Here is a 144,179-nt window from a genome sequence, read left to right on the forward strand (position 1 = left end):
TTTTTAAGAGCCCTACAATGCTGAGAACTATATTCTGCATTCTTTATCTTCCTCTTTGCTCTATCAATTGTACTTGAGTTTGAACTGATTGTGTTCATGGATGGTCTATCTGATCCGTTTGGATAGCATGCAAAACAAAGCTCACTATACCTCGGTACACGTGATAATAAGAAAGCTAAACCAAACTAACTCAGCAGGTCAGGCAGCATCTCTGGAGGACATTGGTCCAGCATCCTTCAATCTGACGCAGGGACCCAACTTGAAACGTCACCTATCCTTCATCACCCGAGATGCTGCCTGACCCGCTGAGTTACTCCAGCGCTTTCTTTGGTATAAACCAGCATCTGCGGTTCTTTGTTTAAATGAACAATCTTGTTTAAATCAGTATGAGGTTCCACATTACCATAGAGTCCTTCAGCACAAACTAGGTCCTTCGGCCATCGTGCCAATGTTGACCCATCCATGCTAATCTCAGTTACCATCCCTTCAGTCATTAGCCTTTGATGCTTGGCCATTCAAGTGCTCATCCATTTACTGTGGCCTTTGTGGCTAAAGGGATCAGGGGGTATGGAGAGAAGGCAGGTACAGGATACTGAGTTGGATGATCAGCCATGATCATACTCCTGCACCTATTGTCTATGTTTCCTTGTTACTTCTTAAATGTTGTGAAGATATTTGCTTCCACCATTCCTAAAGGCACCGCGTTCCAGGTTCCAACCGCTCTCTGGGTGGTCTCGTGTGCGTGAGATTTAGAGAGGAACTATCTTCCTTCTCAGACGGGGTGAGCGAGGTTTAAAATGGAAATTAATTCAGCGGGTCAGGAGCACTGAAGAAGGGTCTCGACCCAACATGTCACACATTCCTTCTCTCTAGAGATGCTGCCAGCATTTTGTTACTCCAGCATTTTGTGTCTACCCCCTCTTAGACTGATGTTAATCAAAGAGAAGAGGGAAATGCCCTGGCATTCCACCAATATCTTATCTATGTCTCAAAAAAAAACTGTTGGAGGAGCAGGGTGGCACGGTGGTGCAGCGGTAGAGTCACTGCCTTGCAGGGACCCGGGTTCGATCCTGACTTCGGGTGCTGTCCGTACAGAGTTTTTTCATTCTCACTGTGACCTGCGTGGGTTTTCTCCGGGTGCTCCGGTTTCCTCCCACATTGCAAAGACGTGCAGGTTTGTAGATTAATGGGTTTGGTATCATCGTAAATTGTCACTAGTGTGTTATGGAAACATAGAAAATAGGTGCAGGAGTAGGCCATTTGGCCCTTCGAGCCTGCACCGCCATTCGATATGATCATGGCTGATCATCCAACTCAGTATCCCGTACCTGCCTTTTCTCCATACCCCCTGATCCCTTTAGTCACAAGGGATCCCATCTAACTCCCTCTTAAATATAGCCAATGAACTGGCCTCAACTACCTTCTGTGGCAGAGAATTCCACAGATTCACCACTCTCTGCGTGAAAAATGTTTTTCTCATCTCGGTCCTAAAAGATTTCCCCCTTATCCTTAAACTGTGACCCCTCGTTCTGGACTTCCCCAACATCGGGACCAATCTTCCTGTATCTAGCCTGTCCAACCCCTTAAGAACCTGTCCAACCCCTTAAGAATTTTGTAAGTTTCTATAAGATCCCCCCTCAATCTTCTAAATTCTAGCGAGTACAAGCCGAGTCTCTGCAGTCTTTCTTCATATGAAAGTCCTGACATCCCAGGAAGCAGTCTGATGAACCTTCTCTGTACTCCCTCTATGGCAAGAATGTCTTTCCTCAGATTAGGAGACCAAAACTGCACGCAATACTCCAGGTGTGGTCTCACCAAGACCCTGTACAACTGCAGTAGAACCTCCCTGCTCCTATACTCAAATCGTTGGTGTACGGGGACCGCTGGTCGACGCGGACTCGGTGGGCCAAATGGCCTGCTTCCACGCTGTATCTAAACTAAACTAAACTAAATCTAAAGTTGTTTCTTTGCAATATTGAGCAGGAAATTTAAATTTTAAAATACTTTTGAAAAATAGAATAATGACACTAAATGGAGGATGAAAATCACAATCTAATATGATGGTAACTTTTTAATCAGAAAGCCACCATCTACCTCTGTAGCTTCATGGTCAATGCGAGTTATTCCATCCAAATACTGAGGACATTCTTGGCCGTGACTATTTTGGCAGGCCTTGCAGTTTCAAAATAGGTTCTGTGATTATGCAGGAGGAAGTGGAAGTATTAAGGAAGTCACTATGAGAAATAGAAAAATATGGTAAATCTAAGACTGTTTACCGAAGCATTATATCATTGCCAGAAACACGACATGACTCAGGCGAGATAGCAGGTGGATTTAACAAGTACTCGACAATAGCACAAGTCCGACCACCCATCCCGCTGAGTTACTCCAGCATTTTGTGTCCGTCTTCGGTGTACACCAGCACCTGCAGTTCCTTCCTACAGATTTATCAGTCTGTGCTTGACGTGGGTTTGTGTAGTACCGATCAGTTACTGACTTTGTGTAGGACATCAGAACAAGAGGATTAAGGTGTCTGTGGACTGAGAGAAAGCCTGGTGCCTGTTTCTGCTTAAGAGTCAGAGCGCACTGTTTTGAATTAGCCACATTTGTTGACTCTCAGTTTAAAATGCAGATTCTTCAGGGAAGGGACTGCATTATTTTGCGTTAATATTTTGTTTGCATGCCAATGGTATTTCTGCTGTGCTCTACACTCTGAAAAGGTTCAGATGTGGTGGGAATGATAATCTGCCCGTGTTTCTATCAACACCACAGTTTTTGCCAGCTCACAATGGCAGTGGGCCATTAAAGTGCCCAATTTAGATCTGGAAAGAGTGCAGAGAAGCTTTACGAGAACGTTGCCAGGGGCGGCACGGTGGCAGACCGGTAGAGTCGCTGCCTCATAGCGTCAGAGACCCGGGTTAGACCCTGACCACGGGCGCTGCCTGTACGGAGTTTGCACGTTCTCCCTGGGACTGCGTGGGTTTTCTCTGGGCGCTCCGGTTTCCTCCCACACTCCAAAGGCATCCAGGTTAATTGGCTTCAGCCAAATTGTAAATTGTCCCTCATGTGTGTAGGGTAGGGTTAGTGTAACAGGGATCGCTGATTGGCATGGACTTATTATTTATATTTTTATTATATATATTTATATTTATATTTATTTTTGGTGTCTGTTTCCGCGCTGTGTCTCCAAACTAAACTAAACTAAACTAAACTATTAACTTGAGGGGCTGAGCTACTGGGAGGGGTTTGGATTTTTCCTTGTTTGTTCTCTTTGGCCTATCACCAGCTCCCCCCTCATCTTCTCTGCACCTCAACTCAATCCTGCCTTTATCTCACCAATCCAGCCCCCGCGCTGGAAGTTCCTTCATAGCCTTTCAACCTTTGTTTTTGTGTCATAGAGTCATAGAGTGATACATTGTGGAAACAGGCCCTTCGGCCCAACTTACCCACACTGGTCAACATGTCCCAGCTGCACTAGTCCCACCTGCCTGCGCTTGGTCCATATCCCTCCAAACCTGTCCCGTCCATGTATCTGTCTAACTGTTTCTTAAACGATGGGATAGTCCCAGCCTCAACTACCTCCTCTGGCAGCTTGTTCCATACACCCACCACCCTTTGTGTGAAAAGGTTACCCCTCGGATTCCAATTCACCTTGAACCTGTGTCCTCTGGTCGTCAATTCCTCTGCTCTGGGCAAGAGACTCTGTGAATCTACCCGATCTATTCCTCTGATGATTTTGTACACCCCTATAAGATCACCCCACATCCTCCTGCGCTTCATGGAATAGGGACCCAGCCTACTCAATCTCTCCCTGTAGCTCACACCCTCTAGTCCTGGCAACATCCTTGTAGATCTTATTTGAACCCTTTCAAGTTGACAATATCTTGCCTATAACATGGTGCCCAGAACTGAACACAATATTCTAAATGCAGTCTCACCAACGTCTTATACAACTGCAACATGACCTACCAACTTCTATACTCTATCCTCTGACTGATGAAGGCCAATGTGCCTAAAGCCTTTTTGCTCACCTTATGTACCTGCGACTCGACCTTTAAGGAACCATGCACCTGCACTCCTAGATCTTGAAACTTTCAACTTTAGAGGTACAGTGTAGAAAGATGCACTGCGGCCCACGGGGTCTCAGGCAGTAACACTACCACTGCACCACCGTGACGCCCTGATTGAAATATACAGCATGGAACCAGGGACTTTGGCCCAACTAAGGGGAATCAAAAACCAGAGGACATCAGTTTAAAGTGAATGGGGAAAGATTTACCATATAACCATATAACCATATAACAATTACAGCACGGAAACAGGCCATCTCGACCCTTCTAGTCCGTGCCGAACACGTATTCTCCCCTAGTCCCATATACCTGCGCTCAGACCATAACCCTCCATTCCTTTCCCGTCCATATAACTATCCAATTTATTTTTAAATGATAAAAATGAACCTGCCTCCACCACCTTCCCTGGAAGCTCATTCCACACAGCCACCACTCTCTGAGTAAAGAAGTTCCCCCTCATGTTACCCCTAAACTTCTGTCCCTTAATTCTCAAGTCATGTCCCCTTGTTTGAATCTTCCCTACTCTCAGTGGGAAAAGCTTATCCACGTCAAGTCTGTCTATCCCTCTCATCATTTTAAAGACCTCTATCAAGTCCCCCCTTAACCTTCTGCGCTCCAAAGAATAAAGCCCTAACTTGTTCAACCTTTCTCTGTAACCATTTGTTTCCATGCTGTATCTCTAAACTAAACTAAACGTTGAACTGAAACACATTGATAACTGCACGGTGGACAGCATCGGAAGTGTAGGCCGAAGGGCCTCTCTCTCTGTGTTGTGTGACCCTACGACTCTGCAGATGAAACCATTGAAAGAGTGCAGTAACAACTCATATTTAATAGGAACGTGAGGGGTAACTTCTTTACACAAAGGGTGGTGGGTGGATGGAACAAGCTGCCGGAGGAGGTAGCTGTGGCAGATCCTATCGCAACGTTAAGAAACATTTAGACAGGTACATGGATAGGAGGTTTGGAGGGATATGCACCAAATACAAGCAGGTGGGACTAGTGTAGATGGGCATGTTGGTCCAAAGGACCTGTTTCCATGCTGTGTGACGCCATGATGCCCATCCCATTTGCCATGTCCCAAAGACATTGGCATTTTTGAAGAAAGACGTGCGGGTTTGTAGGTTAATTGGCCCTCTGCAAATGGCCTCTAGTGTGTAGGGAGTGGATGAGAAAGTGGGATAATGTCGGACTAGTGTGAACGGGTTATCGCTGGTCGGCATGGATTTGTTTCCATGCTGTATCTCTAAACTAAACTAAACGTTGAACTGAAACACATTGATAACTGCACGGTGGACAGCATCGGAAGTGTGGGCCGAAGGGCCTCTCTCTCTGTGTGTTGTGTGACCCTACGACTCTGCAGATGAAACCATTGAAAGAGTGCAGTAACAACTCAGTTCGTATAAGTGGTTTGACTGCCAGTCCTTCATTTATGAATCCAGACATGGGGGGGGGGGGGGGGGGGGGGACTCATATTGGGGGGAATGACATTGGTTAGTAAAGAGGAAGTCACTATGGAAACAAAGCCACACATGTTTCCTCCATGAGTTTGACATTTAAATAAAAGTTCTATTTATGAATGCCTGAAATGAAAATAGTTCCGGAAGCTACTGTTTGTGATATTCTGCAGGTGTAAAAATGTGGACGAAAATCATACGTCAGTGATACTCTGACAATCTGGCATCGACAAGACTTTTGAACATAGATAGAATATAGACAATAGACAATAGGCGCAGGAGTAGGCCATCCGGCCCTTCGAGCCAGCACCGCCATTCAATGTGATCATGGCTGATCATCCCCAATCAGTACCCCGTTCCTGCCTTCACTCCATATCCCCTGACTCCGCTATCCCTCAGAGGTCTATCTAAAGCCCCTGTCCCACTTTCCCGAGTTACCCACGAATTCTCCTGAGTTTTCCCCTTGATTCAAACTCGGAGATGCCAGCCGTCGGTGCTCGGGGCTATTTTTTTAACTTGTGGACATTTTTCATCATGCTGAGAAAACGTCCCGACTTACCTGATGCCCTGAATACCTACGGCTGGCATAACGAGCTGCTACAAAATATCCACGGACTCCTCCGGACTTGCTACGGACTCGCTACGGACATTCTCCCAGTTTGAATCAAGGGGAAAACTCGGGAGAATTTGTGAGTAGCTCGGGAAAGTGGGACAGGGGCTTAACTCTCTCTTGAAAGCATCCAGAGAACCGGCCTCCACTGCCCTCTGAGGCAGAGAATTCCACACACACTCACAGCTCTCTGTGTGAAAAAGTGTTTCCTCATCTCTGTTCTAAATGGCTTGCCCCTTATTCTTAAACTACGGCCCCTGGTTCTGGACTCCCCCAACATCGAGAACATGTTTCCTGCCTCTAGCGTGCCCAAACCGCGTACTAGGCAGTGGATCTGGGGTGGCGGAGGAACTGAAGGAGATTCACATTAGGCAGGAATCTGCCTGTAGAACAGCACTGCACAGTAACTGGCTCTTTGGCCCATAATGTCCGTGCCAAACATGACACCTTTAAACTAATCTCCGCTGCCTGCACATTAACCACATCTAACCGTTGGCTACAAATCCATGCAACACTTTGGCGCTGTGGTAGAGTTGCTGTCTTACAGCGCCGAAGGCCCAGGTTCGATCCTGACTACGGGTGCTGCCTGTATGCAAATTGTATGTTCTCCCTGTGACCGTGTGGGTTTTCTCTTGACCGGGTTCCAACCGCATCTCAAAGACGTACAGGTTTGTAGGTTATTTGGCTTCTGTAAATGTTTAAGAAGGAACTGCAGATGCTGGAAAGGTGATGTGTCGGGTCATGTCCCTTCTTCAGACTTGGTCCTGAGTGGCGATTCCATCTTCCACTCACTGTATTGTAAATCACCCTGCCTTTACTGAGAAGTTGCTGTGGACACAAGGAACCACAGACACTGGTTTACCACAAAAGACACAAAGTGCTGGAGAAACTCAGCGGGTGCAGCAGCATCTATGGAGCGAAGGATATAGGTAACATTTCGGGCCGAACCCCAATAGAAATATGTCTGAAGAAAGGTTTCGGCCCGAAACGTTGCCTATTTCCTTCGCTCCATAAATGCTGCTGCACCCGCTGAGTTTCTCCAGCACTTTAGTCTACCTTAGCTTCTGCAAATTGTCCTTTGTTGTATAGGTTAGCACTAGTGCACAGGTCTATATCTCCAAACTAAGCTAAACTAAACTAAAGTATCTAAAATTCTCTTAAATGCCATTATTCTATCTGTCTCCATCACCATCCCCAGCAATTCATTCCAGGCACCCACCACTGTCTGTGTAAAAACACTTACCCCATGTATCTCCTATAATATTTGCCTCTCTCTCCTTAATGTTATGCCATAGAGTCACAGCCATAGAGTCATGAAGTGATACGGCATGGAAACAGGCCCTTCAGCCCAACTTGCCCACACCCGCCAACATGTCCCAGCTACACTTGTCCCACCTGACCGCGTTTGGCCCGCCAAACCTGTCCCAAGAACAGTTTACAATTTTACCGAAGCCAATTAACCTACAAACCTGTACGTACGTCTTTGTAGAGAAACCGGAGCACCCAGAGAAAACCCACGCAGGTCACGGGGAGAACGTACAAACTCCATACAGACAGCACCCGTAGTCAGGATAGATCCTGGGTCTCCAGCTATAGATGAGGCAGCAACTATACCGCCCGTCCCCCTATATCAAGCATCAAGACTCTATATCAAGCATTCCACACTGTTCCACAAAGACAGACGTTAACTATCTTTAACGCAATGTCCAGCAGAGAATCCCTGAGATGTTAATCTTCATACTAGACCCCTCAGTGTTCTTCAGTATTTCAGTATTCAGTATTTACTTCAATGTCATTTTAACTGAGTACTTACATACACAGATGAATCGAAAAAATAGTTTCTCAATCAGTTCCCGTCAGTGCAGTTAATAAAAACAGAATAAATACATATAGCTTAAAAATTAAAATTACCATATCTAAAATAGGCCTAAAACTTGAAATAAAAACAGACTTTCAGACCGAACGGTGGCTTTGCTTTGACAGGTGCCTAGCTGTCAAAGTATGGGCGAGGTTAGATGTGTTTGTGTATGATGTATGGGGAGGGGACACAGTCCGTTAACCAGTCTTATTGCCTGTGGGAAGAAGCTGTGTAGCAGAGAGGCGAGGTGGTGCTACTCATAGGAACCAAGAACATACAACTGGGGTAACACTCAGTGCTGGAGGGACTCTGTGGGTCAAGCAGTATCTGTGGAAGCAATGGACAGGTGGTGTGTACGGGTCATGTCCCTTCTTCAGACTTGGTCCTGAGTGGCGATTCCATCTTCCACTCACTGTATTGTAAATCACCCTGCCTTTACTGAGAAGTTGCTGTGGACACAAGGAACCACAGACACTGGTTTACCACAAAAGACACAAAGTGCTGGAGGAACTCAGCGGATCAGGCAGAACCTCTGGAAAACATGGATATGTTTCAGGTTGGGAATACTTCCGACTGTGTGGGTAGGCATATGTGGCACGGTGGCACAGCGGTGGATTTGCTGCCTCACAGCGCCAAGAGACCCGGGTGCTGTCTGTACGGAGTTTGCACGTTCTCCCCGTGACCCGCGAGGGTTTTCTTTGCGTGCTCCAGTTTCCCTCCCACACTCCACAGACGTACAGGTTTGTAGGTTAATTGGCTTCCTAATGTGTAGGATAGTGCTAGTGTACGGGATGATCGCAGGTCGGCGTGGACTCGGTGAGCTGAAGGGCCTACAGTAAAGTCTCGAGCCGAAACGTCACCTATCCATGTTCTCCAGCGATGCTGCATGACCCGCTGGGTTACTCCAGCACGTTACGTTCTCTGCAAGATTCAGGCATCGGCATTTCCTTGTGTCTCCATTAAATCGCTTCTCTCTGTACGGTGGCATGTTTTTAGTTCCCAGCAATTTATATACAAGTAAGCAGTTTAAGTCTTTGACAATATAATTGTCCTTCCTTGTCCAGATGCATTCTTGTATACGTGTGTATAATGGCATCTATTAGAAAATGAATGAGAAAATACAGGAAGACATTTGTATACAGGAAAGGTCTGGGAACTCTGGACTAAGCTAGTCATTTCCTCTCAACACATTTTTATTTATTAGAGTGTGGGCGGCTCAGTGGTACAGCTGGCAGGGACCCGGATTCGATCCTGACCTTGGCAGCTGTCAGCGTGGAGTTTGCACGTTATTCCTGAGACCACGTGGGTTTCCTCCGGGTGCTCCTGGTTTCCTCCCACATCCCAAAGACGTGCGGGCTTGTAGGTTAATTGACAATGAACTTGAAGCCAATGACTAGTTACATTTTTTCTTTGTTTTAAAAAAATCAAAATTAGACAATAGACAATAGGTGCAGGAGTAGGCCATTCGGCCCTTCGAGCCAGCACCGCCATTCAATTTGATCATGGCTGATCATCCACAATCAGTTCCTGCCTTCTCCCCATATCCCCTGACTCCGCTATCTTTAAGAGCCCTATCTAGCTCTCTCTTGAAAGTATCCAGAGAACCAGCCTCCACCGCCCTCTGATATATATATATGGTCTATGCCATATAGACACACTGAACTGCTCTGTATTTATGCTTACAATACTCTGTTGTGCTGCAGCAAGCAAGAATTTCATTGTCCTATATTGGACACATGACAATAAACTCTCTTGAACTCAATTAGTGTCCGTAAGTTGCCCCCTAGTGTGTAGGGAGTGGATGCGAAAGTAGAACTAGTGTAACGAGGGTAATCAATGGTCGGCATGGACCCAGTGGGCCGAAGGGCCTGTATCCATGTTGTTTCTTTCAATCATGTAAGATCACAGCTATGTAAGCAGTAATATTAGTTTAGTTTAGTTTATTGTCACGTGTACCAAGGTCCAGTGAAAAGCTTTTTGTTGCGTGCTATACAGTCAGTGGAAAGACTATATACATGATTACACTCAAGCCATCCACATTGTACAGGTATAGGGTAAAGGATATGATGTTTGGTGCAAGATAAAGCTCACTAAAGTCCAATTAAAGATAGTTGGAGGGTCTAACGTGATAATGGCCAGTTTGAATTAGAGATAGTAACTAACAGTTCAATTTAATTTAGCGATACAGTGCTGAAGCTGGCCCGTCACCCACCGAGTCCGCGCCCACCAGCGATCCCCGCACACTAACACTATCCTACACACACTAGGAACAATTTACAATTGTATTAAGCCAATGAACCTACAAAACCTGTTCGTCTTTGGAGTGTGGGAGGGAACCGGAGATAGAAACATAGAAATTAGGTGCAGGAGTAGGCCATTCGGCCCTTCGAGCCTGCACCGCCATTCAATAAGATCAAGGCTGATCATCCAACTCAGTATCCCGTACCTGCCTTCTCTCCATACCCTCTGATCCCTTTAGCCACAAGGGCCACATCTAACTCCCTCTTAAATATAGCCAATGAACTGGCCTCAACTACTCTCTGTGGCAGAGAGTTCCAGAGATTCACCACTCTCTGTGTGAAAAAAGCTTTTCTCATCTCGGTTTTAAAGGATTTCCCCCTTATCCTTAAGCTGTGACCCCTTGTCCTGGACTTCCCCAACATCGGGAACAATCCTCCTGCATCTAGCCCGTCCAACCCCTTAAGAATTTTGTAAGGTCCCGGAGAAATCCCACGCAGGTCACGGGGAGAACGTACAAACTCCATACAGACAGCAAACGTAGTCAGGATCGAACCCAGGTCTCCGGCGCTGTGAGGCAGCAACTCTACCGCTGTGCCTCCGTGCTGCCCCATGCTGTATAATAGATACACCATAGAATGTCCCAATTGGACCACGGTGGCCATTGTATCTCATGTGAGTTTCCCTTCAGCAGACCTTAGCTCACACTATCCTAGTCCTAGCTTTAAGTCCCTATTCAGTTCCCTTCATCTATTGTGTAGGAGGGAACTGCAGATGCTGGTTTTAACTGAAGATAGGCACAAAAAGCTGGAGTATCTCAGTGGGTCAGACAGCATCTCTGGAGAAAGGCTTGCTCCACCTAATCCTCTCTCTCAAAGATCCTCATCTCTCTGTGTGTAAATAACTCAGTAATATTTCACTAAACACTCGGCTTGTACTCGCTAGAATTTAGAAGATTGAGGGGGGATCTTATAGAAACTTCCAAAATTCTTAAGGGGTTGGACAGGCTAGATGCAGGAAGATTGTTCCCGATGTTGGGGAAGTCCAGAACAAGGGGATCACAGTTTAAGGATAAGTGGGAAGTCTTTTAGGACCGAGATGAGAAAAACATATTTCACACAGAGAGTGGTGAATCTGTGGAATTCTCTGCCACAGAAGGTAGTTGAGGCCAGTTCATTGGCTATATTTAAGAGGGAGTTAGATGTGGCCCTTGTGGCTAAAGGGATCAGGGGGTATGGAGAGAAGGCAGGTACAGGATACTGAGTTGGATGATCAGCCATGATCATATTGAATGGTGGTGCAGGCTCGAAGGGCCGAATGGCCTACTCCTGCACCTATTTTCTATGGTTCTATAATGAAGAAGTTGTTCTCAGATTCTCACATTTCACTTGGCTGGAATTCATCTCTGAAGCTGACCGGACCTAATAAGTCACCCCCGATAATCCATTCGTTCGAGATCAAGCCCACTGCAACGTAGGCACAAGTCAACTAAACTGTTAATGACTGAAAGCCAAGCCGGACTTTCTCCAATCTTTAACACAATCTTTCCTCTTGTGAAATAGCAAGTTAGATTTACCATTAGACTTCTAGTCACTTTGATTTATGTCTTCTTGCAGGAATTTTGAAAAAAGACGTTCTCTCGGTGAAGGTGAATAGGAAACGATTTAATAGGAATCTGAGGTAGACAAAAATGCTGGAGAAACTCAGCGGGTGAGGCAGCATCTATGGAGGGAAGGAATAGGTGACGTTTCGGGTCGAGACTCGGAAGGAAGTATCTATGGAGCGAAGGAATAGGTGACGTTTCGGGTAGAGACCCGAAAGGGTCTCGACCCGAAACGTCACCTATTCCTTCGCTCCATAGATGCTGCCTCACCCACTGAGTTTCTCCAGCATTTTTGTCTACCTACATATTTGTTTAGTTGCTTTGGGTGGCTTTGGGTATACTTTCTCTCCAGAGATGCTGCCTGACCTGCTGAATTACTTTAGCAACTAGTGTCTATCTTTGCGATTACAATTAGAGGGTCTTAGCTATACGGGGAGCTGGTCAAACTTTCTCTGGATCACCAGAGGTTGAGGGGAGACATCACAGAAGTATATAAAATGATGAGATAAGGTCGACAGTCAGAACCTTTTTCTGCAGGGTGGAAATGTCAAAGACTAGAGGGCATAGATTTAAGGTTTCTGCCCAAAGCTACTAATGCATACTCTGAGCAAAGCTAGGGTCTTGTCACTGCTTTTAACCCAGTACCTCATTTTGTTTCATGTCAAAATGACCCAAACATTCGAATTAGGGCAATAGTTTGAACATCAAAGATATAAGTACACTTTTGCATTGAATTGGTAACCTATTTACATTAAAGTCACCCAAAGCAACTAAACAAATATGTAGGTAGACAAAAATGCTGGAGAAACTCAGCGGGTGAGGCAGCATCTATGGAGCGAAGGAATAGGTGACGTTTCAGGGTCAAGACCCTTCTACTGTAGACAAAAATGTTGGAGAAACTCAGCGGGTGAGGCAGCATCTATGGAGCGAAAGAACCCCATAGATGCTGCCTCACCCGCTGAGTTTCTCCAGCATTTTTGTCTACCTTCCATTTTTCCAGCATCTGCAGTTCTTTCTTAAACATGGGGATCTGAGGGGTAACTTTTTCGCACAAAGTGTGGTGGGTGTATGGAACAAGCTGCCAGAGGAGGTAGTTGAGGCCGGGACTATCCCAACGTTTAAGAAACAATTAGACAGGTACATGGATAGGACAGGTTGGGAGGGATATGGACCAAATGCAGGCAGGTGGGACTCGTGTAGCTGGGACGTGTTGTCCGGTGTGGGCAAGTTGGGCCGAAGGGACTGTTTCCACACTGTATCACTCTATGACTCTTATGACTCGATAATGGATTAAATTATCCCTGTGCTGATCTAACTACCCGAAGTGTAAATCAGAATGATTTAAGGATCATTGTGTGCAGTTTTTGTCCCCTAATTTGAGGAAGGACATTCTTGCTATTGAGGGAGTGCAGCGTAGGTTTACAAGGTTAATTCCCGGGATGGCGGAACTGTCATATGCTGAGAGAATGAAGCAGCTGGGCTTGTACACTCTGGAGTTTAGAACGATGAGAGGTCATCTTATTGAAACATATAAGATTGATAAGGGTTTGGACACGCTGGAGGCAGGAAACATGTTGGGGGAGTTCAGGACCAGGGGCCACAGTTTAAGAATAAGGGGAAAGCCATTTAGAACGGAGACGAGGAAACACTTTTTCTCACAGAGTTGTGAGTGTGTGGAATTCTCTGCCTCAGAGGGCGGTGGAGGCAGGTTCTCTGGATGCTTTCAAGAGAGAGCTAGATAGGGCTCTTAAAGATAGTGGAGTCAGGGGATATGGGGAAAAGGCAGGAACGGGGCACTGATTGGGGATGATCAGCCATGATCACATTGAATGGCGGTGCTGGCTCGAAGGGCCGAATGGCCTACTCCTGCACCTATTGTCTATTGTCTAGTGTCTATGACTCCATGACTCTATTTGGTTGTTCAGTTGGTTCAGTTGCCTGATAACAGCTGGGAAGAAACTAAAGGAAGAATGGAATGAGCTGTCTGTATGGAGTTTGTACGTTCCCCCATGACCGCGTGGTTTCTCGGGTGCTCCGGTTTCCTCCCACACTCCAAAGACGTACACTGTCTTCGGTAAAAATGATAAATTGTCCCTAGTGTGTCGGATGGTGCTAGTGTACGGTGATGGCTGGTCGGTGCGGACTCGTTGGGCCAAAGGGCCTGTTTCCACGCTATATCTCCAAACTGAAATAAACAAAGTGCTGGAGTAACTCAACAGACCAGTCAGCATCTCTGGTGGACATGGCAAGATGACGTTTCAGGTTAGACTTTTCACCAGCCTTCAGACTTCTAGTCTACTCCGCCATTCAATCATGGCTAATCTATCTTTCCCTCTCAACCCCATTCATGGCCCCATAGCAGAAGCGTCCACGTCACGGGAGTGGAAACTGGAAGTATCCTGAGCTAATTCTGCTACCACCATCATCTATTGTAACAAGTGATGGTTCCCGCTGATTGTCGCCTGGAACTCGCGTCCTTTTCAGGACGGACGATGACAGCGATGTCAACGTTTGTAACAAGATGGACTCGAAAGAAGAAGAAGAACCCCATTCATCCTTCAGTTTCTTCCCAGCTGTTATCAGGCAACTGAACCATCCTACCACAACCAGAGAGCAGCGGTGAACTACTATCTACCTCACTGGTGACCCTCAGACCTCCTTTGATCAGACTTTACCGTGCACTAAACATTATCCCCTTATCATGTATCTGTACACTTTGGAATGCTAGACTGTAATCATGTCTTTCCGCTGACTGGTTAGCAGGCAACAAAAGCTTTTCACTGTACCTCGGTCTTTTGGGACCGAGATGAGAAAAACTTTTTTTCACAGAGTTCTCTGCCACAGAAGGTAGTTGAGGCCAGTTCATTGGCTATATTTAAGAGGGAGTTAAATGTGGCCCTTGTGGGTAAATAATAATAATAATGGATGGGATTTATATAGCGCCTTTCTAATACTCAAGGCGCTTTACATCGCATTATTCATTCACTCCTCAGTCACACTCGGTGGTGGTAAGCTACTTCTGTAGCCACAGCTGCCCTGGGGCAGACTGACGGAAGCGTGGCTGACAATCTGCGCCTACGGCCCCTCCGACCACCACCAATCACTCACACACATTCACACACATTCACACACAGGCAAAGGTGGGTGAAGTGTCTTGCCCAAGGACACAACGACAGTATGCACTCCAAGCGGGATTCGAACCGGCTACCTTCCGGTTGCCAGCCGAACACTTAGCCCATTGTGCCATCTGTCGTCCCAGATGGCTAAAGGGATCAGGGGGTATGGAGAGAAGGCAGGTACAGGATACTGAGTTGGATGATCAGCCATGATCATATTGAATGGCGGTGCAGGCTCAAAGGGCCGAATGGCCTACTCCTGCACCTATTTTCTATGTTTCTATGGTACACGTGACAAGCACTAAGCTGAACAATAAGCTAGCCAGAGAAGCTGCCAGTCCCGCTGAGATACTCCAGCACATTGTGTCTTTTTGCGTATTTGTCTTTGGTCATTATTGCTCGGGGTTAAGGTTGTCAGGCGTTGAGTGGGAAGAGACATGAGTGTCTAATACTGTAGCTATTTAGCACCAAAGGTGATCTAATGCCACGGTTAATTAGCACCAAAGATGATCTTCTCACCCATGCTACTAATATCCTGTCCAAGTAATCCTTATAGTTTCCTTTTAATGTACTGTTCATTTTTAAGTACTTTTTTTTCTGTAACCTGGTCCAATTCTGAGAATGGATTTTACAATGCTGTTGAATGATTGATGCTTCTCCCTCTCATCGGAAGCTCTCTGACCTCTTGAGTTCTGGTCCCCTGAACTGATGAATCATACAACACATCTTGCATCACCCTTGAGATGGCTAAACTCTGGCTAAATATTTACGCTTGCGGATGACCAAGGGTCTGTCGGCAGGTTAAAGCGGATCCAAAAGTCAAAAGAAGACATTTTGCACTCACACTGCCTTCCATTTCGTAATCTCAGTCTGAAGAAGGGTTTCGATTGAATGGCGGAGTAGACTCGATGGGCCGAATGGAATAATTCTGAGTGAATTCTGAAGAAGAATGGTCTCGACCCGAAACATCACCAATTCCTCCTCTCCAGAGATGCTGGCTGGCCCGCTGAGTTACTCTGGCATTTTGTGTCTATCTTCAATGTAAACCAGCATCTACAGTTCCTTCCTACTCATAATTTCGTCAACCATGTTCAGTTTTTCGAAGGCTTCGCCGACACAAAGATTGTTAACATGATGTGTAACTCAGAAAAAGCTCTTTCACTGAAGGAAGGTTGAATGCTACGTTCAAGTCAAGAGAGTTTATTGTCATGTGTCCCTGATAGGACAATGAAATTCTTGCTTTGCTTCAGCACACAGAACATAGTAGGCATTGACTACAAAACAGATCAGTGTGTCCATATACCATGATATAAATATATACACACATGAATAAATAAACTGATAAAGTGCAAATAACAGATAATGGGTTATTAATAATCAGAGTTTTGTCCGAGCCAGGTTTAATAGCCTGATGCTCTAGGAGTAGAATTAGGCTATTCGGTCTCTCAAGTCTACTCTGCCATTCAATCGTGGCTAATCTATCTTTCCCTCTCAAACCCATTCATCCTTCAGTTTCTTCCCAGCTGTTACCAGCCAACAGAACCATCCTACCACAACCAGGGAGCAGCGCTGAACTACTATCTACCTCATTGGTGACCCTTGGACTTCCTTTCATCGGACTTTACTGGCTTTACCTTGCACCAGACGTTATTCCTTTATCATGTATCTGTACACTGTGGACGGCTCGAGTGTAATCATGTATTGTCTTTCCGCTGACTGGTTAGCACGCAACAAAAGCTTTTCACTGTACCTCGGCACACATGACAAAGACTAAACTGAACAATAAACAAAACTGAACTGAACTCCGGCCTTCTCCCCATGACCCCTAACACCCCTACTAATTAAGAATCAAGTTTCCGTAAGCAATCAGCTCTGACTGCACCAGGGAAATAGAGTCATGGAGGCATGCAGCACGTAAACAGGCCCTTTCGCACAACTCTTTCAACTCTTCCACACTGGTAAAATGTAACAGATTGATTCTATGCAAGAGATTGATTCTATGCATGCAGAAAAGTTGAGTAAGAATCTGCAAACATTTTTGCGCTATTGTGTACCGTTTTGGCGTAGTTCCTTGATCTCACAGACAGACAGACAGACAAGACGAGACTTTTAATAGTATGCTGGACCAATTGCAGACCCGTTGGGTCTGCTCCCCCTACTCACCTATTCCTTACCCGTAGCCCCCACGAGAGGCTGAAATCTTCAGTGAAGCTGATCACTGCTAGCCGAGCCATCGTGACGTCATCAGTCGTTTTAAATTCAAAGTCTTTTGATTTTTTTAAACTTTAATCAGTAATAAGTCAAGAAATAAAGCATAAAATGTTAAGTGAAGATGTTTTCTGCCTAGAGGGGAAAAATGTGAATCAGAATAAGTTTTTAATATGGAGGATGGCGGGCGCCTGAATGCGCTACCATGGGTGGTGCTGGGGACAGACACAATAGTGGCTTTCAAGATGCTTTTAGACAGGTACATGGTTATTCAGTGAATGGAGGCATATGGATCACGTGTAGGCAGAAGAGATGAGTTTAAATTTGGCATCATGTTCAGCATGTGGGCTGAAGGGCCTTTTCCTGTTCTATTTTACTTTAGCTCAGTTTAGTGTGCGGAAACAGGCCCTTCGGCCCACCGAATCTGCTGCCGACCAGCGATCGCCACACACTAACACAACTAGGGACAATTCACATTTATACCAAGCCAATTCAGCTACATACCTGTACGTCTTTGGAGCATGGGAGGAAACTGGAGAAATCGGAGAAAACCCACGCAGTCCTAGCGGAGAATGTACAAACTCCGTACAGATAAGCACCCAGTCAGGATCGAACCTGGGTCTCGGGCGCTGTAAGGCTGTGGCTCTACCGCTACACCCCCTAATTGCTGCTCCTAATTGCTGCTTCTATGTTCTATGTTTAACACACAGAGTCATACAGCACGGAAACAGGCCCTCAGTTCAACTGAAGATAGACAGAATGCTGGAGTAACTCAGCGGGACAGACAGGCAGCATCTCTGGAGAGAAGGAATGGGTGACGTTTCGGGTTGAGACCCTCCTTCAGACTTTGGTTCAACTTGTCCGCGTCGACCAAGATGCCCCATCTAAGCTCGTCCCATTTGCCCAGGTTAGTTCCCAATATCCCACTAAACCTTTCCTATCCATGAACCTGACCAAGAGTCCTTTAAATGTTGTTATACCTCCTGTAGCTGCTCGTTCCACTCACTGTCTTGAAACATATAAGATTGTTAAGGGTTTGGACACGCTGGAGGCAGGAAACATGTTCCCGATGTTGGGGGAGTCCAGAACCAGGGGGCCGCGCCCTCAAGGATGGTATAGATCATCCCCGGGGCACAAAGGATGAAGGTGGCTGGGCGAGGAGAGGGGCGATGGTGTCACGGGATGATCCGGACAGAGGCAACGCCTCTAACGGGCCTTTATGGCCAACTGGCAGCTGGGAATGTGAAGGTGGCCTAAAATATCCCTAAAATTCTTACGGGATTGGACAGGCAAACATGTCCCCAATGTTGGGGGAGTCCAGAACCAGGGACCACACAGTTTAAGAATAAGGGGTAAGCCATTTAGAACGGAGACGAGGAAACACTTTTTCTCACAGAGAGTTGTGAGTCTGTGGAATTCTCACCCTCAGAGGGCGGTTCTCTGGATGCTTGCAAGAGATAAGGGCTAGATAGGGCTCTTAAAGATAGCTGAGTCGGGGGATATGGGGAGAAGGCAGGAACGGGGTACTGATTGTGGATGATCAGCCATGATCACATTGAATGGCGGTGCTGCCTCGAAGGGCCGAATGGCCTACTCCTGCACCTATTGTCTATTGTCCATTGTCCAGTGTGTCCCTGCCAATATCCATGTCCATGCATTCTCACCAGACTCAAGGGCAGGGTTCCACCACGCTGGTCACTGAGCCTGTGGAGGGATCTCCTGAGAATATAGATTTCTCTAACTTCAAGTAACCCTTGCATCCCCTCCCCCCACCCGTCATTGTACTCGATTCAACGTCGTCTTGTTGAGTCTCATTGTCCGTAACTCGTTTGCACCTACCAATGGCCTGCCTCCTTCATCTTCATTACTTTTTTTACACATCTTTCATTCCTTTGTTCTATTTATTTAAGAAAGAACTGCAGATGCTGGAAAAATCGAAGGTAGACAAAAAGCTGGAGAAACTCAGCGGGTGAGGCAGCATCTATGGAGCGAAGGAATAGGTGACGTTTCCGGTCTCGACCCTTCTGGAAACTCAGCGGGTGAGGCAGCATCTATGGAGCGAAGGAATAGGTGACGTTTCGGGTCGAGACCCGGAAGGGTCTCGACCCGAAACGTCACCTATTCCTTCGCTCCATAGATGCTGCCTCACCCTTAAGGGTCTCGACCCGAAACGTCACCTATTCCTTCGCTCCATAGATGCTGCCTCACCCGCTGAGTTTCTCCAGCTTTTTGTCTACATTGATTTGGTCTACATCACCATCTATATCATTAGTTTCCCTTTCCCCCTGACGCTCAGTCTAAAGAAGGGTCTCGACCCGAAACGTAACCAGTTCCTTTTCTCCAGAGATGCTGCCTGTCCCGCTGAGTTACTCCAGAGGAATCGACCTCCTGAAGAATCTGGCTTGGCTTCTGATTAGTGATTCTCGTTTCATGGAAGGTTGCATTTAATAAGTAAAAGAAACATTCTGCTTGTGTAAGCTCGGCACTAACAAGCAGATTATACAGAAACCAGTCTCATGCTGTGACTGCCAGTTATTGCGAAGAGATTGCCAGGAACATACCAACCGCCTTGCTTGCACAGCTAATGCTTCCAGGTCAAGTCTGAGAAAAGACATTCTTGCCATAGAGGGAGTACAAAGAAGGTTCACCAGACTGATTCCTGGGATGTCAGGACTTTCATATGAAGAAAGACTGGATAGACTCGGCTTGTACTCGCTGGAATTTAGAAGATTGAGGGGGGATCTTATAGAAACTTACAACATTCTTAAGGGGTTGGACATGCTAGATGCAGGAAGATTGTTCCCGATGTTGGGGGAGTCCAGGACAAGGGGTCACAGTTTAAGGATAAAGGGGAAATCCTTTAGGACCGAGATGAGAAAAACATTTTTCACACAGAGAGTGGTGAATCCCTGGAACTCTCTGCCACAGAAGGTAGTTGAGGCCAGTTCATTGGTTATATTTAAGAGGGAGTTAGATGTGGCCCTTGTGGCTAAAGGGATCAGGGGGTATGGAGAGAAGGCAGGTACAGGATATTGAGTTGGATGATCAGCCATGATCGTATTGAATGGCGGTGCAGGCTCGAAGGGCCGAATGGCCTACTCCTGCACCTATTTTCTATGTTTCTAAGTCTTACATTTTGGTCTTGAATATTTCCAGATCCACAGAGTTCAGTTCAGTTCAGTTTAGTTTATTGTCACGTGCACTGAGGTACAGTGGAAAGCCTTTTATTTGCGTGCTATCCAGTCAGCGGAAAGACAATACATTGAATTGAATATATTATTGTCGCATGTGGCAAGTGACAGTGAAGTTCTTTGTCTTGCATCCCCACGGTATGCAAAGAGTCACCACGGAAAGGGCGCAGATAAGGTTACAAAGCATCCCACACCAGGTCCTCCTTTGTTCCCTCCTCCCTCCCCTCTCCCCCATTCCCCCCTCCCCCTCCTCCCGGTAGTTCCCCCATTCTTGAACACAAGTCCTCCCTTGTTCTCCCCCCCTCCACCCTCCCCCATCACCCCCCTCTCCTCCCCCTCCACCCGATAGTCCCCCCATTCCAAGTCCTCCTTTGTTCTCCCCCCCCTCCCCCCTCCCCCCTCCCAGTAGATCCCCCATGCCAGGTGCTTCTTTGTTCTTCCCCCATCCTCATCCCCCCCATCCCCCTCCCCCCCTCCCCTTCTCCCGATAGTTCCCCCATTCCAGGTCCTCCTTTGTCCTTCCCTCCTCCCTCATGGCAGTCCCCCCTTTGTTCCCAGAGTCGTGACCTCCAGCTCCCATGTGGAATACCTGACAACCATCGAGCCGTTTACAGTGTACAGATACACGACAAGGGAATAACGTTTAGGGTAACTCAGTTCTGGAGTAACTCTGGGTCAGGCAGCATCTCTGGAGAACATGGATTGGTGATGTTTCTGGTCAGGACCTTTCTTCAGACTGAAAGGCTTTTCTCCAAATTCATTCAAGTTAGACAAAGTAAAGAAACATGGTTGAGTACACTAACACTAACCATGTATAGTCTTTCCGCTGACTGGATAGCACGCAACAAAAAGGGTTTTCAACTAGAGAGACTCTACTGAACTTTATCTTGCACCAAACATTATTCCCTTTATCCTGAAGAAAGACGCAAAATGCTGGAGTAACTCAGCAGCATAGGCAGCGTCTCTGGAGGGAAGGAACAGGTGACGTTTCGGGTCGAGACCCTTCTTCAGACTGAGCGTCAGGGGAGAGGGAGACATAGAGATATGGAAGGGGAAAGTGTGAAAATGAGAGATCAAAGAGGATGAAGTTCAAGGAAAATGTAAAATGGATCATTGTTAGCTGAGGGAAAGGTGACAATAGACAATAGGTGCGGGAGTAGGCCATTCGGCCCTTCGAGCCAGCACCGCCATTCAATGTGATCATGGCTGATCATCCCCAATCAGTACCCCGTTCCTGCCTTACAAGGTTAATTCCCGGGATGGCGGGACTGTCATATGCTGAGGGAATGGAGTGGCTGGGCTTGTATACTCTGGAGTTTAGAAGGATGAGAGAGGATCTTATTGAAAGATATAAGATTATTAAGTGTTTGGACACGCTAGAGGTAGGAAACATGTTCCCGATGTTGGGGGAGTCCAGAACCAGGGGCCACAGTTTAAGCCATTTAGAACGGAGACGAGGAAACACTTTTTCACACAGAGAGTTGTGAGTCTGTGGAATTCTCTGCCTCGGAGGGCGGTGGAGGCCGGTTCTCTGGATACTTTCAAGAGAGAGCTAGATAGGGCTCTTAAAGATAGCGGAGTCAGGGGATATGGGGAGAAGGCAGAAACGGGGTACTGATTGGGGATGATCAGCCATGATCGCATTGAATGGCGGTGCTGGCTTGAAGGGCCGAATGGCCTACTGCTGCACCTATTGTCTATTGTCTAACATACTATTATAGACCTAAAATGAGCTCATAAGTCAATCACAGATTTGTTACTTGTCTACGCCCAAGAACGAACGAGTTTAGTTTAGTTTCATGTGTGGGAAGGAACTGCAGATGCTGGTTTAAACCGTTGATAGACACAAAACGCTCGAGTAACTCAGCGGGTCAGGCAGCATCTCTGGAGAGAAGGTATAGGTGACGTTTCAGGTGGAGACGCTTCCTCCGACTCTTTAGTTTGTTGTCACATGACGTACCGCCACAGACGGTGTCTGACCTGCTGAGTTAGTTTGGTTTATAGATACAGCGTGGAAACAGGCCCTTCGGCCCGCCGAGTCCACCCTGACCACCGACCCCCCGTTCACACTAGTCCTATTTTATCCCGCTTTCTCATCCACTCCTTACAAACCAGGGGACATTTTACAGAAGCCAATCAACCTACAAACTTAGATACATAGAAACATCGAAAATAGGTGCAGGAGTAGGCTATTCGGCCCTTCGAGCCTGCACCACCATTCAATATGATCATGGCTGATCATCCAACTCGGTATCCTGTACCTGCCTTCTCTCCATACCCCATGATCCCTTTAGCCACAAGGGCCACATCTAACTCCCTCTTAAATATAGCCAATGAACTGGACTCAACTACCTTCTGTGGCAGAGAATTCCACAGATTCACCACTCTCTGTGTGAAAAATGTTTTCCTCATCTCGGTCCTAAAAGATTTCCCCCTTATCCTTAAACTGTGACCCCTTGTTCTGGACTTCCCCAACATCGGGAACAATCTTCCTGCATCTAGCCTGTCCAACCCCTTAAGAATTTTGTAAGTTTCTATAAGATCCCCCGTCAATCTTCTAAATTCTAGTGAGTACAAGCCGAGTCTATCCAGTCTTTCTTCATATGAAAGTCCTGACATCCCAGGAATCAGTCTGGTGAACCTTCTCCGTACTCCCTCTATGGCAAGAATGTCTTTCCTCAGATTAGGAGACCAAAACTGTACGCAATACTCCAGGTGTGGTCTGTACAACTGATCATCCAATTCAGTATCCTGTACCTGCCTTCTCTCCATACACCCTGATCCCTTTAGCCACAAAGGCCACATCTAACTCCCTCTTAAATATAGCCAATGAACTGGCCTCAACTACATTCTGTGGCAGAGAATTCCACAGACTCACCACTCTCTGTGTGTGAAAAATGGTTTTCTCATCTCGGTCCTAAAAGACTTGCATGTCTTTGGGATGTGGGAGGAAACCAGAGCACCCGGAGAAAACCCACGCGGCCACGGGGAAAACGTGCAAACTCATTGCACAGACATCACCTGAAGTCAGGATCGAACCCGGGTCTCTGACGCTGTGAGGGCTGTGTTAGATGGAGGTTGGTCACGTTTTAAGTTGCTTCCATGTGCTTGTGATACTGATATCAGCCACTGGAGGTCAGTACAATGCTGTCTGAAGAAGGGTTTCGGCCCGAAACGTTGCCTATTTCCTTCGCTCCATAGATGCTGCTGCACCCGCTGAGTTTCCCCAGCAATTTTGTGTACCTAGTACAATGCTGTCCTTCATTTCAATGTCCTGTGTTCTCTTCCCCCCTCTATTCCAAAGCTCCCCCTACACCCCCAAACATAATTGATCATCAACTCAGATCTGAAGAGGGGTCTTGACCCGAAACGTCGCCTATTTCCTTCGCTCCATTTAGTTTTACCAATAGAATTCCAGTTGCTTTGATTTCTGTCTTCTTGCAGGACATTTGAAAAAAGACGTTCCCTCGGTGACGGTGGATGTGAAGGTGAAGGGGATAAGATTCAATAGGAATCTGAGGTAGACAAAAATGCCGGAGAAACTCAGCGGGTGAGGCAGCATCTATGGAACGAAGGAATAGGTGACGTTTCGGGTCGAGACCCGGAAGGGTCTCGACCCGAAACGTCACCTATTCCTTCGCTCCATAGATGCTGCCTCACCCTTAAGGGTCTCGACCCGAAAAACGTCCTTCGCTCCATAGATGCTGCCCCACCCGCTGAGTTTCTCCAGCACATTTTTGTCTACCATCAACTCAGGTACAGATCACTTTCCAAATGGCCACACTATAGCTTTACCCACTCAGCAGTTTTGCCGGTGGCTCCACTAGTCACCAGACCAACAGCATAATCAAGGACCAGTCTCACCCCGGCCACTCCCTCTTCTCCCCTCTCCCATCAGTCAGGAGGAACAGAAGTGTGTACACGCACACCCCCAGATTCAGGGACAGTTTCTTCACAGATGTTATCTGGCAACTGAACCGTCCTAACAACTAGAGAGCGGTCCTGACCTTCCATCTACCTCATTGGAGACCCTCAGACTATCTTTAATCAGACTTTATCTTGCACACTACATGGTATTCCCTTCGAGCCTGCACCGCCATTCAATATGATCATGGCCGATCATCTAACTCAGCATCCTGTACCTGCCTTCTCTCCATACCCCCTGATCCCTTTAGCCACAAGGGCCACATCTAACTCCCTCTTAAATATAGCCAATGAACTGTGGCCTCAACTACCTTCTGTGGCAGAGAGTTCCACAGATTCACCACTCTCTGTGTGAAAAATGTTTTTCTCATCTCGGTCCTAAAGGATTTCCCCCTTATCCTTAAGCTGTGACCCCTTGTTCTGGACTTCCCCAACATCGGGAACAATCTTCCTGCATCTAGCCTGTCCAACCCCTTAAGAATTTTGTAAGTTTCTATAAGATCCCCCCTCAATCTTCTAAATTCTAGCGAGTACAAGCCGAGTCTATCCAGTCTTTCTTCATATGAAGATGAGTCTGTACCGACAATCAAGCAGACACTCGTATCATGCTTTAATTCTTCCCCCGGCACCGTCAGCGATGGCAGCCTCGTCTGTTTTCTTGTCTTTTTTTTGATATTTTTAGTGTGTTTTAAACTTATTTTTCAATCTCTTACCTTGCCGGAGATGCGACTGTTTTCCGTGTCGTATCTCCGGTCGCTCTGAGGCCTAACATCATGGAGTTGGCGGCCTTGCTCGAGACTGACTTTGAACCCCACCTCGGGGCTGTGAACTTACCATCGGAGCCTGCGATCCCTTGCCCGGGATTCGACACTTCAACCGCGGCCTGCGGATTTCACCATCAAGGAGCTCGCAGTCTCGGGTAGAGACCGATGTCGGGGAAACTCCAGTCACGGAAGGTTTTGACCAGCCCCGACCCGGGGTCTGATCGCCCGGCACGGGGGAGCTGAGATCCCACCCGATGCAGGAGCTTGATCGCCCTGACACGGAGCGCCCAAACGCCGCAGGCCACGGGAGCCAAGATCGTCCCGGCAACGGAAGGCTCGAGGCCCCCCCGACCACGGGAGAACAAAGAAGGGAAGAGATTGAACTTTTTTTCTCCTTCCATCACAGTGAGGAATGTGGAGGAGTCACTGTGGTGGATGTTTATGTTAAAATGTATTTTGTGTTGTCTGTTGCTTCTCATTGGTATGACTGTACGACAAAACAAATTCCTCATATATTGCAAAACATACTTGGCTTATAAAGTAATTATGATTGTGGTTATGATGATGATGATGATGATGATGAACTCCTACATTCTGCCACTCACCTACACATTAGGGACAATTTAGTTTAGTTTAGAGATACAGCATAGAAATAGACTCGTTGGCTCACCGAGCCCGTGCTGATCATCGACCGCCCATTCCCACTAGTTCTACCTTATCCCACTTTCTCATCCACTCCCTAAACACCCGGGGCAATTTACAGAGGGCCGATTAACCTACAAACACACACATCCTTGGGACTTCTTGGGACTTCACTTGGCGGATGACCTGACCTCTACGACCAACACCACAGCCGTGATCAAAAGAGCTCAGCAGCGGCTCCACCCTCTCCGGCGACTAAGGAAAGCAGGTCTCCCTACCGCTCATCTGAGGACCTTCTACAGGGGCACCATCGAGAGTATACTGACCTACGGCATCACTTCCTGGTTTGGGAGCTGCAAGGCTTATGAGCAAAACTAACTGAACAGGATAGTGAAGACAGCCAGTAGGATCATTGGTGCTCCACTCCCTTTCCTGTTGGAGATCTATCAGAAGCGTAACATCCGCAGAGCCATCTCCATTATTAAGGACCCCCTATCATCCATCACACCACATCTTCTCCATTCTGCCATCTGGGAAGAGGTACAGGAGCATCAGCTGCAAAACCAGCAGGATGCTACACAGCTTCTTCCCACAGGCAATAATACTGGTTAACGGAATGTGTCCCCTCCCCATACATCATACACCAACACATCTAACCTCGCCCATACTTTGACAGCTAGGCACCTGTCAAAGCAAAGCCACTGTTCGGTCTGAATGCCTGTTTTTATTTCAATTTTTAGGCCTATTTTAGATATGTTAATTTTAATTTTAAAGCTATATGTATTTATTCTGTTTTTATTCACTGCACTGACGGGAACTGATTGAGAAACACATTTTTCGTTTCATCTGTGTATGTAAGTTAAAATGACATTAAAGTAAATACTGAATACCTTGAGATGTGGGAGGAAGCCGGAGCACACGGGAGAAACCCAGGTGGTCACAGGGAGAACATGCAAACTCCACACAGACAGCACCCGAGGTCAGGATCGAACCTGGGTCTCTGGTGATAGGGGGTAGCAGCTTTACGAGCTGTGCCACCGTGCCGCTTACACCACTAAATAATCTTTGGGGAGGGGGGTAGGAAACCAAAGCATCCGGGGCTAGAATCACATGGTCAAAAAAGGAGAACGGGCAAACTCCACCCAGACATTAAACCCAGGATCACTGGCGCTGAGTGGCAGCAGTTCTACCTGCTGCACCACTGTGTGGCACAACAAACTACCTTAAAACTTTAGAGATACAGCTGTGATGCAGACCCTTCGGCTCACCCAGTCTGAGCCGACCAGCGATCTCCCCTTACATCAGCGCTATTCTACATAGCGGGGGCGATTTAAAATTTTACCGAAGCCAATTGACTTACAAACCTGCACGTCTTTGGGAATGTGGGAGGAAACCGGATCACCCGGAGAAAACCCACGTGGTCACAGGGAGAACGTGCAAACTCCGCACAGACAGGATGGAACCCGGGTCTCTGTCGCCGCGAGGCAGCAACTCTACTGCTGCACCACCGTGCCGCTCCAACAGGGAGGTTTTCAATATTTACATGAAATAACCTGCTGAATGAAACATTAAACTCAACCACCTCTCCATTTTGTAACAAAACCAGTGGCATTAAATGACATGATCCTCAAAGACTTTATTTCAAAGACCAACTCAAACACATATAAATACTTGTCTTTATTATGTCAATAAAGTTAATACTGATCTGACAAGGGATAGTGTTCTGTATACTGGCCTCAAAAATATTCCCCTTGGCAGAAAAGCATCAAATCTAGCAATATAATTTATATAAGGAAGATATTTAAATACACACCAACTTCGGTCAATAAAATACAATTATAAATAGTAGAGAAAAATGCTTTGATAAATATTGAACCATGAAATCTACATCATCCAAATGGTATTGAATGATAAGCAGGTGGTGGCTTGCCCGTGGTCATTTAAACCATCATATAATAGTCCTAGAGTCATATAGCATTGAAACAGGCCCTTCTGCCCACCTTGCCCTCGCCCACCAAGATGCTTCATCTACACTAGTCCCCCCCCTGCCCGCGTTTGGCCCACACCCCTCCAAACCTTTCCAGTCCGTGTACCTTTCCGAAAACCTTTTAAATGTTGTTATAGTCCCTGCCTCAACTACCTCCTCTGGCAGCTCGTTCCATACTTCTTCTGCAGTTGTATAGGGCTCTGGTGAGACCACATCTGGAGTACTGTGTACAGTTTTGGCTTCCTAATTTGAGGAAGGACATCCTTGTGATTGAGGCAGTGCAGCGTAGGTTCACGAGATTGATCCCTGGGATGGCGGGACTGTCATATGAGGAAAGATTGAAAAGATTAGGCTTGTATTCACTGGAGTTTAGAAGGATGAGGGGGGGATCTTATAGAAACAAATACAATTGTAAAAGGGACTGGACAAGCTAGATGCAGGAAGAATGTTCCCAATGTTGGGCGAGTCCAGAACCAGGGGCCACACAGTCTTAGAATAAAGGGGAGGTCATTTAAGACTGAGGTGAGAAAAAACTTTTTCACCCAGATAGTTGTGAATTGATGGAATTCCCTGCCACAGAGGGCAGTGGAGGCCAAGTCACTGGATGGATTTGAGAGAGAGTTAGATAGAGATCTAGGGGCTAGTGGAATCAAGGGATATGGGGAGAAGGCAGGCACGGGTTATTGATTGGGGACGATCAGCCATGATCACAATGAATGGCGGAGCTGGCTCGAAGGGCCGGATGGCCTCCTCCTGCACCTATTGCCTATGTTTCTATGTACCCGCCACCCTCTGTGTAGAAAAAGTTGCCCCTCAGGTTCCCATTAAATCTTTCCCCTCTCACCTTAAACCTACTGATTCTTGGTTCTCCTCATCTGGGTACAAGACTGTGCATTTACGCAATCTATTCTCCTCATGATCTAATGCAGGGTCTCCAGGGAATAAAGCCCTGGCCTGCCAACCTGTTCCTACAGCTCAGGCCTTCAAGTCCTGGCAACATCCTCGTAAATCTTCTCTGCACTCTTTACAACTTATTTCGTATAGCTGGGTGCCCATTGTCAAACCTTTATTGCTCCTTAAACTATGGAGACATATTACGCTCAACTCTGGAGTTATATGTACTTAGGATAAGGTATAAGGTAATGGGCCTGTCCCACTCAGGCGTTTATTTAGGCGACTGCCGGCGACTGTCATAGTCATAGAAACATAGAAAATAGGTGCAGGAGTAGGCCATTCGGCCCTTCGAGCCTGCACCGCCATTCAATATGATCATGGCTGATCATCCAACTCAGTATCCTGTACCTGCCTTCTCTCCATACCCCCTGATCCCTTTAGCTACAAGGGCCACATCTAACTCCCTCTTAAATATAGCCAATGAACTGTGGCCTCAACTACCTTCTGTGGCAGAGAGTCCCAGAGATTCACCACTCTCTGTGTGAAAAAAGTTTTTCTCATCTCGGTCCTAAAGGATTTCCGCTTTATCCTTAAACTGTGACCCCTTGTCCTGGACTAACCCAACATCGGGGAAGTCGTAGCAGGTCGCCGAAAAAACGGTGACTGGACCCCCCCCCCACCCCCACGACAATGTCTACAGCAACCTCCCACCTAGTCGACGTCAAGCTACGGACAACCGGCCACCCATTAGGACGTCCACCTACAACCACACCTACGACAACCTACGTCCACCCGCGACAAGCCACGACAAGGCACGACCCTGTCGGCGACAACTGAAGACAATTCAGTCGCCGGTACCTGTCGCCGGTTGACGCAGGTTGACGTAGGTTGACGCCAATGGAATTCACCGGTCAGCACTGGCGTCACCCTAGCGACTACCTACGTCACCCTAGCGACTACCTACGTCACCCTGGCGACTACCTACGTCACCCTGGCGACTACCTACGTCACCCTGGCGACTACCTACGTCACCCTGGCGACAACGAACGTCACCCTGGCGACAACCTACGACGAGCCAACTGTTGCCGACTGTCGCTGAAAAGTTTGAAACATTTCAAAATCCAATGGCGACCAGAAAAAAGGCCCGACTCTGTGGGCGACTGAGTACACCGTACAGGTGACCATGTGGCGACAGACTAGACACCTGTAGTTGCCTAAAAAATCGCCTAAGTGGGACACGGGCATAACTCCTTGGATAAGGTTGATTTCTATATCTGAAAGACGCTGGTGGGCCAATCCAGTTGTTCTGTGGTCTCTGTCACTGAGTGGGGATAAATATTTCAACTCTAGATTATAGAGTTATTGTCTATTGACTCGGTTGTCTATTGAAGGGGCAGTGTTTCTGAATCCGTTTGTTGGGGATGGATGAGGTGATCTGGTCCATAGCTTGATGTGGGTACTGCATTGACGGGCAGAGATTGCTTTCATCTGCCATTTAACTGGCCACAGGTTGCCACTTCACCCTTTGTCCCTGCCAAACCATTGAGGGGGAGAATTATCTACTAGTTAGCTTAGTGAGATCTTTGTTTCCCGCTGTGCCATGCGGTGGAAAATCTCAAGATTGCATAGTTCTATGATCATCTGTCCATCCCTTCTCTGCCCATCCCAGCGACTAGGAGTCAGAGTTCTGTATAAAACGGAAGTAAAACTGAACAACTTCTTCATAGCCCCTTACAGATAATCTCTCATTGGCACCGTGTACCCTGAAAGGAAGAATAAGATGCAATTAAAAAATAATATTAATTTCATATCAAATATAGTTTCACGTAATTCGCAGGGCGGCACGGTGGTGCAGCGGGTAGAGTTACTGCCTCGCAGCGCCAGAGACCCGGGTTCGATCCTGACTACGGGTGCTGTCTGTCCGGAGTTTGCATGTTCTCCCCGTGACCTGTGTGGGTTTTCACCGAGAGCTTCTGTTTCCTCCCGCACTCCAAAGACCCTGGTTCGATCCGCACTATGGGTGCTGTCTGTCCGGAGTTTGCACGTTCTCCCCGTGACCTGTGTGGGTTTTCTTCTGGATCCCCAGTTTCCTCCCACACTCCAATGACGCACAGGTTTGTAGGTCAATTGGCTGTGGTAAAATTGTAAATTGTCCCTCTGGTGTGTAGGATAGTGTCAGTGTGCGGGGATCGCTGGTCAGCGCGGACTCGGTGGGCTGAAGGGCCTGTTTCCGCGCTGTATCTCTTAACTAAACTAAACTAAATATCTTACCGAGAAATGTCTTCCTCTTTCAAGATCATCGGGGTGAATCGGTAGAGTTCTGTGGTGATGTTGCGGTAATGTTTGGTGTCTGTGCTTGCTGTGCAGAGACCTGGATGTAAATCAGGGGGGAAAATGTCAGTAAGTACTGCGGGTGGCAACACAAAATACTTTCTGTAGACGTTACAGTTTTAGACTTGAAACATTTTACTCTCTCCAGAGACGTCTGCGCTGCTGAGCTGTTGAAACATTTTCTGTTCTTGTTTTAGATTTCCTGTATCCGTGCATTATTTTGCATTTTGATAGAAATACACTTTTTTTAATTGATCTTCAATTTGTCCCAAGCTGTGTGTCCACCAAATGGTGAAGATTATCTTGTGCTGGGCGGTAAGTTCAACACTAGTTGTTGACACGTGTAATCTTTGATAAAGTTTATCATTTTTATTTGAGAAGCATGAAACACAGTGATGCATTCTGATCAGAGTGTAATCATGATTGTAATCATGTGGTTGATTGTAATCACGTGGTCGATTGTAATTATGATTGAAATCACGTTGTCGATTGTAATTATGATTGAAATCACGTTGTCGATTGTAATCATGATTGTAATCATGTGGTTGATTGTAATCACGTGGTTGATTTAATTATGATTGTAATCACGTGGTCGACTGTAATCAAGATTGTAATCACGTGGTCGATTGTAATCATGATGGTAATCACGTTGTCGATTGTAATCATGATTGTAATCACGTGGTCGTTTGTAATCATGATTGTAATCACATGGTCGATTGTAATCATGATTGTAACCACGTGGTCGATTGTAATTATGATTGAAATCACGTTGTCGATTGTAATCATGATTGTAATCACATGGTCGATTGTAATCATGATTGTAATCACGTGGTCGTTTGTAATCATGATTGTAATCACATGGTCGGTTGTAATCATGATTGTAATCACGTGGTCGTTTGTAATCATGATTGTAATCACGTGGTCGATTGTAATCATGATTGTAATCACGTGGTCGTTTGTAATCATGATTGTAATCACATGGTCGATTGTAATCATGATTGTAATCACGTGGTCGATTGTAATTATGATTGAAATCACGTTGTCGATTGTAATCATGATTGTAATCACATGGTCGATTGTAATCATGATTGTAATCACGTGGTCGATTGTAATCATGATTGTAATCACATGGTCGATTGTAATCATGATTGTAATCACGTGGTCGTTTGTAATCATGATTGTAATCACGTGGTCGATTGTAATCATGATTGTAATCACGTGGTTGATTGTAATCATGATGGTAATCACGTTGTCGATTGTAATCATGTAATGTCCGAAGACTGGTCTTGACCCGAAACGTCACCCATTCCTTCGCTCCAGAGATGCTGCCTGTCCCGCGGAGTTACTCCAGCTTTTTGTGTCTATCTTCGATTTAAACCAGCATCTGCAGTTCCTTCCTGCACACCTTGTCTCTGTTCACTGCTTAGCACACAACAAAAGCTTTTCATCATAACTTGGTACATGTGACAATAAATTAAACTGACACTGGTTGCGACCAAATCGTCACCTGTCCATTTTCTCTAGAGATGCTGCCTGATCCGCTGAGTATCTCCTGCATTTTGTGTGTATCTTTGGCACGGTGGCACAGCTGGTAGAGCTGCCGCCTCACAGCAGCGGAGACACGGTTTCGATCCTGACTACGGGTGCTTTCTGTACGGAGTTTGCACGTTCTCCCTGTGACCACGTGGCTTTTCTCCGGGTGCTCCGGTTTCCTCCCCACATCCCAAAGACGTGCGGGTTTGTAAGTTAATTGGCCCTCTGCAAATTGCCTCTAGTGTGTCGGGAGCGGATGGGATAATGTGGGATAACATAAAACAATGGCGGCGGAGTTTTGGGTCTGATGAGAGGGGTCTCGACCCAAAATGTCGCCCAGCCGTGTTCTCCAGAGACACGGCCCGACCCACTGAGTTACTCCAGCTCTTGGTGGGGTTTTTTGGAAGAATTTAGGAATGTTACATGGACATGTGGCAGCATAGATGGAGAGAGTCGACCAGTGGAAAATAAAGAGTTGTGGTAAATATGATACATTACACAAGTATGGGTCCCACAGTGGCTCAACGTTAGAGTTGCTACCTCACAGCGCCAGAGACCCGGGTTCAATCCTGACTATGGGTGCTGTCTTTCTGGAGTTTGCACGTTCTCCCCGTGACCTGCGCTGGTTGACTCCAGATGCTCCGGTTTCCTCCCACACTCCAAAGACGGACAGGATTGCAGGTCGATTGACTTTGGTCAAAAATTGTAAATTGTCCCTAGTGTGTGTGGGATAGTGCTAGTGTGCGGGGATCGCTGGTCGGCACGGACTGGATGGGCCGAAGGGCCTGTTTCCGCACAGTATCTCTAAAGTAAAGTCAACTAACCTTTTTGGTTCGACAATTATGTTTGTAGAGTGGGCGGGGAAGTGACAGTTGCCATTTAATGCAAGCAAAAATACTTCAGTAGTTTAAACAAGGAAGACAAATTCATAATGACACAGTCAACAATGTTAAATAATATCCAAAGATATTTTTCGATGCAAGACAAAAGACAAATGAGAAAATATTTAGCGAGTAAAGAAACTAGGTTCGAGTTGACATAAGAGATTGTGGGTAGTCACGAAGCCATACGGCGTGGAAACAGGCCCTTCGGCCCAACATGCCCTTGCCGACCATCATATCCCATCTACACTAGTACCACCTGCCTACATTTGTACCTGTCCAAGTGTCTTTTAAAGATTGGGAGAGTATCTGGCTCAACTATCCCCTCTGGCCATTTGCTCCATACACCTACCACCCTCTGTGCAAAGAACATTGGAACAATATGTGTAGAAAGGACCAGGATGTGTACAAACATCCGTCTCATCTGGAGACGTGAAAGCTCCCAAGAATAACACAAGCACGAGAGAATTCCCGTCTGAATCTCTCTATCACCCCTTCCACCCTGTAGATAGCATTTATGTTCGGGCTTAACATTTCAGTGTCAGGTTGACTGCAAGAATTGTGATGGCACGTCACAGCTGTATAATGTCAATAAGCTGGAAAGATTCACATCCCCTCGACTCCATCCAAGGACCCAAGCAGTCTTTCCAGGTGAGGCAGAGGTTCACCTGCACCTCCTCCAACCTCATCTATTGCATCCGCTGCTCTAGGTGTCAACTGCTCTACATCGGTGAGAACAAGCGCAGGCTCGGCGATCGCTTCGCCCAACACCTCCGCACAGTTCGCATTAACCAACCTGATCTCCCGGTGGCTCAGCACTTCCACACCCCCTCCCATTCCAAATCCGACCTTTCTGTCCTGGGCCTCCTCCATGGCCAGAGTGAGTCCCACTGCAAATTGGAGGAGCAGCACCTCATATTTCGCTTGGACAGTTTACACCCCAGCGGTATGAACATTGACTTTTCCAATTTCAGGTAGTCCCTGCTTTCTCCCTCCTTCCCCTCCCCTTCCCAGCTCTCCCACAGCCCACTGTCTCCGCCTCTTCCTTTCTTCTTCCCGCCCCCCCCCCCCCCACATCAGCCTGAAGAAGGGTCTCGACCCGAAACGTCACCTATTCCTTCGCTCCTCACCCGCTGAGTTTCTCCAACATTTTTGTCTACCTTCAATTTTTCCAGCATCTGCAGTTCTTTCTTAAACAGAAATGATTCACAAGTGTGTTACTGGGACTAAAGACCGATACACAATGTTGGAGTAACTCAGCGGGTCAGGCAGCATCTCTGGAGAAAAGGAATAGGTGACGTTTCAAGTCGAGACCCTTCTTCAGAGTCAGGAGAAAGGGTGATGAGAGATATAGACAGTGATTTAGAGAGATAAAGAACAAAGGAATGGAAGATATGATAAAGGAGTTCAAGAAGGAACTGCAGATGCTGGAGGGAAGGATATGATAAAGGAAACAGGCCATGTTGGCTGTGGACTAGTAGAACTAGTATGAAACATAGAAACATAGACAATAGGTGCAGGAGTAGGCCATTCGGCCCTTCGAGCCGGCACCGCCATTCAATATGATCATGGCTGATCATCCAACTCAGTATCCTGTACCTGCCTTCTCTCCATACCCCCTGATCCCTTTAGCCACAAGGGCCACATCTAAGTCCCTCTTAAATATAGCCAATGAACTGGCCTCAACTACCTTCTGTGGCAGAGAATTCCACAGATTCACCACTCTCTGTATGAAAAAAGTTTTCCTCATCTCGGTCCTAAACGATTTCCCCCTTATCCTTAAACTGTGACCCCTTGTTCTGGAGAAGGGTCTCGACCCAAAACGTCACCCACACCTCCTCTCCAGAGATGCTGCCTGTCCCGCTGAGTTACTCCAGCATTTTGTTGTCTATGAATGGGTGGTTGATGGTCGGTGCAGACTCGATGGGCTGAAGGGCCATCTATATCTCTAAACTAAACTAAAGTGCAATGGGAGCTCTTTACCTGGAGTGATGACCGCCTCAGGAAATATGTTGCCAATTGTCCCTTTGATCAGCTGATAGCCAAATGCATCGTCTGCATAGGAACTCATTGGGATCGGAGGATCGGACTGGAGAACTTCAATCTTAACCCGTTCATCTGATATAATGTGCTGGACTTGCTGGAGAAGCTGAGGGGAGAGATAAATGAAACACAATTCAGAGAGACCGATCGACTGGTCGACAACAATCCCTCACAGAGTTGACTGTACCTCAAACATTCCTCCCGACTGGTGTGAGTCAGAGAGTCATAGAGAGTCATACAGCATGGAAACGGGCCCTTCGGCCCAACTTGCCCATGCTGACCATCTACACAAGTCCCACGCCCGTATTTGGCCCATATCCCTCTAAGCCTATCCTATCCATGTAATGTCCAAACCCTTAATAATCTTACATGTTTCAATAAGATGCCCTCTCATCCTTCTAAACTCCAGAGTACACAAGCCCAGCTGCTGCATTCTCTCAGCATATGAGGTCTTGGAGAGCAACTTTAAAAATAATGGCCATGGGATCTGTGATTGGAAGGAAGGAACGTCTGACATTGCCGCCTCCTCTCAGTGTCACCCAGACTTTCATGCTCAGGACTAAAGATGGGAGATAGACACAAAAAGCTGGAGTGACTCAGCGGGTCAGGCAGCATCTCTGGAGAGAAGGAATGGGTGACGATTCGGGTCAGAACCCTCCTTCAGATTGGGAATCGGGACAGGAAAACTAGAGGAGATAGTCGAGGCACTTATCATAAGCTCATAAGTGATAGGAGCAGGAATAGGCCATTCGGCCCATCAAGTCTATTCTGCCATTCAATCATGGCCAATCTATCTCTCCCTCTCAACCCCATTCTCCTGCCTTCTCCCCGTAACCCCCGACACCCGTACTAATCAAGCGTCTATCTATCTCTGCCTTAAAAATACCCAATGACTTGGCCTCCACAGCCGTCTGTGGCAATGAATTCCAAAGATTCCGCCACCCTCTGAAATGGTTACAAAAGAAGAATTGAAACTTGCATCAGAGTCGGAGAGTGGAATACTAATTGCCTCTCTCTATCTGACAGCGTTTCGAGTTGGCTAAATGGTTGCTGGGAATACCTCGTCTAGCCTGTGGGCCGGGTGGAGCCTGAAATTCACAGTCGCTCGAGCAGAGGAAGCAATCACGTTTGCCTGAATGGAAACAAAAAAAAAAGAAGAAAATATTGAAAATAATTCCACACGTTCCCTCTTCAGCTTCACACCTGCATCACCCAGACTAGGGCAAAGCTGTGAGCTGCAGGACCAGACTCCCCACCATTAACTCCATCTACACTCCACCATAGACTTGTCCCACCCCGGTCATTCCTCCTTCCCCCTGCTCCGCTAGGCAGCAGATAAAGAGGCTTGAAAGCGCGCACCACCGGACTCAGGAGCAGCTTCTTCCCCTATGTGTACTTTAGTTTAGAGATACAGCATGGAAACTGGCCCTTCGGCCCACCGAGTCCGCACTGACCAGCGATCCCCGCACATTAACACTCCCCTACACGCATTAGGGGCAATTTTACATTGATTCCAAGCCAATTAACCTACAAACCCACACGTCTTTGGAGTGTGGGAGGAAACCGAAGATCTCGGTGAAAACCTACGCAGGTCACGGGAAGAATGTACAAACTCTGTACAGACAGCGCCCGTAGTCAGGATCGAACCCGGGTCACTGGTGCTGTGGGGCAGTAGCTCTACCACTATGCCACCGTGCCACCCTGTTATCAGGCTTCTGAACGGTCCTTCCATAATCAAGGGCACTGTCCGATTCACCTCTACGCCATTGCGGACATTGGATCTCTGGAACTGATGCGCTACGATGATGCGCTGAGAACTATATTCTGCACTCTGTATCTTCCCCTTTGCTCCACCTATTGTACGTCTGAGATATTGTGAACTGCAGATGGAGTCTGGTCTGTGTGACAAGACTTGGCTGCACCCACAACTCTCTGTCATTTCTTGCGGTCTTGGGCAGAGTTATTAAATTATATTCTGCATTCTGCATCTTCCTCTTTGCTCCATCTATCGCATTTGAGTTTAACGTGATTATATCTATAAATAGTATATCCTATCTGTCTGCATAGCATGCAAAACACTGTAGATAGACACAGAATGCCGCAGTTACTCAGCGAGCCAGGCAGCAACTCTGGAGCAAAGGAATTGTTTAGTCAAGTCAAGTCAAGTTTATTCGTCACAAACACACATACGAGATGTGCAGTGAAATGAGAAGTGGCAATGCTCGCGGACTTTGTGCAAAAAACAAACATACAAACTACAAACAGAATGGAACAGAATCGCATGTTATTTTACATATTACATATTGTGGGAGGGAGGAAAAAGGAAAAAAAACACAGCAATTTAAAAAAAACAGTAGGATGGTACAGTGAGGTTTAGAGATACAGCGCGGAAACAGGCCCTTCAGCCCACCGGGTCCGCACCAACCAGTGATTCCCCCACCTTAGCACTCACTAGGGACAACTTTTACATTTACCGAAGCCAATTAACCTACAGACCTGTACGTCTTTGGAGTGTGGGAGGAAACCGGAGAACCTGGGGAAAACCCACACGGCTTTAAGGAGAACGTACGGACTCCATACACACTACACCCGTAGTCAGGATTGAACCCGGGTCTCTGGCGCTGTGAGGCAGCAACTCTACCGCCTGGGTCACCGTCTACGGAGATCTCGGAGAAAGCCCACGCAGGTCACGGGGAGAATGTACAAACTCCGTACAGACAGCGCCCGCGGTCGGGATCGAACCCGGGACTCCGGCGCTGCATTCGCCGTAAGGCAGCAACTCTACCGCTGCACCACGGTGACCCGTAGGGTTTCGGGTCGAGACCCTCCTTCAGACTGAGAGTCGGGGGAGAGGGGAAACTGGAGGTGTGAGGAGGTAGAAAGGACAAAAGAATTGAAAGGCGTGAAAAGAACAAATCACGGCCAGCAAGGATGATCAAGGGAAGGTGGAGCCCACAATGGTCCATTGTTGGCTGTGGAAGAGGTGATAACGAGGGGGTACGAACAATGAAACTAAGCAGGACGACAGTGAAACTAGTAGGGTGACTAGGGTGAGGAACGGATGGTGAGAAGGGGGGAATACAAGGGCTGAACAAAGCACAAACCCAAAACCCCTGAAAGCATCTTGTCCGGAAATATTACCATCTGGTCTGGGAATTGCTCTGCCCAGGACAAGAAGGCTCTGCAGAGAGTAGTGCGTTCGGCCGAACGCACTATGGGAACTACACTCGCCCCCCCCCTGCAGGAACTATACATCAGGAGGTGCAACTCCAGGGCCAATAAAATCATGGGAGACCCCTTCAGCCCCTGCAACGGACTGTTCCAGCTGCTACGGTCAGGCAAACGCCTCCGTTGCCATGCGGTGAGAACGGAGAGGTTGAGAAGGAGTTTCTTCCCAGAGGCCATTCGGACTGTAAACGCCTATCTCACCAGGGACTAATAACTTTACTGAACGTTTTTCCTTCCAATATTTAATATGTAAAAGAATATGTGTGTGTTTATGATTGTGTTTATAGTTTGTTTGTTTGTCTTTTTGCACAAAGTCCGCGAGCGTTGCCACTTTTCATTTCACTGCACATCTCGTATGTGTATGTGACAAATAAACTTGACGTGACTTGACTTGTTACACGTGGCAATGAGAAATCTGACCCTGAACTAGCGACGGTAGCTGCAGTACCACTAGCCTCCCGCTGGTGGAGTTACAGAGCCGTGACGGTCATTATATCTTACAGGTCTGGATCATACGACCAAGATAGTGAGATCTCTCTCAGTCACCACCTCCCTCCCTCCCTCCCTCCCTCCCCCCCAACTGGCCTGCACCGGTCAATGAGCAAGTATCCCCACAACGTTAAGTGTAGCCAAAGTGCTTTACATTTGTTATAAGAATAGTATAAACAAACAAACTACATACATATAATAATAATAATAATGGATGGGATTTATATAGCGCCTTTCTAATACTCAAGGCGCTTTACATCGCATTATTCATTCACTCCTCAGTCACACTCGGTGGTGGTAAGCTACTTCTGTAGCCACAGCTGCCCCGGGGACAGACTGACGGAAGCGTGGCTGCCAATCTGCGCCTACGGCCCCTCCGACCACCACCAATCACTCACACACATTCACACATATGTACATATATCCCTCGCTCAGTGGACGTCAGGAAAGGCTTGGGAGTAGAGATAAGATTTTAGTCTTGACTTAAAGGAGTCGATGGAGGGGGCAGTTCTGATGGGAAGGGGGACGCTGCTGTTCCACAGTCTAGGGGCTGCAACCGCAAAGGCGCGGTCGGTCGCCCCTGAGCTTATGCCTAGACCGCGGGATATTCAGCAGCCCCAAGTTGGCCGATCTGAGGGACCTGGAGGTGGAGTGGTGGGTGAGAAGACTTTTAATGTAGGTGGGGGCAAGCCCATTGAGGGCTTTGTAGACATAGAGGAGGGTCTTGGAATATATACGGGAGCCAGTGGAGAGAGGCCAGGATCGGGGTGAAGATGTGGTCCCTTTATCGGGTGCCAGTCAGGAGTCTCGCACACTGCGGCGTTGTAGGTAGTTGAGGCCACAGTTCATTGGCTATATTTAAGAGGGAGTTAGATGTGGCCCTTGTGGCTAAAGGGACCAGGGGGTATGGAGAGAAGGCATGTACAGGATACTGAGTTGGATGATCAGCCATGATCATATTGAATGGCGGTGCAGGCTCGAAGGGCCGAATGGCCTACTCCTGCATCTATTTTTTATGTTTCTATGAAGATAGACACAAAAAGCTGGAGTAACTCAGCGGGACAGGCAGCATCTCTGGAGAGAAGGAGGGTCTCGACCCGAATGTCACCCATTCCTTCTCTCCAGAGATTATACCCGTACTGCTTAGTTGCTCCTGCATTTAGTGTTTATCTTCCCAACTTTAGCTGGTCCAGACTCCAGTCCTGAACTTGGTGGGGGGGGGGGGTGTTAGGGGGGTGGTTTAGATTTGGAGAAACAAGGAACTGCAGCTGCTGGTTAGAAAAAAGACTGGAGACGGTAACCAAAGGATAGAACTAGTAACCAAAACTAGCCGGACGGCGCGGACTCGGTGGGCCGAAGGGCCTGTTGGAAACGCTGTATCTCGAAACTGAACGAAACAAAACGAACCTGAACACCAAATGCTGGAGTAACGGAGCGAGTCAGGCAGCATCTCTGCTTTCGGGTTGAGGCCCTTCTTCCCAGAACGTCACCTGTCTCAGTTCTCCAGAGATGCAGCCGGACCCGCTGAGTTACTCCGGCAATTTGTGTTCAGGTTAGTTTCATTTCGTTCAGTTTCGAGATACACAGTGGAAACAGGCCCTTCGGCCCAGCGAGTCCCGTGCCGACCGGCTAGTTTTGGTTACTAGTTCTATCCCACACACTAGGGGCAATGTACAGATTTACAAGTAACCCTCAAACCCGCACGTCTTTGGGATGTGGGGGGGGGGGGAACCAGAGCACCTGGAGGAAACCCACTCGGTCGTGGGCAGGGTCGGATTTAGACGAAGAGAGGCCCTAAGCTGTTCCACTTGTGAGGCCCCCTCCGCGTTGGGTTTCAGCGCTGGCGGCGAGGCAGCCATGGCGGCCAAATCTCCCACAATTCAAAGCGAGGGAGAAAGTGCCCAGCACCGACCAGTTGCCGCTGCAGTGCGCATGCGCAAGGCGGCCGATGATGCGCAGGCCGCAGCAGTGCGCATGTGCAAGGCGGCATGCTGTGCCGGCGGATGAGGAGTGTGAGGAGCCCGGTGGCCCGGACACGGATAGCGGGGGGAGATGGAGCGAGAGAGAGATAGAGAGAGGGGGGGGGGTGGTTGAACGGTAGGTGTCCTGCCTTGGCCGGATGCCCCCCTAGACCTCGAGGCCCTAAGCTTAAGGATGTCTAGCTTATAGGTAAATCTGGCCCTGATTGTGGGGAGAACTGCAAACTCCGTACAGACAGCACCCGTGGTCAGGAACGATCCTGGGTCTCCGGCGCTGTGAGGCAGCAACTCTACCGCTGCACCACCCTGCCGCGCAGTGTGTGTTTTAGGTTAATTAGATTCAGGATAATTATTGTTACATGCAAAGGTTTGTTTTGCATGCTAGCCAAACAGATGAGATAATACTGTACATAAATAGAGTCATAGGGCGATCCAGTGTGGAAACAGGTCCTTCCATCTAACCTGCCCACACCGGCCAACATGTCCCAGCTACTGTGGTCCCAACTGCCTGCGTTTGGCCCGTATCCCACCAAACCTGTCCTGCATCCATGTGTACGAAGGAACTGCAGATGCCGGTTTAACCCGAAGATAGACACAAAATGCTGGAGTAACTCAGCGGGGACAGGCAGCATCTCTGCAGAGAAGGAACGGGCAACGTTTCGGGTGGAGACGTCCCATCCATGTACCTGTCTAACTCGTTTCCATCAAGTTCAACAGGTGGAGCAAAGGGAAAGATGCAGAGTGCAGAGCATAGTTCTCAGCATAGTTTAAGAAGGAACTGCAGATGCCGGAAAATCGAAGGTAGACAAAAATGCTGGAGAAACTCAGCGGGTGAGGCAGCATCAATGGAGCGAAGGAAATAGGCGACGTTTCCTTCGCTCCATAGATGCTGCCTCACCCGCTGAGTTTCTCCAGCATTTTTGTCTACCCTAGTTCTCAGCATTTTTGGTCCCCTAATTTGAGGAAGGGCATTCTTGCTATTGAGGGAGTGCAGCGTAGGTTTACAAGGCTAATTCCCGGGATGGTGGGACTGTCATATGCTGAGAGAATGAAGCAGCTGGGCTTGTACACTCTGGAGTTTAGAAGGATGAGAGGTGATCTTATTGAAACATACAAGATTGTTAAGGGTTTGGACACGCTAGAGGCAGGAAACATGTTCCCGATGTTGGGGGAGTCCAGAACCAGGGGCCACAGACAGTTTAAGAATAAGGAGTAAGCCATTTAGAACGGAGACGAGGAAACACTTTTTCTCACAGAGAGTGGTGAGTCTGTGGAATTCTCTGCCTCAGAGGGCGGTGGAGGCAGGTTCTCTGGAGGCTTTCAAGAGAGAGCTAGATAGGGCTCTTAAAGATAGCGGAGTCAGGGGATATGGGGAGAAGGCAGGAACGGGGTACTGATTGTGGATGATCAGCCATGATCACATTGAATGGCGGTGCTGGCTCGAAGGGCCGAATGGCCTCCTCCTGCACCTATTGTCTATTGTAGCGAGTCAGGTTCCTCAGGGTTTAGGTCTGATGTGAATGTAACTGAGACTGCAGGAGTGGGGGAGAAAGGGTTGTACATGGGGCCCAGTCTCAGTGTGCAGGTGCCAGTTTGCCTTGCAGAGGCTGTTTTTTTTTTTGCAGGGATTTTGCATGCTTACGACATTCTGCATCGAGCATTCTGTGGCAATGCAAAGTCTAACCCCCTCGCTGCCAATATCACAGAACAGCAGGAGCTCGATACAAGAGCAGAATAATAACATTGAAATGAATTCTGGGCTTCTGCCAATACCGCCCAAGCAAGGGACCTATTCCCGTCTCTCTATTTTCTTTGACTGCTGACTCCCTCCATTCTCTCTTCCCCCCTCTCAGCGAAAGAAAGCACATCAGCGCCTCTACATCCCGAGAGTCGGTATGTCAAGGCGGACTCTCTCGAACTTCTACAGGTGCACAGTAGAGAGCATGCTGACCGGTTGCATCGTGGCTTGGTTCGGCAACTTCAGTGCCCAGGAGCGGAAAAGGCTGCAAAAAGTAGTAAACACTGCCCGGGCCATCATCGGCTCTGACCTCCCTACCATCGAGGGGATCTAACGCAGTCGCTGCCTCAAAAAGGCTGCCAGCATCATCAAGGACCCACACCATCCTGGCCACACACTCATCTCTCCGCTGCCATCAGGTAGAAGGTACAGGAGCCTGAATTCTGGTACATCCAGATTCAGGAATAGCTCCTTCCCCACAGCAATTCAGGCTATTAAACTCACCATCAAACAAACTCTGAACTATATGTGAAAGCACATGCCACCAGATTCAGGGACAGCTTCGTACTCACTGTGATCAGTCCACTGGGTGGTTCTCTCATTAAGTCGATCTTCCAACCTAGCTCACTGCGGCCATTGCGTTTTTTTTAAATTTATTGGCACTTTCTCTGTAACTTTAACGCTGTAACACTTAGGGTCGCCAACTTCCTCACTCCCAAATAAGGGACAAAAGGTCAAAATACGGGACAATTTCCCGACGGCAATTCGTTGACCGACTGGGCCGTGGCTGGGTGAATGATGAGTTGGCCCCGGGTGCTGGACTGCACACAAAGCCCAGCCGGTGGGGCCAGCTGAGGAGTTTTGGCCCGGGGGCCGCGCGCAATGTCCGGCGCCCCGTCCAACTCGCGAACCGATGATCGGCCGTGAGAAGGAGGGGATGTGGCGGTGGTGTCGGCAGTAAGCGAAGGTCCGAAGGTCGGACAGCTGGCCGGGCTGCCGAGCGACCGACGGGGCCACGGGCGAGGTGCTGGTGCTGCACTCCACGGGCTGCACTACGTCGGGACGGGTGAGGCGGGGCCGGACGACCCGACAGTCCCCTCGACCCGAGCAGTAGCGGTCAAATACGGGACAAGGGCGGTCCCGTACGGGACAAACCAATTTAGCCCAAAATATGGGATGTCCCGGCTAATACGGGAGGAACAGTTGGCAACACTAGTAACACCACATTCTGTGCTCCAGTGGTTTCTCGTTGCAGAACTTGTTGTTCTTGTGCGTGACTCATGTTGCAATCATGTGTAGCACAATGTGACTGGATAGCACGCAAGCAAAGTATTTCATTGTATCTTGCACATGTGACAATAATATACACATACCAATACTATCTCTTTCTCTCTCTCTCTCTCACTCTCACTCCACTCTCTCTCCCCTCTCACCCCCCTCATTCTCCCCCCACTCTCTCTCTCACCCTCTCCCCTCTCTCTCTCCCCCTCTTTCTTCCCCCCCTCTCTCTCCCCTCATTCTCCCCCCACTCTCTCTCTCACCCTCTCCCCTCTCTCTCTCCCCCTCTTTCTTCCCCCCACTCTCTCTCCCCATCTCTCTCCCCCTCTCCCTCTCTCCCCCTTCTCCCTCTTTCCCTCCCCTCTCTCTCTCTCGCTCTCCCTCCCCTCACTCTCTCTCTCTCTCCCCCTCTCTCTCTCTCTCCCCCTCTTTCATCCCCTCTCTCTCTCTCTCTCACACTCCCCCCCTCTCTCCCCCCCCCCACCCCTCTCTCCCCCCCCCTCTCTATATCTCTGACTGGTGCTGAAGAATAAACCAGGGTTAAATGCTGTGGGACACTTGTAGTTCAGTGTATTGTCCCGTGTATCGAGGTCCAGTGACAAGCGTTTTGTCACGTGCTAACCAGTCAGTGGATAAACAATGCATGATTACAATCGAGCCTCTCGCAGTGTACAGATACAGATACAGGATACGTTCTCCCTCACAATGGGCAATATAGATTTAGACTTTACCTGACTTTAGACTTTACAGATACAGGGTGGAAACAGGCCCTTCGGCCCACTGAGTCCGGGCCGACCAGCGATCCCCGCACACTAAACACTATCCTACACACAAGGGCCAATTTTCAATTTTACCAAGCCAATTAACCTACAAACCTCCTGTACGTCTCTGGAGTGTGGGAGGAAACTGGAACGTGCTGTCTGTACGGAGTTTGCATGTTCTCCCCGTGACCATGTGGGGTTTCTCCGGGTGTTCCAGTTTCCTCCCACACTCCAGAGACGTACAGGTTTGTATGCTCAGTGACTTCGGTAAAAAATTGTAAATTGTCCCTGGCGTGTGTGTGTGTGTGTGTGTAGGATAGTGTTAGTCCGCGGGGATCGCTGGTCGGCACGGACCCGGTGGGCCGAGTGGCCAGTTTCTGCGCTGTATCAAGCACCCCCTAAACTAAACCTCTTGCCTTTTAACCCTGTTGCCCCTTTAACATAGAAATTGGGCTCTGACATCAATGCCAGCACAAGGCCCCCAGGTTTGGATTCTTGAAATTCCAAATGCCATCAAAACACACGCGAACTGGATTAACATTGGCATGTTATTTACAGATGCAGCCCAATTTACAGGACTGAATGTCCTGAATTGGATCATTATGATATCCCGAGCCAGCACATCCTTCAACAGATGTGGTGCTGAAAATTAGTCACAATTTTCCAAATGCTGCCTGACCAGCGCCTTATAGAGCCTGAGTATCACATCCCTGTTTTTGTATATAGAAACCCTCTCGAAATAAATGCTAGCCACATTTTGTGTTTATCTTCAGTATAAAGCAGCACCTGCAGTTCCTTCCTGTGCAGGTTTGTAGGTTAATTGGCTTTGGATAAAATTGTCCCTGGTGTGTAGGATAGTGCTAGTGTATGGGGTGATCACTGGTCAGCATGGACTCGGTGGGACGAAGGGCCTGTTTCCACGCTGTATCTCTAATAAATACAGCAGAGCAAACATTTTTTTTGTTTGACTACGTTACTCTGAATGGATTCCATTCATATCCAGGAACGTTATGCTTGTTTGTTGGACGGATTGGTGTTGGAACTAGTCCAAGAGAGGCCAGCGAACATGCTGCTGGTGTAGAATGAATTGCAACAGAACTAATGTGGAGAGAGAGAGTGAGTTCCTTCAGCTGTCAGCTCGTTCTATATGGTTGCGAGTGAAAGTACTCTTTGCCAGAACTTTTTCAGAATTTTAGAAAGGAAGTGGGGAGGAACCTCTTTAGTCAGAGGGTAGTTAATCCGTGGATTAGGTCAAGTCAGTGGATATTTTGTAAGTTGGAGCTAATTAAATCCTTAGTACACAAAAATGCTGGAGAAACTCAGCGAGGGCAGCAGCATCTATGGAGCGAAGGAAATGGGCAACGTTTCGTCCCGAAACGTTGCCCATTTCCTTCGCTCCATAGATGCTGCTGCACCCGCTGAGTTTCTTCAGCAATTCTGTCTACCTTCGATTTTCCAGCATCTGCAGTTCCTTCTTAAACACATCATTAAATCCTTGATTAGTACGGGTGTCAAGGGTTATGGGGAGACGGCAACTTCACTGCCTTTAGCTTAAACCCACCCCCACCCAAACTTATTTATTTTAAAGTTTAGTTTAGAGATACGGCGCGGAAACAGGCCCTTCGGCCCATCGGGTCCGCGCCGACCAGCGATCCCCGCACACTAGGGATAACTCGGGACAGTTTACATTTATCCCAAGCCGATTAACCTACAAACCTGCACGTCAGTGGAGTGCGGGAGGAAACGGGGGATCTCGGAGGGAGAAATATACGCAGGTCACGGGGAGGGCGTACAAACCTGTTACAGACAGCGCCCGTAGTCGGGATCTAACCTGGGTCTCCGGCGCTGCAAGCGCTGTAAGGCAGCAACTCTACCGCTGAACGCCCACTGATTCCACGCATCACACTCACTGATTTATAATTGAATCCCTACTTCCCTAAATCTTCCAGGGAGATGCTAAATGCATTTCGTTGTCTCTGTACTGTACACTGACAATGACAATTAAAATTGAATCTGAATCTGACTTCCCTAAATCTGACCACGGAAGATACAAAGATCTTCGGCAAAATGAAAGATAAAAATATACAAAGAAAATACGGAATTCTTTGGGGCAGCACGGTGGTGGAGCAGCGGGTAGAGTTGCCGCCTCACAGCGCCGGGGACCCGGGTTCGATCCCGACCACGGGCGCTGTCCGTACGGAGTTTGTACCTTCTCCCCCTGCGTGACCTGCGTGGGTTTTCTCCGGGATCTCCGGGCTTCCCTCCCACATCTCAAAGACGTGCATGGGTATGTGGGTTAATTGGCTTCTGTAAATTGTCCCTGGTGTGTGGGATAGAATTAGTGTGATCGCTGGTCGGTGCAGACTCATTGGGCTGAAGGGCCTGTTTCCGCGCTGCATCTCAAAAACTAAACAAGTATTGTCCTTAGAGGAGAGCTCTTCAGCGCGCCGTCCACAGATTATTGGGACACAGCTACCAGCCTTGGAGGGCATCTGCTCCACACGGTGCCTCAGTAAGGCCGTCAGCATCCACAAAGACTCCTCACACCCTTGTAATAGTCTGTTCGAACTCCTACCTTCCGGCAGACGTTACAAGGCCTTCTACGCCCGAACCTCCAGACTCAGGAACAGCTTCATCCCCAGAGCTATCGCTGCTCTGAACCGGCCCTGCTGAGTGCCCCCCACCCCACCCCCCCACCCCCATGAACTGTATTCACGCACATCGACCCGGCACAGACATATTTACACTTTAGACTGTTTTGCTGTTCTTTTTATTTAATAAATCATGTTTCTCGGGGTATCTAAATCTAAATGTTATTACTTGTTTATGTTATGACATCGGATGGAAGTTGCATACCCAAATATATTATTATTATTATTAATAATCTTGTAATAATTTCCGACCTTAATCCCAGCATGGAACTCCGTCACTGCGGTGGTCGTTCTCACAAGACTGTTGGTCGATGGTTTTTTCTCTAACATCCTGTGAAGAGATACAGACAGAGACTCGTCACCTGCCAGCTCTCTGATGACTGTTCCACACGCTCGCACCTCCACCAGTGCAACCAAGCGTTAACAAGCCATTATTCCATTCATTTGACCCTTTCCTATCCGTTCGGTTAGCACGCAGCGAAAGCGTAAACTGAAACTGAAAACTCGTTCATCAGCATAGGAGTGACGACCATTTCATAGCAAAGACTTGTCCCTGACCCACCCCGGTCAACCCTGCTTCTCCCCGCTCCCGTCCGGCAGAAGCTTGAAAGCGGGCACCACCAGACTCAGGAACAGCATCTTTCCCTCTGTGTCCTTCCATAAACTAGGGCACTGTCCGATTCACCTCTACCCCATTGCGGACATTGGACTTTGTCTCTGGAACTGATGTGCTACTATATTCTGCACTCAGTATCATCTCCTTTGCTTGACCTATTGGACTTAAGTTTGAATTGATTGCATTTATGTACAGTATTTTCTGATCTGATTGAATAGCAAAACAAAGCTTTTCACTGTACCTCGGTACATGTGACAGTAATAAGCATATACCTAATATCCAACTGTAACAGTTCTGTCCAGAACCAGGGGCCACACACGGTTTAAGAATAAGGGGTAAGCCATTTAGAACAGAGACGAGGAAACACTTTTTCTCACAGAGAGTGGTGAGTCTGTGGAATTCTCTGCCTCAAGGGGCGGTGGAGGCGGGTCTTCTGGCTACTTTCAAGAGAGAGCTAGATAGGGCTCTTAAAGATAGCGGAGTCAGGGGATATGGGGAGAAGGCAGGAACGGGGTACTGATTGGGGATGATCAGCCGTGATCACATTGAATGGCGGTGCTGGCTCGAAGGGCCGAATGGCCTACTCCTGCACCTATTGTCCAAATTTAAAGCTATCCCTCCCCCATCCAAGTCGCACCAGTTTCTCGTTTTCACCCAATAGCCTGTCTCCTTCATCGTCGTAACTTTTTTAGCATATCTTTCATTCATTGTTCTTTATCTCTCTCCACATCACCGTCTATATCGCTCGTTTCCCTCATCCCTAACCAGTCGAAGAAGGGTCTCAACCCGAAACGTCACCCATTCCTTCGCTCCATAGATGCTGCCTGTCCCGCTGAGTTAATCCAGCTTTTTGTGTCTATCTAAGGTTCAGAGGGATATGGACCAACGTGGGCAGGTGGGACAGTATAGATGGGGCATCTGGATCGGATTGGGAAAGTTGGGCCGAAGGGCCTTTTCCCGTGTGGCATGACTCCATGACTCTAATACCGTCCCAAGTTAACCCCATGAGCTTTTCTGGACCTTTGGCTGATTTACAGGTGACAGATTGATTCATTAAGAGGTCTAAGGTAGACAAAAATGCTGGAGAAACTCAGCAGGTGAGGCAGCATCTATGGAGCGAAGGAATAGGTGACGTTTCGGGAAACCCGAAACGTCACCTATTCCTTCGCTCCATAGATGCTGCCTCACCTGCTGAGTTTCTCCAGCATTTTTGTCTCCCTTCGATTTTTCCAGCGTCTGCAGTTCTTTCTTAAACATTAAGAGGTCGGTTCAGTCATTTACTTACCTGCTGATCAATGGGCCAAACAGCCACAGGTTCGCCATGACCATATTCAGAGGGAATGAAAGCTGTAAAAACATAATTTAAAAAAATCATGTTTCCCGAGATTCTTAAGTGACAGACAGTCTCCAAACAATCTCCATCTCATCGATCTTCCTTTGTCGCAACAGTTCATTATTTCTAGGAACAGAATTCGGCCCATCAAGTCTAATCTGCCATTCAATCATGGCTGATCTATCTCTCCCTCTCAACCCCACTCTCCTGCCTTCTCCCCATAGACCCTGACAGCCGAACTAATCAAAAACCTATCAATCTGAACCTTAGAACTATCCAAAAATATCTTTTTTTCCTTCGCTCCATAGATGCTGCTGCACCTGCTGAGTTTCTCCAGCACTTTTGTCTGCCTTCGATTTTCCAGCATCTGCAGTTCCTTCTTAAACAAATTCCATTGACTTGGCCTCCACCGCTGCCTGTGGCAATGAATTCCACAGATTCACCACCTTCTGACTGAAGATATTCCTACTCATCTCCTTTCTAAAAGTACGTCCTATTATTCTGCATCTATGACCTCTGGTCCTGGACTCTCACACTAGTGGAAACATCCTCTCCACATCCACTCTATCCCTAATTTGAGGAAGGACATTCTTGCTATTGAGGGAGTGCAGCGTAGGTTTACAAGGTTAATTCCAGGGATGGCGGGACTATCATATGCTGAGAGAATGGAGCGGCTGGACTTGTACACTGGAGTTTAGAACGATTAGAGGGGATTTCATTGAAACATATAAAATTGTTAAGGGCTTGGACACGCTAGAGGCAGGAAACATGTTCCCGATGTTGGGGGAGTCCAGAACCAGGGGCCACAGTTTAAGAATAAGGGGTAAGTCATTTACAACGGAGATGAGGAGACTCTTTTTCTCACAGAGAGTGGTGAGTCTGTGGAATTCTCTGCCTCAGAGGGCGGTGGAGGCCGGTTCTCTGGATACTTTCAAGAGAGAGCTAGACAGGTCTCTTAAAGATAGCGGAGTCAGGGGATATGTGGAGAAGGCAGGAACGGGGTACTGATTGTGGATGATCAACCTTGATCACATTGAATGGTGGTGCTGGCTCGAAGGGCCGAATGGCCAACTCCTGCACCTATTGTCTATTATCTATAAACTAAAGTAAGCCCATTGTGCTGGAATGGGCTCAACTGTTCAGATCTAAATGTTTTTGTATTGTGGCAGTTGTGGTTACAGTCATATATTTATGAATGATTAAAACCACACTTTCATGCTTTGGGCAGCCCATTACAATCCTACACCGCACACACAATATGTAGAATATTACCACATGACAAGTGGAGATATGATCTTGAAGGGAGACCCTTGATTTAGACTGCATGCAAGGCCGTGTGTAAACAGGCCAACATTTCCAAAGCATTTGGATCTGAAACAATAAAAGCAGCTGCTTTCTTTAATCCTCGACCAGAAATTGGCAACATGTGTGAAGAATGGCAAAACACGAAAGCAATGGAAAAAATGTTCATCAACATGGTACTGAGATGTTTCACTGAGGAGACCTGTTGCTGCCTTGCTGGAGGTTAGTTATTATGGGCCTGTTCGACTTAGGCGACTCTTTAGGCGACTGCCAGGGACTAGTTTTAATGGAATTCACCTACGACACTCAACGACAACCTACGACAACACCTACGACAACCTATGACAACCTATGACAACCTATCACAACAAAAATTGTCACCTCTGTTGCCTGTAGTTGCTCAAAAAAATCGCCTATGTGGGACAGGCCCATAATAATTCTGATTCAGCTTGCTAGTTTTCGACGTTAGAGATATGACGCGGAAACAGGCCCTTCGGCCCATCGATCACCCCGACCAATGAAGAATGACCAATGCGTCGACCAATGATCACCCTCCTACACTATTAACCCCCTGTCCCACTTAGGAGACCTAAACAGCAAACTCTAGTGACCTTGCCCGCCACTACAAAAAAAATCAAGGTGGAGGTGACCTGCAACCTCCTACCACCTCCCACGCATATGTTGAAAACCTTCCTCGACTATGAAGAAAACCGGCTTCGACTAGACCTGCGACTAAAGAATTACCGATTTTTAAAACGGCAACCTATTTTTAGTCGAGGCCGGGTTTAATCATGATGAAAAAATAGCAGCAACCTTAATGAAGCCTCTTGAGACCATTAGGGAGAGTGACCGAAACCTCCGGTGACCTCATGGAAACCTTGGGTGCCGGGCAAGGTCACCAGCGGTTGCTGTTTAGGTCTCCTAAGTGGGACAGGGGCAACACTATCCTGTACACGAGGGAGAGTTCACAATTTTAACCAAAGCCAATTAACCCACGCATCTGTAGAAAGGAACTGCAGGTGCTGGTTTACACCAAAGATAGACACAAAATGCTGGAGTAACTCAGCGAGGCAGGCAGCATCTCTGGAGAGAAACGTCACCCATTCCTTCTCTCCGGAGATGCTCCCTGTTTCCGCTGAGTGACTCCAGCATTTTGCGTCAACCTACAAACCCGCACGTCTTTGGAGTTTAGGAGGAAACCGGAGCACCCGGGTAAAACCCACGCAGGTCACGGGGAGAACGTGCAAACTCCGTACAGACGGCAACCGCGGTCAGGATCGAACCCGGATCTCCGGCGCTGTGAGGCAGCAACTCTACCGCTGCACCACCGTGCCCCAACACATCTCAACACAGCTGCTAACTACAATCAACCAAAGATTGTCACAGAATGGTTGGGTGAGGATACAGCCTGGAAACAGGCCCTTCGGCCCACCGAGTCCTTGCCAGCTGTAGTATTCTAACTTCTAACTTCTACAGGTGCACAGTAGAGAGCATGCTGACCGGTTGCATCGTGGAATTTGTGGTTCGGCAACTTGAGCGCCCTGGAGAGGAAGAGACTACAAAACGTAGTAAACACTGCCCAGTCCATCATCGGCTCTGACCTTCCTTCCATCGAGGGGATTTATCGCAGTCGCTGTCTCAAAAAGGTTGGCAGTATCATCAAGGACCCACACCATCCTGGCCACACACTCATCTCCCTGCTACCTTCAGGTAGAAGGTACAGGAGCCTGAAGACTGCAACGACCAGGCTCAGGAATAGCTACTTCCCCACAGCCATCAGGCTATTAAACCTGGCTCGGACAAAACTCTGAACATTAATAGCCCATTATCTGTTAATTGCACTTTATCAGTTTGTTTATTCATGTGTTTTGTAGTCAATGCCGACTATGTTCTGTTGTGCTGAAGCAAAGCAGGAATTTCATTGTCCTATCAGTGACACATGACAATAAACTCATTTGACTTGACTTCAATCAATTAACATTCCAATGCATTGATCACAAATAATGGTTTAGTCAATTAACTCCCAGGCAATACAGTCAAAGCAAAATCTAGTGCACGACATCTGCTTCTGACAAAGTTGGCAACCATCAGGAAAAGACCAAATGTCGACAAAAATGCTGGAGAAACTCAGTGGGTGAGGCAGCATCTGCGGAGCGAAGGAATAGGCGACGTTTCCCTGAAAACCTACGCAGGTCACGGGGAGGATTTCATATTTCACTTGGGCAGCTTACAACCCAGCGACATGACCCTGATTCCTCTAACATCGGGTGACCCTTGCATCCCTCCGTCCATGCCCCACCCTGGTCCTCCTGCTCATTTCACCGTCATTATCACCTCGTCCCCAGCCAACAATGGACCATTGTGGGCTCCACCATTCTTGAGGCATCGACGCAGGCTCTGCCGTGTTCAGTACCTTCCCATACCTCTAGTTTCCCCCTCCCTGACTCCACCACGCTGGTCCCCGAGCCAACTGAGTGAGGGGACCTCCTGAGAATATTGATTTCGATAACTTCAAGTAACCCCCGCATCCTCTCTCTCTCCGTCCTCCCCCGTCCCCCACCCAAGTCGTCGTGCTAGTCTCATTGTCTGTAACTCATTTTCACCTAGCTCACAGCTGACAATGGCCCGTTTCCTTTATCAATGTTACTTTATCGAATAATCATTCATTCATTTGTTCTACATCTCTATATCTCACGCTCCCCTCTCCCCTGACTCCCAGTCTGATGAAGGGTCTCGACCTGAAACGTCACCTATTCCTTTTCTCCAGAGATGTTGCCTGACCCCGCTGAGTTACTCCGGCTTTTTGCGTCTACCTTCACTGTACCTGCGGAGTGAGGTGTTCAAATAGCCCTCGCTCTGGTCCCTGTCCAAACATTCTGGGCATCGGGTTACGTTCCAGTCTAGAGAAACAGGAAAAGAATTGGTTCGAATCATTATCCAAAGACCTACATGTATGTTGGTTAATTGGCCTGGTGTACGTGTAAAATTGTCCCTGGTGTGTGTGTGTGTGTGTGTGGGATAGTGTTCGTGTGCGGGGTGATCGCTGGTCGGCGCGGAGCCGGTGGGCACTGTATCTCTCAACCAAACTAAACTAATCCTAGGTACACAAAAATGCTGGAGAAACTCAGCGGGTGCAGCAGCATCTATGGAGCGAAGGAAATAGGTAATGTTTCGGGCCGAAACCCTTCTGGAAATAGGCAACGTTTCGGGCCGAAACCCTTCTGGGTTTCGGCCCGAAACGTTGCCTATTTCCTTCGCTCCATAGATGCTGCTGCACCCGCTGAGTTTCTCCAGCATTTTTGTGTAAAAAAACCAGACCGTTGCTGATTGTTTGCAGTCTGATGACATATTTTTGACTTGCAAGTGTATTTTTCCGTTGTTTACTCTCACCCTGTGGGCTGTTGGAGTACTGGGAGGAATGCACTTGCCAACACTGTTTGAACTCGCCAGAGTTTCTATTCAAACAGCGGATGGCGTTCCCCCATTAATTTCCTGTTGTTTTGGTTATGTGATGTGAATGACAGATTGACGCAAACGTTCCCAATTATCTCGTCTGTTCACCACCCACGTTGGCCGGAAGAATCATTCACCGAGGGACAGCTAGCGATGCCCGTGACCGCAGGAAGATCCCGCCAATAGAAGCTGAAGTACTAACGTAGAGAAAAAGCCGGCAAAACACAAAACGCTGGAGTAACTCAGCGGGACAGGCAGCGTCTCCGGAGAGAAGGAATGGGCGACGTTTCGTGTCGAGGCCCTCCTTCAGACAGGATAAAGATGAAGATAAAGGCTTTCATTCAGGCTTTAGAGATACAGCGCGGAAACAGGCCCTTCGGCCCAGCGACCAGCGATTACCCCGTACACTACCGCCATCCTACACACACACACACATGAGGGACAATTCACAATTTTACCGAAGCCAATTGACCTACAAAACCCGCACGGCTTTGGGATGTGGAAGCCGGAGCACCCGGAGGAAACCCACACAGTCACGGGGAGAACGTGCAAACTCCGTACAGACAGCACCCGTAGCCAGGATTGAACCCGGGTCTCTTGCGCTGTGAGGCGGCAACTCTACCCGCTGCCCCACCGTGCCGCTCTAAAGGCTTTCTGATGTAACGTGCGTAACGTTCCCAAGAGTGATCGGCCAATAAGTTTGGCTTTTGTAGTTTCATGATGAAGATGAACCAATCTGGAAACAGCAGATGAGATCCTTAATAAAACACACTTTCTGAAGCGTAACATGGCAAAGAGTTATACAGACTTTCATAAGTTTATGTCATAGGAGCAGAATTAGGCCATTCGGCCAATTGGGTCTATTACACTATTCAATCACAGATGATCTTTCTGCTTCTAAACAATCCTTCGATAAGCTAGGTCGACAAAAATGCTGGAGAAACTCAGCGGGTGAGGCAGCATCTATGGAGCGAAGGAATAGGTGATGTTTCGGGTCGAGACCCTTCTTCAGACTGATGTGGTGGTGTGGGGGGGGAGAAGATGAAAGGAAGAGGCGGAGACAGTGGGCTGTGGGAGAGCTGGGAAGGGGAGGGGAAGGAGGGAGAAAGCAAGGGACTACCTGAAATTGGAGAAGTCAATGTTCATACCGCTGGGGTGTAAACTGCCCAAGTGGAATACGAGGTGCTGCTCCTCCAATTTGCGGTGGGACTCACTTTGGCCATGGAGGAGGCCCAGGACAGAAAGGTCAGATTGGGAATGGGAGGGGGAGTTGAAGTGCTGAGCCACCGGGAGATCAGGTTGGTCAATGCGAACCAAGCGGAGGTGTTGGGACTTCGATAAGCTGGTGTACTGTCCGATTCGCCTGTACCCTATAAGTTGAGGAAGGACATTCTTGCTATAGAGGGAGTGCAGCGTAGGTTTACAAGGTTAATTCCCGGGATGGCGGGACTGTCATATGCTGAGAGAATGGAGCAGCTGGGCTTGTACACTCTGGAGTTCAGAAGGATGAGAGGGCATCTCATTGAAACATATAAAATTATTAAGGGTTTGGACACGCTAGAGGCAGGAAACATGTTCCCGATGTTGGGGGAGTCCAGAACCAGGGGCCACACAGTTCAAGAATAAGGAGTAAGCCATTTAGAAAGGAGACGAGGAAACACTTTTTCTCACAGAGAGTGGTGAGTCTGTGGAATTCTCTGCCTCAGAGGGCGGTGGAGGCAGGTTCTCTGGATACTTTCAAGAGAGAGCTAGATAGGGCTCTTAAAAATAGCGGAGTCAGGGGATATGGGGAGAAGGCAGGAACGGGGTACTGACTGGGGATGATCAGCCATGATCACATTGAATGGCGGTGCTGGCTCGAGGGGCCGAATGGCCTACTCCTGCACCTATTGTGTATTCATAAGTTCTAGGAGCAGAATTAGGCCATTCGGCCCATCAAGTCCACTCCTCCATTCCATCATGGCTGATCTATCTTTCTCCCTCGACCCCATTCCCCTGCCTTCTCCCCGTAACCCCTGACACCCGCACCAATCAAGATCCTGTCAATCTCCACTTTAAAAATACCCAATGACTTGGCCTCCACCGCCGTCTGCGGCAATGAATTCCACAGATTCACCACCCTCCGGCTGAAGAAATCCCTCCTCATCTCTTTTCTAAAGTTACACCCTTCTATTCCGAGGCTGTGCCCTCTGGCCCTGGACTCTCCCAGGCAACATCCTCCCCACATCCACTCTATCCGTAACAATTATGAGGCACAAATAGGGCAGAGAGTCGGAAATGTCAAAGACCAGAGGGCATCTGGAGAGAGGGGCAAAGGGTGAACTAGTGTGAGTGGGTGGTCGGTGTGGACTCGGTGGGTCGAGGGGCCTGTTTCCCCTCTATCTCCAAAACGCTGACACGAAAGGAACAAACCGATTTAAAAGCTGGGCGGCGTTCCCGACATTCCAAAACTGTTTGTTTCATTTCCTCTCCAACCTCTGATCCTCTCCCTGCAGATTTCCCTGCTGTGTTTAATCTCCTGTTACTTGCTCTGTGGTTGTGAGTGCTCACACAGCTGATGGGAGGGGAGGGCAGGTCGCGGCCAGTGGACATCTGCGAAGGTTTAGCCGGTGAGACGGAAAAAATCTGCTCCGCATCCGGGGCGGAAGTTGGAAACATTTAGCCGGCGAGGGAAGTGGGGGGAGGTTGAGGCTGGAGACAGATGGTGATATTTCCATCCCTGTTTTCTCTGCCAACTGGGACATTAGAATCAGCTCGAATGTCCATTCCACTGGGCACAAGTCTAGTTTCTCGCTTTAGTTTAGAGATACAGCGCGGAAACAGGCCCTTCGGCCCACCGTGCCCGCGCCGACCAGCGATCCGCGTACACTCGTACTATCCTACACGCACCAGGGACAATTCACATTTACACCAAGCCGATTAACCTACAAACCCGCACGGTTTTGGAATGTGGGAGGAAACTGGTGAATCCGGGGAAAACCCACACGGTTTCAAGGAGAAGGTACAAACTCCATACACACTACACCCGTAGTCAGGATCGAACCCGGGTCTCTGGCGCTGTGAGGCAGCAACTCTACCGCTGCGCCACTTAGTGTATGCTCCATCTATGGAGGGAATGGACAGGTGATGTTTAGGGTTAGGCCCATTCTCTTCAATATCGAGGAGTGAAAATTCATTCTTAGGATCTGAAGAAGGGCCCCGACCCAAGACGTCACCTGTCTATTTTCTCCAGGGATGCTGCACTGCCCCTCTGAGCTACTCCAGCACTCTGTGTCAATCTTCAGTACGTGCGTAGTGTCATGGCACACATGCAACTCAGCTGCTGAAATTCAATCCCATTGCAGTCAGGGGATTGGAGGCCAGTTCAGTTCAGTTTTAGTTTAGAGTGACAGGAGGAAGAGAGAGTGAGAGAGAGAGTGAGAGTGAGAGTGAGAGTGAGAGTGAGAGTGAGAGTGAGAGTGAGAGCGAGAGTGAGAGCGAGAATGAGAGCGAGAGCGAGAGTGAGAGTGAGAGTGAGAGTGAGAGTGAGAGTGAGAGTGAGAGTGAGAGTGAGAGTGAGAGTGAGAGAGAGATGGCACAAGGCTGGCACAACTCTGCCTCCATGATGAGTGTGTTCCATTACAACGATACACAGCTGCTACTCGAAGACCATCATAAACCTGGCGCCAATTAACCCAATTAACCCACGCACAACTTAAAGTGCACGTAAACTAGTTTAGTTTATGTAAAAATATGTTCTGAATCACTTGGAAATGTTTATTTCATAATATATATATATATATGTGTGTGTGTGTGTGTATAAATATATAATGTGAAATAAACATTCCCATGTGATTCATAATATATATATATATATATACATTCTGAATCACATGGAAATGTTTATTTCATATTATATATTTACACACACACACACACACACACACACACATATATATATATATATATCTATCAATTATATAAAAGTCTGTGGCTGCCGGCGTCCGTCCGACGTCCGGCATCAGTCCGGCTGCCTGTCTGCCTTTTGATTCGTTTCCATCGTGTGATGCCACAATGCCCAATGCTCACATATGTCCAATCGGGATGGATCCATTTACATACGCCTTTGCCCCAGCCAGATTCCCACCCCGCAACCGTGCTTTGGAGGAACAGACCCAATAGACCCAGGTGGTTTGTGTGACGCCGCACCTCCCCCCCCCCGCAAATGCGCGTTGGGGAAACAGACCCAACGGGTCTGCACTTGGTCTAGTATATATATATATATATATATATATATATATATATATATATATATATATATATATATATATATATATATGTGTGTGTGTGTGTGTGTGTGTGTGTATATATATATACACACACACACACAAATACATATATATATATATACACACACACACACACATATATATATATACACACACACACAAACACACACACACACACAAACACATATATATATATACACACACACACACACACACATATATATCTATACACACACACACACACACACACACACACACACACACACACACACACGTTGATGGTAGAGAGGGGTTTTAAAGTGCCCGCTCCCACAGTCACTCACTTGGACACTGCTGCTGCCAGGATCCCAATGCTGGTCTCTTTCGGAGGCATCGAGGAATGTCCGGAGGCCGTCGTCACGGTCAGTCCAATGGTGGCGGAACTCTTCTCGGACGTGGCGATCCTGCGGGCAGTCGGACAGATTCACTTTTCGTTTTGTTTACTGTCGGGAGTAAAGGGCCTGGTCCCACTGTACCCCTGTACTCCCGAGTTCTCCCCGGATTCGAGCTGGTGTAATGTACGTAGCGGGTACGTAGGGGCTCGTAATTTTTTTCCCCACGCGTATTTATTTTACTCGTGGACATTTTTCACAGTGTTGAAAGAAACGTCACAGAGTTCACCGGATTTCCCGGGTACCTGCCGTTACTCGTACGAGCCACGACGTGACACCCACGAGCTCTTACGTACCCGCTTACGTACATTACACCAGCTCGAATCAGGGGAGAACTTGGGAGAACTCTCGAATTACCTCGTACAGTGGGACAGGCCCTTAAGTTCACGGGGAAATGGACAGACGACGTTTCGGGGTCGGGACCCTTCTTCAAACTCACTGACCCTTCTCCTCCACTCCCTGTCAGACCCTCCCTCACTGCTCCCCACCCCCCCCCTCTGTGATTCCTGCTGCTCACGTTCACAAGTGATAGGAGCGGAATTAGGCCATTCGGCCCCATCAAACCTACCCCGCCATTCACCCATGGGTGATCTATCTTTTCCTCTCAACCCCGGTGGAGGCCAAGACAATGAATATTTGTAAGGCAGAGATAGACAGATTCTTGGTTAGGTGTCGGGTGTCAGAGGTCATGGGGAGAAGGCAGGAGAATGGGGTTGAGAGATAGATCAGCCATGAGTGAATCATGCTCTCACAATCTCTATGTCCCCTCTCTCTCTCTCCTCCCTGACTCCCTATCTCACTCTCTCTCTCTCTCCCACACTCCCTCTCTCACTCTCTCTCTCACTCCCCCTCTTTCACTCTCCCTCTCCCTCTCCTCTTGATGGGCCGAATGTCCTAATTCTGCTCCTATAACTGATGGACACGAATTCTCCCAATTGCTCAACAGCATAAACTCCTCCCTCCCCCCCTCATTCCAGCACTCGCCTGCATATTTGGGGGGCCATTTACAGTGGCTGGCCCAACCTCATGCCTCCGGGACATGGGGGGGGACAGCAGATTCTCTGGGGGAACGTGACAACTCCCCACAAACAGCACCCTCCATTCTAAAGGCACCTCCTTTCACTCTCAGGCTGCGCTCTCTGTTCCTGGACTCTCGCACCAGTGGCATCATCCTCTCCACACCCACTGTACTGCACGCTATCCAGTCAGCAGAAGGCTAGACTACACATGATTACAATCGAGGTGTCTACAGTGCACAGATACAGGACCCACCGAGCCCGCGCCGACCAGCGATCTCCCCGTACACTGACGCTATCCTGCACACACTGGGGACAATTTCAAGGTGAACTGGGTAAAGATTTAATGGGAATCTCCGGGGTATCGAGGTTCAGGAATAGCTACTTCCCCACAGCCATCAGGCTATTAAACACGACATCCAACAAACTCTGAACTATAACAGCTTATTGCACTTTATCTGTTTATTTATTGTGTGTATATATATGGTCTATGGTCTATAGACACACTGAACCTTTATCTCCTGTTCTGTATTATGTTTACATATTGTGTTGTGCTGCAGCAAGCAAGAATGTCATTGTCCTATCCGGGACATATGACAATAAAACTCACTTGACTTTTGACTAACTTTTTCACACAAAGGGTGGTGGGTGTATGGAACAAGCTTCCAGAAGAGGTAGTTGAGGCTGGGACTATCCCAACGTTTAAGAAACAGTACATGGATAGGACAGGTTTGGAGGGATATGGACCAAGCGCAGGCAGGTGGGGCTAGTGTAGCTGGGACATGTTGGGCCGGTGTGGGCGAGTTGGGCCGAAGGGCCTGTTTCCACACTGTATCACTCTATGACAGTCATTTACAATCTTACCCAAAGCCAATTAACCTACAAACCTGTACGTCTTTGGAGTGTGGGAGGAAACCGGAGCACCCGGAGAAAACCCCACGCAGGTCACGGGGAGAACGTACAGAGAGCGTCCGTAGTCAGGATTGAACCCGGGTCTCTGGCGCTGTGAGGCAGCGACTCTACCCACTGCACCACCGTGCTGGCCTAACGTTGAATGTTTTCAGGGTGTCTGTTTTATTCTACATTCGTGCAGGTTGTTTTTGTTGGCTACAGAAGGAGAATCGATGGCTAAGAATCCACTTTGATCTCACCCACTACCACAAACAATCAGATATTTTCTCCAGTGATGATGGGTCGGGGAGAAATGTTGGCCAGCACATTGGTAAAGCTCTCCAGAACATTCCCAAGTGGGATTATGGTACGTCACTGAAATATCAGCCAACATAAAGCTTGCAGCTGTGGGTCAGAGCCATAGAGTCCCACAGCACAGAAACAGGCCCTTCGGCCCAACTCGTCCATGCCGACCAAGGTTGCCCCATCTTACCGGCACGGTGGTGCAGCGGTAATGTTGCTGTCTCACGGCGCCAGAGACCCGGGTTCGATCCTGACTATGGGTGCTGTCTGTACGGAGTTTGTACGTTCTCACTGTGACCTGCGTGGGTTTTCTCCGGGATGTCCGATTTCCTCCCACTCTCCAAAGTCATACATGTTTGTAGGTTAATTGTCTTGGTATCATTGGAAATTGCCCCTAGTGTGTTTAGGATAGTGTAAGAGTGCAGGGATCGCTGGTCAGCAAGGACTCGGTGGGCCGAAGGGCCTGTTTCTCATTGTATCTCGAAAATAAAATTGTCCCACCTGTCTACATTTGGTCCATATTCCTCTAAACCTTTCCTATCCAAATGTTTTTTAAATATTGCTATAGTCCCTGCCTCAGCTACCTCCTCTGGCAGCTTGTTCCATAGACCCACCCCCCCTAAGAGACTCTGTGCATCTACCCAATCTATTCCACTCATGATTTTGTACACCTCTATAAGATCTCCCCTCTTCCTCCTGCGCTCCATGGAATAGAGACCCAGCCTGCTCAACCTCTCCCTATAGCTCACACCCTCTAGTCCTGGCAGCATCCTCGTAAATCTTTTCTGAACCCTTTCAAGCTTGACAACATCTTTCCTGTAACTATCCTTCCTGAGGTACTTACACTGCAACCTGTTTCTCCAATCCTGGTATAACGCCCTCCAATATGGCGGACCCCTCATCCAGGAGGAAGGCGATCGTCACTCCTCGGGACAGCAAGACGGAGGCGATGTTCTTGGCTCCGCTGTTCCCTCCAACCTGAACATCAGGAAGAAACAAATCATCATCATCACCACCATCATCACCATCACCATCATCACCATCATCACCACCACCATCATCACCATCATCACCATCATCACCATCACCATCATCACCATCATCACCATCACGATCTCCATCACCACCATCATCATCATCACCATCATCACCATCATCACCACCATCACCATCATCACCATCATCATCACCACCATCATCACCATCACCACCATCACCATCACCACCACCACCATCATCACCATCACCATCATCACCATCATCACCATCACCATCATCACCATCATCACCATCACGATCTCCATCACCACCATCATCATCATCACCACCATCACCATCACCACCATCATCATCATCACCATCATCACCATCACCATCATCACCATCATCACCACCACCATCATCACCATCACCATCACCACCATCATCATCATCATCATCATCATCACCATCATCACCATCATCACCATCATCACCATCATCACCATCATCACCATCATCACCATCACCACCATCACCATCACCATCACCATCATCACCATCATCACCATCATCACCATCACCACCATCACCATCACCATCACCATCACCATCACCATCATCATCATCATCACCATCACCATCACCATCACCATCACCATCATCACCACCATCACCATCATCACCATCACCATCACCATCATCATCATCACCATCACCATCACCATCACCATCATCACCATCACCATCACCATCATCACCACCATCACCATCATCGTTAAAAACATCACCGGGCACGGTGCCTTACAATGCCGTGTACGACAGTGATCGCAACTTCTCCTGAAGTGTGGATGGCCGTTGGCTCGCTAGAAGCTCATCCGTACTTTGACGGGTCTTGTTTTTGGCCCTGCTGGGGGTCCACAGCCCCCTCCTCACCTGGCAAACCAGGTGGGGGAGACGGTTTAGTGGCCGACTATCCGACAATGGAGCAGGTAGCACGGGATTACATGGTACCCGTGGCGGGGGGGGGAACTTCCCCTCCCCCCGACCTGACCTTGAAGAGGCCAATGCATTCATGTAGCCCCTTTCACAACCAGCCAACACTGAACCTCACAACAAGGACGACACAGAGAGCTGGTGTAACACAGCGGGTCTGGCACCATCTTTGGGCTTTAGAATCTAATTTCAACATTACTTTAGACATTAGAGATACGGCGCGGAAACAGGACTGTTCAGTTGAGTTCGTTGTCACGTACACCGAGGTACAGTGAGAAGCAGTGGGTCCTGTGGCCCGCCGAGCCCGCGCCGACCAGCGATCACCCCGTACACTAACCGTATCCTGCATACTAAAGCCAATTTTACAATCTTACCAAAGCCATTTAACCTACAATCCTGGATGTCTTTGGAGTGTGGAAGGAAACCGGAGCACCCGGGGGGAGAGCGTGCAAACTCCGTGCAGACAACACTCGTAGTCAGGATTGAACCCGGGTCTCAGGAGCTGTAAGGCACCAACCCTACCATTGGGCCTGGATAGAATGCATGTGGAGAGGATGTTTCCACTCGTGGGAGAGTCTAGGACCAGAGGGCGCAGGCTCAACATTAAAGGACGTTCCTTTAGGAAGGAGATGAGGAGGAATTTCTTTAGTCAGAAGGTGGTGAGTCTGTGGAATTCTTTGCCACATACGGCTGTGGAGGCCAAGTCGATGGATATTTTAAGGCAGAGATAGATTCTTGATCAGTACGGGTGTCGGGGGTTTTTCGAAGAGAAGGCAGGAGAATGGGGTTAAGAGGGAAAGGTAGATGAGCCATGCCGGAGCGGCGGACTAGAATCGAAGGGCCGAATGGCCTAATTCTGCTCCTTTCAACTTAAACTAAACTATTCCCACAATTCCTGTTGTTCATTTATTTATTTATTTGTCTATTTGTTTGTTTATTTATTTATATAAACGGGACCCACAGTGGAAAGGGTCAAGAGCTTCAAATTCCTGGGCGTGCACATCTCTGAAGATCTCTCCTGGTCCGAGACCACTGATGCAATTATAAAGAAAGCACATCAGCGCCTCTACTTCCTGAGAAGATTACGGAGAGTCGGTTTGTCAAGGAGGACTCTCTCTAACTTCTACAGGTGCACAGTCGAGAGCGTGCTGACCGGTTGCATCGTGGCTTGGTTCGACAACTTGAGCGCCCAGGAGCGGAAAAGACTGCAGAAAGTAGTAAACACTGCCCAGTCCATCATCGGCTCTGACCTCCCTACCAACGAGGGGATTTATCGCAGTCGCTGCCTCAAACAGGCTGGCAGCATCACCAAGGACCCACACCATCCTGGCCACGCACTCATCTCCCCGCTACCTTCAGGTAGAAGGTACAGGAGCCTGAAGACTGCAACAACCAGGTTCAGAAACAGCTTCTTCCCCTCAGCCATCAGGCTATTAAACTCAACTCAAACAAAACTCTGAACATTAATAACCCATTATCTGTCTATTTGCACTTTATCAGTTTATTTAGTCATGTGTGTATATATTTATACAATGGTATATGGACACACTGATCTGTTCTGTATTCATGCCGACTATGTTCTGTTGTGCTGAAGCAAAGCAAGAATTTCATTGTCCTATCTGGGACACATGACAATAAACACTCTTGAATCTTGAATCTATTAAGATATTTATTGGTATCACACAATACACAGGAGCCTGGTGCTCTGAGCCTGATGGACTTAGTATTATTGCCAGTGTTGGTTTGTGTTCATAGCAACGGAGAACAGCCGGTGGGGAATTCTCGGAGAAACACTCTTTCCAAGACCTCCCAATGACTTGTACTCGTGGCAAATGCCGAGTCAAAAAGCATCGCTTCAAACGGACCGTTTTTTTACAAAACTATCGCCCGTAATTTTGTGGACAAATAAGTCGAATCATCAAAGCAAATGTCTGTGATTTGTTGACCTTGGGTTCGGGAAGTAAAGTTAGCATGAAAACTGAAGGAGAATTCCTTTCTATTTTTAAAACACCCAAGGACATCTGTGCCCAGTCGAATGGCAGAGTTCCATCCCTCCCTCTTGCTGTTGTCAGGGCTACAGGGTGTGAGCTACAGGGAGAGGTTGAGCAGGCTGGGTCTCTATTCCTTGGAGCGCAGGAGGATGAGGGGAGATCTTATAGAGGTGTACAAAATCATGAGAGGAATAGATCGTGTAGATGCACAGAGTCTCTAGCCCAGAGTTGGGGAATCGAGGACCTGAGGACATGGGTTTAAGGTGAAGGGGGAAAGATTTAATAGGAATCTGAGGGGTAACTTTTTCACACAAAGGGTGGTGTGTGTATGGAACAAGCTGCCAGAGGAGGTAGTTGAGGCTGGGACTATCCCATCGATTAAGAGACAGTTACATGGTTAGGACAGGATTGGAGGGCCAAACGTGGGCAGGTGGGACTAGTGTAGCTGGGACATGTTGGCCAGTGTGGGCAAGTTGGGCCGAAGGGCCTGTTTCAACACTGTATCACTCTGTGACTCTATGATCTTCCTCCCATATCCTCTAAACATGAAATAATCTAACTTTATTTTGATGGTGTGCAGACTAACATAATGAAGAAGGCTTTCGACTCGAAACATCCCCCTTTCCTTGGCTCCCGGTATGCTACCTGTCCCGCTGAGTTACTCCAGCTTTTTGTGTCTATCTTCAGTTTAAACCAGCAACCGTAGTTCCTTCCTATACATTATCCCCTTATCCCATCTCACCTGTGCTTATTGACCTATACAGGTCACCACAAGACCAGGTGGGACCCTGCACAGGTGAATAACTACCTGGGAGACACAACGATGCAGCGGGTAGAGCCACTGCCTCACAGCACCACAGACCCGGGTTCCATCCTGACCTCGGGTGCTGTCTGTGTGGAGTTTGCACGTTCTCCCCGTGACCACGCGGGTTTCCTCCAGGTGCTCTGGTTTCCTCCCACATTAGAAAGACGTGCAGGCTTCTATGCTGATTGTCTTTGGTAACTTTGGTTAGATTGTCAATCATCCCTAATGTGTACGATAGTGTCAGTGTGCGGGGATCATTGGTCGGCACGGACTCGGGGGGGCCGAAGGGCCTGTTTCCGCACTCTATCTATAAACTCTAAAGCAAACTAGACAAAAGAAACTGTGAATAACAGAATATTGGATTGTTTGGGGCTATTTTCTTTGGAACTGAAGGGTAGTTAAATGAAATGTTTAAAATGACAAGGATCAGGGATAGGGTAAATAGGAAGATGCCATATTGGGTGATCACTTGGTCAGCGCAGACTAGTGGGAAAGTCTAGGACCAAGGGCCACAGCCTCAGAATAAAAGGACTTACCATTAGGAAGGAGATGAGGTGGAATTTCTTCAGTCAGAGGGTGGTGAATCTGTGGAATTCATTGCCACAGACGGCTGTGGAGGCCAAGTCAGTGGATGATCAGCCATGATCACATTGAATGGCGGTGCTGGCTCGAAGGGCCGAATGGCCTACTCCTGCATCTATTGTCTATTGATATTTTCTAACATGCAGGTTGACGGGTTCTTGATTAGTACGGGTGCATCAGGAGTTATGGGGAGAGGGCAGGAGAATGGGGTTGAGGGGAAAAGATAGACACAAAAACCTGGAGTAACTCAGCGGGCCAGGCGGAATCTCTGGAGAGAAGGAATGGGTGATGTTTCGGGTCGAGACCCTTCAAAGATAGATCAGCCCTGAGTCCGGCAGAGTGGACTCGATGGGGTGAATGGCTAGAACATGAATATGATCGATGATCAGTGTGGGGTCGGTGGGCTGGAGGCAGGTGGGGACGGCCAGGCTGTCTATCATTCCAGCTCGTGGTCTTCAACTCACCTCTTCATCGTGACCTATTCCAATGTAGAACGATCGCTGTGGAGTGTAGCCTCGGTTCAACAGCAATTCCAGGCCTTGGAGAATTCCCTGAGGAAAATAAACATCACTCGGATTCAAGAACCATTTTACCAAATTGATAGACTTTAGATTCAATTCTTCCTTGCAGCAACATCACAGGCATGTCGACACATAGAAACATAGAAATTAGGTGCAGGAGTAGGCCATTTGGCCCTTTGAGCCAGCACCGCCATTCAATGTGATCATGGCTGATCATCCCCAATCAGTACCCCGTTCCTGCCTTCTCCCCATATCCCCTGACTCCGCTATTTTTAAGAGCCCTATCTAGCTCTCTCTTGAAAGCATCCAGAGAACCGGCCTCCACCGCCCTCTGAGGCAGAGAATTCCACGGACTTTAGACAGACAGCGCGGAAACAGGCCCCTGGGCCCACCGGGTCCGCGCCGACCAGCGATCTCGTACACGACATTGTCTTACACACTAGGGTCAATTTGCAGTTTCACCGAAGCAAACTAACCGACACACTCACGAGTTTAGTTTGAGTTTAGTTTATTGTCACGTGTACCGAGGTACAGTGAAAAGGTTTTGTTGCGCGCTGATCCAGTCAGCGGAAAGACAATGCCTGATTACAACCGAGCAGCCTGTGGGCCCTTGGAGTGTGTCAGAAAACCGGAGCACCCGGAGAAAACCCACGCGGTCACAGGGAGAGTGCATGTGTTTGTACAACAGCCAGCACCCGCAGACAAAAGTGCTGGAGAAACTCAGCGGGTGCAGCAGCATCTATGGAGCGAAGGAAATAGGCAACGTTTCGAGACGAAACGTTGCCTATTTCCTTCGCTCCATAGATGCTGCTGCACCCGCTGATGTTTCTCCAGCACTTTTGTCTACCTTCGATTTTCCAGCATCTGCAGTTCATAGAAACATAGAAAATAGGTGCAGGAGTAGGCCATTCGGCCCTTCGAGCCTGCACCGCCATTCAATATGATCATGGCTGATCATCCAACTCAGTATCCTGTACCTGCCTCCTCTCCATACCCCCTGATCCCTTTAGCCACAAGGGCCACATCTAACTCCCTCTTAAATATAGCCAATGAACTGTGGCCTCAACTACCTTCTGTGGCAGAGAATTCCACAGATTCACCACTCTCTGTGTGAAAAATATTTTTCTCATCTCAGTCCTAAAACATTTCCCATTTATCCTTAAGCTGTGACCCCTTGTCCTGGACTTCCCCAACATCGGGAACAATCTTCCTGCATCTCGCCTGTCCAACCCCTTAAGAATTTTGTAAGTTTCTATAAGATCCCCCCCTCAATCTTCTAAATTCTAACGAGTACAAGCCGAATCTATCCAGTCTTTCTTCATATGAAAGTCCTGCCATCCCAGGAATCAGTCTGGTGAACCTTCTCTGTACTCCCTCTATGGCAAGAATGTCTTTCCTCAGACTGGCTAGATCCACCAAAACTGTACACAATACTCCAGGTGTGGTCTCACCAAGACCCTGTATAACTGCAGTAGAACCTCCCTGCTCCTATAATCAAATCCTTCTTAAACAGGCAGCACCCGTAGTCAGGATCGAACCCCGGTCTCCGTCGCTGTGAGGCAGTAACTCTATCCCTTCGCCTCCGTGCTGCCCATAATAATGAATGTTCTGGCAATTAAATCCCACGCTATAATCCACATGTTAATGAACAGCAACATTTCTCGTACAAGAAATGTAGTGGCATAGAATAATTTGTTATTCATTCCCACATGAGCCACGAGCTCTAAGCTCAGCAGATTTTAAATGTCCTCGATTCCTCCTGTTGGATGCCAAATCCCCTTTTAAAGAAAATAGGAAACTTGGATGGCATTTGCTTCGTGAATTAAGCAATTTTCGAGTTATTCACTGTTTACGTTGCCATTGTTCCAAAACACTCTCACTAAGCCGGCGAAAATAATCAACTCAGAGCCAAGCAGGAAGGAGCTGCAGATGCTGGTTTACACCGAGGATAGACACAAAGTGCTGGAGTAACTCAGCAGGACGGGCAGAATCTCTGGAGGGAAGGAATGGGTGACGTTTCGGGTCGAGACCCTTCGTCAGACTGAGAGTTAGGGTGAAGGGAAACGAGATATACAGACGAACAAATGAATGAAAGATGTGCAAAAAACAACAATGATCAAGGGAAGGGGGCTCAAGAGTGTTTAAGTGTCATTTGTCCCATAAACGGGACAATACAATTCTTCCTTGCAGCAACATCACAGGCCTGTCGCCACACTACTCATAGACAGCAGAACAAACTAAAAATAACCAATTATCAATCCCAATATTATTCCAAAAAGCCCAAAGTCTGTCGTGCAATCAGTAGAGTTTGTCGTTCATACTTTAGTTGATGTCTGTATGGTTCAAGAGCTTGTGAGGGAAGGAACTGCAGATGCTGGTTTACACCGAAGATACACACAAAATGCTGGAGTAACTCAGCGGGACAGGCAGCATCTATGGAGCGAAGGAATGGGCAGTAACTCGAAAATTTCTCACCCATTCCTTCGCTCCATAGATGAAGGGTCGAGACCCTTCTTCAGTCAGAGAGTCAGCGGAGAGAGAAACTAGAGATATGGAAGGGTAAGGTGTGAAAACGACATCAAAGTAGACAGTGATCAAGGAAATGTAGATTATTGTCTGTGTTCAAGAGCCTGATGGTTGTTGCTCTGAAGGTCACGGTTGCCAGACTCCTGAACCTTCTTCCCGGTGGCGGAGTGAAGTGGCCAGGGTTGTGAGGGTCCTAGATGATGCTGGCTGCCTTTTTGGGACGGCGTCTCTTGTAGATCCCTTTGATGTTGGGGAGGTCAGTACCCGCGATCTACCGGGGCAGATCTTAAAGGTCTCGACCTATTCCTTTGCTCCATAGATGCTGCACAGCCCGCTGGGTTTCTCCTACCTTTGCTATTATAGATATTATTCTAATATAACTATATAATTATTCTAATCATTTTTCTATTCTTAATTTTTGTTGTCACTCCTAGCTGGGAGGGTGGGGGAGAGTGCCAGATGTTCAGTACTGAACAGCAGAGAATGTTGTGATGATGTTTTGAGCATGCATGTTTCGTATACATGTCAGTATACATGTGCAACTTTTTTTTATATATCTGGATTCTCTCCAGAGCCGGCTTCTGGAGAGAAACATAGATACATAGAAAATAGGTGCAGGAGTAGGCCATTCGGCCCTTCGAGCCTGCACCGCCATTCAATATGATCATGTCTGATCATCCAACTCAGTATCCCGTACCTGCCTTCTCTCCATACACCCTGATCCCTTTAGCCACAAGGGCCACATCTAACTCCCTCGTAAATATAGCCAATGAACTGTGGCCTCAACTACCCTCTGTGGCAGAGAATTCTACAGATTCACCACTCTCTGTGTGAAATATACCAAATAAGGGAAGTTGATATTTGGTGGCATTGTGAGCTTTCGTCGGGGAGAGTTAAATATAGATATATTAGTTGGATACTAATAATATTAAATCACATACTCCATGGTTTTTTTAGCACGTTTTCCAAGAAAAAAACTGCAGTAATCAAAGCCTGAAAGGGTAGGATGGGGCTGAAGCCCAGTGTTTAGACCTTGGAATGTTTTTTTTTTCTAATAGAATGCTCTTCCAACTCCAGTTGTAATTAAACTTAGTTTTAATTCCTACTTAATTAAACTCCTAATGCCTAGTTAATTAAACTTCTCCCAGAGAGTGGTGAGTCTGTGGAATTCTCTGCCTCAGAGGGCGGTGCAGGCCGGTTCTCTGGATGATTTCAAGAGAGAGCTAGATAGGGCTCTTAAAAATAGCGGAGTCAGGGGATTAGGGAGAAGGCAGGAACGGGATACTGAGTGGGGTTGATCAGCCATGATCACATTGAATGGCGGTGCAGGCTCGAAGGGCCGAATGGCCTACTCCTGCACCTATTGTCTGTTGTCTAGTTTTTCTTTACATATTTTTAGGATGATCAAAAAGTTGAATAAAATAAACACTTAAGAAATGAGTTAATTAATGTTTTTTGCTCATATGTGACAAAATAAATTATATATAAAATTATACACAAGGAAGAATAAGACGAAAATTACCAAAAATCATAAGAAAATTTAGTGGAGGGTGAATGAAATTTTGTGATAAAAATGAAGACTCAAGGGTGAAAGAAGCTGCTCTATTACACCAGTCTGTGGAGTAGCGATGAAGAGGTGGGGCCTCGTGGACAGCGAGCGCCTCCTGCGAGTGTGGGGACCCAACATAGTCACCAGTTGCCCCAAACACCAGCCACCGAATGGTGAACGAGGTCTGATTGACCTGGACGATGACACGTTGGCCTGGCTCGCCTCAACCGAGCTGCAGGTCTAAAAGACATACGACAGAAGAAGAAGAAGAACACCAGCCTGTCTTTGCTAGGCACAAAATGCTGGAGTAACTCAGCGGGACAGGCAGCATTACTGGAGGGAAAGAATGGGCGACGTTTCTGGTCGAGACCCTTCTTCGCCGTCACCCGTTCCTTCTCTCCAGAGATGCTGCCTGTCCCGCTGAGTTACTCCAGCTTTTTGTGTTTATCTTCGGTTCCTGTCTCCACTGAACGGTGCACAATCACTCACAAAGCAACTGACGAGTCGCGGTAGATTCTGCCCCGCGGATAAACCGATGACACAGCATTCTGCCGGATTAATAGAAGCACTAGAAATATCTGGCCTTGTGCTGCCTATGTTGACAATAACTTTCATTTACAGTGGCGAGTCAAAAGTATGTCATTGCCATCTGTCCCGATAACAATGAGATTATTACTTGTAGCAGCTCAACAAACATGGAAACATAATACTCTGTAAAACTCGTAATATACAGCAAAATGTTCAGTGTGTATATGTCTCTCTCTCTCTCTCTCTCTCCCTCTCCCTGCAGATGCTGGTTTAAATCGAAGGTAGACACAAAATGCTGGAGTAACTCAGCGGGTGAGGCAGCATCTCTGGAGAGAAGGAATGGGCGACGTTTCGGGTCACGACCCTTCGAGTCCACTCTGCCCTACTCAGGGCTGATCTATCTTTGAAGAGCCTCGACCCGAAATGTCACCCATTCTTTCTCTCCAGAGATGCTGCCTCACCTGTTGAGTTACTCCAGCTTTCTCTATCCCTCTATCCCTCTATCCCTCTATCCCTCTATCCCTCTATCCCTCTATCCCTCTATCCCTCTATCCCTCTATCCCTCTATCCCTCCATCCCTCCATCCCTCCATCCATCCATCCATCCATCCATCCATCCATCCATCCATCCCTCCATCCATCCATCCATCCATCCCTCCATCCATCTATCCCTCCATCCATCTATCCATCTATCCATCTATCCATCTATCCATCCATCCCTCTATCTATCTCTCTATCTGTCTATCTATCCCTCTATCTATTTATCCCTCTATCTATCTATCCCTCTATCCCTCCATCTATCTATAAAGAGACTTATTTGATTATATATTCCTTCCATATCTCCGTGTTTCCCTCTCCCCTGACTCTCAGTCTGAAGAAGGGTCTCAACTCCGAGACGTCACCCATTCCTTCTCTCCAGAGCTGCTGCCCATCGATCAAGGTAAAGGCCCCCACACCCAAGCTGGTTTAAGGAAGAGAAGGCAAAGTGTTCGGGCACAATACCATGACAGATAGCTTGTCGTCCAAGGTTCCCCGTCCGTATATGAAGCCGCCGCGCTCCTCCGCAGAGAACGGCGGGACCTCCCACTCTCCAGCGACGGCAGGAACAACGTCCAGGTGGGCCGTCAGTAGGTAGGGCTGCAGGGAGCTGTTTGACCCACGGACGGTGAACAGGTGGCTGTAGTTGGCAACGGTCTCGTGCTGCACCACACTCGAGGAAAACACGGCTGGGAAAGCTGCAAGGACACAGGGAAACGGAGTCAGTAGAGAGGCATGGCATACAAACTGGCCCTTCGGCCCATTCACTCCCTGCCCACCCTCAGCCACCCAAGTGCACTAGTTCTGTTTAGTTTGCAGATACATCGTGGATAGGGACACAGAGTGCTGGAGTAACTCAGCGGGTCAGGCAGCATCTGTGGGGAACATGGATAGGTGACGTTTCACAGAGTGCTGGAGTAACTCAGCGGGTCAGGCAGTATCTCTGGGGAACATGGATAGGTGACGTTTCACAGAGTGCTGGAGTAACTCAGCGGGTACAGCAGCATCAATGGAGCTAAGGAAATAGGCAACGTTTCGGGCCGAAACCCGGAAGGGTTTCGGCCCGAAACGTTGCCTATTTCCAGAAGGGTTTCGGCCCGAAACGTTGCCTATTTCCTTAGCTCCATAGCTGCTGCTGCACCATAACTCAGCGGGTCAGGCAGCATCTGTGGGGAACATGGATAGGTGACGTTTCACAGAGTGCTGGAGTAACTCAGCCGGTCAGGCAGCATCTGTGGAGAACATGGATAGATGACGTTTCACAGAGTGCTGGAGTAACTCAGCAGGTCAGGCAGCATCTATGGAGAACATGGATAGGTGACGTTTCACAGAGTGCTGGAGTAACTCAGCGGGTCAGGCAGCATCTGTGGAGAACGTGGATAGGTGACGTTTCACAGAGTGCTGGAGTAACTCAGCGGGTCAGGCAGCATCTGTGGAGAACATGGATAGGTGACGTTTCACAGAGTGCTGGAGTAACTCAGCAGGTCAGGCAGCATCTGTGGAGAACATGGATAGGTGACGTTTCACAGAGTGCTGGAGTAACTCTGCGGGTCAGGCAGCATCTGTGGGGAACATGGATAGGTGACGTTTCACAGAGTGCTGGAGTAACTCAGCGGGTGCAGCAGCATCTATGGAGAACATGGATAGGTGACGTTTCACAGAGTGCTGGAGTAACTCAGCGGGTGCAGCAGCATCTGTGGAGAACATGGATAGGTGACGTTTCACAGAGTGCTGGAGTAACTCAGCGGGTCAGGCAGCATCTGTGGAGAACATGGATAGGTGACGTTTCGGGTCGAGATCCTTCCTCAGGCAGTCGGAACTACATAGACTTGGGGGCATTGGTTTGGTCATTTTGTTACATAGAAACATAGAAAATAGGTGCAGGAGGAGGCCATTTGACCCTTCGAGCCAGCACCGCCATTCATTGTGATCATGGCTGATCGTCCCCTATCAATAACCCGTGCCTGCCTTCTCCCCATATTCCTTGACTCCACTAGCCCCTAGAGCTCTATCTATCTCTCTCTTAAATGCATCCACTGACTTGGCCTCCACTGCCCTCTGTGGCAGGGAACTCCATAAATTCACAACTCTCTGGGTGAAAACGTTTTTTCTCACCCCAGTCTTAAATGTCCTCCCCTCTATTCTAAGAATCCTCGTACATTCATCATTATTTCATCGCATGAAACCTAGGAGGGGTTAGTGCACACTTTCCACTATTTATCAGCTGCATTCAGGAACATAGAACAGACAGCACCAGAACAGGCCCTTCAGCCCACAATGTATGTGTCGAACATAATGCCAAGACCATCCCTTATCTACCTGTACGAGATCCATAATCCCTCCATATCCATGTACCCAACCAAAGGTCTCTTCCATCTCACCATCGTGTCTGCTTCAACCTCCACCCCAGGCAGCGCGTTCCAGGCACCCACCACCCACCACTGTGTAAAAAATTGGCCCCGCACATCTCCTTTAAACTTTGGAGAGGCCCAAAGTACGTAAGTAACTCAACGGGTCAGGCAGCATTTCTGGAGAAAAGGAAATGGGTGACGTTTTGGGTCGAGACGCCACCCATTCCTTCTCTCCAGAGATGCTACCTGTCCCGCTGAGTTACTCCAGCATTTTGTGTCTATCTTCGATTAAAACCAGCAGCTGCAGTTCCTTCCGACAACATTTATTTTTTTCACTATTAGCCATAACCCGAGTACAGACAATAGACACTAGGGGCAGGAGAAGGCCGTTCGGCCCTTCGAACCAGAAAATGGTTTGGAAATGTTGGCCTGTTTACACACGGCAGACTAAACCAGGATTTCCCTTCAAGATCATATCTCCACTTGTCATGTGGTAATATTCTACATATTGTTTGTGCGGTGTAGGATTATAACATGGGCTGCCCAAGGCATTAATGATTCATATAAAGAAATGGGTGTAACCATAACTACAACAATACAAAAACATTAAACAGATCTGAAGTTAAGCCCATTCCAGCACAATGGGTTTACTTTAGTTTGCAGACAATAGACAATAGACAATAGAAAATAGGCGCAGGAGTAGGCCATTCGGCCCTTCGAGCCAGCACCGCCATTCAATTAATTAATGCCTTCTATATTCTGTTGTGCTGAAGCAAAGCAAGAATTTCATTGTCCTATCTGGGACACATGACTATAAACTCTCTTGAATCTTGAATCAATGGTTGATCATCCCCAAATCAGTACCCCGTTCCTGCTTTCACCCCATATCCCCTGACTCTGCTATCTTTAAGTGCCCGATCTAGCTCTCTCTTGAAAGTATCAAGAGAACCACCCCCTGAGGCAGAGAATTCCACAGACTCACAACTCTCTGTGTGAAAAAGTGTTTCCTCATCTCCGCTCTAAATGGCTTACCCCTTATTCTTAAACTGTGGCCGTTAAGGGCCTGTCCCACGAGCATGTGCCTCCATGCGGCAAGCGCGACCTAACGTGGTCGCTTGAGCCGTACGGCCTCGCGGGGCCGGTCCCACTTCGATCGCCGGAGCCGTATGGAGTTGTGCGGAGCTGGTCCCGAGAAACTGACCGTGTTCAAAAATGCCTGCAACGGCCTGCCTGCCGCACCGCCTCAACGCCGTACGTCACGCGCGAGCTTCCCGCGCGCACTTCATGTCACTCACTCGACCTCCGCGCGGCCCCCACTTCTGGTTAGGTCGCGCTTGCCGCATGGAGTCTCATGCTCATGGGACAGGCCTTTTAAACTATCGTCGGCTGGGTGGCACTGAACAGGTTAAATTTTGCCCCTCTTTAATTTACTGCAAAGAATCTGCAACCACTCGTGGCACCAGTGCAGCTGCCTCTTGTAGTTGGACCTGGTCTTTTGATAACATTTAAATCGAGTTCCTTCCCTTTTTTTTATCTCGGCTATATATTTAAACTGTTGGCCCAGACAGTGCAGAGACAGAGACAGAGACAGAGACAGTTAAAGTGACTGCGAGAAATGCTTTGTGTCCTCATGAGAAACAGTTGGAGATCCCCCCGGACCAATCTCACAACACAAGGACAAGTCTATTCTAAACAGATTTTTTCTAAACATAGTTCCCAGATTTGGAATGACTTCGAACCGGGAACTTCCGGCTGTGTTAGTTTACGTTAATCTAGTTTATTGTCACGTGAACCGAGGGGCAGTGAAATGCTTCTGTTGCGTGCTAACCAGTCGGCAGAAAGACAGTGGATGATTACATGAACACATTTCGCTTCAAATGTTTAGTTTAGTTTGGAGATACAGAGATTAAATGCGGAAACAGGCCCTTCAGCTCACCGAGTCCATGCCCACCAGCGATCCCCGCACACTTACGCTATCCTACACACACTAGGGACAATTTACAATTACACCAAGCCAATTAACCTACAAACCTACAAGTCTTTGGAGTGTGGGAGGAAACTGGAGATCCCGGTGAAATGTCACGGGGGGAACGTACAAACTCAGTGCAGGCAGCACCCGTGGTCAGAAGATAGACAAAAATGCTGGAGAAACTCAGCGGGTGAGGCAGCATCTCTGGAGAGAAGGAATGGGCGACGTTTCGGGTCGATCGAGACCCTCCTTCAGACTGGACCCGAAACGTCGCCTATTCCTTCGCTCCATAGATGCTGCCTCACCCGCTGAGTTTCTCCAGCATTTTTGTCTACCTTCGATTTTTCCAGCATCTGCAGTTCTTTCTTAAACAGATCCGTTCCCAAAGCATCTTCGGAAAGAAAAATCAGTTAACATTTCATGTTCCTGAGTGCTCCTTAAGAAGACTTTATCTGAAGAGGAGGTTAATAATTAATGAAATATCAATGGAAACAAATTCCTGATGGGAATAGCCTGCGGCTACTGTGGATGAATTACCGGACATAGTGGGATATTTCCCTCTGTGTTTTATCCGACTTCAAAGGCGGAGATAAGCATTCGATTCAAGTTCAGAATCAACGCAATGAATGCGAGCTGGAACAGGTCGCTGCTTTGAACACAACGTTTTACGATTACTAAATAAACATGAGATGTGGTCATAAAACAAAATAACGACACTGAAGGCAATAGACAATAGACAATAGACAATAGACGCAGGAATAGGCCATTCGGCCCTTCGAGCCAGCACCGCCTTTTACTGTGATCATGGCTGATCAACCACAATCAGTACCCCGTTCCTGCCTTCTCCCCATATCCCCTGACTCCGCTATCTTTAAGAGCTCTATCTAACTCCCTCTTGAAAGCCTCCAGAGAATTGGCCTCCACCGCCCTCTGAATTCCACAGACTCACAACTTTCTGTGTGAAAAAGTTTTTCCTCATCTCCGTTCTAAATGGCTTTCCCCTTATTCTTAAACTCTTCTTATCGAGTCCACACACAAGGTTAGGAGCTGAACACACGTCTCGACATCTGCATACAATGGTGTCTGTCTTGTCGCTTCTTGTGCGTGGTGGCGGAAACATTGGTGGAAACTGGGCCGCGACGTGAATGCTCTTTCCTTGATCCCCTTATTCTTAAACTGTGGCCCCTGGTTCTGAACTCTCCGAACATCGGGACCATGTTTCCTGCCTCTGGTGTGTCCAACCCTTAATCATCTTAAACATTTCAATAAGATACCCTCTCATCCTTCTAAACTCCAGAGTGTACAAGCCCAGCCGCTCCATTCTATCAACATACGACAGTCCCGTCATCCCGGGAATTGATGGTCCTCCATTAAGATCTAGACACAATGTCAATATTTCAGGGCTAATAGGGAAGAATGTTCTAGAATAGAACAGCTGATGCTGCTCAATACACAAGAGGACAAAAAGCGCCGCATCAGTCTGAAGTGGGTCTTGACCCGAAACGTCCTCTATCCATAGATAAAGACACCAAAAAGCTGGAGTAACTCAGAGCATCAGACGGCATCTCTGGAGAAAAGGAATAGGTGACGTTGCGGGTCGAGATCCTTCTTCTGCCCGAGAGTGGGTGGAGAGGGAAACGAGAGTTTTAGAAAGCATAGAACATAGCAAACTAGGTGCAGGAGTGGGCCATTCGGCCCTTCAATATGATGTCAATAGTCTGGATCATTCAATATGATTCAGACTAGAAGGGTTTCGACCCGAAACGTCGCCTATCTCCTTCGCTCCATAGATGCTGCCTCACCCGCTGAGTTCCTCCAGCATTTTTGTCTACCTTCAATTTTCCAGCATCTGCAGTTCCTTCTTAAACATCTAAAATCAGTACCCCGTTCTTGCTTTCCCCCCATATCCCTTGATATAGATGGTAGTGTAGAGAGATATAGATCAAATGAATGAAAGATATGCAACAAAAGTTACGCTGATAAAGGAGACAGGCCTTTGTTAGCTGGGTGCTAGATGAAAATGAGTTACGAACAATGAGACTCAACGAGATGGATTGAAGCTAGGACGATGACTAGGGTGGGGGAGGGGCGGAGAGAGAGGGGAAGCAAGGATTACTGACCTGGCTGCCCGATCAGTGGAATTTGGTTATGATTATGACCATAGCCTCAGAATAGAAGGACGTACCCTTACAACAAGGTGATGAGGAGGAACTGCTTTAAGCCCCTGTCCCGCTTACGTGTCCTTAGCACGCTAATTACGTGACCTCGTGGTCGCGTTGAAGCGCGCAATTTCATGCGCCCGCACTGCCGTCTGGAGGGCGTGACGTCATTTGAAGATGGATGCAAAATGCAGGAGTATCTCAGCGGGACCGGCAGCATCCCTGGAGAGAAGGAATGGGTGACGTTTCGTGTCGAGACTCTCCTTCAGTTTGAAAGAAGGGTCTCGACCCGAAACGTCACCCATTGCTTTACAAAAATACAAAAAAACGACATACCCCTCCGCGCTTCTCAGTGGGACCGGCCCCGCGCGGCCATATGATGCCCGTACGCCTCAACGCGACCACGAGGCCGTGTAATTAGTGTCCCAAGGACACAGGCCCTTTAGTCAGCGGCTGCTGAATCAGTGGAGTTCATTGTCACAGACGACTGTGGAGGCCAAGTCAATGGATATTTTTAAGGTGGAGATTGATAGATCCTTGACTAGTACGGGTGTCGGGGGTTATGGGGAGAAGGCCTCACAGCGCCAAAGGCCCGGGTTCGATCCTGACCACGGGTGCTGTCGGTACGGAGTTTGTACGTTCTCCCTGTGACCAGCGTGGGTTTCCCCCGGTTTTCTCCCACATTCCAAAGACGTACAGGTTTGCAGGTTAATTGGCTTGGTGTCATTGTAAATTGCCCCCAGTGTGGGTAGGGTAGTGTTAGCATGCGGTGATCGCTGGCCGGCGCAGGCTCGGGCCTGTTTCCGCGCTGTATCTCTGCACGGTAAACTAAACAGAAGGCCAAGTCAATGGACAATTTTAAGGCGGAGATTGATAGATTCTTGATTTAGACAATAGACAATAGGTGCAGGAGTAGGCCATTCGGCCCTTCGAGCCAGCACCGCCATTCAATGTGATCATGGCTGATCATCTCCAGCAGATTTGTCTTGTCAAGTGTTCACATCTTGGCTCTACGGTATTTAAGTCCTTGAGCAGATCCGGTGACGAGGTCTAGTGAGTCTTTAATATGTTATCTTAAGCTCAGTTATATTTATACCAAATATTGAAGAGTTTCCCAAACTCTTCACTACCCAGGAGAATACATCCCGTTTTCCCAAAGAAGACCCCCACCAAGTGGAAGCGTGGGAAGAATTTCACTCACTCTGTTGTAACTTTAAGTTAAGTTAGAGAAGTCAATGTTCATACCGCTGGGCTGTAAGCTGCCCAAGCGGAATATGAGGTGCTGTTCCTCCAATTGGCGTTGGGACTCACTCTGACAATGGAGGAGGCCCAGGACAGAAAGGTCAGTGTGGGAATGGGAGGGGGATAATGGTGATTGGCAACTGGGACATCAGATGCTTCTGGTCGAGACTGGGGTCGGAGCTCATTGACTTTAAGTTGAAAAAGTGACCAACCCGCAACTTACTTCTTCCAAGAATCATTTTTATTTGAAATACGTTGCAGGAAACCATTTGTCTAAGTGGTTTTGCAAATTTCTGGCAATTTCAGCAGGCCAGCAAGTCCACTGGGTTTTAAGCTCACATGCATTGCGTTAATATTAAAGATTCTGGACGATTCGTATCAATGAAACTTCCTCTTCCTGCTCAGTTTCAGCAGAGTTCAAGCCATTGCAACATAGAACCCAGAATTACGATGGAGTAAAATAGATTAGAGAATAGAGAAGGAACTGCATGTTTAAGAAGGAACTGCAGATGCTGGAAAAATCGAAGGTAGACAAAAATGTTGGAGAAACTCAGCGGGTGAGGCAGCATCTATGGAGCGAAGGAATAGGTGACATTTCGGGTCGAGACCCTTCTTCAGACTGATCTGGGGGTGGGGGGGGCGGGAAGAAGAAAGGAAGAGGCAGAGACAGCAGGTTATGGGAGAGCTGGGAAGGGGAGGGGAAAGAGGGAGAATGCAAGGACTACCTGAAATTGGAGAAGTGAATGTTCATACCGCTGGGGTGTAAGCTGCCCAAGCCAAATATGAGGTGCTGTTCCTCCAATTTGCGGTGGGCCTCCCTCTGACAATGGAGGAGGCCCAGGACAGAAAGGTCAGTGTGGGAATGGGAGGGGGAGTAAGGAGATTGGCAACTGGGACATTGGGTAGTTCTGGGCGAATACACTGATGCATTGAGCCAAGCACTGCTGATGGTTAGTTGCGATGTTGCCAACCATTGCTCATTTTCCATTATGATCTAGACACAATGCCAATATTTCAGGACAAATAGGAATGGGGGAAGAATGTCGAAGCAAATGACTGCAGATGCTGGTTAATACACAAAAGGGGACCAAGCTCTGAATCAGTCTGAAGTAGGGTCTCGACCCGAAACGTCACCTATTCATGTTCTCCAGAGATGCTGCCTGACCCGCTGAGTTACTCCAGCACTTTGCGGCTTTTTTTTTGGTAAACCTGCATCTGCAGTCCCCTTGTAACTCAGCAGGTCTGGCAGCATCTCTGGGCGACACGGGAGAGGTGACGTTTCGGGTCGGGACCCTTCTTCCGACTCTGGATGTGGAACTGGGCCTGGAATCGCAGTGAGGATCAGCCGAGTCAAACAAGAGAGTGCTAGATTTAGCTCTTAGTGTTAAAGGAATCAAGGGAAATGGGGAAAAAGCAGGAACGGGGTACTGATTTTGGATGTTCGGCCATGATCATATTCAATGGCGGTGCTACCTCGAAGGGCCGAGTGGCCTACTCCTGCACCTATTTTCTATGAACCTGTCAAACCCCGCTGTTAAAATACCCATTGACTTGGCCTCCACAGCCGTCTGTGGCAATGAATTCCACAGATTCACCACCCTCTGACTAAAGGGATTCCTCCTCATCTTCCTAAAAGTACGCCCGCTCCTTCTGAGGCTGTGACCTCTGCTCCTAGACTCCCCCACTAGTGGAAACATCCTCTCCACATCCACTCTATCCAGGCCTTGCATCTTGGAATCTTGAGCAAAAAGACCCAAAGTGCTGGAGTAACTCAGCGGGTCAGGCAGCATCTCTGGCGATGGGTGATGTTTTAGGTTGAGACTGGAGTAGGAGCTCCTCATGGACTTTAAGTTGAAAAGGTGACCAACCCGCAACATACATCTGCCAAGAATCATTTTTATTTGTAATACGTTGCAGGAAACCATTTGCGATTTTGCAAATTTCTGGTAATTTCAGCAGGCCAGCAAGTCCACTGGGTTTTAAACTCACATGCATTGCGTCAATATTAAAGATTCTGGACGATTCTCATCAATGAAACTTCCTCTTCCTGCTCAATTTCAGCAGAGTTCCACCCATTGCAACATAATATAACCCAGAACTACGATAAAGTAAAATAGAATAGAGAAGGATCTGTATGTTTTTTTTAATTTATTACAAAATAGACTTTATTCAAGTAATTCATCCGACATTTTCGGAGGCTATACAAATTGTTCAATACAGTCTATACATTTCTCTAGTCTGTCCCCCACCCGTGCCACTCATGTGGCCCCCTGGCGTGGGATACCTTCCCTTATTTTGAGGGGCGTCTCCACCATACTGTGCCCCCCATGTCCAGCAGCGGAAGGACCCTAGACTGTGGTGCTCCCCCACCGAGCCTTGGCGTTGGCTGCACCGAGCTTCAGCACATACTCCTGGAGTCTGCAGCGGGCCAGTCGGCAACATTCCCTGACGGACATCTCTTTCCGCTGGGTGGTGAGCAACGCTCGGGCAGACCAAAGAGCGTCTTTCACCGAGTTGATGAAACTTCCGGCAGCACTCGATGTCAGTCTCTGAATGTGTCTCTGGGAACAGTCCCTAAATCACAGAGTCCTCTGTGACGGAGCTGTTCGGGATAAATCGTTCCAGGGGACCCTTGCATACTTCTCCAGACTCTCTTTGCAAATCCACACTCTGCAAAGAGGTGGGAGACCGTCTCCTCTCCATAGCAACTGTCCCGAGGGCAGCGTGCGCTGGTGGTGAGGTTCCGACGGTGCAGGAAGGATCTGACTGGGAGGGCCCTCCCCTCACCGCCAGCCAAGCCAGGTCTTGGTGCTTGCTGGTGAGTTCTGGCGATGAGGCATTTTGCCAGACAAGCTGGGCAGTCTGCTCTGGGAACCACACCACAGGATCCATCCAGTCCTTTCCCTGCAGGTTTAAGAAAGAACTGCAGATGCTGGGGAAGTGATTCTGAAGGGAACAATGAAACGCTCCTGGGTAGGATATTTGGATCCCTTTCAACGGAATAATGATGAGCAAACACTGTTATCTTCCGATCTTAAAATGAAAAACCATGTATGCTTGCTGCCCTGGGGGAAGAATGTCTTTAATCTGTACTAAGATGAGACGACTGTGGTCTCATTAAGTAATTTGACATTTTGATTGACCATTCAGTTGGCGAACTAAATAGATCTGGACAGAAACATCAAACAAAAAGCCAGTATCATTGATCATGGTACTAGGAAAGTTACAAAAACAAATCTGGATCATTAATGCCCTTCAGACAAGGAGGTGTGCCAACATTATCTAACAAGACCAGACACAATAACATGAAGGTAGACACAAAATGCTGGAGTAACTCAGCGGGACAGGCAGCATCTCTGGAGAGAAGGAATGGGTGACGTTTCGGTCCGAGACCCTTCTTCAGACAGAGAGTCGGGGGGGGGGGGGGACGGAGACACAGAGATATGGAAAGGTAAGGTGCGAAAAAGAGGGATCAAAGGGGACGAAGATCAAGGAAAATGTAGCATAGATTATGGGGGAAGGTGACATCGAAGCATACAGAGATAAAATGTAGTCAGGAAGACAGTCGGATCGGTAGACATTCATACCGCTGGGGTGTAAGCTGCCCGAGCAAAATATGACGTGCTGTTAGACATAGACATAGAAAATAGGTGCAGGAGTAGAGGCCATTCGGCCCCTAGAGCCTGCACCGCCATTCAATATGATCATGGCTGATCATCCAACTCAGTATCCCGTACCTGCATTCTCTCCATACCCCCTGATCCCTTTAGCCACAAGGGCCACATCTAACTCCCTCTTAAATATAGCCAATGAACTGGCCTCAACTACCTTCTGTGGCAGAGAATTCCACAGATTCACCAGTCTCTGTGTGAATTTTTTTTTCCTCATCTCGGTCCTAAAAGATTTCCCCCTTATCCTTAAACTGTGACCCCTTGTTCTGGACTTCCCCAACATCGGGAACAATCTTCCTGCATCTAGCCAGTCCAACCCCTTAAGAATTTTGTAGGTTTCTATAAGATCCCCCCTCAATCTTCTAAATTCCAGCGAGTACAAGCCGAGTCTATCCAGTCTTTCTTCATATGTTCCTTCAATGTGCACTGGGCCTCACTCTGCCAGTGGAGGAGGCCCTGGACAGTACGGCCATTGTGGGAATGGGAGGGGGCGTTAAATTGGTTAGCAACCGGGAGATCATGCAAGTCTAGGCGGACTGAGTGAGGGTGTTCAGACAAACGATCGCAGGGAACAGGGCAACAAGCCACCAAGCGTGAGGGGAATGAAGGATTACTAATAACCGTGAGTCTTGCCAGACATGCAACGTCAGCATTCCACAACTGTCAGAATTTAATGTTACAAACCATCGCCCTCTAACATATTTCGAAGCTTAAATCTCATGATGTATTACGGGAAAAGCCAAACTTTAAAACAATGCAAGTGAATGACAATAGACAACAGGTGCAGGAGTAGGCCATTCGGCCCTTCGAGCCAGCACCGCCATTCAATGTGATCATGGCTGATCATCCCCAATCAGTACCCCCCGTTCCTGCCTTCTCCCCATATTCCCTGACTCCGCTATCTTTAAGAGCCCTATCTAGCTCTCTCTTGAAAGCATCCAGAGAACCTGACTCCACCGCCCTCTGAGGCAGGGAATTCCACAGACTTACTACTCTGTGAGAAAAAGTGTTTCCTCGTCTCCGTTCTAAATGGCTTACTCCTTATTCTTAAACCGTGGCCCCTAGTTCTGGACTCCCTCAACATCTGGAACATGTTTCCTGCCTCTAGCGTGTCCAAGCCCTTAACAATCCTATATGTTTCAATGAGAATCCCTCTCATCCTTCTAAACTCCAGAGTGTACAAGCCCAGCCACTCCATTCTCTCAGCATATGACAGTCCCGCCATCCCGGGAATTAACCTTGTAAACCTACGCTGCACTCCCTCAATAGGAAGAATGGAACTTATTGGGTCGAGGCAGGTGTGAGCCCAAGAGTTAACTAACGTTTAGTGGAGGAAGGGGGGGAAAAGGGGAGGGGAGAGGGAGGGGGAGGTGTTTGTAGCTGCCTAAAATTGGAGATAGACCCAAAATACTGGAGTAACACAGCGGGACAGGCAGCATCTCTGGAGAGAAGGAATGGGTGACGTATTGGGTCGAGACCCTTCTTCAGACTGAGAGTCAGGGGAGAGGGAGATACAGAGATAAGAAAGGGTAAGGTGTGAAAAGGAGACAAAGAGAATGGGGATCAAGGAAAATGTAGAATAGATCATGTAGAATAGGAGGTGAACAACAAAGCAAACAGAGATAAAATGTAGTCGGGGGCAGTCAGGCTGGTGGGAGAACTGGGAAGGGGGAGGGATGGAGAGAGAGGGAAAGCAAGGGTTACTTGAAGTTAGAGGAGTCAATATTCATACCGCTGGGGTGCTGGAGAATTCATCTCTCTTACCATTGTGTTGTGAGATGTATTCAAGAGAGAGTTAGGGCTAACGGAATCAAGGGATATGGGAATAAAGCAGGAATGTGGGATACTAATTCTGGATGATCAGCCATGAATGGCAGTGCTGGCTCGAAGGGCCGAATGGCCCACTCCTGCACCTATTATCTATGTTTCTATGAAATCCTCTAAAACGGCACCATCTTGTCTGTTCGTGATCCATAACCATGTGCTCTTTTCTGAAGCCTCACAAAAGCTATGATTGTATCTGCCTCCATCACCATTCCAGGCCCTCAGCAAACTCTGCTTCAAATTAAACTTGCCCCAGGCATCTCTTTTAAACGTTGCCCCCTCTCAACTGACCGCTGCGCCACCATGCCGCTCAAGATGGGATCTCCAACGAAACGACACAACTCTCAGTAGTGAGAGTAGGATAGAAACATAGACAATAGGTGCAGGAGTAGGCCATTCGGCCCTTCGAGCCTGCACCGCCATTCATTGTGATCATGGCTGATCATCCAACTCAGTATCCTGTACCTGCCTTCTCTCCATACCCCCTGATCCCTTTAGCCACAAGGGCCACATCTAACTCCCTCTTAAATATAGCCAATGAACTGTGGCCTCAACTACCTTCTGTGGCAGAGAGTTCCACAGATTCACCACTCTCTGTGTAAAAAATGATTTTCTCATCTCGGTCCTAAAAGACTTCCCCCTTATCCTTAAACTGTGACCCCTTGTTCTGGACTTCCCCAACATCGGGAATAATCTTATAACCATATAACCATATAACAATTACAGCACGGAAACAGGCCATCTCGACCCTTCTAGTCCGTGCCGAACACATAATCTCCCCTAGTCCCATATACCTGCGCTCAGACCATAACCCTCCATTCCTTTCCCATCCATATAACTATCCAATTTATTTTTAAATGATAAATGATCTTCCTGCATCTAGCCTGTCCATCCCCTTTAGAATTTTGTAAGTTTCTATCAGATCCCCCCTCAATCTTCTAAATTCTAGCGAGTACAAGCCAAGTCTTTCTTCATATGTAAGTCCTGCCATGCCAGGAATCAGTCTGGTGAACCTTCTCTGTACTCCCTCTATGGCAAGAATGTCTTTCCTCAGATTAGGAGACCAAAAATGTATGCAATACTCCAGGCGTGGTCTCACCAAGACCCTGTACAACTGCAGTAGAACCTCCCTGCTCTTATACTCAAATCCTTTTGCTATGAATGCTAACATACCATTTGCTTTCTTCACTGCCTGCTGCACCTGCATGCCTACTTTCAATGACTGGTGTACCATGACACCCAGGTCTCGCTGCATCTCCCCTTTTCCTAGTCGGCCACCATTCAGATAATAGTCTACTTTCCTGTTTTTGCCACCAAAGTGGATAACCACACATTTATCCACATTATACTGCATCTGCCATGCATTTGCCCACTCACCCAACCTATCCAAGTCACCTTGCAGCCTCCTAGCTTCCTCCTCATAGCTAACACTGCCCCCCAGCTTTGTGTCATCCGCAAACTTGGAGATATTGCATTCAATTCCCTCATTGCATGTTTTGTGATTGGAACTCCTCAATGCGTAAACCTCCAAAGGCAAGGGTGCATGTTCTACTGCACTAACACGGGTAAATCATGTGAAATAGCTGCCTAGCCAGTTGTGGAGGGAGCTCTGGGGCATTAATAACTCCAATAACCTGACACGGGCCTCGCTTGTCACTGAATGGTTGAGTGGTGTGGGTGGAATCACCTGCAGCTCAACTCCGACGAGACTAAGGGAGTTGGTGGTGGACTTTAGGAGGAGAGGAACACCCCATGTCCCGTGTCTCCATCAATGGTGTGTGGATGTGCAGTTTACCAGGGCGTACAAATACCTTGGAGTTTACCTGGACAGTAAACTGGACTGGTCCAGGAATGCTGAGGCCCCTGTACAAGAAGGGACAGAGCCCGGAGGTAACCCATGCGGTCACGGGGAGATCGTGCAAACTCCACACAGGCAGCAGGCGAGATCAGGATTGAGACTGGGTTTCTGATGCTGTGAGGCAGTGGCTCTACCACCTGTGCCATCGGTGCGAGGACCATACCTGAGGGACGCTTGAGGCAAGATGACCGTGCTGCACGGTGGCACAGCGGAAGAGCTACTGCCTGACAGCGCCAGAGACACGGGTTCGATCCCGACCACGGGCGCTGTCTGTACGGACTTTGTACGTTCGCCCCCGTGACCTGTGTGGGATTTCTCCGAGATCTTCCCTTGTCCCCCACACTCCAAAGACGTGCAGGTTTGTAAGTTAGTGGAAGGATTTCGGGCCGAAACGTTGCCTATTTCCTTCGCTCCATAGATGCTGTTGCACCCGCTGAGTTTCTCCAGCTTTTTGTGTACCTTTGTAAGTTAGTGGGTTGGTATAATGGTAAAATTGTCCCCAGTGTGTGTGGGATGGTGTTAGTGTGCGGGGATCGCTGGTCGGCACGGAGTCAGTGGGCCGAATGGCCTGTTTCCACGCTGCATCTCCAAAGTAATTTCCCAAACTAAACTAGTTTCCTTCCCTGAAACACATCAATGAACCAAGTGGGGTTTTCCAGACATCCAGTGTTTACAAGGTCACCGTTAGAGGAAACGGCTACAGATCCGGCCTCAATTCCCAGCCCACCCCCTCTCCTCGTAACACGGCCTGTCTTGTCTCTCCCGTCAAGACTCCTGGCACGAACTCTCCTCTCAAAACCTCCACAATCCCTTCCCCTCCACAGACTGTTATTCCAAAAATGAAATTTATTCACGATAAAAAATATGTAGAAACCCCAAAACCGTACACAAATGTAGACCGCAGAGAACTACAGCACAAGTACAGAATGGCAGGGTGGCCCAGCGGTAGAGTTGCTGCCTCACAGCGCCAGAGACCCGGGTTCGATCCTGACTACGGGTGCTGTCTGTACGGAGTTTGTACGTTCTCCCCGTGACCTGAGTGGGTTTTCTCCGGGTGCTCTGGTTTCCTCAAATACTCCAAAGACGTACAGGTTTAATTTGCTTTGGTAGTCAGAAATTGGAAATTGTCCCTAGTGAGTAGGATAGTGCTCGTGTACAGGGGCGATCGCTGGTCGGTGCGGACTCGGTGGGCAATCGATCAGCAAACTAATCCGAATAAATCTAACGGACAGCTGGGCAAGTACGTGGATAGGAGAGGTTCAGGGGGATATGAGACCAACATGGATGGGGCATCTTGGATGTGTTGGGTCACCTGTGCAGGGTGTGGTGTCTCCACTTCACCCGATGCTCCCTTGCAAATGAATCACCCCCTCTCCCCAAATCTCAAAGGCCACTGACCTTTCTGTCCAGGGCCTCCTCCGCTGTCAGAGTGCAGCCAAACGCAGAGTGGAGGAACAGCATCTCACATTTCACTTGGGCAGCTTACACCCCAGCGGTGTGAACATTGATTTCTCTAACTTCAAGTAACCATTTGCATCCCCTCTCTCTCTCTCCGTCACTCCCCCATCCAATTCGCACTGGTTTCAAAGTCGACTTGTTGTGTCTCATTGTCTGCAACTCATTTTCACCTTTGTAGCACATCTTTCATTCATTTGTTCCACATCTCTCTACATCACCGTCTATACCTCTCGTTTAAGAAAGAACTGCAGGTGCTGGAAAAATCGAAGGTAGACAAAAATGCTGGAGAAACTCAGCGGGTGAGGCAGCGTCTATGGAGCGAAGGAAATAGGTGACGTTTCGGGTCGAGACCCTTCATCAGTCTGAAGAAATGTCACCTAATCCTTCGCTCCAGAGATGCTGCCTCACCCGCTGAGTTACTCCGGCTTTTTGTCTGCCTTCTGTTTGAACCAGCATCTGCAGTTCCTTCCTAAACCATAGTTGTTACGTGACATGTTTGTTACCCTGAAAGTGGTGTAACAGGAAGATAATGTGGTCAAGAAGGTTTTTGTTACATTGGCCTTCATCGGTCAGCGTACGGAGTACAGAGGTTGAGGCATTATGTTACAGTTGTGCAAGATGTTAGCGAGGCCGCATTTTGTTCAGTTTTGGAATATTATGTTCAGTTTGCTATGTCCTACCGCAACATGCTACAGGAAAGAATGATGCTAATCTGGAGAGGAGCAGAGAAGATTTACCACGAAGTTTTGTTTAATTTAGTTTAGAGATACAGCGCGGAAACAGGCCCTTCGGCCCACTAGGTGTGCCGACTTTTTCTCACAGAGAGTTGTGAGTCTGTGGAATTCTCCGCCACAGAGGGCGGTGGAGGCCGGTTCTCTGGATACTTTCAAGACTCAGTTTGTACTCGCTAGAATTTAGAAGATTGAGGGGGGGATCTTATAGAAACTTACAAAATTCTTAAGCCGTCGGACAGGCTAGATGCAGGAAGATTGTTCCCGATGTTGGGGAAGTCCAGAACAAGGGGTCACAGTTTAAGGATAAGGGGGAAATCTTTTAGGACCGAGATGAGGATAACTTTTATCACACAGAGAGTGGTGAATCTCTGGAATTCTCTGCCGCAGAAGGTAGTTGAGGCCAGTTCATTGGCTATATTTAAGAGGGAGTTAGATGTGGCCCTTGCGGCTAAAGGGATCATGGGGTATGGAGAGAAGGCAGGTACAGGATACTGAGTTGGATGATCAGCCATGATCATATTGAATGGCGGTGCAGGCTCGAAGGGCCGAATGGCCTACTCCTGCACTTATTTTCTAAGAGAGAGCTGGATAGGGCTCTTAAAGATAGCAGTGTCAGGGGATATGGGGAGATGGCAGAAACGGGGTACTGATTGGGCATGGTACACAAAAATGCTGGAGAAACTCAGCGGGTGCAGCAGCATCTATGGAGCAAAGGAAATAGGCAACGTTTCGGGACGAAACGTTGCCTATTTCCTTCGCTCCATAGATGCTGCTGCACCCGCTGAGTTTCTCCAACATTTTTGTGTACCTTCGATTTTCCAGCATCTGCAGTTCCTTCTTAAATATTGATTGGGGATGATCAGCCATGATCAACATTGAATGCCGGTGCTGGCTCGAAGGGCCGAATGGCCTACTCCTGCACATATTGTCTATTGACCAGCGATCCCCACACTAACACTATCCTACACACACTAGGGACAATTTTTACATTTACACCAAGCCAATTAACCTACAAACCTGCGCGTCTTTGGAGTGTAGGAGGAAACCGAAGATCTCGGAGAAAACCTATGCATGTCACGGGGGGAGTACGTGCAAACTCCGTACAGGCAGCACCCGTGGTCGGGATCGAACCCGGGTCCCTGTAAGGCAGTAACCCTACCGCTGCGCCACCGTGCCACCCACAATTGCCAGGAAGTTGCCAGGGCTCGAGGGTCTGAGCTATAGGGAGAGGTTGGGCGGGCTAGGACTTTAATTCTTGGAGTGCAGGAGGCTGAGGAGTGATCTTATAGAGGTGTATGAAATCACCAGAGCAATATGTAGGGTGAATGCACACCGCTTCACAGAGGGGAGGGGAATCGAGGACCAGTGGACGTAGGTTTAAGGTGAGAGGGGAAAGATTTAATAGGAACCTGAGGGGCAACCGTTTCACTCAGAGGGTGGTGGGTGCATGGAAGGAGGTAGCTGTCAGAGGAGGTAGTTGAGGCAGGGGCTATAACGGCACATAAAATGACAGGTACATGGATAGGACAGGTTTGGAGGGATATGGGCCATACGTGGGCAGGTGGGACTAGTGTAGATGGGACATGTTGCTTGTTGTGGACATGTTGGGCTAACGGAGAGGGATTGGGGGGGGGGGGGGGTGAGGGGTGGAGATAAACACAAAAAGCTGGGGTAACTCAGCGGGTCAGACAGCATCTCGGGAGAGAAACATAGAAACATAGAAAATAGGTGCAGGAGGAGGCCATTCGGCGTTTCGAGCCAGCACCGCCATTCATTGTGATCATGGCTGATCGTTCCCTATCAATAACCCGTGCCTGCCTTCTCCCCATATCTCTTGATTCCATTAGCCACTAGAGCTCTATCTAACTCTCTCTTAAATCCATTCAGTGACTTGGCCTCCACTGCCCTCTGTGGCAGGGAATTCCATAAATTCACAACTCTCTGGGTGAAAAAGTTTTTTCTCACCTCAGTCTTAAATGACCTCCCCTTTATCCTAAGACTGTGGCCCCTGGTTCTGGACTCGCCCAACATTGGGAACATTTTTCCTGCATCTAGCTTGTCCAGTCCTTTTATAATTTTATATGTTTCTACAAGACGCCCCCTCATCCTTCTAAACTCCAGTGAATACAAGCCTAGTCTTTTCAAATCTTTCCTCATATGACAGTCCCGCCATCCCAGGGATCAATCTCGTGAACCTACGCAGCACTGCCTCAACCACAAGGATGTCCTTCCTCAACTTAGGAGACCAAAACCGTACACAATACAGGTAGACAAAAATGCTGGAGAAACTCAGCGGGTGCAGCAGCATCTATGGAGCGAAGGAAATGGGCAACGTTTCGTGCCGAAACCTTTCGGCTTTCAGCCCGAAACGTTGCCTATTTCCTTCGCTCCATAGATGCTGCTGCACCCGCTGAGTTTCTCCAGCATTTTTGTCCACCTTCGATTCTCCAGCATCTGCAGTTCCTTCTTAAACACAATACAGGTAGTTGAGGCAGGGACTATAACAGCACTAAAAATGACAGGTACATGGATAGGACAGGTTTGGAGGAATATGGGCAGGTGGGACTAGTGTAGATGGGGCATGTTGCTTTGTGTGGCCAAGTTGGGCTAACGGAGGGGGGTGGGGGAGGGGGATGAGGGTAGGAGATAGACACAAAAAGCTGGGGTAACTCAGTGGGTCAGACAGCACCTCCGGTGAGAAACATAGAAAATAGGTGCAGGAGGAGGCCATTCTGCCCTTCGACCTCACTCTTGTCCAGCTGTGGTCTCACCAGAGCCCGATACCCTTAAGGGGTTGGACAGGCTAGATGCAGGAAGATTGCTCCCGATGTTGGGGAAGTCCAGGACAAGGGGTCACAGCTTAAGGATAAGGGGTCACAGCTTAAGGATAAGGGGGAAATCCTTTAAAACCGAGATTTTTTTCACACAGAGAGTGGTGAATCTCTGGAACTCTCTGCCACAGAGGGTAGTCGAGGCCAGTTCATTGGCTATATTTAAGAGGGAGTTAGATGTGGCCCTTGTGGCTAAGGGGATCAGGGGGTATGGAGAGAAGGCAGGTACGGGATACTGAGTTGGATGATCAGCCATGATCATATTGAATGGCGGTGCAGGCTCGAAGGGCCGAATGACCTACTCCTGCACCTATTGTCTATGTTTCTCTGATACAACTGGAGAAGAAGGGACAGACAAGGAGAGAGAGGGAGAGGGAGATAGAGAGAGAGAGGTACCTTTGGATAGATGGAGTCCGAACTCTTCCAGGGCTGTGTTGTTGTGTTGGGGTTCGCCGCTGGACACGGTACGGATGCGAAGAGCTGCTTTGAAGGCTGCCAGCATCCGCTGCTTCTCCCGGGGGCTGAAGTCGCCGGCGTGTGCCGGTGGGTGCCCGCTGGCCCAGCGCTGGTCGCCGGCAACCCCCGGGCTGAAGGTGTAGGTCCGGATCAAGAGAGCGCACAGGAAGATCAGCAGCAGGGAGAAGACCACCAGAGCTACCAGGGCGGTGGTCTTCACTCTGGTCCTTGCGCCCTTCATCTCCGAGCCTGGCATCAAAGTGTCTCTGGGAGCAGGACTAAGTAGGGGGGAAAGTCTCGCCTCTCTCTGTGTGTGTCACCTCTTCCACCCGCGGAGTTGCAATGCAGAGAAGCACCGCTCCACAAACGCTGGCATCTCACATAGACTAGAGCACCCGCCCACCCCCATTTGATTCAGCACCGCCCAGAGAACATTTCACAACCAATCAACCCTATACCCTGTTTAAGAAGGAGCTGCAGATGCTGGAAAACCGAAGGTAGACAAACGTGCTGGAGAAACTCAGCAGGTGCAGGCAGCATCTATGGAGCGAAGGAAATAGGCAACGTTTCGGGACGAAACGTTGCCTATTTCCTTCGCTCCATAGATGCTGCCTGCACCCGCTGAGTTTCTCCAGCACTTTTGTCTAACTCTATACCCTGCCCCACCAACACCACACGTTCATCACAACGCCGTGGAAGGCGGGCCCTTCGGCCCATCGGCTCAAGACTAGCTCCATGCCAAAAAGGGCAATCCAGCCAATCCCCCAGAATATTGTAGGCATGAATAAATACAGAACAGATCAGTGTGACGATATACCATAGTGTGTGGAATTCACTGCCTCAGAGGGCGGTGGAGGCAGGTTCTCTGGATGCTTTCAAGAGAGAGCTAGATAGGGCTCTTAAAGATAGCAGAGTCAAGGGATATAGGGAGAAGGCAGGATGATCAGCCATGATCACATTGAATGGCGGTTCTGGTTCGAAGGGCCAAATGGCCTGCTCCTGCACCTATTGTCTATTGTCTATTGAATATATATACACACACATAAATAAGCATATAAAGTGCAATGGGCTATTAAAGTTCAGATTTTTTTTCGAGTTGAGTTTAATTGTCTGATGGCTGTGGGGAAGCGGCTATTCCTGAACCTGGATGTTGCAGATTTCAGGCTCCTGTACCTTCCACCTGAAGTCAGCGGGGAGATGAGTGTGTGGCCAGGATGGTGTGGGTCCTTGATGATGCTGCCAGCCTTTTTGACTGAGGCGAGCCACTTCCCCATTTTGAGCTCACCATTGAGTAGAAACAGAGAACTGCAGATGCTGGTTAATGCACAGAAAGGTCACAAAGTGCGGGAGTAACACAGCAGGGGTCAGGCAGCTTGTCAAGAGTCAAGAGAGTTTTATTGTCATGTGTCCCAGGTAGAGCAGTGAAATTCTTACTTGCTGCAGCACAACAGAATGGGTAAACATAGTACATTTTAAACTATATGATGAACCAGAGAGAAAATTCCGTGTATATTTATATATTCTGTATGTATCCATATTACTAAAAGTCTGATCTTGACCACTTCCTGTTGTTCGGTATATTGATTTTAGAAAAAACGCTGCCACTTACGGCTGTGATTTTTGGCCATCTTACTCAGAGTCCCCCTCCGCTGCGTAGGACAAGATGATTTTTCCCATCGATGAAAAATAAAAGAGTTATTAGTGTTTAAAATTTTTTGAGATTATCTCTCCTGAAGGCCACGCCCCTTCCGGAGGGACTATAAAACCCAGAAGTGTTGAGTGCCTCAGTCAATCTCTGCAAGATGGGGGAGTGAGAGGGTCACGTCTCTCAGTCTGAGCTGTGAATAACACTGAACACATGTCTACTAAACTGTGAGTGGTTTTACTGACCTGTCAGTGCCCTTAATGTGGTTTGACAATATAGTTTGGAAATGCTAAAGCTGTGTTGCCTTTGGTTTGGAAATGCTGAAGCTGTGTTGCCTTTGGTTTGGAAATGCTAAAGCTGTGTTACCTAATTAAAGTTGCCTTGCCTAATTAAAGTTGCCTTGCCTAATTAAAGTTGCCTTGCCTAATTAAAGTTGCCTTGCCTAATTAAAGTTGCCGTGCCCAATTAAAGTTGCCTTGCCAAATTAAAGTTGCCTAGCCTTCTATAGAATTAAAAGACTAATCTTGACCACTTCCTGTTTGCGCTTTATATTGATTTTAGAAAAAACGCTACCATGTACGGCTGTGATTTTTGGCCATCTTACTCAGAGCCCCCCTCCGCTCATTGGGTGCCGAGGATTTTTTCCATCAATGAAAAATAAAAGAGTTATTAGTGTTTAGAAAATGTTGAGATTCTCTCCCCTGTCAATCATGCCATGAAGGCCATGCCCCTTCTGGTGGGTGGCGAGGAGGGAGAGGTCACGACTCGCTGTCTTTAGTGGCCTTGCACCCTGCTTGAAATGGTAAGAAACTGCATTTGAATTTGGTGGCCTTGCACCCTGCTTGAAATGGAATTTCAAGGAATAGCCGCAAGTCAACTGCCAGCCCACCAGCCGTGAGTGAGTGAGCTGCCAGCACAACAGGCTTGAGTGACTGAGCCGCCAGCCCAAGAATCCATTTGGCCCACAATGTCCATACTAGCCCTCTGGAAACCAGTCCCTTCAGCCCACAACACCCATACTAGCACTCCACATTGTGAGCCGAAGGGCCTGTTCGTGTGCTGTACTGTTCAATGCTCAGTGTTAATTCCTTTCCCCTCCTCAACCCACTGAGCTCTTTTCCAGCATGTTACCCACTTCATATTCCATTCGGGTAGTCTACCACCCAGTGATATCAACATTGAATTTCACACGTTTATAAGCGATAGGAGCAGAATTAGGCCATTCGGCCCATCAAGTCTGCTCTGCCCTTCAATCCCATTCTCCCAGAACCCCTGACACCCGTACTAATCAAGAATCTTTTAATCTCCGCCTTAAAAATATCCATTGACTTGGCCTCCACTGCCGTCTGTGGCAATGAATTCCACAGATTCACCACTCCATGGCTAAAGAAATTCCTCCTCATTTAATTTCTGAAGGAATGTCCTTTTATTCTGAGGCTGTGGCCTCTGGTCCTCGACTCCACCACCAGTTGAAGAACTTAGTTTTGTTTAGTTTAGAGATACAGCTGCGGAAACAGGCCCTTCCCTCGCCGACCAGCGATCCCCGCACACTTACACTATCCTACACCCACTAGGGACAATTTTTACATTTACCAATCCAATTGACCTACAAACCTGCGGTGGAGGGGGGCTCTCTGGATGTTTTCAAGAGAGAGCTAGATAGGGCTCTTAAAAATAGCGGAGTCAGGAGATATGGGGAGAAGGCAGGAACGGGGTACTGATTGGGGATGATCAGCCATGATCACATTGAATGGCGGTGCTGGCTCGAAGGGCCGAATGGCCTACTCCTGCACCTATTGCCTATTGTCTAAACCTGTAGGTCCTTGGAGTGTGGGAGGAAACCGAAGATCTCAGAGAAAACCCACCTAGATCACGGGGAGAACGTGCAAACTCCATACAGACAGCAGCGCCCGTAGTCAGGATGAAACCCGGGTCTCCGGCGCTGCATTCGCTGTAAGGCAGCAACTCTACCGCTGCGCCACCGTGACTGCACTAACTTCGCCCTGACAACCCACTCTATAATTTCAAATAATAGCCCACGAACCCCACCCAGTATCTCTTGCCACCGCAGCCTGGTGTAAACACATTTCTGCCATCACCCCAGTCACTCTGCTCCCGCCCCTCCCCCTCCTCTGCAAGGTCACCTCCCAACCTCCAGTTCCCAATTTCCCTTTAATTCCCCCCTTCCTTCCTCCCCAATAATTCCCTTCCACCCATATCCCTTCCTCCGGCTTCACATTTCACTCCATTTACTCGCGGGCACAGATTGAACGTGAGTGGGGAAAGATGTACCTGAGGGGCGAGCTTTTCCACACAGAAAGTTGTAGGCCAAGCTGTCAGAGAAAGTCATAGAGGCAGGCACGTGCTGCCTGGCAGCGAATGCAGCACCGGAGACCCCGGTTCCATCCCGACTACGGGCGCTGTCTGTACGGAGTTTGTACGTTCTCCCCGTGACCTGCCTGGGTTTTCTCCGAGATCTTCGGTTTCCTCCCACATTCCAAACATAGACATAGAAACATAGAAATTAGGTGCAGGAGTAGGCCATTCGGCCCGTCGAGCCTGCACCGCCATTCAATATGATCATGGCTGATCATCCAACTCAGTATCCTGTACCTGCCTTCTCTCCATACCCCCTGATCCCTTTAGCCACAAGGGCCACATCTAACTCCCTCTTAAATATAGCCAATGAACTGGCCTCGACTACCCTCTGTGGCAGAGAATTCCACAGATTCACCACTCTCTGTGTAAAAAATGATTTTCTCATCTCGGTCCTAAAAGACTTCCCTCTTATCCTTAAACTGTGACCCCTTGTTCTGGACTTCCCCAACATCAGGAATAATCTTCCTGCATCTAGCCTGTCCAACCCCTTAAGAATTTTGTAAGTTTCTATAAGATCCCCCCTCAATCTTCTAAATTCTAGCGAGTACAAACCGAGTCTATCCAGTCTTTCTTCATATGAAAGTCTTGCCATCCCAGGAATCAGTCTGGTGAACCTTCTCTGCACTCCCTCTATGGCAAGAATGTCTTTCCTCAGATTAGGAGACCAAAACTACACAATACTCCAGGTGTGGCCTCACCAAGACCCTGTACAACTGCAGTAGAACCTCCCTGCTCTTATACTCAAATCCTTTTGCTATGAATGCTAACATACCATTCGCTTTCTTCACTGCCTGCTGCACCTGCATGCCTACTTTCAATGACTGGTGTACCATGACACCCAGGTCTCGTTGCATCCCCCCTTTTCCTAATCGGCCACCATTCAGATATAAGTCTACTTTCCTGTTTTTGCCTCCAAAGTGGATAACCTCACATTTATCCACATTATACTGCATCTGCCATGCATTTGCCCACTCACCCAGCCTATCCAAGTCACCTTGCAGCCTCCTAGCATCCTCCACACAGCTAACACTGCCCCCCAGCTTCGTGTCATCTGCAAACTTGGAGATGTTGCATTCAATTCTCTCATCCAGTTCATTAATATATATTGTAAATAGCTGGGGTCCCAGCACTGAGCCTTGCGGTACCCCACTAGTCACTGCCTGCCATTCTGAAAAGGACCCGTTTACTCCTACTCTTTGCTTCCTGTCTGCCAGCCAGTTCTCTATCCACATCAATACTGAACCCCCAATGCCGTGTGCTTTAAGTTTGCATACTAATCTCTTATGTGGGACCTTGTCGAAAGCCTTCTGAAAGTCCAGATACACCACATCCACTCGTTCTCCCCTATCCACGCTACTAGTTACATCCTCGAAAAATTCTATAAGATTCGTCAGACATGATTTACCTTTCATAAATCCATGCTGACTTTGTCCAATGAATTCACCACTTTCCAAATGTGCTGCTATCCCATCTTTAATAACTGACTCCAGCATTTTTCCCCACTACCGATGTTAGACTAACTGGTCTGTAATTCCCCGTTTTCTCTCTCCCTCCCTTCTTAAAAAAGAGGGAGGAAGCACAGGGGTGTAACGTGCAAACTCCACACAGACAGCAGCCGGGGTCAGGATCGAACCCGGGCCTCTGGCGCTGTATACCTCCATGTGACCTTCCACAAACAGATACATTTTCGATGAATCACTGACATTGTGATACTTGTACTGATCCCATGAATCCACTATCATAGTCTGTAATCTCAATATTTACATGATCTCAAAGTTACAATCCAAAATGAAGTCATTTATCCCATAACAAAAACCAGAATGCTTTCAGATAGACACATGGATAGACAAGGAATGTTTACAGACCCACTGTGCTGCTGCACGTAAAAAAATAATTGCTTTGTTTTGGAACACAAGACTCTTCACTATTATATTGCGTGCAGGCAGGTGAGATTAGTTTAACCTGGTATGGTGTTTGGCACGGACATTGTGAGCCAAACCACTGTTTCTGTGCTGTACAGTAAAGGGCCTGTCCCACTAGGGCGTCATTTGCGCGTCATTTACATGACATCACAAAGCACGACGTGCGCGTGGTGCGTGGTGACGTACGCAGTAATGCGCGGTCGCGGGTGGCGCCCCAGGATTTTGGGATGTACAAAATCTTCGCACGCCATTTGCGTGACGCGCAAATGATGCTCAAGTAGATCTTGCACGAGTTCGATCTTACATGCCCTTGAGTTCGATCTTACATGTTCTTAAACCCTTGTTAAATTTTTTGCATCGATAAACTGAAGCCAGACTAATTTAACTTGCACGTCAATTAATTGCCTCCAACCAATAACCATCGGTAACTTGGATCTATTTTAGGGCACGTCACATTTTTCTATGAATGGGATATTATTGACATCTTCATTAAATGACTTGCATTTCTATGGAGTCTATGTGTTCTGGTCTCCGCTTAATTTTCAACATGTTGAAAAGATTTTCGGCGACAGTGGGTTTGATGCCAATGAGCGTAGCTTGACTTCTCCTGACGTAGGTGCTGTCGTTTATTATCTGAAAAAGACTGTGTGTGTGTTTACTCTCTGTATGCCCCTCGTGACTGTGTATACTTCTACGAGGTCAACTCTCAGCTTCCTACTCTGAGGGGAATTACGTCCCTGCCTGTTCCCAGCATCTCCTTAGAACCTAATCCTGCCAGTCCTAGTAGTCTGACGAAGTCTCGGAGTCCGAAACATGACCCATTTCTTTTCTCCGGAGATGCTGCCTGACCCGGTGAGTTACTCCAGCATGTTGTGTCTGTCTTTGGTCAATAGACAATAGTCAATATTGTAGGCCATTCAGCCCTTCGAGCCAGCACCGCCATTCAATGTGATCATGGCTGATCATTCCCAATCAGTACCCCGTTCCTGCCTTCTCCCCATATCCCCTGACTCCGCTATCTAGCGCTCTCTTGAAAGTATCCAGAGAACCGGCCTCCACCGCCCTCTGAGGCTGAGAATTCCACACACTCACCACTCTCTGTGTGAAAAAGTATTTCCTCGTCTCCATTCTAAATGGCCGACTCCTTATTCTTAAACTGTGGCCCCTGGTTCGGGACTTCCCCAACATCGGGAACATGTTTCCTGCCACTAGCGTGTCCAAACCCTTGATAATCTTATATGTTTCAATAAGATGCCCTCTCATCCTTCTAAACTCCAGAGTATGCAAGCCCAGCCGCTCCATTCTCTCAGCATATCACAATCCCGCCATCCCGGGAATTAACCTTGTGAACCTACGCTGCACTCCCTCGATAGCAAGAATGTCCTTCCTCAAATTAGGGGACCAAAACTGCACTCAGTAATACACAGGAACACACAAGTCCCAGTAACACACTTGTGAAACATTTCTGCTCTCTTTCCTGCTTAATGACCTTGTACAGCTGTAACATGTCCTCCCAAATCTTGCACTCCATTTGACATTGCAATTTGAAGCCAGAACATAAATGTTATCTCCGTGGTGGAAGCGGGTGATGGAGAGATTCAGTCGTGAGTTCTCTCGTGCTTGTGTTAATCTTGGGAGCTTTCACATCTCCAGATGTGTTCCAGATGCTGCAGATGTTTGTGCACATCCATTACATTCATTATCTGACCCGATCTCAGTCTGTGACAGAGTTTATGTGCAGGAAGGAACTGCAGATGCTGCTTTAAACAAGAGATAGTCGCAAAGAGAGTTCCACCCAGAGAGTTGTCAATCTGTGGAATTCTCGGCCACGGAAGGCAGTGGAGGCCAATTCATTGGATGTTTTCAAGAGAGAGTTGGATTTAGCTCTTAGGGCTAACGGGACAAGGGATATGGGGAAAAGCTGGAACGGGGTACTGATTTTCGATCAGCCATGATCATATTGAATGATCTACTCTTGCACCTATTTTTTTTTAATGTTTCTATGTTTCTAAAAGCTAGAGTAACTCAGCGGGGTCAGGCAACATCTCTGGAGAAAAGGAATTAGGTGACGTTTCGGGTCGAGACCCTTCTTCACACTGAGAGTCAGGGGAAAGGGAAACCTATTCCTTTTCCCCAGAGATGCTGTCTGACACCCTGAGGTACTCCAGCTTTTTGTGGCTTAGTTTAGTTCAGAGATACAGCGTGGCAACAGGCCCTTCGGCCCACCGAGTTCCTGCTGACCAGCGATCCCCGCACACCAACACTATCCTACACACTCTAGGGACAATTAACATTTAGACCAAGCCAATTAACCTATAAACCTGCACGTCTTTGGCGTGTGGGAGGGAACCGAAGATCTCGGAGAAAATCCACGCAGGTCACGGGGAGATCGTGTAAACTCCGTACAGACAGCACCCGTAGTCGGGATCGAACCTGGGTCTCTGGCGCCGTGAGGCAGCAACTCTACCGCTGCTCCACCGTGCTGCACTATCAACCTATCAACCCAAACGTCTTAAAATATGGGAGGAGACCAGGGTACTCTGAGGACAGGCACGGCGGTCATAGGGAGAACGTGCAAACTCCACACAGACAGCACCAGAGGTCAGGAGTGAACTTGGGTCACTGGACGGTGAGATGCCATTTCTACCAACTTTGCTACACTGAATGAGGAACGATTTTCTATTTTAATACAGCTTCCTAAACCTGGCCTCAAGCTGGTTTTATGAGCACAGGATAAACGTCAGACAGAAATGCCGTGAGAATCATACCTGCTCTGTTTGCCAAGTCTTTGCTGGTGAATGACAACGTTTTTCCTAATCTTTGCAACAGTTAATCCCTGTGTTATCAGGGAAGTGACCTAGACTGGGTCAGAACAAGTCGGAATAAACATCCTCCAGTTTCCCTTTCACCTAGTTATTTGCAACCAATAACCTCTAACTTGGCAGCGTTTAGCTTAGTTTAGAGATGCAGCGTGGACACAGGCCCTTCGGCCCATCGAGCCTGCCCCCACCACCGATCCCCGCACACTAACACTATCCGGCGCAGATTAGGGACAATTTTACATTTACACCAAAGCCAATGAACCCACAAACCCGCACGTCTTTGGAGTGCGGGAGGAAACCGGAGCACCCGGAGAAAACCCACGCAGGTCACGGGGAGAACGTGCAAACTCCGTACAGACAGCACCCGTGGTCTTAAGGGGTTCTTAAGGCGTTGGACAGGCTAGATGCAGGAAGATTGTTCCCGATGTTGGGGAAGTCCAGAACTAGGGGTCAAAGTTTAAGGATAAGAGGGAAGTCTTTTAGGACCGAGATGAGAAAAACATTTTTCACACAGAGAGTGGTGAATCTGTGGAATTCTCTGCCACAGAATGTAGTTGAGGCCAGTTCATTGGCTATATTTAAGATGGAGTTAGATGTGGCCCTTGTGGCTAAAGGGATCACGGGGTATGGAGAGAAGGCAGTGATGGGATACTGAGTTGGATGATCAGCCATGATCATATTGAATGGCGGTGCAGGCTCGAAGGGCCAAATGGCCTCTACTCCTGCACCTGTTTTCTATGTTTCTATGTGGTCAGTATCGAACCCGGGTCTCAGGCACTGTGAGACAGCAACTCTACCACGGTGCCAAGTCAAGTAAAGAGAGTTTATGTCATGTGTCCCAGATAGGACAATGAAATTCTTGCATTGCTGCAGCACAACAGAATATTGTAGACATAAATACAGAACAGATCAGTGTGTCCATATACCATAGAATATATACACACACACACATCAGTAAACAGATAAAGTGCAATTAGCTGTTATAATTCAGAGTCTGTTTGTTGGTGAGTTCCGATGGCTGTGGGGAAGTAGCTATTCCTGAACCTGGATGTTGCAGTCTTCAGGCTCCTGTACCTTCTACCTGATGGCAGCGGAGAGATGAGTGTGTGACCAGGATGGTGTGGGTCCTTGATGATGCTGCCAGCCTTTTTGAGGCAGCGACTGCGATAGATCCCCTCGATGGTAGGGAGGTCAGAACCGATGATGGACTGGGCAGTGTTCACTACTTTTTGCAGCCTTTTCTGCTCCTGGGCGCTCGAGTTGTTGAACCAAGCCACGATGCAACCGGTCAGCATGCTCTCTACTGTGCACCTGTAGACGTTAGAGAGCGTCCTCCTTGACATACCGACTCTCCGTAATCTTCTCAGGAAGTAGAGGCGCTGATGTGCTTTCTTTATAATTGCATCAGTGTTCTCGGAGAGATCTGCCATTTGGATACTTTTACAGAGAGAAGTAGATTAATTCACAAATTGTATTTTATTTTCCCTCAAGGATTAATAGTCAGAAGTATCTAATTGCCACATGGATTAAAATAGAACAATTAAATTCCCAAGTCTGAAGAAGGGTCTCGACCCGAAACGTCACCTATTCCTTCGCTCCATAGATGCTGCCCCACCCGCTGAGTTTCTCCAGCATTTTGGTCTACCTCCGATTTTTCCAGCATCTGCAGTTCTTTCTTAAAAATTAAATTCTCAAGAAAAGGCTCGACCCGAAATGCCACCTATTCTTTTTCTCCACAGATGCTGCCTGACCCGTTGAGTTACTCCGACTTTTTGTGTCTTATCTTCAATTAGATAGACACAAAATGCTGGAGTAACCCAGCTGGTCAGGCAGCATCTCTGGAGAGAAGGAATTGGTAACGTTTTGGATTGAGAGGAGAACTTTCCTCAGACATGCATTTAAATTTGTATTACTTGTATTTAGGATTTATTAATTGAATTTAGAATGTAGTATTTAGTAATTGAGGGAGATCAGGACACCGCTTCCACCCCAGTACACATCTATTTCTCCCACTATAGAAACATAGAAACATAGAAAATAGGTGCAGGAGTAGGCCATTTGGCCCTTCAAGCTTGCACCGCCATTCAATATGATCATGGCTGATCATCCAACTCAGTATCCTGTACCTGCCTTCTCTCCATAACCCCCTGATCCCCTTAGGGCCACATGTAACTCCCTCTTAAATATAGCCAATGAACTGTGGCCTCAACTACCTTCTGTGGCAGAGAGTTCCAGAGATTCACCACTCTCTGTGTGAAAAAAGTTTTTCTCATCTCGGTTTTAAAGGATTTCCCCCTTATCCTTAAACTGTGACCCCTTGTCCTGGACTTCCCCAACATCTTCCTACATCTAGCCTGTCCAACCCCTTAAGAATTTTGTAAGTTTCTATAAGATCCCCCCTCAATCTCCTAAATTCTAGTGAGTACAAACCGAGTCTATCCAGTCTTTCTTCATAAGACAGTCCTGACATCCCAGGAATCAGTCTGGTTTTATCTATCCCATCCCCCTTTCACGCTTCGCCTCTCTATTCCCTTTCACCCACTTCCCTCCCCCTGGCTTTGAATTTCTCTCCTCTCCGTATCTGACTCCCTAATGTGTGGGAAGGAACTGCAGATGCTGGTTTAAATCGAATTGGTCTCCATTTATAGATTATTTGAAGGGGTAGATTGGGCCGGCATGGAGGCCGGACTGAAGCCTGAACCCAGGACTAGATGAATTGTTATGTTATCTGACCCACGGACCTATCTCCTAAGTTGTATTATTGATAGTTTATCCTATTTTTCCTATCTATAAATATAAATAAATAATTAGAGGCAATGTTAATAGGTAACTGATGAAGGAGGATCCCAGCTACTTTGGTAACTGGGTCCCTGGACACCTGGATATTTAATATGTAACCGTTAAACAAAGTCTGTACTGGTTTGGATTATGATATGCAGATGCCTCTAATAAAAATGTATTAAAAAAAACAAACAAAATAAAAAACCGAAGAGAGACACAAAAAGCTGGAGTAACTCAGCGGGACGGGCAGCATCTCTGGAGAGAAGGAATGGGTGACGTTTCAGGTCGGGACCCTTCTTCAGAACATTATCATCCCTGGCCATTGTCCACCCATCTACCAATCAAACCCCCCCCCCCCCCCCCCCCCCCTCACCTCCAGATTCAGGGACAGTTTCTTCCCGGCTGTTATCAGGCAACTGAACCGTCCTCTCACCAACTAGAGAGCGGTCCTGACCTCCCATCCACCTCATTGGAGACACTCGGACTATCTTTAATCGGACTTTACTGGACTTTACCTTGCCCTAAACGTTATCCCCTTTACCCGGCATCTGTACACTGTGGACGGCTCGATTGTAATCATGTGTAGTCTTTCCGCCGACTGGATAGCACGCAACGAAAAAGCCTTTCCCTGCAGCTTGGTACATGTGTAAATAAGAAACTACACTAAACTAAATTAAATTTAGGAATTGGAATCAGAAGGCCCAGCATGAAGTTATTTCAACTTTATGTCCATTGAAGGGTTGATTTCATTAGTTCCCCTCCCTTGTTTTTTCCCTCGGGCTTGTCATCAGTTTCCTTTCAATAAATAAGCAATTCTCCCTCCTCTGTTTAAATTAAATTTGTTTCCTGTCAGGGAATTCCAGATGATAAAACCATGTGCATTGATATTCTCGGGTTATCTTTGATCGGACCTTACTGGCTTTACTTTGCACTAAACGTCATCCCCTTCATCCTGTGTCTGTACACTGTGAACGGCTCGATTGTAATCATGTATTGTCTTTCCGCTGGTAGACAAAAATGCTGGAGAAACTTAGTGGGGGAGGCAGCTTCTATGGAGCGAAGGAAATAGGCAGCGTTTCGGGCCGAAACCCTTCTTCAGACTGATGTGAGGATGGGGGGGGGGGGGGGTGGGAAGAAGAAAGGAAGTGGTGGAGCTAGTGGGCTCCGCTGGCTGGTTAGCACGCAACAAAAGTATTCACTGTATCTCGGTACACGTGACAATAAACTGATCTGAGGTGAACTGATCTTGAGTCTGACGAAGGGTCTCGACCTGAAACGTCGCCCATTCCTTCTCTCCAGAGACGCTGCCTGTCCCGCTGAGCTACTCCAGCATTTTGTGTCTATCTTTGTTGATCTTCATTCATCTGGTTCTTACCCCTCTCTCTTTCCCGTACCCCTCTCGCGCCCCAGTACGCACCCATTTCTCCCGCAGTCCTGCCCATATCCCCCCCCCCCCCCTGAGCTCCCTCTGTTCCCTTCCACCCCCATCCCTCCTCCGGCTTCACATTTCACCCCTCCCCTTCTCGCCTTTGGTCTGCTTTCCATCTCGGTGACCTCGTGGGTTTCTCCGGGTGCCCCGGTTTCTTCCCGCATCCCAATGATCAAGAGTTAAGAGTCAAGTGTGTTTTATTGTACCAGGTCCCGAATTGGAACAATTAAATTCAAGATTCAAGCTTCAAGAGAGTTTATTGTCATGTGTCCCAGATAGGACAATGAAATTCTTGCTTTGCTTCAGCACAACAGAACATAGTAGGCATGAATAAACACAGAACAGATCAGTGTGTCCATATACCATTGAATATATATACACACACACATAATTAAACAGATAAAGTGCAATGGGCTATTAATGTTCAGAGTTTTGTTTGAGTTGAGTTTAATAGCCTGATGGCTGTGGGGAAGCAGCTATTCCTGAACCTGGATGTTGCAGATTTCAGGCTCCTGTACCTTCTACCTGGAGGCAGCGGAGAGATGAGTGAGTGGCCAGGATGGTGTGGATCCTTGATGATGCTGGCAGCCTTTTTGAGGCAGCGACTGCAAAGGGTCCCCTCGATGGTAGGGAGATCAGAGCCAATGATGGACTGGGCAGTGTTTACAACTTTTTGTAGTCTTTTCCGCTCCTGGGCACTCAAGTTGCCGAACCAAGCCACGATGCAACCGGTCAGCATGCTCTCTACTGTGCACCTGTAGAAGTTCGAGAGAGTCCTCCTTGACAAACCGACTCTCCGTAATCTTCTCAGGAAGTGGAGGCGCTGATGTGCTTTCTTTATGATTGAATCAGTGTTCTTGGACCAGGAGAGATCTTCAGAGATGTGCACGCCCAGGAATTTGAAGCTCTTGACCCTCTCCACCATTGACCCGTTGATATAATTCGTAACTGCAACAGGTTTGTAAACGGAGGCAGGGTAAATGAACAATATATTATGCAGAGTAGGGGAATCAAGGACTAGGGGACATAGGTTTAAGGTGAGAGGGGAAAGATTTAATAAGAATCCGAGGAGCAACTTTTTCACATAGAGTTGAATTTAGTCTATTGTCACATGCACCGAGGTACAGTGAAAAGCTTTTGTTGCGTGCTATCCAGTCAGAGGAAAGACAATGCATGATTACAATCGAGCCGTCCACAGTGTACAGATACATGATAAAGGGAATAACGTTTAGTGCAAGATAGAACCAGTCGAGTCTGATCAAAGGTTGTCCAAGGCATCAAAAATGCTGGAGAAACTCAGCGGGTGAGGCAGCATCTATGGAGCGAAGGAATAGTGACCTATTTCTTAGCTCCATAGATGCTGCATCACCCGCTGAGTTTCTCCAGCATTTTTTGTCTACCTTCGATTTTTCCAGCATAGAAACATAGAAACATAGAAAATCGGTGCAGGAGTAGGCCATTTGGCCCTTCGAGCCTGCACCGCCATTCGACATGATCATGGCTGATCATCCAACTCAGTATCCCGTCCCTGCCTTCTCTCTATACCCCCTGATCCCTTTAGCCACAAGGGCCACATCTAACTCCCTCTTAAATATAGCCAATGAACTGGCCTCAACTACCTTCTGTGGCAGAGAATTCCACAGATTCACCACTCTCTGTGTACTGGTTCTCTCTTAAACAAAGGTAGTCCTAAGGGTCTCCAATGAGGCATATAGTATCTCAGGACCGCTCTCTAGTTGTTGGTAGGATGGTTCAGTTCCCTGATAACTGCTGGGAAGGTGAGCCTATGGAACAAGCTGCCAGAGGGGGTAGTTGAGGCAGGTACTATAACAACATTTAAGACATTTAGACAGGTACATGGATAGGGAAGATTTAGAGGGATGTGGGCCAAACGCAGGCAGGTGGAACCAGTGAAGATGGTCGGCATGGGCAAGTTGGGCGGAAGGGCCTGTTTCCATGCTGTATGAGTCTATGCGCCCCCCAGGTACCGGGCATGGCCATAGTGGGCCAAATGGCCTCAATCTGTGCCATCAAAAAGTATAAGATCAACAACATCTAAGACTCAGAAAGAATGCTAATGGTAGGTTTGGTTTCCAGCTCTGCTACACTATTCCCAGCCAACACTCACACAACACCCTGCACTGTGGTTGTATTTTGGGCTGGAATGCCTCGTGTAATAACAGTGATGTGTCAGAAAGTCTAGACATAACACCAGCTCGTGGCTTTTCTTGATGTTATTTAGCTAGAGTTATGGAACCATTCATTAGACAAGCAGTCACAATAGAACACAGCACCTCATATTTTCGCGTGGGCAGCTGACAACCCAGCGGTATGAATATTGACTTCTCTAACTTCAAGTAACCCTTGCTCTCCCTCTCTCTCCATCCGCTCCCCCCATCCTTGTTCTCCGACCAGTCCGACTGCCCTCCTGATTAAAGTATACATTGTGTGCCTCGTTGTCAACTTCCCCCCAGCTAACAATGAATTATTCCACATTTTCCTCCATCGTCTCCTTTGATGATTCTTTTACAAACCTTACCCTTCCATATCTCTTGTTCCCCTGTCCCCTGAATTAGGAAAATGGAGGCAGTGGGGTGCTGACTATGGGTGATGTCTGTCTGGAGTTTGCACGTTCTCCCCCTGACCTGCGTGGGTTTTCTCCGGGATCTCCGGTTTCCTCCCACTCTCCAAAGACGTGCGGGTTTGTAGGTTCAATGTGTAGGTTACTTTTTCCCACAGAGAGTTGTGAGTCTGTGGAATTCTCTGCCTCAGAGGGCGGTGGAGGCCGGTTCTCTGGATGCTTTCCAGAGAGAGCTAGATAGGGCTCTTAAAAATAGCAGAGTCAGGGGATATGGGGGGGAAGGCAGAAACGGGGTACTGATTGGGGATGATCAGCCATGATCACATTGAATGGCGGTGCTGGCTCGAAGGGCCGAATGTCTATTGTCTATTGCCTACTGTCTGTTGTAGGAAGGAACTACAGATACGGGTTTAAACCGATGATGGAGTAACTCAGCGGGACAGGCAGCAGAACAAGAAGGGTCTCGACCTGAAACGTCACCGATTGCTTCTCTTCAGTGATGCTGCCGGTCCCGCTGAGTCACTCCAGCATTTTGTATTCATCGTCGGTCGAGACGTTTTGTGCAGCTCACAGAAGGAATACGTCTGTGTGCGTGTGTGTGTTTAACGTGTACTTGATGTTGCACTCCAAGAAGCTCACGGTCCTTCACAAATCAACTCAACACATTCCAATGGCAGGGGAGCCAAGACGATTGGAGCTGATGGATCTGTTGCAGCCTTCATCCGCCTTCACAGCCGTTGAGTTCAAGATATTTGTCCGCTTGGTCCGTCGTTGAGTTCTTGTAGGTTGGATCGTTCTTATTCTGGACTCTCTTCCTCGACCTTCCCGCCATGGGTGACCCCACCGGCAGCTGGTGCTTCTGACGGCATCGCTCTCTGAATCATTGGGGTCACGCAAGCCTCTTCACCACAACAAGGCCAACGATCCGAAGAAGATCGCTCCACACTGTATCACTCTATGACTGTAGAACACGGCTGGCAGCCCTGTGGTTCAAAACCCTGTCGTTAGCACATCATCCCCAGCCAACAATAGGCCATTGTGGGCTCCACCCTTCCTGAGGTCATCTGTTGCCGGCCCTGTTTTATTCTTGCCTTCTCTATCTTTCAGTCTGCAGAATGGTTCCCGGCCGAAACGTCACCTATTCCCTTTCTCCACAGATGCTGCCTGGCCCGTTACTGAGTTACTGCAGCGTTTTGTCTATCTTGAGTGTAAACCAGCATCTGCAGTTTGTTCCCACACAGGCAGCATCTCTGGAGAGAAGGAATGGGTGACGATTCAGGCACGGGTGTCGGGGGTTATGTGGAGAAGGCAGTAGAATGCGGTTCGGAAGGAGAGATAGATCAGCCATGATTGAATGGCGGAGTAGATTTGATGGGCCGAATGGCCTAATTCTACTCCTATCACTCATGACCTGATGATTCGGGTCCAGATCTTTCCTCAGCTACTCCTTCCTTCCAGAGATGCTGCCTGTCCCATTGAGTTACTCCAGCATTTTGAGTCTATCTTCGGTTTAAACCAGCATCTGCAGTTCCTTCCTACACATTTTGGCCGCCTATCAGGTTGATTCTCCTTGGTTTAGAGTGAATTAGTCGTCGACAATAAATCCTGGCCATGTCAGTAATGTACATATCGGTAAATAGCCAAATAGCCTTGGTTTGATCAGGAATAAAACTTGTGACACGGTGGCACAGTGGTAGATTTGGAGCCTCACAGTGCCAGAGACCCGGGTTCGATCCTGACTACGGGTGGACTTTGTACCGTCTCCCATGACCTGCGTGGGTTTTCTCCGGCAGATGACCAGGGATGTCAGGAACCTGCTGAGAGAACGGAACTCAGCCTTTAGATCTGGCAGTGATGAGTTGTACAGCACTGCCAGATCTAAACTAAAGAGAGCCATTAAGGAGGCAAAGACAGCCTATGGAAGAAGGATAGAGGGGTATTTCAACGAGAGGGACCCTCGGCGTGTCTGGCAGGGCATTCAGCAACTCACAAACTATAAGGGCAAGGGGGGGCCGATCATCTGCAGCAGTAACAACTCGCTAGCTGAGGAGCTCAACCATTTTTTCGCCCGGTTTGAGCTGAATGAGGCAGAGCCTGCACCTGCAGCCGCACCCAGCACTGACAACCCGCCACTCGCTGTGAGTACGGAGGACGTCAGAAGAACACTCCGCAGGGTCAACCCCAGGAAGGCTGCTGGCCCAGATGGCATCCCAGGGAGAGTATTGCGGGACTGTGCAGACCAGTTGGCGGAGGTTTTTAATAAAATCTTTAACCTCTCTCTGTTAACGTGCACTGTCCCTAAATGCTTTAAGACTGCTACCATCGTGCCTGTACCCAAACAAACATTCATTACGAGCTTGAATGACTATAGACCTGTTGCTCTCACTTCGACCCTGATGAAATGTTTTGAACGGCTGGTCCTGGCCCACATTAAGTCCTCACTCCCATCCACCCTGGATCAGCATCAGTTTGCGTATAGAGCTAATAGGTCAACGGAAGATGCCATCAACACAGCTCTACATTCTGCACTGGCACATCTGGAGCGTCCTGGCTCATATGTGAGGATGTTATTTGTAGATTTTAGTTCTGCATTTAATACTATCATCCCCAGCAGAATGGTGGACAAACTGTCTGATCTGGGTGTTAATGCAAACACATGTGGATGGATTAAGGACTTTTTAACAGATCGCCCACAGACTGTCAGAATGTGGTCCAATTACTCCCCAGCCCTGACGCTTAGCACAGGTGCGCCACAAGGATGTGTGCTGAGTCCCATCTTGTATACAATATACACTTATGACTATACCAACACACAGTACAAACAGGATCATCAAGTTTGCGGACGACACGACTGTGGTGGGACTGATAAACAACGATGACGAGTCTGCCTACAGGGATGAAGTCCAAAAACTGACTGTCTGGTGTACCAAAAACAACCTGGTACTAAACCCATCAAAGACAAAAGAACTTGTCGTTGACTTCAGGAGGAAGAGGAGAGAGGAACCTGCTCCCTTATACATCAAAGGAGACATGTGAAGAGAGTCAACGACTTTAGGTTCCTGGGAATAAACATCTCCCAGGACCTCAAATGGCAAATGAACACCGTCACTCTCGTGAAGAAGTCTCATCAGCGGCTGTATTTCCTGAGGTCTCTACGGAGAGCTAACGTCTCACAGCCGCTGCTGCTGTCCTTCTATCGATGTGCCGTGGAGAGTATCCTCACCTACGGAATCCTGGTGTGGTTTGCCAGCTGTACTGTGGCTGAGAGGAGGGCGCTGCAGGGAATTATAAAAACTGCGCAGCGCATTACAAACGCTAACCTGCCCTCCTTGGATGACATATACAAGGCCCGATGCTTGCGCAGGGCCATAAATATCAAGCAGGACACATCCCACCCTGCCAACCACCTTTTTACTCTGCTACCCTCGGGGAGGCGGCTCAGGTCTCTGCAGGCTCGCACCGGTAGACTAAAAAATAGTTTCTACCCATGTGCGATAAAAGAGCTTAACTCCAACAGTGAACACTGGGAAGCAAGAAGCAACTTCGAGGAATACTGCTAAATTCTTTTCAACTTTAAAAAAAATGTATCTATTATTTTACTATTAACTGTACATATGTGTATTGGTTGTTGTGTTGTATTTCTTTTAACGGAGGAGAAGCAAATGGAATTTCGTTGCTCAGTTTTGTGCTATGACAATAAACATATTCTATTCTTCTATTCCAGTTTCATCCCACACTCCATAGACGGTTTGTAGGTTCATTGGTTTCGGTAAGATTGTAAAATACCCCAGGATGTGTGGGATAGTATTAAGGGCCTGTCCCATTTGGTGATTTTTTTGGTGACTGCCGGCATCAATGACTGACGTATCACGTCACCGAAAAACGTTGCGGCGTGACGCGGCGTGATGTCATATTGACGTGCGCTGTTTTTTCAAGTGCCGCAAGATTTTTTTTTGTCGCCGCTGGAGTTTGAAATGTTCAAAATCTTTTGTGACTCTGATATGACGGCGGCAGTCGCTGAAAAATATCACCAGGTGGGACAGGCCCTAAGGAGCAGCGCGGTGGCGCAGCGGTAGAATTGGAGCCTTACAGCGCCGGAGTCCCGGGTTCGATCCTGACCTCGGGTGCTGTCTGTGTGGAGTTTGCACCGTCTCCCCGTGACCTACATGGGTTTTCTCCGGGAACTCCAAAGACGGTTTGTAGGTGCATTGGCTTCGGTAAGACCGTAAATTGCCCCTCGTGTGAAGGATAGTATTTAGTTGTCGGTGATCGCTGGGACGGCGTGGACTCAGTGGGCCGAAGGGCCTGTTTCCGTGCTGTATTTTCCTCACAGAGAGTGGTGAGTCTGTGGAATTCTCTGTGGAGGCCGGTTCTCTGGATGCTTTCAAGAGAGAGCTAGATAGGGCTCTTAAAGATAGCGGAGTCAGGGGATATGGGGAGAAGGCAGGAACGGGGTACTGATTGGGGATGATCAGCCATGATCACATTGACTGGCTCGAAGGGCCGAATGGCCTGCTCCTGCACCTATTGTCTATTGTCGATATTATTTCTAAACTAAACTAAACTATCCAGCTGTTAAAGCCATTCATTTGTAAATGAGTTGATTACTGAGTTGATGGAGCACACCTGCTGTATAATTGCAGTAAATTCTGGACGTGTTGGTATGTGCTATGTCTCATCACACGGCAGACACCACGCATGCCAGAGATAGCCGAACAGCGTTTGACGGCACTGGGCCCATACTCGCTGGAGTTTAGGGGGGACCTCATTGAAACTAACCGAATAGTGAAAGGCCTGGATAGAGTGGATGTGGAGAGAATGTTTCAACCAGTGGGAGAGTCTCGGACCAGAGGGCACAGCCTCAGAATAAAAGGACGTAACTTCAGGAAGGAGATGAGGAGGGATTTCTCCAGTCAGAGGGTGGGGTGGGGTGGGAATTGCAACCTTCACCTGCTCCACCCTGTTTTCGAGGAATGCAATCAACCCGACATGCACAAACAAGATCGAATACAACAACATAACTACAACTTTAGGCAGTGCACGCCACGGACAAGAAGAAGATGTCAGAGGGTAGTGAATCTGTGGGAATTCTTTGCCACAGACGGCTGTGGAGGCCACAAGTCAGTGGGTATTTTTAAGGCAGAGATTGATGGATTCTTGATCAGTACGGGTGTCGGGGGTTATGGGGAGAAGGCAGGAGAATGGGGTTAGCAGAGATCAGCCATGATTGAATGGCTGAGTAGAGTTGATGGGCCGAATGGCCTAATTCTGCTCCTACAACTTATGAAAAGATCGTTAAGGGCTTGGACACGCTAGATGCACAAAACATGTTCCCGATGTTGGGGGGAGTCCAGAACCAGGGGCCACACACAGTTTAAGAATAAGGAGTAAGCCATTTAGAACGGAGACGAGGAAACACTTTTTCTCACAGAGAGTGGTGAGTCTGTGGAATTCTCTGCCTCAGAGGGCGGTGGAGGCAGGTTCTCTGGAGGCTTTCAAGAGAGAGCTAGATAGGGCTCTTAAAAATAGCGTAGCCAGGGGATATGGGGAGAAGGCAGGAACGGGGTACTGATTGGGGATGATCAGCCATGATCACATTGAATGGCGGTGCTGGCTCGAAGGGCCGAATGGCCTACTCCTGCACCTATTGTCTATTGTCTATTGAACTTATGAAAAGACCTCACATTGGACAGTATCATTTCAGCAATACAGTGTGGAAACAGGCTCTTCGGCCCATCGAGTCAGCCGTTCACACTAGTCCCATGTTGTTCCACTTTCCCATCCACTCCCAACACACCAGGGGGCAATTTACAGAGGGCCGATTATCCCACAAATACGCAAGACCTTGGGATGTGGACGGAAACCGGAGCACCCGGAGGAAACCCACGCGGCCACAGGAAGAACGTTCAAACTCCTCTGAGACATAAGGAGCGTAGCTTGCAGAATGGGCACGTTATGGAGTAATTCAGGACGGAAACAGGCCCTTCAGCCCAACTCCTCCATGCCAACCAAGATAGACAAAAATGCTGGAGAAACTCAGCGGGACAGGCAGCATCTATGGAGCGAAGGAATAGGTGACGTTTCGGGTCGAGACCCTTCTCCAGACTGATGTCGAAACGTTGCCTATTTCCTTCGCTCCATAGATGCTGCCTCACCCGCTGAGTTTCTCCAGCATTTTTGTCTACCTTCGATTTTTCCAGCATCTGCAGTTCCTTCTTAAACATGCCAACCAAGATGTCCCTTCTCAGCTAGTCTCACCTGCCTTAGAGATAGAGCGTGGAAATAGGCCCTTCGGCCCACCGAGTCTGTGCCGACCAGCGATCCCCACACACTAACACTATCCTACACACCCCAGGGTCAATTTGACCATTCCAATTGTACCATGCAAATTAACCTGCAAACCTGAGATAGACACAAAAAGCTGGAGTAACTCAGCGGGACAGAAAAGGAAATGGGTGATGTTTCGGATCGAGACCCTTCTTCAGTCTCGACCAGAAACGTCACCCATTCCTTCTCCCCACAGATGCTGCCTGTCCCGCTGAGTTACTCCAGCTTTTTGTGTCTCTCTAAAGCTTTCATATAAATGTACTTGTCGAAGGACTGTATCCTTTAAATGTTGTTATCGTACCTGCCACAACTACCTCCTCCTGCAGCTCGTTCCATAAGCCCACCACCTTCAGTGTGCAAAAGTTGCCCCTCAGGCTCCTATCAAATGTCTCCTCTCTCACCTTAAACCTATGTCCTCTGGTTCTTGATTCCCATGCTCTCGGGCCTGTCCCACTTACACAACTTTTTCGGCGACTGCCGGCACCGTCATAGGTTGTGGAGATTTTTCAACATGTTGAAAATCCAGCGGGCGACCGGAAAGACGCTTTGGGCGACTGAGGAGGGAGACGACTCACGACCGTACAGGTAACACCCTGGCAACATCTCGCCCAAAGAGTCGTACCTTTCTCTGGTCGCCCCTGGATTTTCAACATGTTGACAATTTTCGGAGACCTCCTGCGACTATGATGGGTGCTGGCAAGTCGCCGAAAAAATTGCGTAAGTGGGACAGGCTCTTCTGGGTCAAAGACTCTGTGTATTCATCCTATCCAGTCCCCTCTTAATTTTGTGCACCGCTATAAAATCACTCCTCACCCCTCCAGCGGTTGAAGGAATAAAGTCCTTGCCCGGCCAATCTTTCCCGATAGCTGAGGCCCTCGAGTTCTGGCAACATCATCGGAAAACTAACAGTGCAGACTCAAAGGACTGAATGACATTCCATTGTTTGGTTTGGTTTAGTTTAGAGATACAGCTCGGAAACAGGCCCTTCGGCCCACCGAGTCCATGCCGACCAGCGATCCCCCGCACACTAACACTATCCTTGGGCCACTAACACTTGGGCCAATTGTACCAAGCCAAATAACCTGCAAACCTGAGATAGACACAAAAAAAAACTGGAGTAACTCAACGGGGCAGGCAGCATCTCTGAAGAGCAGGAAATGGGTGACGTTTCGGATCGAGACCCTTCTTCAGTATCGAGCGGAAACGTCACCCATTCCTTCTCCCCACAGATGCTGCCTGTCCCGCTGAGTTACTCCAGCTTTTTGTGTCCATCTTCGGTTTAAAGCAGCATCTGCAGTTCCTTTCTACGCATTTAACCCACAAACCACTACGTCTTTGGAGTGGGGGAAGAAACCGGAGAAAACTCACGCAGTTCACGGGGAGATCGTGCAAACTCCACACAGACAGCATCCACAGTCAGCACCCCACTGCCTCCATTTTTCTATTTCTATTAATTATGTTCACTGGTGAATGTAAACAAGCATATCAATTAGGTGGTGGGGGCTTTAGTGTCTGCCCTTCCACTCAGCCAAGATTCAACTCAATGCTGTAAGCTAATCTGACTGTAACCTCTATGCCACAGTCCCTTCTGCCCTGGTCAAATATAGATATATTATATTTATAACTGGCCTGCGATGATGGTCCCTACAAACCACACGTGATCCCCAATCATGCACAAAAAGGAGGTGTCAGATGTCCTCAGGCATATTAACGTGGTATAAATCTCCTTGGCCCGATCAGATATATCCAAGGGCACTGCGGGAAGACAAAGAAGAAATCGCAGGAGCCCCGATAGAGATCGATGAATGAAGGCAGGGACTTCAGACGCTGGTTTACACCGGAGATAGGCACGAAATGCTGGACTAACTCAGCGGGTCAAGCAGCATCTATTGAGCAAAGGAGCCCTGCCCCAAAACGTCACCTATTCCTTCTCTCCAGAGATGCTGCCTGACCTGCTGAGTTACTCCAGCACTATCCAGCATATCCAGAAGTATACGTTAAATGTAGAAACATAGAAAATAGGTGCAGGAGTAGGCAACTCGGCCCTTCGAGTCAGCACCGCCATTCAATATGATCGTGGCTGATCATCCAACTCAGTATCCTGTACCTGCTTTCTCTCCATATCCCTTGATTCCGTTAGCCCTAAGAGCTAAATCTAATTCTCTCTTGAAAACACCCAGTGAATTGGCCTCCACTGCCTTCTGTGGCAGAGAATTCCACAGATTCACAACTCTCTGGGTGAAAACGTTTCTCATCATCTCAGTCCTAAGGAAAGACATTCTTGCCATAGAGGGAGTACAGAGAAGGTTCACCAGACTGATTCCATGTCAGGACTTTCATATGAAGAAAGACTGGATAGACTCGGCTTGTACTCGCTAGAATTTAGAAGATTGAGGGGGGATCTTATAGAAACGTACAAAATTGGACGTTGGACAGGCTAGATGCAGGAAGATTATTCCCGATGTTGGGGAAGTCCAGGACAAGGGGTCACAGTTTAAGGATAAAGGGGAAATCCTTTAGGACCGAGATGAGAAAAACATTTTTCACACAGAGAGTGGTGAATCTCTGGAACTCTCTGCCACAGAAGGTAGTTGAGGCCAGTTCATTGGCTATATTTAAGAGGGAGTTAGATGTGGCCCTTGTGACTAAAGGGATTAGCGGGTATGGAGAGAAGGCAGGTACAGGATAGTGAGTTGGATGATCAGCCATGATCATATTGAATGGCGGTGCAGGCTCGATGGGCCGAATGGCCTACTCCTGCACCTATTTTCTATGTTTCTAAATGGCCTATCCCTTATTCTTAAACTGTGTGACCCCTGGTTCTGGGCTCCCCCAACACGGGGAACATTTTTCCTGCATCTAGCCTGACCAATCCTTTAAGAATTTTATACGTTGTAGGCAGGGCTCTGGTTGGGGTTGGTGTGTGGGGGGTGAGTGTAGCGGGTGGAGAGGGTGTGGTAGCAGAAACAGGCTGCTACGTAATACTGAATCATGCTGAACACGTGTGTGTGCGTGGCTTTGCTTAATGTTATGTATCACTCACTAATTATACCGATTAAAGGTCTGGCATAACTCATCATGTCACGTTAAATACTTCAGACACGCAATCAACACGAGGACCTCGTGTGACCTAATCTGTATGTAAATTGTATGCAAATCTTTACCCTTGGCACCTCCACAAACTCTCGGCGAGATGACTTGTGCTGACATTCGGACTGAAGTAATCCTCTCCTCTCCTGTGGCCAATCCAGGGGAAAGAATAAGTGCTGGAGTAACCCAGCGGGTCAGGCAGCATCTCTGGAGAAAAGGAATCGGTGACACTTCAGGTCGAGACCCTTCTTCAGATTCTTCAGTCTGGAGAAGGGTCTCCACCCGAAACGTCACCTGTCCATGTTCTCCAGAGATGCTGGCTGACCCGCTGGGTTACTCCAGCACTTTGCATCTTTTTTGTTGTTGAAACACAGCACCTGCAGTTCCTCGTTTCCCCCTACCCCTCTCCTTCTCCCATCTCTAGTTTCCCCCTCCCTGACTCACTCTGATGAAGCGTCTCGACCCGAAACGTCACCCATTCATTCTCTCCAGAGATGCTGCCTGTCCCGCTGAGTTACTCCAGCACTTTGTGTGTTTGTGATAATGAAATATGAAGTGAACATTGTTAGAGTGCATGGGATGAGCTGATTAAAGCTGACATATTAAACATTTAATGAGTTCACCTGTAACTCCGACACCAATCACTATGTCATGCTGATTTCATTACTGAAGCTGAGTCGAGCATGGAAAGGACAAACAGCCCTGATATTTTTAATTCGGTAAGAGTCCTGAAGAAGGGTCTCAACCTGTAACATAGAAACATAGACATAGAAAATAGGTGCAGGAGTAGGCCATTCGGCCCTTCGAGCCTGCACCGCCATTCGATATGATCATGGCTGATCATCCAACCCAGTATCCTGTACCTGCCTTCTCTCCATACCCCCTGATCCCTTTAGCCACAAGGGCCACATCTAACTCCCTCTTAAATATAGCCAAAGAACTGGCCTCAACTGCCTTCTGTGGCAGAGAATTCCACAGATTCACCACTCTCTGTGTAAAAAATGATTTTCTCATCTCGGTCCTAAAAGACTTCCCCCTTATCCTTAAACTGTGACCCCTAGTTCTGGACTTCCCCAACATCGGGAACAATCTTCCTGCATCTAGCCTGTCCAACCCCTTAAGAATTTTGTAAGTTTCTATAAGATCCCCCCTCAATCTTCTGAATTCCAGCGTGTACAAGCCGAGTCTATCCAGTCTTTCTTCTTATGAAAGTCCTGACATCCCAGGAATCAGTCTGGTGAACCTTCTCTGTACTCCCTCTATGGCAAGAATGTCTCTCCTCAGATTAGGAGACCAAAACTGTACGCAATACTCCAGGTGTGGTCTCACCAAGACCCTGTACAACTGCAACTGCAACTGTAACGTCACCCAATTCTCCAGAGACGCTGTCTGACCCGTTGAGTTACTCCGGCGCTTTGTGTCAATGAGTGATAGGTGGATTTAGGTGTGGGGGGGGGATTGGATTGGCGGAGGGTGGCGCAGCGGTAGAGTTGCTGCCTCACAGCGCCAGAGACCCGTGTTCATCCTGACTACGGGTGCAGTCTGTATGTAGGTTGTATGTTCTCCCTATGACCTGTATGGGAGACGGTTTCCTCCCGCACTCCAAAGACGTACAGATTTATACGCAGCCTCCGCTGTGAAAATAGAGAGGATGAGACGGAGTTTCTTCCCGCAGGTCATCAGGACTGTAAACTCTTATCTCACCAGGGACCCATTTACTGTACTGATTTAAAAAAAAATCTCTAACATGTAATTACTGATTCTATTCTATTCTGTTCTGCAGTTTGTGCACAATCCGCAGGCATCGCCACCTTCATTTCACTGCACATCTTGTATGTGTATGTGACAAATAAACTTGACTTGATGCCTGACGCTAGTTGGCTTGGTGTATGTGTAAATTGTCCCTGGCGTGTGTAGGGTCGTGTTAGTGTGACCGGGATTGCTGGTCGGCGCGGACTCGGTGGGACAAAGGGACTGTTGTAGGCAGGGCTCTGGTTGGGGTTGGTGTGAGTGGTGAGTGTAGCGGGTGGAGAGGGTGTGGTAGCAGAAACAGGCTGCTACGTAATACTGAATCATGCTGAACACGTGTGTGTGTGTCTTTGCTTAATTTTGTGTATCTCTCACTAATTATACCGATTAAAGTTCTGGCATAACTCATCATGTCACGTTAAATACTTCAGACACGCAATCAACACGAGATCTCGTGTGAACTAATCTGTTTGTGAATTGTATGCCCATCTTCACCCTTGGCACCTCCACAAACTCTCAGCGAGATGACTTGTGCTGACATTCGGACTGAAGTAATCCTCTCCTCTCCTGTGGCCAATCCAGTCTGTACGCCGTTTGTACGTTCTCCCCGTGACCCGCGTGGGTTTTCTCCGAGATAGACAACAGACAATAGGTGCAGGAGTAGGCCATTCGGCCCTTCGAGCCAGCACCGCCATTTAATGTGATCATGGCTGATCATCTACAATCAGTACCCCGTTCCTGCCTCCTCCCCATATCCCCTGACTCCGCCATCTTTAAGAGCCCTATCTAGCTCTCTCTTCCATGGAATTCCATGGACTCACAACTCTTTGTGTGAAAAAGTGTTTCATCATCTCTGTTCAAAATGGCTTACCCCTTATACTTAAACTGTGGCCCCTGGTTCTGGACTCCCCCAACATCAGGAACATGTTTCTTGCCTCTAGCGTGTCCAAACCCTTAATAATCTTATATGTTTCAATAAGATCTCCTCTCATCCTTCTAGATATTCGGTTTCCTACCACACTCCAGAGACGTGCAGGTTTGTATTGGCTTAAAAATTGTCCCTAGTGTGTGTGTAGGATAGTGTTAGTGTGCGGGGATCGCTGGTCAGGGCGGGCTCGGTGGGCCGAAGGGCCTGTTTCTGCGCTGTATCTCTAAACTAAACTAATAGGTGGATAAAGGCTTTGCGATAAGGAGATAACAGTGTCTGACTGTTACTGACTTAGCAAAACACAAAATGTTGGGGTAACTCAGCGGGTCAGGCAGCATCTCTGGAGGGAATGGACAGATGACGTTTCAGGTCGAGACCCTTCTTCAGTCTGATCGTGGTGGGGGTGGGGTGGAAGTAAAAACCTGGAAGTGTGTGCCGGGGTGGGGGAGAGGGGGGGGGGGCAAAGCCTGGTGAGTGATAGGTGGATGCGAGTGAGGGGGGGAGGGAGGGGGGGGGGTTGGTGCTTGATTGGTGTACGGGTGGACAAGGGGAGTAAAGAGTGTGAGATAAGGAAGGCGTGACTTGTGAGGCCGGAGGAAAGGATGGAGGGGGGTAAGTGGAGGGAAGGGGGGGGTGGATAGTGGGAGAAATGGTCTTGTTACCAAGTGGGGCACAGGGAAGGGAAGGGCCTAGTAGAGAGAGGTTGGGAGGGGCATGTTGTTTGTGGTCTGTCAAATGTACCGAGTTACAGTGAAATTCTCTTTTACAGTTGAGTACAAGTACCACTGGACATTAGCACACCGATACTTCTTAGATCAGCATCTCAGATGCTGATTTTGGTCTCCTAATCTGAGGAAAGACATTCTTGCCATAGAGGGAGTACCGAGAAGGTTCACCAGACTGATTCCTGGGATGGCAGGATTTTCGTGTGAAGAAAGACTGGATAGACTCGGCTTGTACTCGCTAGAATTTAGAAGATTGAGGGGGGATCTTATAGAAATGTACCAAATTCTTAAGGGGTTGGACAGGCTAGATGCAGGAAGATTGTTCCCGATGTTGGAGAAGTCCAGAACAAGGGGTCACAGTTTAAGGATTAGGGGGAAGTCTTTTAGGACCGAGATGAGAATTTTTTTTTTTCACACAGAGAGTGGTGAATCTGTGGAATTCTCTGCCACAGAAAGTAGTTGAGGCCAGTTCATTGGCTATATTTAAGAGGGCATTAGATGTGGCCCTTGTGGCTAAAGGGATCAGGGGGTATGGAGAGAAGGCAGGTACAGGATATTGAGTTGGATGATCAGCCATGATCATATTGAATGGCGGTGCAGGCTTGAAGGGCCGAATGGCCTACTCCTGCACCTATTATTTATGTTTCTATGATACAGTGCAGGTAGCAGTGTTACACTGGGACAGTGTATGGAGTCGCCAGTTTGACGCCATCTCCAAGTCCCAGTTGTTGTAAGTGCAGGGGGGGGGGGTCTGTAGGTCCGTTGCCATGGCGACGTTGCAGGGTGGGCCTGGCCGAGCGTAGCCGCAGTGTCCTCCGCCGCCGCTCCACCGCTGCAGGCCGCGTGTGGTCCGGCATAATTACACAAGCTGGTGCCTCCACGTTTCGCCGCCATTTCAATTTCTGGCGCCCTTTCGTCCACCCGCTCGGTCTACCGGAACCGTTCCCGATCCAGGTAGGCCGCGGTTCACAAGTTCACAAGTTATAGGAGTACAATTAGGCCATTCGGCCCATCGAGTCCACTCCGCCATTCAATCAGGGCTGATCTCTGCCTCCTAATCCCATTTTCCAGCCTTCTCCCCATAGCCCTTGACACCCGTTCTAATCAAGAATTTGTCTATCTCTGGGTGATCTTCACAAGTGTCAGGAGCAGAATGAGGCCATTCGGCCCATCAAGTCTATGCCACCATTCAACCATGGCTGATCTATCTTTCCCTTTCAACCCCAATCTCCTCCCTTCGCCCCATAACCCCTGACCCCCTTACCAATCAAATTCTATCGAACTCTGCCTTAAAAATATCCACTGACTTGGCCTCCACAGCCCTCTGTGGCAACGTGTTCCACAGATTAACTACCCTCTGACCAAAGAAATTCCTCCTCACCTCCTTGCTAAAAGAGCGCCCTTTAAATCTGAGGCTGTGACCTCTGGTCCTAGACTCTCCCACCAGTGGAAACATCCTCTCCACATCCACTCTATCCAAGCCTTTCGTTATTCTGTAAGATTCAATGGGGTCCCCCCCTCAACCTTCTAAACTCCAGCGAGTACAGGCCCAGTGCCGACAAACGCTCATCTTATACGTTAACCCATTCATTCCTGCGCTTACAACAACTGAGGCTTGAAAATGGCGCCAAATCGGCGACTCTGCACACTGTCTCAGTCTACTGCTGATATACACTTAAACACATTGCCACAGGCAATGATAGTCCAATTCTACACGGCCATCGTAGAGTCTGTTCTCACCTTCTCCATCATGGTCTGGTTTGGCTCGGCCACCAAGCACGACACCTGGAGGCTGCAGCGAATCGTCCGATCAGCTGAGAAGGTTATTGGCTGCAACCTTCCCTCCATTGATGAACTGTACACTGCAAGGGCCAGGAAGCGAGCGGGTAAGATCATCTCTGACCCCTCTCATCCTGGCCACAAACTCTTTGAATCACTTCCCTCTGGAAGGCGACTCCGGGCTGTCAAAGCTGCCACAGCCAGACATAAAAACAGTTTTTATCCACGAGTAGTTGCTCTACTCAACAGCCAAAAATCTGTAGCCTCCCTTTGATCTGGTATTTTGTTGGTTCACATGCTTGATCAATGGTGTTTTATCATTAATGTTTTATTATTATTAATGTTTAGTGTTTTCTGAGTTATTCGCAACTGTCACTGTATGTCATGTTGTTACTTGTGGGCGGAGCACCAAGGCAAATTCCTTGTATGTGAATACTTGGCCAATAAACCTACTTGTACTGTAGCTGAGAGTTGCTTAAAGATTTGAAGACGTCAGCTTGCCTGATGCCAAAACCATTTATTTACCTTGGAACGGCAACACTGCCAGAGCTGCAAGAAATGGAAATGCTGTCAGTGAGGGGGAGCCCCCACAGACACATCTGCTCCACAAACAGGAACCGTTTAACGATGCGCTGATAACACGGTCTACCTTCCTTTACGAGACTTTCTTTCATATAACCATACAACCATATAACAATTACAGCACGGAAACAGGCCATCTCGGCCCTACAAGTCCGTGCCGAACAACTTTTTTCCCTTAGTCCCACCTGCCTGCACTCATACCATAACCCTCCATTCCCTTCTCATCCATATGCCTATCCAATTTATTTTTAAATGATACCAACGAACCTGCCTCCACCACTTCCACTGGAAGCTCATTCCACACCACTACCACTCTCTGAGTAAAGAAGTTCCCCCTCATGTTACCCCTAAACTTCTGTCCCTTAATTCTGAAGTCATGTCCTCTTGTTTGAATCTTCCCTATTCTCAAAGGGAAAAGCTGATCCACATCAACTTTGTCTATCCCTCTCATCATTTTAAAGACCTCTATCAAGTCCCCCCCTTAACCTTCTGCGCTCCAGAGAATAAAGACCTAACTTATTCAACCTTTCTCTGTAACTTAGTTGTTGAAACCCAGGCACCAGTCGGAAGAATTTGCTTCAGACTTTCCCCAATCTTCTGTTTTAAAATAATAAAGGGGCCACAAACTGAAACTGGTGTCAGGGTTTACGGGGAGAAGGCAGGAGAATGGGGTTAGGAGGGAGAGATAGACCAGCCACGATTGAATAGCGGAGTTGACGTGATGGGCCGAATGGCCAAATTCTGCTCCCATCACTTATGAATGTCAATGAATCAGTCTTGATCATAATGCCCCTGTCCCACTTAGGAAACCTGAACGGAAACCTCTTGAGACTTTGCGCCCCACGCGGTTCCCGGAGGTTTTTGTCAGTCTCCCTACCTGCTTCCACCACCTGCAACCTCCGGCAACCACCTGCAACCTCCGGGAACCGCACGGAAACCTTGGGTGGGGCGCAAAGTCTCCAGAGGTTTCCGTTCAGGTTTCCTAAGCGGGACAGGGGCATTAGGAAGGTAGACAAAATTGCAGGAGAAACTCAGCGGGTGCGGCAGCATCTATGGAGCGAAGGAAATAGGCGACGTTTCGGGCCGAAAGCTAGGGCGAAGGAAATAGGAAATAGGTAACGTTTCGGGCCGAACCCCTTCGGGATTCGGCCAGAAACGTTGCCTATTTCCTTCGCTCCATAGATGCTGCCGCACCCGCTGAGTTTCTCCAGCAATTTTGTCTACCTTCGATTCTCCAGCATCTGCAGTTCCTTCTTGAACATTTGATCATAAGGAAGTTGTTAAGCTTCTTGCCCCCATTAGTTTTTAGTTTAGTTACGTTCCAGAACAAGGGGTCACAGTTTAAGGATAAGGGGGAAATCTTTTAGGACCGAGATGAGGAAAACATTTTTCACACAGAGAGTGGTGAATCTGTGGAATTCTCTGCCACAGAAGGTAGTTGAGGCCACAGTTCATTGGCTATATTTAAGAGGGAGTTACATGTGGCTAAAGGGATCAGGGGGTATGGAGAGAAGGCAGGTACAGGATACTGAGTTGGATGATCATCCATGATCATATTGAATGGCGGTGCAGGCTTGAAGGGCCGAATGGCCTACTCCTGCACCTATTTTCTATGTTTCTATGTTTCGTTTAGTTACGTTTTGTTAAGTTATGTTTAGTTTTTTTTTCAGTTTAGTTTAGCTTCAGTTTCTAATAAAGCCCAGGAGAGGAAGGGGTTTAAGTCAAAAGGTTTCAGCAGCTTTGCTTTACTGGACAAATGGACATACAAGGAACTGTAGATAAAGACATAGTCATAGAGTCATACAACGCGGATTGAGGTATCTGGAACAAGGGTCACCAACTTCTCCACTACCAAATAAGGGACAAAACTGTTTTTACTGTATTTTAATGTTGCTGCTTTTAATTTATTTGTACTGTTTCATCAGGGACAGGATTGTTTTTACTGTTATTATGTGTGAAATGTTTAAGTTTCATGTGCGATGCTCCGGTATTCCCTGGGGAACGTCCTCTCATTTTGCACTGTACAATTGTTGCTTTGTAAGATGACAATAAAGGTTGGTTGATTGATTGATTGATTGATTGATTGATTGATTGATTGATTGATTGATTGATTGATTGATTGATTGATTGAAGTCCCGATGAGGCCGCGATCGGCCGCCTCACCCGGCCTAGGGGCCACATTTTTGGGGGGGGGGACGTCCAGGGGGGGATTTCAAGTCCGGTCTCGGAAATGTATCCGGATTAAAGGAGTTGCCGGACCACCAGTTGGTGGAAAATCGTTGGTGGAACCTGTGACTCCTGTCCTATCAACCTCTGGCGTTCCTGAGAAAACAATCCAAGTCTGTCCGTGCCTGGTGAAAATTCATCAACCTTAGTTTTGGCAGCACGATGGCGCAGCGGTAGAGTTGCCGCCTCACAGCGCCGCAGGCCCGGCTTCGATCCCGACCACGGGTGCTGTCTGTACGGAGTTCGCACGTTCTCCCCGTGACCTGCGTGGGTTTTCTCCGGGATCTTTGGTTTCCCCCCCCCACGCTCCAAAGACGTACAGGTTTGCAGGTTAATTGGCTTGGTGTAAATGTAAAAAATGTCCCCAGTGTGTGTAGGATGGTGTTAATGTGCGGGGATCGCTGGTCGGCGCGGACTCGGTGGGCCGAAGGGCCTGTTTCCGTGCTGTATCTCTAAATTAAACTAAAAACAAAATTTAATTGAGTCTCAACTGCAATTGGGAGGTGCCGGCAGTTCCTAGTTCCCACCACTAGGTCAAAATACGGGACAAATTCCCGACGGCGGTTCGTTGACCGACTTGGCCGTGTCTGGGTGAATGATGAGTTGGCCCCGGGTGCTGGACTGCACACAAAGCCCAGCCGGCGGGGCCAGCTGAGGAGTTTTGGCCCGGGGGCCGCGCGTAAAGTCCGGCGCCCCGTCCAACTCACGAACCGATGATCGGCTGTGAGAAGGAGGGGGGGTGGTGGTGGTGTCGGCGGTCAGCGAAGGTCCGAAGGTCGGACAGCTGGCCGGGCTGCCGACCGACCGACGGGGCCACGGGCGAGGCGCTGGTGCTGCTGCTGCTGCTGCTGCTGCACTCCATGGGCTGCACTACGTCGGGACGGGTGGGGCGGGTCCGGACGCGGCGCTCCGACCCGACAGTCCCCTCGACCCGAGTAGTAGCGGTCAAATACGGGACAAGGGCGGATATGCAGGGTTCTAGTGGGATAGAGGTTTTGTGCAGGTAGATAAGAGATGGTCTTGGCATTGAGTTTGGCATAGACATTGTGGGCCGAAGGGCCTTTCTTGCGCTGTCCTGTTCTATGTTCTATAACAGGGCAAGGGAAGAGATGTGTACACTGTGGGCAGATGAAGAACACGCGCCTCTGATGAAGGAGATGATAAATATGGCTTTGCACTTTAATCATAAGTATTAAGTCATATATTTAACTTGAACCAACCCACACCACACACATATACGTAAATGTGACCACAAGAAAGACTTGCCTTACTATGACTCAACTGTCTCAAAACACTCATACAGCTCCCAAAATAGGACTGTTGCTTTCAAAACATCTCATCTTCATGTCATAGCAACAGTAATAGGCCAATCCTCCCCATCGAGTCTTCTCCGCCATTCAATCATGGCTGATCTATCTCTCCCTCCTAACCCCATTCTCCTGCCTTTTCCCCATAACCTCTGACACCCATACTAATCACAAATCTATCTATCTCTGCCTTAAATACTGTATATCCACTGACTTGGCCTCCACTGCCTTCTATGGCAAAAAAGTCCACAGATTCACCGCCCTCTGACTTAAGAAATTCCTCCTCACCTCCTTTAATTTTGAGGCTGTGACCTCTGGTCCTAGACTCTCCCACTGGTGGATACATCTTCTCCCTTACCAATCAAATTCTATCGAACTCTGCCTTAAAAATATCCACTGACTTGGCCTCCACAGCCTTCTGTGGCAACGTGTTCCACAGATTCACCACCCTCTGACCAAAGAAATTCCTCCTCACCTCCTTGCTAAAAGAGCTCCCTTCAATTCTGAGGCTGTGACCTCTGGTCCTAGACTCTCCCACTGGTGGATACATCCTCTCCACATCCACTCCATCCAAGCCTTTCACTATTCTGTACGTTTCAATGAGGTCCCCCCTCATTCTTCTAAACTCCAGCGAGTACAGGCCCAGTGCCGACAAACGCTCATCATATGTTAACCCACTCATTCCTGGGATCATTCTCGTAAACCTCCTCTGGACCCTCTCCAGAGCCAGCACATCCTTCCTCAGATACGGTGCCCAAAATTGCTCACAATATTCCACATGGCAAGTCCTTTCATTCCCCTTTTCTGGACGGACGATGACAGCGAAACATGGAAGATGGACACGAGAGCAGAAGAATCCAGGAATGCTGCCTGTCCTGCTGAGTTACTCCAGCGTTTTGTGTCTTTCTCCAGAGATGCTGCCTGACCTGCTGAGTCACTTTTGTCTCCTGCAGATCCTTGTTTCGACTAAGGTCAGTTTGGAAATGGGAAGGGGAGTTACAATGGTTCACAGCCGGGAGATCCAGCAGGCCTTGGCGGACCAGTTAGTTGGAGGATTCTGCTCCCATCTAGAAAGTTCCCTTTCCCCTGACTCTCAGCCTGAAAGAAGGGTCTCGACTCGAAACATCAGCTGTTCCTTTTCTCCAGAGATGCTGCCTGACCCGCTGAGTTACTCCAGCCCTTTGTGCCTCTAATCCTGTTCACAGCTCCTTGAGGTTTATTCTGAACCCTCCCCACATTTAAATACCACAAACCCTCCCCCAACTTGACTAGTATGGGGGTCAGGGTTTATGGGGAGAAGGCAAGAGAATGGGGTTAAGAGGGAAAGTTAGATTCAGAGACAGTTTCTTCCCAGCTGTTATCAGGCAACTGAATCATCCTACCACAACTAGAGAGCAGCGCTGAACTACTATCCATCGCTTTGGTGACCCCTCGGACTCTCCTTGATCGGACTTTACTGGCTTTACCTTGCGCTGAACGTCATTCACTTATCATGTATCTATACACTGTAAATTGATCGATTGTAATCATGTATTGTCAATAACAATAGACAACAGGTGCAGGAGTAGACCATTTGGCCCTTCGAACCAGCACCGCCATTCAATGTGATCATGACTGATCATCCCCAATCAGTACCCCGTTCCTGCCTTCTCCCCATATCCCCTGACTCCGCTATTTTTAAGAGCCCTATCCAGCTCTCTCTTGAAAGCATCCAGAGAACCTGCCCCCACCGCCCTCTGAGGCAGAGAATTCCACAGACTCACCACTCTCTGTGAGAAAAAGTGTTTCCTCGTCTCCGTTCTAAATGGCTTACTCTTTATTCTTAAACTGTGTGTGGCACCTGGTTCTGGACTCCCCCAACATCGGGAACATGTTTCCTGCCTCTAGCGTGTCCAAGCCCTTAACAATCCTGTCTTTCCCCTGACTGGTTGGCACGCAACAAATGCTTTTCACTGTACCTCGGTACACATGACAATAAACCAAACTGAACTACTCAACTGATTAAATGGCGGGGTAGTCTTGATGGGCCAAATGGCCTAATTCTGCTATTCCTAGTCACCTATTTCCTTCGCTTCATAGATGCTGCCTCACCCGCTGAGTTTCTCCAGCATTTTTGTCTACCCTCGATTTTTCCAGCATCTGCAGCTCTTAAACAATAAAGGGAAGACCATTTAGATCGGTCTCGAAAGGCGGCCAGAAATGTCACATGAGGAACTTGACCTTTAACACAGAAGAAATAGTTCAAGAGCAATACAAACAAACAAACTTACTACCATTCTGGAAGTATGATGAATTAGTTTTAAAACCTAGCCTTGCTGGAGCCAAAGTTATTATTTTAAGTGTTAACTTGACAATATCTCGAGGGTTACAAGAGGAGGCCGAGGAGAAAGTCAGACTCGCTCTCCATCCTGTTGTGTTTTATAGTAACCTCTTGGCTATTTAACGTCTAAGTGGGCTTTCTTGTATGAGGCCTCTTTAAAATGAACATGTCGTAAAATGAAACTCCTCGTTTAGTTTAGTATAGAGATACAGTGCGGCAACAGGCCCTTCGGCCCACCGGGTCCGTGCCGACCAGCGATCCCCGTGCTTTATTACTACCCTACACACACCAGGAACAATTTGACACATATACCCAGGCTAATTGATATACAAACCCGTACGTCTTTGGAGTGTGGGAGGAAACCGAAGATCTCGGAGAAAACCCACGCGGGTCACGGGGAGAACGTGCAAACTCCGTACAGACAGCACCCGCTGCGCCACCGTGATGCCCCCAGCTCTCCATTCTTCATTCATTCTTCAGTACATGCTGGGTTAGACATTTTTTTAACCATTTTTTTTTAAACCTGTGGGTAAATGCGTACTTTACAAACCGCGTCAACGGCCACCGGCTTAACCGTGAACCAGTCTTACCCCGGTCATTCCCTCTTCACCAAGGAACTGGTAGGGCCACAAATACGGCATGGCGGGGCAGCGGTAGAGTTGCTGTCTCACAGCGCCAGAGACCCGGGTTCGATCCCGACTACGGGTGCTGTCTGTACGGAGTTTGTACGTTCTCCCCATGACCCGCGTGGGTTTTCTCCGAGATATCCGGTTTCCTCCCACACTCCAAAGACGTGCCGGTTTGTAGGTTAATTGGCTTTGGTATAAGTGTAAATTGTCCCTAGTGTGTGCAGGATAGTGTTCAAAAGGGAACTGCAGATGCTGGAATATCGAAGGTACACAAAATTGCTGGGGAAACTCAGCGGGTGCAGCAGCATCTATGGAGCGAAGGAAATAGGCGACGTTTCGGGCCGAAACCCTTCTTCAGACTGATGGATAGTGCAGGATAGTGTTAGTGTGCGGGGATCGCTGGTCGGTGCGGACTTGGTGGGTAGTAGGGCCAGTTTACCACACTACATCTCTAAACTAAACTGAAACTGCAGATGCTGGTTTAAAAAAAAAAGACAAAAAATGCAATACTTGCTAAACACAGTGAAGCCAAGATCCCAAAGGAACAGGATGGAAACATCACTTAGTAGAGGGGATAGATTTAAGGTGAAAGAGGCAAAGCTTAAAGGAGTGTTTTTTTACCCAGTGGCTGCCGGTGATGGAGGCAGATATGATAGTGGCATTTAAGAGACATTTGGACAGAACAAGGATACGCAGGGAATGGAAACCATGCATTATGTGCAGGCAGATAAGAGTTGGTCTTGGCATTATGTACGGCACTGACATTGTGGGCCGAAGGGCCTGTTCCAGAGCTGTGCGGTGCAGAAAGGAACTGCAGATGCCGATTTTACCCGGATATCATAGACACAAAGTGCTGGAGTAACTCAGCGGGTCAGGCAGCATCTCCGGAGAAAAAGGACAGGTGACGTTTGGGGTCGGGAAGGGTTGGGTCTGACACTTAGATGGGGCGTGTTGGTCGGCAGGGGCAAGTTGGAGCAGCCTGTTTCCACGCTATATGATTCTATGATGTGAAGATGTGCCGTGACCCGTTTGCACAGCCCATGCTTGGATTACTTTGGTGCTCGAGTCATTCTAGGAATTTCCGCTCTAAAATTGCCACGACAAAGCGAAAATGTCCCAGCTCAGCACAAAGTACCCAGGGAGAATAACCGCACGTTAGCAAGTAACCTGGTCAATGGTCGACTCCAGGGTCCAGAGGTCACCTCGCAAATGGTTACTGGCTCAGCACTCAATGAAGCAATGGGTAGCAAGCAAGAGTTGCAATCTGGGGCCAGGATCACTGCAATTTAGAAGGATGAGAGGATATCTAATAGAAATATGTAAAATTCTTAAGACAATGAGCTAGATAGGGCTCTTAAAAATAGCGCAGTCAGGGGATATGGGGAGAAGGCAGGAATGGGGTACTGATTGGGGATGATCGGCCATGATCACATTGAATTGCGGTGCTGGCTCGAAGGGCCGAATGGCCTACTCCTGCACCTATTGTCTATTGTCTATTGAATGGACAGGCGAGATGCAGGAAAAATGTTCCCGATGTTGGGGGAGTCCAGAACCAGGGGTCACACACAGTTTAGGACTGAGATGAGGAAAAACATTTTCACCCAGAGGGTTGTGAATCTGTGGAATTCTCTGCCACAGAAGGCAGCGGAGGCCAATTCACTGGATGTTTTCAAGAGGGAGTTAGACAGATCTCTTAGGGCTAACGGAATCAAGGGATATGGGGAGACAGCAGGAACGGGGCACTGATTTTGGATGATCATATTGAATGGCGGTGCTGGCTCGAAGGGCCGAATGGCCTACTGGATCTATTTTCTATGTTTCTATGCGATGACACAGAGTAACACACATGGACCCAGCGTAGGGGGATGGGGCCGCTGAGAGCAAAGGGGGACTGGGGGGTGGGGGGGTGGGGGGGTGGTGGAGGGGAAGGGGGGTTGGGTCAGAAGGAAGAGGGACTACCTTTGTGACTTTGTCGTTGTCCTATACGTGGCGACACGTTCACACTTGTACTGTACACGCACAAAGAATCTCACTGCACCAAGTACACCTGACTATAAAATATCGATCAATCGATCTAATCAATCAAGTATCGCTGTAGGTAATGTGACAGTTTAATGAATGAATAGATCACAGCAACACTGTGTGTTCATGAGTGATAGGAGCAGAATTAGGCCATTCAGCCCATCGAGTCTACTCCGCCATTCAATCATGGCTGATCGATCTTTCCCTCTCTACCCCATTCTCCTGAAGGGCCTGTTCTTGTGATGTACTGCCATATGCTCTATCTTCTATTGTTCTTTGTCAGGTACACTGAGGTGCAGTGAATTGTAAAGGATCTAATTGGCCAGTTTAGAAGCGTTTGCCCTTGACTCATACTCGCAGCATGGTCAACACAAGGTCCTGGGAGGTCTTTGTAACTCTCCTTCATGCTCGAGAGTAGTCCCCATGTACTCGAGGCCTCAGTTAGGTCGCGGCATTTTATTTAGCATGCTGAAAAATGCCAGCGAGTGAAAAAAGGTCGCCATGGAAAAAATCTATATATTTTTTACTCGGGGTTTAGTCGAGGTAGGTTGTAGTAGGTCAGCATGTTAGTCGTAGGTAATCGAGGGTAGTCGAAGGTAGTTGTAGATAGTCTTCATCATAGTCGAGGGAGGTGTTCAACATATTCGTAGAAGGTTCTCTACATAGTCGAGGAAGGTTGTTCTACAACACAACCATGACATACTCTCCTAAACTGTTCTACACTCGCTAATTAGGTCTCCGCAGTGGGACAGGCCCTTAAGGGAAGTGAAGTTGGTGATTAGTTTGGGTGTCCGGGGCTATAAGATCAGAAGTTCATGTGATCGGAGCAGAATTAGGCCATTCGGCCCGTCACGTCTACTCCGCCATTCAATCGTGGCTGATTCGATCTTTCCCTCTCAACTCCATTCTCCCGCCTTCTCCCCGTAACCTTTGAAGTACCAATCGATCGCAGCTTTATAAATACCCATTGACTTGGCCTCAACAGCCGACAATGAATTCCACAGATTCACCACCCTCTGGCTAAAGATATTCCTCCTCATCTCATGAGTTCAAAAGTAATAGGAGCAGAATCAGGCCATTCGGTCCATTGAGTCAAATCTACCATTCATTCATGGCTGATCTGTCTTTCCTTCTTCATTAATTCCACAGACTCACCGCCCTCTGGAAAATAAATGACTCTTTCTTTGATGTTTCAGGTCACCTACCCCCCCCCTCCCCCCTCCCTCCCCCCCCCCCACCTCCCCACCACAATCAGTCTGTAGAAGGGTCTCAACCAGAAACGTCACCTATCCACGTTCTCCAGAGATGCTGCCTGACCCGCTGAGTTACTCCAGCACTTTGTGTCAATCTTTGTAAATCAGCATCTGTGGTTCCTGGTATCTCCTAATGAAAACGTACTATTTCATCAAACGTACCGTGGACAATAGTGCCACCATCTGGTAGCAAAATTGTATTAAAAAAATATATTTTTTGTCTTGTTTAGTTTAGTATTTTTTTAGTTTAGAGATACAGCGCGGAAACAGGCCCCTCGACCCACCGAGTCCACACCGACCAGCGATCCCCGCACTAATACTACCCTACACACACTAGGGACAATTTTACACTCATACCAAGCCAAGTAACATACAAACCTGCACGTCTTTGGAGTGTGGGAGGAAACCGAAGATCTCAACATGCCCCATCTACACTCATCCCACCTGCCCGTTGGCCCATATCCCTCAAACCTGCCCTGTCCAGGCACCTGTCCAAATGTCTCTTCGATGTTCTCACCTTCTCCATCATGGTCTGGTTTGGCTCGGCCACCAAGCACGACATCCAGAAGTGAATCGTCCGATCAGCTGAGAAGGTTATTGGCTGCAACCTTCCCTCCATTGATGAACTGTACACTGCAAGGGCCAGGAAGCGAGCGGGCAAGATCATCTCTGACCACTCTCACCCTGGCCACAAACTCTTTGAATCACTTCCGAAGGCGACTCCGGACTGTTGAAACAGCCAGACATTGAAACAGCTTTTTTCCACTTGACTTCCCAACCCTTATACCCAATACTCTGAGTACTGAAGGCCAATGTGCCAAAAGCCTTCTTGACCGCCCTGTCTATTAAGGTTGTTGACGGCTTGGACACACTAGAGGCAGGAAACATGTTCCCGATGTTGGGGGAGTCCAGAACCAGGGGCCACACACAGTTTAAGAATAAGGAGTAAGCCATTTAGAACGGAGACGAGGAACACTTTTTCTCACAGAGAGTGGTGAGTCTGTGGAATTCTCTGCCTCAGAGGCTGGTTCTCTGGATACTTTCAAGAGAGAGCTAGATAGGGCTCTGAAAGATAGCGGAGTCAGGGGATATGGGGAGAAGGCAGGAACGGGGTATGGATGATCAGCCATGATCACATGAATGGCGGTGCTGGCTCGAAGGGCCGAATGGCCTACTCCTGCACCTGTTGTCTATTGTCTATTGACTCTTGACGGTTCTTCGTTGGTTTCCACAGCACACAGGTAACATGCTGCAGAGCCACCTCACTTACCATTGCATTTTCCCAATGAAGAATAATAGCTCAAACATACTCGAACATTATTTGACAAATTCTTATTTAGTTCAAGAGAGTCTGCAAATGTTTACATTGTTCCCTCAAAAAAATATGCATTTACAATACAAAATTCTTCAAGTATATATAAAAAATAAATTAATTAATGAACCCTTCATGACATTGAAGTAGTTAATATATTTGTTATGTTGTAAATAGAGTCATAGAGTGTTATAGCGTGGAAACAGGCCCTTCAGCCCAACTTGCCCACACCGGCCAACATGTCCCAGCCACACTAGTCCCACGTGCCTTCGTTTGGCCCATATCCCTCCAAACCTGTCCTTTCCATGTACCTGTCTAACTGTTTCTTAAGATTTCAAAAAGGAACTGCAGATGCTGGAATATCGAAGGTACACAAAATTGCTGGGAAACTCAGCGGGTGCAGCAGCATCTATGGAGCGAAGGAAATAGGCAACGTTTCGGGCCGAAACGTCGCCTATTTCCTTCGCTCCATAGATGCTGCTGCACCCGCTGAGTTTCCCCAGCAATTTTGTGTACCTGTTTCTTAAGATTGTTTGTTCCAATGAGATTGAAACATTGGTCATTCAGACTAGAGTGTGATCGATGATTAAAGAGTTTAGTTTAGAGATACAGCGTGGAAACAGGCCCTTCGGCCCACCGGGTCTGTGCCGACCAGCGATCCCCGCACGATAACACTCCCCTGCACACTAGGGATTAATTTATAAAAAGCCTTTGGAGTGTGGGCGGGAACCGGAGCACCCGGAGAAAACCCACGCAGGTCACGGGGAGAACGTACAGGCAGCGCCCGTAGTCAGGATGGGTCCCGGGTCTCTGGCGCTGTGAGGCAGCGACTCTACCCGCTGCGCCACTGGGTTTCTCGAGGGACGGGCCAGAGTATCTGCGAGGGTCACTGGGAGTTGCAGGCTTTGCCCGCGTAACACTGGCAGGTAAATCTCTCCGCCATCTCCAGTAAATCCTCCAGTGAGGCTCGGCCGGTTACCTGCAGCTGACCGTTGGCTTTCCGACGGATCTTGAAGTGGTTGGGGTTGAGGTGCAGGTAATGGTCGGAGTCCCAGCGCCTCCTCAAACACCGGCCCTTGTCCCCACACAGCTCCCGGCTGCACAGTCTGGCGGCATGGGTCACGTTGAGGACGTAGAGATTCAGGACATCGTCCATGTGGCTCTGCAGCATGTTACACGTGTGCTGTGGAAACCAACGAAGAACCGTCAAGAGTCAATAGACAATAGACAATAGACAATAGACAATAGGTGCAGGAGCAGGCCCTTCGAGCCAGCACCGCCATTCAATGTGATCATGGCTGATCATCCCCAATCAATACCCCCCCGTTCCTGCCTTCTCCCCATATTCCAGGAAGATTGCTCCCGATGTTGGGGAAGTCCAGGACAAGGGGTCACAGCTTAAGGATAAGGGGGAAATCCTTTAAAACCGAGATGAGAAGAACTTTTTCACACAGAGAGTGGTGAATCTCTGGAACTCCCTGCCACAGAGGGTAGTCGAGGCCAGTTCATTGGCTATATTTAAGAGGGAGTTAGATGTGGCCCTTGTGGCTAAAGGGATCAGGGGGTATGGAGAGAAGGCAGGTACGGGATACTGAGTTGGATGATCAGCCATGATCATATTGAATGGCGGTGCAGGCTCGAAGGGCCGAATGGCCTACTCCTGCACCTAATTTCTATGTTTCTATGTTTCTATTCCCTGACTCCGCTATTTTTAAGAGTGTTTTATTGTCATATGTCCCGGATGGGATAATGAAATTCTTACTTGCTGAAGCACAACAGAATATGTGAATATGTGAACATTGCATATAACGGGGGAAGAGACAAAAAGGATACATTTCTATAAATAACAAATATGGTGCAATAATAATATAGCCTTTTGGAGTTCAGAACTCAGAGCTCATTCATTGATGTGTTTAATAGGCTGATGGCTGTGGGGAAGCAGCTGTTCCAGAACCTGGACGTTACAGTTTTCAGGCTCCTGTACCTTCTTCCCGATGGCAATAGACAATAGACAATTGGTGCAGGAGTAGGCCATTCGGCCCTTCGAGCCAGCACCGCCATTCAATGTGATCATGGCTGATCATCCCCAATCAGTACCCCGTTCCTGCCTTCTCCCCATATCCCGTGACTCCGCTATTTTTAAGAGCCCTATCTAGCTCTCTCTTGAAAGCATCCAGTGAACCGGCCTCCACCGCCCTCTGAGGCAGAGAATTCCACAGCCTCACCACTCTCTGTGAGAAAAAGTGTTTCCTCGTCTCCGTCTAAATGGCTTACTCCTATTCTTAAACTGTGTGGCCCCCTGGTTCTGGACACCCCCCCCCAACATCGGGAACACGTTTCTCTTCGGACTGAAGAAAAGTCTGAACCGAAACGTTGCCCATTCCTTCTCTCCAGAGATGCTGCCTCACCCGCGGAGTTACTCCAGCATTTTGTGTCTATCTTTAACATTGATCAGGTTGATGTGAACTGTGACGAGAATGAAATGGCCAAATCCTTACGTTATTTATCGTTGTGTTTGAGCTCTCCCAAACCACGATCCCAGCAGCTCCAAGCGCGGCGCTCTCCCCGATCGTACTGACGAGGTCAGCCTGAGGAACCAACAAACAGGTGAAAGACTATCACTATACAATCTCACTCCACTCAAAACACACGTGGTGGACACAAAGTGCAACAGGCAGCACCTCTGGAGAGAAGGAATGGGTGACGTTCTGGGTTGAGGCCCCTTCTTCAGACTGAGAGACACAGAGATAAGGAAGTGTAAGGTGTGAGAAGGAGACATCAAATGGGATGATGCTCAAGGTCATTGTTAGGTTGGAGAAGGTGAGTATGAAGAATACAGAAATACAGTTTAATTAATGGGGGCTGTCTGTTTAAAGTTACCCCTCAGGTTCCTATTAAATCTTTCCCCTCTCACCTTAAACCTATGTCGTCTGGTTCTCGATTCCTCCTACTCTGAGCAAGAGTCCCACTGTGTCTATCTGACCAATTCCTCTCACGATTTTGTACACTCCTATAAGATCGCACCTCATCCTCCTGCGCTCCAAGGAGTAGAGTCCCAGCCTGCTCAACCTCTCCCTGTAGCTCACACCCTCGAGTCCTGGCAACAACCTCGTAGCCATATAACCACATAACAATTGCAGCACGGAAACAGGCCATCTCGGCCCTTCTAGTCCGTGCCGAACACATAATCTCCCCTAGTCCCATCTACCTGCACTCAGACCATAACCCTCCATTCCTTTCCCGTCCATATACCTATCCAATTTATTTTTAAATGATAAAATCGAACCTGCCTCCACCACTTCCACTGGAAGCTCATTCCACACAGCTACCACTCTCTGAGTAAAGAAGTTCCCCCTCATGTTACCCCTAAACTTTTGTCCCTTAATTCTCAAATCATGTCCTCTTGTTTGAATCTTCCCTACTCTCAATGGAAAAAGCTTGTCCACGTCAACTCTGTCTATCCCTCTCATCATTTTAAAGACCTCTATCAAGTCTCCCCCTTAACCTTCTGCGCTCCAAAGAATAAAGACCTAACTTGTTCAACCTTTCTCTGTAACTTAGGTGCTGAAACGCAGGCAACATTCTAGTAAATCTCCTCTGTACTCTTTCTACTTTGTTGACATCCTTCCTAAAATCTTCTCTGTACCCTTTCCAGTCCAACGAATACAGTCTAAGTTCCAGGGAATAAGCCAATCCCAATATATGCCCTGGGCGGCAATGTTCCACATCTCTTTGGGATGTAGCCCAGAATTCCTGAAGTACATCAAGAAAACAGAGGTCCTTCTACCATCTGACCGGCCGGCCGTAAGAAAGGTTTCCTCTGATACCAATCCCAGCGAGTCGAGCTGCCCAGACCACAGAGTGAACCGCAACATTTTATATATATATTTGTTTTAATCCCACATCTGTCGTACTGCAGTTGTACAGAGCCCTAGTGAGACCACACCTGGAGTATTGTGTGCAGTTCTGGTCCCCGAATTTGAGGAAGGACATTCTTGCTATTGAGGGAGTGCAACGTAGGTTTACAAGGTTAATTCCCGAGATGGCGGGACTGTCATATGCTGAGAGAATGGAGCGGCTGGGCTTGTACACTCTGGAGTTTAGAAGGATGAGAGGTTATCTCATTGAAACATATAAGATTGTTAAGGGCTTGGACACGCTGGAGGCAGTAAACATGTTCCCGATGTTGGGGGAGTCCAGAACCAGGGGCCACAGTTTAAGAATAAGGAGTAAGCCATTTAGAATGGAGACGAGGAAACACTTTTTCTCACAGAGAGTTGTGAGTGTGTGGAATTCTCTGCCTCAGAGGCCGGTTCTTTGGCTTACCCCTTATCCTTAAACTGTGGCCCCTGGTTCTGGACTCCCTCAACATCGTGAACACGTTTCCTGCCTCTAGTGTGTCCAAACCGTTAATGAATGAATGAATGAATGAATAAGTTTATTGGCCAGGTATGTTCACATACAAGGAATTTGCCTTGGTGCTCCGCCCGCAAGTGACAACAGGACATACTGTGACATAAAAGAACTGAAGATGCTGGTTTACACCGAAGATAGACTAAAAAAGCTGGAGTAAGTCAGCGGGTTAGGCAGCATCGCTGGAGAGAAGGAATGGGTGACGTTTCGGGATGAGACCCTTCTCTGGCTTTTTGTGGCTATCGAGAGCCTTCACCCTATTCAGAGGTGTCAGGGGTTATGGGGAGAAGGCAGGAGAATGGGGTTAGGAGGGAGAGATAGATCAGCCACGATTGAATGGTGGAGTAGACTTGATGGGCTGAATGGCCTAATTCTGCTCCTACCTTTTATGATATGTCTCTGCTGTTACTTGTGTTTGCTCGTTTGATGAGCGAAGGGCCTGTCCCACTTGGCCGTCATTTGCGCGTGACGTAGATGACGGGCGAAGATTTTGTACATCGCAAAATTCTGGGATGTCGCGAGCGGCCTATGTCATTGCGCACCATGCACGCATCACGTGCGTGTCACGTCGCGAGCGTCGTGCGTCAAGACGCGTAAATGATGTCGCGTAATTTACCCGCGAATGACGCCCAATTGGGACAGCCCCTTAATTCATCAAACGAGCAAACACAAATAACAGCAGAGACACATCATAAAAGATAGGAGCAGAATTAGGCCATTCGGCCCATCAAGTCTACTCCACCATCCAATCATGGCTGATCTATCTCTCCCTCCTAACCCCATTCTCCCACCTAGCCCCTGACACCTCCGAATAAGGCTGAAGGCTCTCGATAGCCACAAAAAGCCAGAGAAGGGTCTCATCCCAAAATGTCACCCATTCCTTCTCTCCAATGTCACCCATTCCTTAACCCAACTGGTCTTGTTGCGATTACCTGAGAGAGGGATTCGTTGAAGGCATCGCGAAGACGACCCTGGTGTAGACGTATACAGGGATGGTGTGTTGCTCTGTGGAGAGTGCGGCCACCCTCATTGCTTCCTGCACCTGGTTGCGCACAAAGAGTTTGGCCTTGTCTGTCGACTGGATGGCCTTGGGCAGATAGACGCTGGGGTAGAGCGCTGTACTCTCCCGCCAGAGCCAGGCCAGCTGGTTGTTCCGTGAGACTGCCCGCTGCGGGCACCTCCCGGTGTAGGTCCGGTTGCGGCCCCTCATCCTGCCCATTTATTGTTGTAACAGTTGGGGACGGTAGAAGCCCCACAGGTGGCGTGGCCTCAGCTTCTTGGCCAGCTGCAGGACTTAACCAGGAAGGTCCTCGCGCCTCCTCGAACTCGGCCCTTGGCGATGGCCGTAGCGTTCGGCCGGGTCACCGAGAGGTCCCTCTGCTGCACCAACTCCACGGACTGGCGCTGGTAGACGGACATGCGGCGCCAGTTCCGGCCCCAGACCGGCCGCCAGCTCTCCCAGTCGATGACCGCCAGACCCCTGGACGTGTTGGACGGGATGAGCTGGCCGATGTCCAGCCCGGCTTTCAGCAGGTGCCCGGACATGTCGGCCTGCTGCGGGACCCCGCCGTTCACCTCCCGGCCGCTCGGCCCGTCGTAGTGCGGGTAGCGGCCGATCATGCCGTTGAAGAATATCCGCACGTCCTGCTGGAAGGGGCTGGGGCGGGTGGTGGACACCATCGGGAACGACGCCAGGTTGAGGGCGACGCCAAACTTGCTGGTGCACAGCTCGGACGGAGCATTCCAGAGCGCGAGGAAGGGGAAACTCCGGCGCAGAGGGGCCGCGGTCTGGGGAAGTAGCGGCGCGTCGGAGGATGCCGCAACGATGCACCAGAGGTGCCACCAAACCACCAGGCTTTTCACACACCCACGTCCCACAGGGCCCATCCCCACAGCCACTTCACCACCCCTACGAAAACAAAAGGAGGAAACATAATTTCTCTCGTTAGACAAGCTAGATGCAGGAAAAACGTTCCCAATGTTGGGCGAGTCCAGAACCAGGGGCCACAGTCTTAGAATAAAGGGGAGGCCAATTAAGACTGAGGTGAGAAAAAACTTTTTCACCCAGAGAGTTGTGAATGTGTGGAATTCCCTGCCACAGAGGGCGGTGGAGGCCAAGTCACTGGAGAGAGAGTTAGATAGGGCTCTAGGGGCTAGTGGAGTCAAGGGATATGGGGAGAAGGCAGGCACGGGTTATTGATAGGGGACGATCAGCCATGATCACATTGAACGGCGGTGCTGGCTCGAAGGGCCAAATGGCCTCCTCCTGCACTTATTTTCTATGTTTTCTAGACAATAGACAATAGGTGCAGGGGTAGGCCATTCGGCCCTTCGAGCCAGCACCGCCATTTACTGTGATCATGGCTGATCATCCACATTCAGTACCCCGTTCCTGCCTTCGCCCCATATCCCCTTGACTCTGCTATCTTTAAGAGCTCTATCTAACTCTCTCTTGAAAGCATCCAGAGAATTGGCCTCCACCACCTTCTGAGGCAGAGAATTCCACTGATTCACAACTCTCTGGGTGAAAAGTGTTTCCTCGTCTCCGTTCTAAATGGCCTACCCCTTATTCTTAAACTGTGGCCCCTGGTTCTGTACTCCCCCAACATCGGGAACATGTTTCCTGCCTCTAGCGTGTCCAACCCGTTAATAATCTTATATGTTTCAATATGATTCCCTCTCATCCTTCCAAACTCCAGAGTATTTGAAAGCCCAGCCGCTCCATTCTATCAACATATGACAGATGGATACGTTGAAGATTGAATCCTGGGATGTCAGGAATTTCATATGAAGAAAGACTGGATAGACTCGGCTTGTACTCGCTAGAATTTAGAAAATTGAGGGGGAATCTTATAGAAACTTACAACATTCTTAAGGGGTTGGACAGGCTAGATGCAGGAAAATTGTTCCCGATGTTGGGGAAGTCCAGGACAAGGGGTCACAGTTTAAGGATAAAGAGGATATCTTTTAGGACTGAGATGAGAAAAACATTTTTTACACAGAGAGTGGTGAATCTCTGGAATTCACTGCCACAGAAGGTAGTTGAGGCCAGTTCATTGGCTATATTTAAGAGGGAGTTAGATGTGGCCCTTTGTGGCTAAAGGGATCAGGGGGTATGGAGAGAAGGCAGGTACAGGATACTGAGTTGGATGATCAGCCATGATCATATTGAATGGCGGTGCAGGTTCGAAGGGCCGAATGGCCTACTCCTGCACCTATTTTCTATGTTTCTATGTTTCTAAGATCGTTAACACAGTTCACAAGTTCATCGGTTCTAGGAGCAGAAATTAGAGGCCATTCGGCCCATCAAGTCTACTCCGCCATTCAATCTTTCTCTCTCACCCCCATTCTCCTGACTTCTTGACAAATTCTGGATCAGTACGGGCTTCAAGGGTAATGGGGAGAAGGCAGGAGAATGGGGTTGAGAGGGAGAGATAGGTCAGCCATGATCGAATGGCGGAGTAGACTGGATCGAACCTGGGACCCGGCTCTCTGGCGCTGTAAGGCAGCAACTCTACCGCTGCGCCACCGTGCCGCCCTCATGAGAGCGTGGCCAGGGTGGTGTGGGTCTCTGACGATGCTGGCTGCCTTTTTGAGGCAGCGACTCCTGTAGATCCCTTCGATGGTGAGGTGGACTGTATTTTTAATATAAAGACGCAGTCCCTTTCTTTTAAAAGTGCCAAGACAACACAATCATTTACCATTCAGCTCCTAAATCCAGTTCAATTAATCCAACAATGGTCCATTTTTCAAACTAGCTGCTTTCAAATTACGACCAATGTGAACTAACTCAGTCAAATTTTATAATAACTCCAGGTAATATATAGAAAATTATATTGAGTCACAGAATGCTGGAGTAACTCAGCGGGACAGGCAGCATCTCTGGAGAGAAGGAATACGCGACGTTTCGGTTCGAGACCCTTCTTCAGACTGATGTCAGGGGTTCGAGTGAGATACAGAGATAAGGAAATGTAAGGTGTGAAAATAGGTAAAAGGGGATGGTGATCAAGGAAGATGTAGACTAGATCAGTGTTGGCTGGGAGAAGGTGACAACAAAGCAAACAGAGATAAAATGTAGCCGGAGACAGTCAGACTGGTGGGAGAACTGGGACAGGGGAGGGGATGGAGAGAGAGGGATAGCAAGGGTTACTTGAACTTGGAGAAGTCAATGTTCCAATTGCTGGGGGGTAAACAGCCCAAGCGAAATATGAGGTGTTGTTCCTCCAATTTGCGCTGGGCCTCACTCTGACAGGGGAGGAGGCCCAGGACAGAAAGGTCAGTGTGGGAATGGGAGGGGGAGTAAATTATTTTCTACCTCAACAGCAGATTAAAACTACGACTCTACAAATTCAAGAGCTGAAATAAATAATAATCGGAACAAAGGCATGTAGATTTTTATCTTAATGGAGCGAGAACAGACCAGTTTACTGTAATGTAAACCGAAGATAGACACAAAATGATGGAGTAACTCAGCGGGACAGGCAGCATTTCTGGAGAGAGGGAATGGGTGATGTTTCAGGTCAAGCCTGAAGAAGGGTCTCGACCCGAAACGTCACCCATTCCTTCCCTCTAGAGATGCCGCCTGTCCCGCTGAGTTACTCCAGCATTTTCTGTCTGTCTCCAGTTTACTGTGAATCTGACCAGTGTCATTAATTTGTCTCAGAGATTGAGACGGATTAATATCTGTTTCATCAACAAATAGTTGTATTGCATAAAAGGGACTTCGGCCCTCCGCATCCATGCTAGCTCTTTGGAAGAGCTTTTTTGAGAGTGATGTCATTCACATTATATCACATTAACCTCATTCATTTTATAACTGTATCATTTAATTATTTATTCTTACTATATCATTTAGTTATTTACAATATAATTTAGTCATTATTTATCCTGTAGCTATTTTTTAAAGCGGACTTTCTCAGAGGGCGGTGGAGGCAGGTTCTCTGGATGCTTTCAAGAGAGAGCTAGATAGGGCTCTTAAAGATAGCGGAGTCAGGGGATATGGGGAGAAGGCAGGAACGGGGTACTGATTGGGGATGATCAGCCATGATCACATTGAATGGCGGTGCTGGCTCGAAGGGCTGAATGGCCTCCTCCTGCACCTATTGTCTATTGCGGTATTTCTTTTTGTTTAGTAAATGGCAAGACATATTTTTTAACTGCAATAAGTTTTACTGACCTTTATCTTGCATTAAACATTCCTTTGATCATGTATCTGTACACAGTGGACGGCTCGATTGTAATCATGTGTAGTCTTTCCGTTAACTGGATAACACACAACAAAAGGGTGGCACGGTGGCTCAGCAGCT

At 48.1% G+C, this 144,179-nt stretch overlaps 1 protein-coding gene and 1 pseudogene across 1 annotated transcript; both read right to left on the reverse strand.

Annotated features, from left to right (window-relative positions):
* Positions 1–29,853: 29,853 nt before the first annotated feature.
* On the reverse strand, positions 29,854–93,025 carry pm20d1 (peptidase M20 domain containing 1). The gene is made up of 12 exons (XM_033042916.1): positions 92,593–93,025; positions 72,565–72,797; positions 66,904–66,990; positions 61,932–62,065; positions 58,770–58,889; positions 53,550–53,625; positions 49,376–49,437; positions 47,727–47,805; positions 36,411–36,482; positions 35,291–35,456; positions 30,834–30,933; positions 29,854–30,325 (listed from the first exon to the last, which is right to left on the reverse strand). The coding sequence occupies exons 1-12, from the start codon at positions 92,906–92,908 to the stop codon at positions 30,235–30,237; spliced, it is 1,536 nt and encodes a 511-aa protein (XP_032898807.1). The 5' UTR covers positions 92,909–93,025; the 3' UTR covers positions 29,854–30,234.
* A 42,165-nt stretch (positions 93,026–135,190) lies between these two features.
* Positions 135,191–144,179, reverse strand: part of LOC116986638 — a 10,092-nt pseudogene continuing 1,103 nt past the window's right edge.

The sequence above is a fragment of the Amblyraja radiata genome, chromosome 24 (genome assembly GCF_010909765.2).
Source record: "Amblyraja radiata isolate CabotCenter1 chromosome 24, sAmbRad1.1.pri, whole genome shotgun sequence".
NCBI classification, from domain to species: Eukaryota; Metazoa; Chordata; class Chondrichthyes; order Rajiformes; family Rajidae; genus Amblyraja; species Amblyraja radiata.

Bases quoted from the DNA above. Each gene is read 5' to 3' on its own strand.
- pm20d1 (XM_033042916.1), bottom strand. From the start codon at position 92,908: ATGCCAGGCTCGGAGATGAAGGGCGCAAGGACCAGAGTGAAGACCACC. The intron at 36,483-47,726 runs GTCGGAAATTAT...GTTTCCATTCAG, and splicing joins AGTTCCATGCTGGGATTAAG to GCAAACGTGATTGCTTCCTC. The intron at 30,934-35,290 runs GTAAAGAGCTCC...ATTTACATCCAG, and splicing joins TGAGGCGGTCATCACTCCAG to GTCTCTGCACAGCAAGCACA.